This window comes from Triticum aestivum, chromosome 4A (genome assembly GCF_018294505.1).
Source record: "Triticum aestivum cultivar Chinese Spring chromosome 4A, IWGSC CS RefSeq v2.1, whole genome shotgun sequence".
NCBI classification, from domain to species: Eukaryota; Viridiplantae; Streptophyta; class Magnoliopsida; order Poales; family Poaceae; genus Triticum; species Triticum aestivum.
In genome coordinates this window covers 215169772-215313950 of record NC_057803.1, presented here as the reverse complement: position 1 = coordinate 215313950, position 144179 = coordinate 215169772, and positions in this window count along the sequence as shown.

Here is a 144179-nt window from a genome sequence, read left to right as displayed (position 1 = left end):
GAGACAAGCAATGGGAGATGATCAGCACCAGGAAGGATAGATCAATTGCAGCTTTCATCCAGGAACTACACCAACACATTCGACGCCAGGAGAATCATATTTGCGCGGACATGATAGATTTGAAGAAGGCGAAGACAAGGATCATCAAGCTGGAAGAAGAACTTAAGTCTACACGCGATGGATATGAGGAGGAAATTGCGACACTACTGGAGAAGAATGACGACCTCATTAAGAAGATCGGAATATTCATGGGAGACCCCACTCTAGTAAAATAAGATCAAGAACCCAAGGAGATTCGTCTGGAGGACTACACCATCATCGACGACACCGACTCCGACCCTAGTGATGATGACTTTGAGGACGAAGCTGGAGCAGATATCATGGAGTCTTCCATCGATCAAAATTTCTAGATGACCACCCAATGATTAGTAGTATTCCCCCATGTATTTAGTAGTAGTTGAGCACTTTTTCGATAGTTCTAGACCGCTTGTATGCCCTTGCTTGATTGATTGAGTGAATTGATTGTGTTTGTCTCATGTGCATATGGGTAGTGCCTTCTCATTAGACCTCATTCTATTCTAATCTCTTCCATCTAAACCCATCAGATGCCTTCGAGACGTGACCCCGGATTTGCCTTCCCACCGGAGCTCACTTAGTTGATCCAGCAACAGAACACCTTGATGCAGTTGCTAGTTCAGAACCAGGGCAACAACAACATCAACAACAACAACAACCCGCCGCTAGTGGACAACCTAGCCCGTTTTCTAAGGTTACAGCCGCCGGTGTTTTCCAGTAGCACTGAGCCTATAGTTGCTGATGATTGGCTATGCCATATTGGAAGGGAGTTGACCACCGCAGGTTGCACAGATGCTAAGAAGGTGCGCTTTGCCGCACATCAATTGGATGGACCAGCAGCCTCATGGTGGGAGAATTACACGGCCACTTTCCCCATAGCCAACGTCACTTGGGACCAGTTTCAGCATGCTTTTCGCACATCCCATGTCTCAACCGGAGCCATGAATCTGAAGAAGCGTGAGTTTTGCAACTTACGCCAGGGGAACCGTACTGTGGCTCAATACGTGGATGAGTTTAGCAAGCTATCTCGCTATGCCCCTGACGATGTGGCCACAGATGCCGCGAAGCAGGAGAAGTTTATGGAAGGGCTGAATGATGAGATGAGTATGCAGTTGATGGTAGCAACCTTCAACAACTACCAGGAGTTGGTAGATAAGGCTCTTATGATTGAAGGGAAGCAGCAGCAGATTGAGAGCCGTAAGAGGAAGTATGGACAAGGGAGGTATAGCTTAGGAGCTCAGCAGAAGCCTCACCTAACCCCGAACTCGGGAGGACTTGTTCATAACCATGGAGGTCATAACCACACCGGAGGAGGATCTCATAACCACAATGGTACTAAGAATGGGAATGGGAACGGAGCCAATAACAATCAGAACCGCCCCAATCCAGCCACACCCGCCAAAAGGGATCTAAGTCACGTTACTTGCTTCAAGTGCGGGAAGACTGGACACTATGCCACGGAGTGCCCTGAAGGAAAGAATGGAAATAGAAATGGGAGCGTTGGGAAGAAGCCCAATCCATTCAACAAAGGACAAGTGAACCACGTTAACGTGGAGGAGGTTGAAGAGCAGCCGGACGCGGTAATAGGTAAGTTTTTGGTTAAGTTATTTACCACTCTTGTTCTTTTTGATACTGGTGCATCACATTCATACATAACAAGGGGATTCGTGGATGAGTTTAAACTACCAACCCAAACCCTTAGGACCCCTCTCTTAGTGAGTTCACCCGGAGCAGAGTATATGGCTAGTCGATGGTGCGACCAGATACCCCTAACCATTGGCACCCATGTTTTTCCGCCCGACCTAATTATCTTGGAGTCACAAGGATTGGATGTGATATTAGGCATGGACTGGATGTCAAAGTATGGAGGAAGTATTGACTGTGCTAGTAAGTCGATTTATCTCACCACCCCGGAGGGAAAAAGGATTAAGTATGTATCTAGGCATGTGCCTAGGAGGAGCCAAGTGAATACCCTCACGGGAGTTGTTCAGGAGGAAGTGCCTGTAGTGAGGGATTACCCGGATGTTTTTCCAGAGGAATTACCAGGCATGCCACCGGATCGAGACATCGAGTTTTTGATAGAGCTATTGCCAGGGACAGGGCCAATATCCAAGAGACCCTATCGGATGCCCGCGAATGATCTGGAGGAAATTAAGAAACAGATCAAGGAGTTATTGGAGAAAGGATACATTCGAAGGAGTTCATCACCTTGGGGAGCCCCAGTGCTTTTGGTTGAGAAGAAGGATAAATCCCTAAGAATGGTTGTTGATTATCGGGCCTTGAATGAAGTGACGATCAAGAACAAGTACCCACTGCCGATGATCAATGATCTGTTTGACTAGCTGCAAGGAGCTAAGGTGTTTTCGAAGATCGATTTGCGATCGGGATACCATCAGTTGAAGATTCGAGAGAAAGATATACCAAACAAACATTCACCACGCGTTACGGATTATATGAGTATACGGTCATGTCATTTGGACTGACCAACGCCCCTGCCTATTTCATGAGCATGATGAACAAGGTGTTCATGGAATATTTGGACAAGTTTGTTGTGGTGTTTATTGATGATATTATGGTATAGTCGAAGAATCAAGAGGAGCACAAGGAGCATTTGCGTTTAGTTCTCGAGAAACTCAGGGAACACCAGTTTTATGCCAAGTTCAGCAAATGCGAGTTTTGGTTGGAGGAAGTCGGATTCCTTGGACATGTTATATTAGGAGAAGGTATAGCAGTAGACCCCGGCAAGGTTCAGTCAGTCACTGAATGGTTAGCACCCACTTCAGTTAGCGAAGTCCGCAGTTTTCTTGGACTCGCAGGATACAATCAGAGATTCATTGAGAATTTTTCCAAGATTGCGAAGCCAATGATGGAGTTATTGAAGAAGGATACCGAGTTTAAATGGACGGAAGATTGCGAGGCAAGTTTCCAGGAGTTGAAGAAACGTTTGATAACAGCCCCAGTGCTGACGCTGCCAGATATACATAAGGATTTCCAAGTGTATTGTGACACCTCTCGCTTGGGACTTGGATGTATGCTTATGCAGGACGGAAGAGTTGGTTCGTATGCCTCGCGATAACTAAAACTTCACGAGTTGAATTATGCCACGCATGATTTGGAGTTAGCAGCCGTAGTGCATGCATTGAAGACTTGGAGACATTACCTTATTGGAAACCATTGTGATGTGTACACAGATCATAAGAGTTTGAAGTACATCTTCACACAAAAGGAACTAAACCTTAGGCAGAGGAGATGGTTGGAGCTTATAAAGGATTATGACATGAAGCTGCACTATCATCCAGGAAAGGCCAATGTCGTAGAAGATGCTTTGAGCCGGAAGAGTTATGCTAATGTCCTTGAAGGTAAGGGATTGCCGAAGGAGTTAGCAGAGGATATCATTGAACTTTGATTGGAGATTGTTCCAAGAGGTTTTGTTGCAACAATGGAGGTTCAGTCCACATTGTTGGGCAAGATTCGAGAAGCTCAGAAGGACGACAAAGAGATTGTCGAGATAAAGGAGAAAATGAGCAAAGGAAAGGCTAAAGGTTTTCGTGAACATGAGCACAACACCTTATGGTTTGAGGACCGAGTTTATGTGCCCAATGACACAGAGATCGGGAAGTTAATACTACAGGAGGCCCATGACTCACCATACTCGATACACCCCAGAAACACCAAGATGTATCTGGATTTGAAGGAATGTTTCTGGTCGACAGGGATGAAGAAGGATATTGCCAAGTACGTAGCCGTATGTGATGTATGTCAGAGAGTGAAGGCAGAGCATCAAAAGCCGGCAGGATTGTTACAGCCTATGCCGATACTCGAATGGAAGTGGGATAAACTTGGCATGGACTTTATCACCGGATTGCCTAGGACCAAATCAGGATATGATTCCATATGGGTAGTAGTTGATCGCTTGACCAAAGTGGCTCACTTTATCCCAATGAAAACCACTTATACAAGTGCAAAGTTGGCCAAGATATATATGTCCAGGATCGTACGTCTGCATGGAGTTCCGAGGACCATCGTATCAGATAGAGGAACACAGTTTACTTCAAGGTTTTGGCATCAGTTACACCAGACTTTGGGAACGATATTGGAGTTTAGTACAGCATTTCACCCGCAGACGGATGGACAGACCGAGAGAGTCAATCAGATACTAGAGGACATGTTGAGAGCCTGTGCGCTAGATTATGGATCTAGTTGGGATGACAATTTGCCTTACGCAAAGTTCTCATACAACAATAGCTACCAAGCCAGTTTGAAGATGGCACCGTTCAAAGCCCTGTATGGACGAAGGTGCAGAACGCCGTTGATGTGGGATGAAGTAGGAGACCTACAGTTGTTTGGACCAGACTTGATCAAGGAGTCTGAAGAGAAAGTTAAGCTGATTCGTGATAGATTGAAGATTGCTCAGTCCAGGCAGAAGAGTTATGCAGACTCAAAACGCAAGGAGGTAACCTATGAAATTGGAGATAGAGCATATCTGCGAGTATCGCCTTTGCGAGGAGTGAAACATTTTGGAGTTAAAGGAAAGTTAGCCCCGAGATTTGTAGGACCGTATCGTGTTTTGGAATGGATGGGAGAAGTTTCCTACAAGTTGGAGTTACCTGAGGGACTGTCAGGAGTTCATGACGTGTTCCATGTTTCGCAGAAGAAGTGTCATGCTGAGATGGCCGATATACCGTTAAGAGATACAGTACCCTTGGAGGTGATTAAGTTGGACAGTGATTTGACTTATGAGGAAAAGCCAGTTAAGATTCTTGAGTTTGCCAGCCGAGTCACCCGCAACAAGGTTATCATGTTTTACAAAGTTCAGTGGAGTCACCATACCGAGGTTGAAGCCACCTGGGAACGAGAGGATGATCTATGCAAAGACCACCCACACCTATTTTCTAGCCAACCCGAATCTCGAGGTCGTGATTCATCTTAAGGGGGGGGGTAGGTTTGTAACATCCCAAATTTTCAATTTGGAATGTTATACATAGATCATTCATGCATATCATATTTAATTGCATTTTCGTTCCGCAATCCTCGAAATCCTAAGCAACTCAAGGACCCTCGGACAGAGTTGGGGATTTCCCGGTTTTCATATTTGGTTTTTATCAAATAATGAAACAAGGATTTTTGATTTTGATTATTTTTCTCTCTGAAAAATATTTCATAATAAAATATATGAGAGGAGATAATATGACTTCTCCAAAATAACTGAAATATTGGAGGAAAAATATTAAAATCATTTATTAGATTTTATTTGCATTAGAAAAATTACACGTTTTCAAAATTGCATTTTACGGCCAAGAAAATGTTCATCTTGTTCTAAATATTCTATTTAGACGGCGAAAAATTGTTTTGGCATTTTTAGATTTTATTTTATTTTCTAGGATTTATTTTCTGTTCGGCAGAATTATTTTTTTTTAAAAAACTTTCAAGCGCCGACTGGGCCGAAACCCAGCCGGGCCGACCCAACCGCCCCGCGCCGCCGCCTTCCCTCGCGCGCGCGCCGCCGCCGACTCGGACGAGGAGTCCGGCCGGGACTCCTCCTCGCCGTCGCCTTGGCCCCTCCTCCAAGTCGCCGACCCCCCCTTATATACTCCCGCCCTGAGCCATCACCACCACCAACCGCCGCCACCAACCCCGCCGCCCCGCAGCCCCGAGCCGAGCCACACCGCCGCCCCGCTAGCCGTGCCGCCGCTCCCGCGCCACGCCGTCGCTGCTGCACCGCCGCCGCTGCCGCCCCTCGCCGCGCCACCCCGCCCAGCCGCCCCACTAGCCTGATGCACCACGGCCCGAGCCCTGCCTCGTCAAAGTGGTACCGCGCCGATCCGTCGCCGCCGGTTTTTTTAAAATCGTCCAGTTTTTTTAGAACCCTAGTTCGTTTTTAGATCGGTTTGCCGATTTTTCCCGATTCTTCTATTTAGCGGATGTTCATCCTTACATTTGTTTTAACGAATGGTTTTCACCCATTAGTTACAGCTAATGAAAGCTCGTTCGTTAGTCTGTTCGTCAGGTTTCTTTTTATCGGATTTTTCCGCGATTATTCTTGATCGCGATTTCTGATCCGATTTTCATTTCGTTTTATCTTTTCGCTCGTTAGTCAGAATCAGGCGATTCAAACACCTAGATCTTCATCTCGAGACCCTCTTTCTTCTTAACCAACTTGAGCAAGATTTTGGTACTGTAAAATTTGACCTTAGTTCAGATTAGAAAACGGATCTTGTTTCTTTCGCCGTTTGAGTTTCGTTGCTCCATTTGGTTTGATTCTTTTTGCAAACCGGAGTTCTTAAGTTGAACTTTTCGGTTAGATCTTCTTATTTGAGTTTTAACCGTGCTTCTTCGATTGTTGATTATGTATGCTATTGTTTGTTTGCGATAGAATTCTCGGAGTGCGAAGCATGTTATTTGGAGTCTCTAGGTTACGCGGATCATCAGCAAGGCAAGTAACACTTTGATCATATCCCTTTATCACCCAGTTTTTATGCATTAGTTCCAATCCTCAAATATTGCATGATTAGGATGTCATTAACTTGTGGATTGGGAAGTAGTTGATGAGGTAGAACCTATTGCCCTGTTACATTCAAACCCTGGGAGTTACTTCTACGTGTTGCTTATATTGCTATGCTATGCTCGTAGACGTGGTTTGGGTGAGTGAAATCCATGACAGATGTGAGATTGTTAATTAATGGTTTAACTTAAGGTGGCAACTTAAATACACATCTGGGTGGATTGAGGCACCTGAAGTACCTAGTGTTGCCTGTATTTTTGGAAAGCCCGGAGTACCCGTCTGATCTTCCTATGGACCGCCACCCAGGCTCAAAGGGAACTAAGATTATTCATGCTAGAAACTTTCGTGTTCAGCGACAAGCTATTATGGGCTCTAGCATAGTTGAGTAAGTTACTTGAAGCTCTTGAAGAGGTAAATCAGCAGGTAGTGGGTTTGTAGGTTTGGTATGGTCTACCCGGAGTAGAGAGTTAATGTTTCTGAAAGACTGTGTGTCGGTCATCCGTTTCTCAAACACCATATAGTGCAAGAAATCCAACAGAGGCGATCGAGTCTTGTGGGTAAAAGTGCGCAAACCTCTGCAGAGTGTATAAACTAATCATGGTTAGCCGTGTCCCCGGTTATGGACAATCTTGAGTATCTAGTACTTGGAGTATCTTAAGTATCTCATCACTCTTAATTAATATTGTTGGGTTGTTAATCACTTTAATTGGGATTGAGTTGGAGGAACCTTCTCAATGATGTTTCAACTACCACGATAGTAAATTTGAAATCTATTCCTTTGTTGTAGGGAATAATTGGCTTTTCGCAAAACTGTAACCATAGAGCTTTCCATCAGCCAAATATGCATGTAGTGATAGCATTATTCTGTTCTTGCTCTACTGTGTTACTTTGCCAACATATTCCATGTCCTGACCCGTTTTCGGGCTGCAACATATTATGTTGCAGACTTTTCAGACGAGGAGTAAGGTTTGTTAGGTCATTTTCATGTAGCTTAGCTATGCCGTTGGAGTTGATGGACTCACTTTATCTTCCAAGCCTTCCGCTGTTATCGTATTAGATGGCCTTAAGCCATATTTATCGTAATAAGTTCTCTTTTGAGACATCCGATGTAATAAGTGTGTGATTGCTACTCTGTTATAAATCCTTCGAGTACTGTGTGTGTCGGTATTACCGATCCAGGGATGACACTGAAGCACAGAGACTTGATAGTTTGAGGTCGGGTCGCTACAGTAGTAGATTGAAATAATAGATCGCAAATAAAAAAAAGTGCAGCAAAGTATTTTTGTATTTTTGGTTTAATAGAGCTGAATAAAAATGCAAAGGAAAATTAGATCGCAAGTAAATATATGAGAAAAAAGACCCGGGGGTCATAGGTTTCACTAGTGGCTTCTCTCGAGAAAGATTGCAAACGGTGTGTAAACAAATTACTATTGGGTAATTGATAGAACCTCAAATAATTATGACGATATCCAGGCCATGATCATTACATAGGCATCACATCCAAGATTAGTAGACCGAGTCCTGCCCGCATCTACTACTATTACTCCACACACCGACCGCTATCCAGCATGCATCTAGTGTATTAAGTTCATGGAAAAAATAGAGTGATGCAATAAGAATGATGACATGATGTAGACAAGATCTATCTATGTAGAGATAGAACCCATCATTTTATCCTTAGTAGCAATGATACATACGTGTCGGTTCCCTTTCTGTCACTGGGATCAAGCACCGTAAGATCGAACCCACTACTGGGCACCTCTTCCCATTGCAAGATAAATAGATCAAGTTGGCCAAACAAAACCAAAATATCGGAGAAGAAATACGAGGCTATAAGAGATCAAGCATATAAGAGATCAAAGATACTCAAATAGCTTTCATGGATATAAAAAGATATGACTCATCATAAACTCAAAGCTCATCAGATCCCAACAAACACACCGCAAAAAGAGTTACATCATATGGATCTCCAAGAGACCATTGTATTGAGAATCAAGAGAGAGAGATGAAGCCATCTTGCTACTAACTACAAACCCGAAGGTCTACAAAGAACTACTCACGCATCATTGGAGAGGCACCAATGGAGCTGGTGAACCCCATCCGAGATGGTGTCTAGATTGGATCTGGTGGTTCTGGACACTGCAGTGGCTGGATGAATATTTCGTCAATGCTTCTAGGGTTATGGTATTTTTGGGGTATTTATAGAGCAAAGAGGCGGTCTGGGGGCACCAGGGCGCGCCTGGGCCTCCTCTCGCGTCCTAGTGGGTTGTCCCCTCCTCGGGACTCCCCCCAGGTACAACCAGGGCCTAACATGTTCCTTCTGGTCCATAAAAATGTCCGTAAAGTTTCGTGGCATTTGGACTTCGTCTGATATTGATTTTCTGTGATGTAAAAAATGCGGGAAAAACAGGAACTGGCACTTGGCACTATGTCAATAGGTTAGTACCAAAAAATAGTATAAAATGACTATAAAATGATTATAAAACATCCAAGATTGATAATATAATAGCATGGAACAATCAAAAATTATAGATATGTTGGAGATGTATCTGCATCCCCAAGCTTAACTCCTACTCGTCCTCGAGTAGGTAAGTGATAAAAACCAAAATTTTGATGTGGAGTGTTGTTTAACATGTCATATCATATTCTTTTCTTTATAGCATGGACATTTGGACTTTTTATGTGATTCAAAGTAATAGTCTAGTTTTGACATAATAATTTAGATACTCAAGCATATCAACAAGCAACCATGTCTTCCAAAATATCAATGCTAAAATAATTTATCCCTAGCCCATCATGCTCAAACATTGATCCATTCATGAAACACACTCGAATACTATCTACACCCAATACTTAAGTACGATCATATTGCCTCCTAGTTGGCGCTTTTTATAAGAGAAGATGAAGACTCAAATTCAAAATAAAAATTGCATAAAGTAAAAGAAAGGCCCTTCGCAGAGGGAAGTAGGGATTTGTAGAGGTGCCAGATCTCAAAGCGAAAAACTTAGAGATAAAAACATTTTGGGAGGTGTATCCATCCCACCAACGAAAATGACTTAGAGTTCCCAATACTTTCCATGCAAATATATATCATAGGCAGTTCCCAAACAGAAAATAAAGTTTATTCCTTTTCCACCATAACTTTCACTTTCCATGGCTAACCGTATCCATGGGTGCCCTCCATACCAACACTTTCCAAGGAATTTATTATTTGAGAACATAAAATAAATTCATTTTTTTGCATTTCGGGACTGGGCATCCCCAATACCTTTGCCTTACTCTCGTGCAATGACAAGTGAATAAACACTCATCTTGAGAATAACACATCTAGCATGGAAAATATTAGCCACCCCTCACCGCTCCGCGAGCGAAAAAAACACACAAAGAGAAGTTTATTTTGAAAATTAGAGATGGCACAAGCAAATTTTCTTAGAACAACAAAATAATACCGCATATAGGTAGATATAGTGGACTCATGTGGCAAAACTAGGTTAAAGGATTTTGGATGCACAAGTAGCGATCATATTAGTGCAAAATGAAGGCTAGCAAAAGATTAGGAAGCGACCAACTAAGAAATAGGTAATATCATAAGCAAGCATTAAGCATAATTAACACCGAATAATGCACCATAAGTAGGATATAATTTTCATTGCATGATTATTGACTTTCATACTTCAATAGGGAATCACAAACCTTAACACCAATATTCTTACTAAAGCACAATTACTCATCAACATAACTCACATATCACATCATCATATCTCAAAACTATTACTAAGAATCAAGTTTATTTTATCCAATGATCTTCATGACATTTTTTCTTTATCCTTCTTGGATATCTATCACTTTGGGACTAATTTTCATGTGTTGCTTTTAATAAGCTCAAACAAATATAAGTGAAGATCATGAGTATAACAAATTTTCTTTCAAAATAATTTAAGTGAAGCAAGAGATAATTTCTTCAAAATTTTACTAACTCTCAAATAAATATAAGTGAAGCACGAGAGCATTTCTTCAAAAATACTAAGCACACCATGCTCAAAAAGATATAAGTGAAGCACTAGAGCCAGTCCTAGCTCATAAAAGATTTAAGTGAAGCATAGAGAGCAATTCTAACAAGTCATGAAATAATTTGGGCTCTCTCAAATAGGTGTGTCCAGCAAGGATTGATGACTTAAAACACAAAATAAAACAAGAAAAGACTCATATCATACAAGACGCTATAAGCAAAACACATATCATGTGACGAATAAAAATATAGTTTCAAGTAAAATACCGATGATCATTGGAAGAAAGCGGGGATGCCACTCGGGGGCATCCCCAAGCTTAGTTGGTTGCTCATTTTTGGATAATAGCTTGTGTCGGGGCATCCGCAAGCTTAGGCTCTTCCATCCTTCCTTCATCCATCGTAAGATAACCCAAAACTTGATAACTTGAATTACACAAAACTCAACAAAACCTTCGTGAGATCCGTTAGTATAAGAATAATAAATCACTACAATAAGTACTGTATCAAACCAATTCATATTTTGTTTTTGTATTATATCTACTGTATTCCAACTTTTCTATGGCAAAAACTCATCAAAGAAAACCATAGAGCCATCAAAATAACCACACAACACAAAGAAAACAGAGTCAAAACAGAACAGTCTGTAGTCAGCTGACTATTTCAAATATTTCTATAACTCCAAAAATTCTGAAAAATTAGGAAGACCTGAAAAATTTGTATATTGATCTTCTTCATTTGGAATGGTTATTTTATCGCTCTCTGGTAAAAAAATGAAAATTAATTTCGTGAGCGTAAAATTTTCTGTTTTTCAGCAAGATCAAACAACTATCACCCAAGAAGATCCTAAAGGCTTTACTTGGCACATACACTAATTAAAACATAAAAAAACACAATCATAACAGTAGCATAATTGTGCTAACACACAAAAACAGGAAGCAAAAAGCAAAAATAATATTTATTCATTGGGTTGCCTCCCAACAAGCGCTATAGTTTTACGCCCTTAGCTAGGCATAAAGTAAGGATCTAAGTTTTGTCATCCTTGTTCCTTGGAGGGAAAAGGGAAAATTTTCTATCAATGACATTTAATTTTCTATCTTGTGAAGCACATGGCCATTGATAGCGGAAGAAAGATTAATCATGTTGCGAAAATTCATATCTAAACTAGCCTTCATCTCTTTAATTATTTCATTTTGATAAAAGCACATAAGAGTAGTTGATTCAATATTTTCTCCTTTAGGGTGCCCAAATATGGCTTTCATCTTTTCATAAGTATCAATGACATCCCCTTCACGAAAATTGTTTTCAAATATAGAATCTAAAACTTGCTTGTAGGAAGAAGGTAAACCATCATAAAAACTTTTCAAGTATATCTCTATCTGATATTGAGGCACATAACTAGCTCAAATTCTCAACAACCTATTCCAAACATCTTTCAAAGATTCATCAAGTAAATAACGAAAAAATCCGGGATCATCTTCATCACAATGGTTAACATTTTCCTTAACAACCCTGGTAGATCCTTCCATAGCAACATTGTTTATGAGCTTAAAGAGGACAAAGGGGCTATCCAAAGCATTAAGACTAGGGAGAGAACCCTTAGCTCTTTTGAGATCGCACATGGCGAGAAAACAACAATTGAAAAAAGAGGGGCGAATAAAACGACAAATTTTTTAAAAGTAGGGGAGAGGAAAACGAGAGGGAAATGGCAAATAATGTAAATTGCAAGGAGATGAGATTTCGAATTAGGAACCTGGTATATGTTGAAGATCCTCCCTGGCAATGGCGCCAGAAATTCCTTTTGATTGCTCCCTGACTATAGCACCAGAAAACTCTTGTCTGCTAGGACTACGTTGGTATTTACCCAAAGAGGAAGGGATGATGTAGCACAGCGAAGGTAGGAATTTCCCTCAATGATGAAACCAAGGTTATCGAACGAGTAGGACAACCAAGCAACACAACGTAAACAACACCTGCACACAAGTAACAACACCTGCACACAAATAACAACACCTTGCAACCCGACGTGTTAAAGGGGTTGTCAATCCCTTTCGGGTAACGATGCCAGAAATTTGTAGTACATTGAAATAATAGATCGCAAATAAAATAAAGTGCAGCAAAGTATTTTCGTATTTTTGGTTTAATAGATCTTGTAAGGCATCTAGTGCCCCTTAGTGATTTTGGTGTATTGAAGACTTATAGGTTAAGGGACTAATGCGTGTGTGAGTGTACATAGGTCTATAAGTCTATGAGGAGCTTGATATTTACAGGAAAAGTCGACCCCTAAAAATGAATATCTTCGACTGAAGATTTTGGTATTCCTGAAGACTTTCATGAAGACTTTGAAAGTGAAGAAATTGGTGTGTCCGTGAAGACTTGATATTCATGCGAGAAATATGAAGCTTGAAGACTTTCGTGTTCATAGTTTTGTTTTTCTCTTTCTTGAGTCATAGGAAACACCGTACTGTTAAAGGGGTCGAGGAAATACTAAGGAAAAATTTCCATGTGATTCTCAACTCAAATCCTACACCTACCAATCCCTTCAAGTGAAGCCATTGGAAATCTCATATAGTTTAGTCAATTTCTTCAGTGACAGAAATGCAGTTCTTCTGGTCTCTCAGGAATTTGTCCCGACTGAGGAGTTAGGAATTCGCCAGTGCGGATTGCCTACACAGTGAGGAACATGATAGCCCTGAGGATTTTGCTACTCAAAATTCCGACCGTTGCTGTGCTATGCGCCAGCTGTCCCAAAATATCTATCCACCTAACGGTCATATCATTGAAGGGCATTTATGTCTTATCATGTAGGGCTACTCCCTAGGCTATAAATAGCCGCCCCCTACAACCACTAGCTGGTTGGCTGCTCCGAGAGAAACTGACACTTGTCATTTGAGAGAAACCCATCCTCTGAGGACTTTGAGCGAAAATCATCAAGTGAGGAAAAACCCAAAACCCAAACACCTACAAACCCCAAGTGATTGAGAATCACTGAAGAGATTGATCCTGAGTGGATCCGACGCTTGTTAACTTTGAAGACTGTGCTTCTTCCAAACGGTTAGGCGTCATGGTCTAGAGCATCCAAGAGGAATTGTGGATCACCGAGTGACCAAGTTTGTGAAGGTTTGGAAGTCGCTTGAAGACTTACCACGAGTGATTGGACGAGGTCTGTGTGACCTTAGTTCAAGGAGAATACGGTGAGGACTGGTTGTCTTGGACTAAGTGTCCTTGACTGGGTGTCCGGGACTGTGTGTCCTCGAGTTTAAATACTCAGCCGCTCCAACCAGACGTACAACTGAGACAGCAGTTGGAACTGGTCTACCGAATCATTGTCTTCACCGAGCTTACTGGTTCTATTTCCTCAACTCTTTCATTTCCTCATAACTGTGATGTATGTTTGTTCATATCTGTGTTTGAAGACTTTGACTGAAGACTTTCTCAATTTCCTCAGTTCAATTTCTTCAGTCTGTTTATCTTCATCCTAAGTTATCCTATGATTACGCTTCCTGTACTCTGTGCCTATCTTCATTTCATCATGATGACTATGCTTGTATCCTGTTGTGTTTACTTTTGAGTACTTATTCCGCTGCTAGTAGTTCTTCGCTAAGGAATTTCCTCACCAGCAAATTCCTCAGTGAAGAATTTCATAAAAATCGCCTATTCACCCCCCTCTAGTCGATATAACGCACTTTCAATTGGTATCAGAGCAAGGTACTCCCTTGTTCTGTGTGATTTTGGTTTAACCGCCTGGAGTTTTAGTTATGTCGACCGCAGGTATGATCAAGGTCTCTGCTGGGTGTCCTACCTTCGATGGGACGGACTACCCCTACTGGAAGAATAAGATGTGAATGCATCTTGAAGCAATTGATAACGATCTCTGGTATGTTGTGGAAAATGGTGTTCCCTCAGTCACACTTCTCTGAATGCTGCCGATGTGAAGAGATTCAAGCAACTCGACTCTCAAGCGAAGAATATCATATGTGGCCATCTAAGCAAAGAACAGTATGGCAAAGTGAGTGCTTTGGAAACAGCGAAGCTTATCTGGGACAGGTTGTCCAAAGTGAATGGAGTCTCAACTCAGCGTGACTCTCGAGTTGATGTTCTTCGCAATCTCTTCAACCGCTTCAAAAGACTCGACAATGAAAATGTTCAACAAACCTTTGATCGCCTCACTGACATCTCAAATGAGCTTCAAGCACTTGGTGCCACTGACAACACTGACCATGAGGTGGTGAACAAATTGTTGAGATCGCTTGATTCCTCATTTGACACTCTGGCATTGATGATACAAGAACGTGCTGATTACAAGTCACTTGATCCCGCTGATATTCTTGAGAGACTAAATACTCATGAGTTCCAACTTGCTGAAAAGAGAGATCTCTATGGTTCAAGCTATGGCAGAACACGTGCACTGAAGGCCAAGGCAGTATCTGAGTCCGAAGATGAAGACTCTGGTAGGAGCCTTGGTGTCGGTGTCAAAACTGGCGGATCTTGGGTAGGGGGTCCCGAACTGTGCGTCAAGGCCGGATGGTAACAGGAGACAAGGGACACGATGTTTTTACCCAGGTTCGGGCCCTCTCGATGGAGGTAATACCCTACTCCTGCTTGATTAATATTGATGATATGGGTAGTACAAGAGTAGATCTACCACGAGATCAAGGAGGCTAAACCCTAGAAGCCAGCCTATGGTATGATTGTTCTATATGGAGTTGATTGCCTACGGACTACAACCCTCCAGTTTATATAGACACCGGACAGGGTTAGGGTTACATAGAGTCGGTTACAATGGTAGGAGATCTTGAATATCCGCATCGCCAAGCTTGCCTTCCACGCCAAGGAAAGTCCCATCCGGACACGGGACGAAATCTTCAATCTTGTATCTTCATAGTCCAGGAGTCCAGCTGAAGGTATAGTCCGGCTACCCAAACACCCCCTAATCCAGGACTCCCTCAGTAGCCCCTGAACCAGGCTTCAATGACAATGAGTCCGGCGCGCAAATTGTCTTCGGCATTGCAAGGCGGGTTCCTCCTCCAAGTCCTTCATAGAAGATTGTAAACACCAAGAGTAGTGTCCGGCTCTGCAAAATAAGCTTCCACATATTTCCATAGAGAGAATAATATTAACACAAATCAAATCTGCTGACGTATTCCGCAGCGCGTCAACACACTACAGCCAAGTCCTTCACTCAAATCGTTTTCACTTTTCCACCTCAGCGTGTTTTGCGAGGCGGTTTCCTTGGCACGTCTTGTCAAAGCAGAGATCGTGTACCCCCCTTTTACGGGATTCTCATCAATACGGACGTGGGTAACCCAACCGCGCCACTTATCACGGTGCTTGGGAGGCAAGCGAGTTTTACTAGGCAGGTGGGGACGCACAACCGCATCCGCCCATATAAGGGGACAAGGATCCACCTCTTTACCTACGCCTTCTTCCTCCCTTGCCTATCCATCTCCTGCGCACCCGAGCTCCAGCGCCCAAGCCCGCACTTCCCACCTCAACCTTCTCCAGCAATGTCCGAAGCGGGAGGCAAGTGGATGGTCTCCTCCGTCACGGAGGGCAAAGTCAAGAAGCTAAGGAAGGCCGGATACCTGTCCAAGGACATCACGCACCAGCTTCCCGAAGAGGGGCAGCTTCTCCCCACCCCAAGGCCCCATGAGAGGTTAGTATTTCTCCCCCACTTCCTCCACGGACTGGGTTTTCAACTCCACCCATTTGTCCGGGGGCTCATGTTCTACTACGGCCTGGATTTCCATGATCTGGCTCCGAACTTCATCCTCAACATCTCGGCGTTTATCATCGTGTGCGAGGCTTTTCTCTGCGTCCGCCCCCATTTCGGTCTCTGGCTCAAGACCTTCAACGTCAAGCCCAAGGTGGTGCGCGGCAGCCAGGCAGAGTGCAGAGGCGCCATGGCGGGCAAGATGGCCAACGTCTTATGATTCGAGGGCTCTTTCGTGGAGACCCTAAAGGGATGGCAATCCGGGTGGTTTTATATCACCGAGCCGCGCGATCCGGAATGGACCGCAACCCCCGAGTTCCGATCCGGACCCCCCACGCGGCTTATGTCCTGGAAAGAGACGGGCCTGTCGTGGGGTGACGAAAAGGAGGTGACCGGATTGCAAACATGCATCCAGTCCCTGGTGAACAAGCCAGTCCGGCTTGTTAATATAATCCAGGTTATGCTCGTCCGCCGGATCCTCCCGTGCCAACAACGGGATTTTAATCTGTGGGAGTTCGACCCGGCGCAACATCAAACCCTCAGCAGGCTCTTCGACACGACGTACGAAGACGCCTGGAAGATGCTATTCAAGGGCGCCGAGGCTCCCGCATCCGCTTTCAGGACCGCGGATACAGCTCGTAGCGTCACGCTTACGAGGTAAGCCATCTACACGTTTTACAGAATGTTAAGATTTTTTCATAGCTTGACTCTATGCGGGATCTAAACTCCCTTACCTTTGACAGGCTTGGCGGGCGATATCCGTACCGATTAACTGTCCGGCTCCGCTGCCCAAAGACCCAGCCCCAGCTCTACTAGTGAAGCTGCTGGTTCTGGCGCCTTATGTGGTGCCAGAGAAGAAGGCCAAGAAGAAGAGGACCACAGGGACTCGAAACAGTGCCCGCAACGTGGTGGTGTCGGACTCGTCATTTGACGAGTCCGAGACACCCTCCTCCTGCGAAAATGAGGAGGAGGAAGAAGAAAACTCCCCCCCCCCAGCGGAGGGAGGAGAGAAGAGGAAGGCCGCCCCAACGGGGGAGGCCGAGGGGTCTAGGAAAAGGAAGACCCCTCCGCCGGACTATGCCCCCAACGCCGAAGAGGGCAAAGAGGAGTGGCCAAACAGGGCCAAGCGTCCGGCGAAATCATAAGTTCAGATATCAGAGTAACTCATGATGTTCCTTTGTTGCACAACTTTCCCTAATGTCGAATGTAATTATGCAGTCCGCCCCGGGCCAAATTCGACGAATCGTCGGGCGGCTCCCTGGACTCATCGGGCGTGAACTCAGTTCTGCCCGCTGTCTCCCCCCGCACTGCGGACGACGCCGAAGTGGCGTTGCGACAAGCTCCGGGGCAGGAGGAGGTGGTACCGAAGGAGCCGCAAGGCAACCTCCCGGACTCCAGGAGTGAAGGGGATAAGGCTCCCCAGGGCTCTAAGTCCGGCTTTGTGCCAGACACCGCGCCGGAATCAGTTCCGGACTGCGGTAGGCGACCTCCTTCCAAGAGGAGCAAGACTTCTGATCCGGCGGCCTCCGTCCAACCGGAGGTGCCAGACAATATGCTGGAGGTGCTTGACGACGCCTCCATCGACGAGGGGCACCATACTATTATGAGTATGGTGATCCCGAAGGTTCAGTCCGCCAAGAGCGGACTGACTGAAGCTTGCGCTAGCCTTCTAACAGGCTTCGAGGTAAGTAAAAATATGTAAAAAATATTACCACATAGACAGTAGCCCCTGATGCTCTGTTTGGCGTTCGGAAAGAAAAGCCGAATAGAGGATCTATTAAATTTCGCAGGAGTCTAAAAAAAGAGTCAATATGCATATGCAGGCTTTGCTGCTATCCACCGCCGCACTGACTGCGGAGGTGGGTGTCCTGAAGCAGGACCTCGAGCGGACCGAGCAAGAGCTCGGCCTTGCCAAGCGGCGGCTCGAGGAGGAAGAAGGTAAGAAATACCTTACAGAAAAAGTGCCTATAAAAAGGCTTGATTGCAAAAAGAGTAACAGGATTGTACTGCTTATTGTAGGGGCCACGACTAAGGTGGCGACCCTTAAGTAGGAGCTGTCTGAGGCCGAAAAGAAAACGGCCGCGGAGCGCACCGAGCGAGACAGACTTGGGGCTCAGGTCGGCGAGGTGCAGCATGAGCTTCAGGCTCTCATGAAAAAACATGAGAGTTTGGAGCTGGAGTCGAAGGTGCAAGCATCCGAGCTTGCAACGGCCCTAGAGGCTGCCAAGTCTGCCAAGGCCGAAGCCCAAAAGGCCCTCCAAGAGTTGGAGGAGATGAGGAAGATAGCAGCGGGTAAGGCATTCTTTATGCAAAGCAGAAATATAAAAGTGAACTACCTGTTACTTACCCGAATCCGGAGCTCTCCAGGGGCATTCACAGATATTCCCCACAGCGTATCCGATGCGCCGCATTCTACCGAGCTGAAGAGGGTAGCTCGACGGAGAAGGTGTTCTGGTCTCAGTATTCTGAGGCCGGACACCCTGTGCCCTTGAGCGACCAGCTGAAACAGCTGGTCGAGCTCCACAAGGCGGCCGAGCAGGCCATGAAGGGCTTCATAGTTTGGCTCTGGCCCGGAGAGGCCCTGCCTGGGAGCTATTTTGGGCTGGTGCGGCGGCTGGTGGAGGCCTGTCCGAGGCTCGAGGTCATCAAGCGCTCCGTCTGCATCGAAGGTGCCCGTCGGGCCCTTGCCCGTGCAAAGGTGCACTAGGGTAAGCTAGACGGTGAGAAGCTTGTGAAGGACGGGCCACCGCCGGGGAAGGAGCATCGCAAGCCCGAAAACTACTACAAGGATGTTCTTGCAGGTGCCCGCCTTGTGGCGGATGAATGTACCAAGGATGTGATATTTGAATGAACTCGCTCATGTTTATCCTGTGCGCTGAAAACTTGTTCATATGCGCTAAGCAATGCTTATTGAATTTAAATTATTACTTTCTGTGCGGCCGATTATCAAAAATTGAGAGATGGCCAGTCGTCGGCTTCTGCCCCCATGCCACTAGTGCTGGGGTGTTCGGGATAAACCTGAGCGCTCTTTTTCCCATAGTTGGGTCCTTCGAGGGAGGCGCTCAGCACAACGAACCAGGCAATCGGACTATAATGCTTGAACACTCTCACTTAGCCATAGAACTCTATAATTTTAAATTTCGGCGAAGCCCCTAGTTCGAAAGACCGAGTTCGGGGCGCTATCCACGCCTTGGCCGGACAAAGCCAGCTCCTCGCTCGAAGCGGCATAAGCCTTTAAGGACTTGAAAAACCTCTCGAACGGCGACCGGTCTCTCGCCACATCATGACAGTCAGTTTTAGCTTTCTCCACTGAGGTGCTTAACCCAGCTGAACCGGGGCACAATCGCAGTGGTTCTCCTAGTGCTACCTTAGCCGATAAAGCGGAACGTAAGGCACCAAAACATAGGAGCCGGGCAAACCCAACTATTGACCCAAATCATGATTCGGAGCCGATGCATATAGTGCTATAAGTTCGGGGTGCCGCACTTGTGAAAGTGTACGGACTTCTCACACCATTATGAGGGGTACTGAAGCCCCTGGCGTGTTTGCCGTACCATGGTGTACGGGTGCAATCATGTCATTTAATGAACATAAATGTGAAAAGAAGATAATGCACAAAATAGACAAGAAGCTAAGCATTGTTTATAGAGAGGCTGTTTATCAAAGCCGAACGATACAGATAGTGCGGTAAGCAAAAGATATTGGACTATTCAGTATGCCCTGCCCAGGGGCAGGTCGCGGAATTGTATTTAAAACAGGTATACCGCTTGTAACAGAGACCATCTGGGAGTTCCATAATGCGGCATGGCTTGTCTGCCTCCCTGGGTCTTGCATCGTTTGTGCGGCAGTCGAATTGCCGAACAGGTCGTCCGAAGTATGGAGTCCTGAAAGTAAGAAAAAATTAAAAAAAATAATCCGGCAGCCCCTAGTACGTTTTAAGCCGTATTTTGGGCGTGCCGTTATTGTGCCCCTTCCCCTGTGCCCATGGTATTTCAAGGGCATAGTTATGTACGCGAGGTACTGGTTTCACTATGTCGCGGAAGCTGGGGTTGGGGCCGCATTGCTACGCTTGCTCAGAGTGTGCCAGGCGGTCCTGCTGTGGGTTACTCCGGGCGCGCTTGGCAGTGTCTGGCTTTTTAATGGCTGGACTGGAGAATTGCCTGAGAAGGCTACTTTGTACCTCCGCTGTGAGAGCCGCCGTATGCTCCTCCGTACGGAGGGAGCGTTCGGTGTTTCCGTTGACCGTAATTACTCCTTGAGGGCCTGGCATCTTGAGCTTGAGATATGCGTAGTGCGGCACCGCATTGAACTTTGCGAATGCGGTTCGTCCGAGCAGGGCGTGATAGACACTGCGAAACGGGACTATATCGAAGATTAACTCTTCGCTTCGGAAATTGTCCGGGGATCCGAAGACCACGTCAAGTGTTACTGAGCCTGTACAGTTGGCTTCTACACCTGGTATAATGCCTTTAAAGGTCGTTCTTGTGGGCTTAATCCTTGAGGGATCTATGCCCATTTTCCGCACTGTATCCTGATAAAGCAGATTCAGGCTACTGCCGCCGTCCATGAGGACTCTTGTGAGATGAAATCCGTCGATGATTGGGTCGAGAACCAATGCGGCGAAGCCGCCATGACGGATGCTAGTGGGATGGTCCCTTCGATGAAAAGTGATCGGGCAGGAGGACCATGGGTTGAACTTTGGGGCGACTGGCTCCATCGCGTATACGTCCCGTACATCATAGGGCGAATGTGGGTTGCGTATATCATGTTCACCGTCCGCACTTGTGGGGGAAAGCCCTTCTGTCCATTGTTGTTCGGCGGCTTGGGCTCCTCGTCGTCGCTGTGCAGCCCCTTGTCTCTGTTTTCGGCCCTTAACTTGCCTGCCTGCTTGAACACCCAACAATCCCTGTTAGTGTGATTGGCTGGCCTTTCGGGGGTGCCATGTATCTGGCACAAGTGATCGAGTATTCGGTCCAAACTGGACGGGCCCTGAGTATTCTTTTTGAATGGCTTTTTCCGCTGACCGGATTTATAGCCTTTGAATCCGGCATTGACTGCCGTGTCTTCATTGCTATCGCTGCTAACGCGGCGTTTTTGCTTATTCCGACGTCTCCTGCCACTTTTGTCCTTGGTATCCGAATTACCAGGGTTCTTTGATAAGTTGTTACTGCGAGCTAGCCAGCTGTTTCTCCCGCGCAAAAGCGGGTCATGAGTGTCGTGAGGGCTACCATGGATTTTGGCTTTTCCTGTCCCAGGTGCCGGGCAAGCCACTCGTCGCGGATGTTATGCTTGAAGGCTGCTAGGGCCTCTGCGTCTGGACAGTCGACTATCTGGTTTTTCTTTGTTAAGAACCATGTCCAGAATTGTCTGGCCGATTCCTTTGGCTGCTGAATTATGTGGCTTAAGTCGTCGGCATCCGGTGGTCGCATGTAAGTGCCCTGGAAGTTGTCGAGGAATGCGGCTTCCAGGTCCTCCCAAGAACCGATTGAGTCTGCTGGCAAGCTGTTAAGCCAATGCCGGGCCGGTCCTTTAAGTTTGAGCGGGAGGTATTTGATGGCGTGTAGATCATCGCCGCGTGCCATGTGGATGTGAAGGAGATAATCCTCGATCCATACCGCCGGATCTGTTGTGCCATCGTATGATTCGATGTTTACGGGTTTGAAACCCTCTGGGATTTTATGATCCATTACTTCATTCGTGAAGCATAGCGGGTGTGCGGCGCCTTTGTACTGGGCTATATCACGACGCAGCTCGGAAGAGCTATGTCTGTTGTGTTCGGCCCGGCCAAATTTGTTGTATCCGGAGTGAAGATCATTGTCACATGCCGTAGGGCGCCTGCGTGATCCGTAGATCGATCTTGTTTGTCTTGCCTTATCCTCCAGTATGTCTCGCAGGTCGGGCGCATTTTCCCGTGCCTTAGTTGAGCGGCGTCGGGGCATGGCTTGGGTGGAGGGCCGAGAGGCCTCTCTGTCGCGGCCGTGAGGTGGCCGGTCTGCCATGTCATGCGCTGGTGATGTAGGTGCTTCCTCCTCTGATCGGGGTAGCGGCCTGCGCTTCGGGTAACTCTTGGAGGGGCCTTCGAGTTCATACTCTTCGGCCGCAAGGACTTCAGTCCATCTGTCAGCTAGCAAATTTTGGGCAGCTCTAAGCTATTCCTACTTTTTCTTGAGGCTGCTTGTTGTGGCTAAAAGCCTGCGTTTAAAACGCTCTTGTTCGGTGGGGTCTGATGGTATGACGAATTCGTCGTCATCGAGGCTTGCCTCATCTTCAGAGGGAGCCGTATAGTTATCATCCTCGACCTCTCGGTCTGCCACTCTCTCATGAGGGCTGGCTTCTCCATCTTCCTGTGCCGAATCTTGCTGAGGTGGGTGTTCTTCGGCGCTATCCGGGGTAGTATTATCTCCCGTGCCGGAATCATCGTTTTTGCTTTGGCGGGATTTAGAGCGGCGCCACTGACGCCGGCGCTTTGGCTGTTTCATGGGGGCGTCATCCCCCACTGTTCCATCGCCATCTCCATCTTTTGGAGTATCCACCATATATATGTCATATGACAAGGTGGCCTTCCAGCGCCCTACAGGTGCTGGTTCCTGTTCATCTCCTACATCATCGTCCATGCCGTCGATGTCTTCGGAGCTGAAGTCAAGCATGTCGGTTAGATCGTCGACAGTGGCTACAAAGTGGGTGGTGGGTGGGCTTTGAATTTCCTTATCGTCCATATCCCACCCTCGCTGACCGTAGTCCGGCCAGGGCTCTCCTGATAAAGAGAGAGACTTAAGAGAATTCAGGATGTCGCCAAAGGGCGAATGCTGAAAGATGTTTGCGGCGGTGAACTCCATTATCGGCGCCCAATCGGATTCGATTGGCAGGGGCGCGGGGGGATCGGAGTCCGGGGAGGAGTCCAGATCCTCGGAGTCACGGGCCATGCAGAGTGCGGGGCTAGCGTTCGGCTCGATCGCTTTCGGGATCGCAACCCCTGAGGTGACGTCCAACTGCTCATCCTCGATTGGTGCAATAGGCTCCAAGTTAGGGGTCGAAACCGATGCGTGTGCGGCCTCCAGGGTACTATCCGGGGGCAGAGCTAGATCATGCCCCTCGAGATAGTGCGGCACGCTTGGCCGTGGCTCGAACCCGTCTAAGATCAAGTCTCCGCGGATGTCAGCCGTGTAGTTTAAGCTTCCAAACCTAACTTGATGGCCAGGGGCGTAGCTTTCGATCTGCTCCAGGTGGCCGAGCGAATTGGCCCGCAGAGCGAAGCCGCCGAAGATGAAGATCTGTCCGGGGAGAAAAGTCTCACCAGGGACGGCATCGTTGTTGATGATCAAAGGAGCCATCGAGCCTAAAGGCGGCGACACAGAGGAACTCTCAATGAAAGCACCAATGTCGGTGTCAAAACCGGCGGATCTCGGGTAGGGGGTCCCGAACTGTGCGTCAAGGCCGGATGGTAACAGGAGACAAGGGACACGATGTTTTTACCCAAGTTCGGGCCCTCTCGATGGAGGTAATACCCTACTCCTGCTTGATTAATATTGATGATATGGGTAGTACAAGAGTAGATCTACCACGAGATCAAGGAGGCTAAACCCTAGAAGCTAGCCTATGGTATGATTGTTCTATATGGAGTTGATTGCCTACGGACTACAACCCTCCGGTTTATATAGACACCGGACAGGGTTAGGGTTACATAGAGTCGGTTACAATGGTAGGAGATCTTGAATATCCGCATCGCCAAGCTTGCCTTCCACGCCAAGGAAAGTCCCATCCGGACACGGGACGAGTCTTAAATCTTGTATCTTCATAGTCCAGGAGTCCGGCTGAAGGTATAGTCCGGCTACCCGAACACCCCCTAATCCAGGACTCCCTCACTTGGTGATCCTGAAGAACCGAGCCATGATCTGGCTCTGCTCGTGAAGAAGTTCCAGAAATTCTCAAGACGTGGTCACCTTGGAAGATCCTCAAGGAGCAATGATTCCTCATCCAGTGACTACAAGAAGAGGCTCTATCACAAGTGCAAGAAACCTGGACATTTCATTCAAGATTGTCCTTAGTGGGAAAAGGAATCAAAGAAGAAGAAATACAAGGATTACAGTTCTGATGATGCAAAGAAAAAGAAGAAATCCACAAAATCCTCATCATCAAAATCCTTAAAGCCTTCATATCACAAGAAGAGCAGGTCCAAGAAGGCCAGGGCATTCATTGGCAAGGAAATGGACTCTGAGGCTGAATCTGAAGAAAATGAGGAAGAGGAGTCATCTGAGGAGTTTGAATCCGGAGTGGCGAGCCTAGCTCTTGCTACTGCATTCGTCAGCAAGTCTATCTTCAACACTAAAGAAAATGACCTCACCAACAAGGCTGATGAAGGCGATGATGACTACGCTCCCACCTATTGCTTCATGGCAAAGGGTGCCAAGGTACTCAAATATACCTCCTCTGAATCAAGTGAGAATGAATCTGATGAAAACCGTAAGCCCAACTATTCTAAACTTGCTAAGATTGCTATGAAACAACAAAGGGCTTTAGAAAAGGTTCAAACCATGCTAAATAAAAGTGATGATATGTTGGGTGAAGAAATGGATCGCACTGAAACTTTGACTGCAAATCTTCAGAGACTTCAGTCCAAGCTTGACAAACTTCAAAGTCATCATAACACTCTCTTATCGGATCATGAGAAGCTTTCTTATGAATTTCTTCAAAGAAAGCAAGACCTTGAGAAGCTAAGAGTGAGTTATGAAGATCTTCAGAAGGAGCACGATTCATTACTTGCTGAACAAATCTGCGCATCTTAGGAAGAATTTGTTCCTCCATGCTTGAAGTGCATTGAACGTGAATCTGCTAATTATTCACCTGAATGTTCAAATGCTGCTAATGTTTCAAATTCTTCACATGCCTCTGCTATCACTAATTCCTCATCTGAGGACATTGCTAGTATCACTGACAATGAGGGCTGAAGGAATTGTACACAACAGGCATGTACAAAAGCCTCAAAGGGCATCAGGCTCTTTGTGATGTGCTTAAAAAGCAGATCCTCAACAGGAACCCTATGAAAGAGGGTATCGCCTTTGGGAGGAAACTCAATGCTGATGGTACATATTGGAAGCCTGAGCAGTACCCCAAAACTACATGGGTTGCTGCAAAGGGACCTCCAGTTGATCCATCTAACTTATCTGGATTTGCATGCGAATCTCCTCATTCTGATGATGAGTCAATTGACTCCAACTATAAGCTATTCAAAAATCAGAATGGTGAAGTATTTGCTAGATATGTTGGCACTAACTGCAGGAACGGCTCCCCTATGCAGAAAATCTGGGTTCCCAAAAGATGTCTTGATAATCTTCAGGTGAATGTCATCATGACGCCACCTGTGAAGAATAGGAAACCCAGATCAAATTCTTCATATGGACCAAATTCCTCATATGGAGCAGAGTCCTCATATGAACATCATCGTGCTAACCCATCTGTTTCGCAGGGAAGATCTAAGGATTATGGATATGTCCATTATTCTTCAAATCATTATGTCCATAAGTCCTCGAAGAATTTCTCTACATACTCTTATGCTTACTCTAACCCCTCTTATGTGAGACGAAATGGACTGGCTTCCATGCCATCCTTTTCGTATGGAGCTCGCAGAATGATGAACTCTTTGCCACCCCTTCAGATGTGGGTGGTGAAGAAAAAGAACTAATCTCTTCTGCAGAGCCAGGTCTCCAGACGCACGTAATCGTCTGAAGAATTTGCTGGAGACCTGAGCATGCCTGATAGGACGCAAGCTAATCATGAAGAAATGAACTTTCATTTCTCACGTCCTCATATTGCTTTATCAGTTCTCTTGCTTGATGAAATTGATCTGATGAATTGATGTCATATTCTTCACTGATGAAGTATATGAGTTTGTAAGCTGCACTAATTCATCTGCAGGATGATCAACCCAAAGCCACTGAGTGGGTCCTCGATAGTGGATGTACAAACCACATGACTAGTGACAAGAATCTATTGATGGATTCTCCATTATCTCCGTTGCATCTGAAGCATACCATCTTTGCTAACAAAGGCAAAAGTCAGGTATTGGGTCTAGGTAAGGTTGCGATTACAAAGGTTCAACACATGGACAAAGTCATGCTTGTTGAGTCCTTAGGATACAACCTTATGTCTGTCTCAATGCTTTGTGATCTTGATATGGTTGTTGTCTTTGGCAAGTACCGTTGTGTTGTGGTTATGGAAGCTGACAATTCCAAAGTCTTCGAAGGCTTTAGGAGAGGAGACCTGTATATTGTTGATTTCTCTACAGGACCACAACCAGCCATGTGCTTACTTGCAAAAGCTTCAGAAGGCTGGCTCTGGCATCGACGACTTGGTCATGCAGGCATGAGGAATTTGCACACGCTTGCGAAGAAGAAGCATGTCATTGGCATCGAGAATGTCAAATTCCTCAAGGATCACCTATGCGGAGCCTGTGAAGCTGGGAAGATGACCAAGGCCAAGCATCCAGCGAAGACTATCATGACCACCACTCGCCCATTTGAATTGCTTCACATGATTCTCTTTGGTCCTAATCATTATTCTGCTATCTCAAATGAAGCATCTCAATATGGCTTTGTTATTGTTGATGATTATTCTCTTTACACATGGGTACACCTTGTTACTTACAAACATGAAGTGCAGGAAGTCTTCAAACGATTTTCCTCAAGGGCTTCAACCAACTTTGGTGTGAAGATCAAGCACATCAGAAGTGACAATGGCACTGAGTTCAAGAATTCGGGTCTCGATGACTATCTTGATGAACTTGGTATCACTCATGAGTTATCTGCTCCTTACACTCCTCAGCAGAACGGCGTCGTGGAGCGCAAGAACAGGACTCTTGCTGAGATGGCTCGCACTATGCTTGATGAATACAAAATGCCTCGTCGTTTCTGGACTGAGGCAATTGATACTGTGTGCCACATCATCAATAGAGTATATCTTCACAAATTCTTCAAAAAGACTGCCTATGAACTCCTCACTGATAAGAAACCCAATGTAAGTTATTTCAAAGTTTTCGGTGCTAAATGTTGGATTAGAGATCTTCATCAGAACTCAAAATTTGCACCGAAAGCACATGAAGGTTTTATGCTTGGTTATGGAAAGGACTCGCACACCTATAGAGTCTTCAACAACGTTCTTCACAAAGTTGTTGAAACTATAGATGTGCGGTTCAATGAAACTAATGGCTCGCAAAGAGAGCACCTACCTACTGTGATAGATGAACCAGCACCTGAGGAAACTATCAAGTTCAAGGCTACTAAGGATGTCATTCCTACTGAAGAATCTGCTGAAGAATTCATTCCAGAACATGAAGAACGTCGAGCTAATGCACCTGAAGAAAATGCTGAAGAAAACGGTGCTGAAGAAAACACTGATCAAACTCTTCAACGACAACCAGCTCATCCTCGCATTGCAAAAGAAGTGCAAGTTGAATAGATCATCAATGACATCAAAGCACCAGGTCCTCTCACATGCTCAAAAGCTTCACATTTGTCTAACTTTTGTGGGCAGTATGCTTTTGTCTCTATTACAGAGCCCACTAAGGTAGATGAAGCATTTCTGGAGCCTGAGTGGATTCAGGCCATGCAAGAAGAATTACATCAGTTCGAGCTTAACAATGTCTGGGAACTGGTCAAACGTCCAGATCCTCGCAAGCACAATATCATCGGCACAAAGTGGATCTACCGCAACAAGCAAGATGAAATGGCCTTGTGGTGAGGAATAAGGCACGGCTTGTAGCTCAAGGCTACACACAGGTTGAAGGAATTGATTTCGATGAAACTTTTGCACCTGTTGCTAGACTTGAGGCTATTCGCATATTACTTGCTTATGCTAACCATCATGATATCACTCTATATCAAATGGATGTGAAAAGTGCATTCCTCAATGGTAAGCTTGAGGAAGAAGTGTATGTTGCTCAACCCCCAGGTTTTGAAGATCCAAAGAATCCTGACAAAGTCTTCAGACTCAACAAGGCCCTCTATGGCCTCAAGCAGGCCCCACGGGCTTGGTATGATACTTTGAAGGAACTCTTCATGAAGAAAGGCTTCAAACCCGGTTCACTCGACCCTACTCTTTTCACTAAATCTTATGATGGTGAATTGTTTGTGTGCCAAGTATATGTTGATGATATTATCTTTGGCTGTACTGACCAACGTTATAGTGATGAATTTGCCTATATGATGAGTGAAGAATATCAAATGTCTAGGATGGGAGAGTTGAAATTCTTCTTAGGTCTTCAAATTCGTCAACAACACAATGGCATATTCATATCTCAGGAGAAATACCTCAAGGATGTACTGAGGAAATTCGGCATGCAAGATTGCAAAGGCGTCAAAATTCCTATGCCCACAAATGGCCATCTGTGCACTGATGAAAATGGTATTGACTTCGATCATAAGGTATACCGCTCCATGATAGGTTCCTTATTATACTTATGTGCATCTAGGCCAGATATAATGCTTAGTGTTTGCATGTGTGCCCGATTTCAAGCTGCACCGAAGGAATCACACCATAAGGCTGTGAAGCATATTCTTCGATATCTAGCTCACACACCAACACTTGGATTATGGTACCCCAAGGGCTCGGCTTTTGATCTTGTTGGATATTCTGACTCTGACTATGCTGGTGATCGTGTGGATCGCAAGTCAACATCTGGTACATGTCATTTCCTCGGACGATCTTTGGTCTGTTGGTCCTCGAAGAAACAGAACTGCGTATCACTATCTACTGCTGAAGCTGAGTACATTGCCGCTGGTTCTTGCTGTGCCCAATTGCTATGGATGAAGCAAACTCTCAAGGACTACGGCGTCAACATGAAGAATGTACCTCTCTTCTGTGACAATGAGAGTGCCATCAAGATTGCTCACAACCCAGTTCAGCACTCGAAGACAAAGCACATTCAGATTCGTCATCATTTTCTTCGTGATCATGTGTTGAAGGGCGACATTTCTATTGAGCATGTGAAGACTGAAGAACAGCTAGCCGATATCTTCACAAAGCCCTTGGATGAGAAGAGATTTAGCAAGTTGCGGTGTGAGCTAAATATCTTAGAGTCTTCGAATGTTCTTTGAAAAGGACACTCATCCTAACACTTATGCAAAATTGATGACTTAGATGTGCAACACATGAAGAAACGTTTTTCTTCAATCAATGAAGGATAACACTCTTAGTGTGAAGAAATTAACGAAGAATTTGATTCTCAGAACCCTACGATAATTGTACGCGGTGTCTGAAATCATCATTCTTATACGGTGGGTCACGCCACCACCAAAAGTTGAAATTCCTCAAATTATTCATATTCTTCAACTTTGCATAGTCTTCACTGGTTCCGTCGTTTTTCTTCATTGGCTATATATATATATATATATGTGTGTGTGTGTGTGTGTGTATGTGTTTATGTCCTCTACATCATTCACTTATTGCTATTTCTTCAAGTTGGTTTTCTGCTAAGTGAATGTGATTGGACCCTTCCCCTCTATGCTATACTCAACCCAATCTGTTCACAAATTCTTCATGTGCGTTCTATTTGAAACTCGTTCAAAATCTTCACTGTGTCCTTGTCAGCTGAAGAAATTGCGAACGGAACTTTAAAACCTATCTTATCGAAATTTTCGGTTTTGCCGCTCATATCGTTCCGCATCCCTCGATACACTTGTCCACTCACCCACGATCTAACACGATCTCCACCTCTCACTAAGTGGGTGACACATGTCATGCGAATGAGAAGGGTCAAGGGCACGTTCGTCCAATTTCTTCGGGCGAGCAGTTTTTCACTGTGGCTATAAATACCCCTCCTTCCCTTCCTCACTTCTTTACTCCGCTCGACCTCTCTCTCCAGCTCGAACTTCTCAAACCCTAGCACCGCCGCTACTTCATCGCCGCCGATGATGAAGAGCTTCACTGCCTCGACCTCGTCGCCGACGTACTCGCGCCGACCGCGGACATCTTCACTCCGTCGCCACCGTAGTCGTCTTCCTCCGCCAAGTTAGGGCGTGGATGATCTGCACAGACGAACTTCACATCTCCTCACTCCAGTTCATCGTGTTCTTCATCTAGGGTAAATAAAAGTTACTTTTACTTCCCTCGTTGATTCAAATGATTATCTACAAAATCTTCAAAAGTGTTTTTCTTCATATCTTCACACACTGAACACCTCACAAGTCATCTGTTCTTGATTTGTTTCTCTAAGCATCATTTTTCTTCAAGATTCCTCAATTGTGTGGATCATCGATCTATACAACTCTGGAACCTAAGACAAAGAACGCTTAGTGAAAATCTTCAAGACTCATCTGGTCAAATTCCTCAAACCTGTTCATTTTGAAAAACCTTCTGAGAACACATATGACCTCTCCAAATTCCTCGCAACTATACTTTGTTCACAGGTACACATGTCAGCTGCTGAATCACTAGGTTCTCATCAACTTAACTCATTTGCAGCGTTCCTCGAAGAAAAGTTGCATACCTCTTCAGAGAATTCGATTGTTCAAATTCCTCATCTGAAGAAAATGGCTGATGGTAAAAGGCCACAGAAGGGAGGAAAGAGGCCTAAGGTAAATACAGCGTTTGAGATCCCTGATGACATATATGCTGGGTACTGCACACCTACTGAGGAAACCAAGAATGAGCGCAAAGTGTGCATTCAGAAGATAGAGAGGAGATGGGCAAGAGAATGGAGGGAGTACAGATATGTCACTCCTAAGTATATGAAGAAATTCGCACTCAATCCTCCATGACCAAGAGCTCCATTGGCACCTGGCCAAATTGCTGATCCCACCAGCCTCAAGCGCGGTGAGGACTATCCTGATGAATGGGCCAAGCGCCATGGCAAGTTGGCTAAGCAAGCCAAAGAAGCAGTGAGGAAATTTAATGAAGACTCTGCTGCTGCTTCTGCTGAGGCCTTTGCTGTCAAGCCAAAGAAGGCTATGTCAAAGAAGCCTGCGCGCAAGCCAAGTGCTTCACCAACAATGCCCTCAAGGCCAAGTTCCTCGGCAATGCCCTCACGGCCAGAATCATCAAAGCCCTCATGGCCAATTCCTCATGCTGCTCCTATTCCTCCAAAGTCCTCAGCTCCTCCGCCAAAGCCTTCAGCTGTTTCGACCAAATCCTCAGCACCTGTGCATCTCGCTTCTTGCCAAAGGACTGTCGGCATCTCCATTGCCTTAGGTGTCTCAGCTAGTTCCTCAGCTGCACCAAGTTCCTCAGCTGGCCCCTCACTGCTCAAGACAAAGGCCACTGCTGGACGAGGTCCACGCCCAAGTCCTCAAAAGAAGCAAGTCGCTTTCCAAGTGCCGTCTGATGAAGACGAAGCTGATGATGATGAACTTGCAGAAATCATCAGAGACAGGCAAGTCAGGGCCGCTAGAGCCAAAGGATCAGAGGTGCCACTGCTTTTGGATCCCAAGCTGATCCTCGACTACATTGATGATTGGCACAAGGACCCTAACACTCCCTTGCCTGACTTCAAGCTGACTCCTGGCCAAAGTCACATGCTGACCCACTTCATTCAGGAAGAAAAGTGGAAATTTGAGAAGGCCAGGCAGATCAAGAAAGCGTAGTACAAGAAAGAGCGCTATCTGAAGAAAAATGTTGTCTCTATGACAACTGAAGAACTTGTCACTACTCAGACTGAGATTAAGAAACTCAGTGATGACTTTGAAGCATATCGCACTGATTGGCTTGGAGCCAAGGTTCATTTTGTGAAACTTGTGGATAACTTCACTTCCAATGTTGCAGGCCCAACGCAACAGGAAATTCCTCAGGCTGAAGCATCTGCTCAGCCTACTGAAGAAAATGCCAGCACCGCTGATGACAATCAGGCTGCTAAAGATAATGTGAGTTCCAGGGCTGATGACTGCATTCCAGTCGCTGAAGAAATTGCCAGGGCACCCACTAGTGGTGTGCCTGAAGAAATTGAAGAACTCCGGGCAACTGCATCAGTTGTCCCTAAAGAAAATCAACCAGATTCCTCAGCTGCTCCTGCACCAACTTCAACTCCAACCCTTCCATCTGCATCAGATGTGAAGAAGACCAAGGCTGCAGAGCGTGCTGCAGTGAAGAAAAGGAAAGCATCAGTTGCTTCAGATTCTTCAGCTCCGAAGAAAATGAAGCCTATGACAAGTTCATTTGCACATCCGATTGATGCTGTTCCCATCTCAACCAGGCCATCAAAGGACCTTGTTCCTTTTGATGAAGAATATGTGATCCCCAGTGGATCTCATGAAGAAACTCATTCTGCTGCTTCGTCTGAACCATTGGATGAAGAAATTGAAGTGGATGCGATCCCTTCAACACCTATCATCTCCTCGCCTATGCCTCAGTTCACAGCTGAAGAGGCTGGCATTGAAGAAATGGAAGATGAAGATGTGGACATTGGCTGCTCCACACCCGTAGTCAGTGATGAATTCTGGGAAAGTCAGCATCCAAACTCTCCAATGTTCACCCTCTACAGCAAACTCCTCAGTCCCCCACACAAACTGTTCACATGGGCTCTGAAGAAACTCATCCCACTGCATCTGTCCATGAGGAAATTCCAGCCACTAGCGCTGATGAAACTGCTGCTGCTGAACAACCAACTACGCAGACTGCCACTGAGGAGGAACCAGAAATTCCTCAGCCTGAAGAACCTGCGATTGAGATTCCTGAAGTCGTGATGCAACTCATTGACACTCCTCTGCCGAAGCCAAAGGACCCATTCTCACGCAAGTAAAAGTTCAAGGCTGATGATTTCTTCGGCGAGCACGTATTCTTCGAAGATTACAACCCATATGACTCTGCTCGCATTAGGAAGAGGCGTTTCTGGACTGCTAGTCAAGCCAATTTCTATTCCTCAGTGTTGTTCAACAAGGAGAAGATTTTCTACCATGAGCATATTCCTCACGTGGATATGGAATCTCTGCCGTGCTTCGCACCAGTCCTCAGTGTTCTTCACGATGCTGGGCTGCTCAAGTTTTGCTCTGACATCTGCGATTGGAATGAAGAACTGATTCTTCAATTCTATACAACGCTGCACATCACCGGAGATACTTAAGATGTGAATTCATGGGTGCTGGACTGGATGTCTGAAAACACTCACTACACTGCACCAGCCTCTGAATTGCTTCGTGCTCTACCACTCAGTCCTCCCCTTGAAGAAGCTCACTGCATCTACAGTGAACCTGAGCTCACACATCATTACATGCAGGTACTGATGAAACCTTTGAAGCCAGGTCAAGCACCAAGAACCAAATTCCTCGTGAAGGAATTGCTGTACGTGCCCAGAACTGTCTATCGTATTCTTATGAGGACAATCAGTCCTCTCAAAGGCCACGACTCATCTGATGAGGAAATTGTTGGCATCATGAAGAATATGCTATTCAACATCGTTCATGGCATTCCTGTCAATTATCACGATTTCTTCATGAGGACTATGGCGAATGTTGCTCTGTCTCTGTTTGAGCTGAAGCCTTGTGCACCTTGGATCATGAGATTCCTCAGGACAAGGTCTTCACTCAACTACAAAGCTGATTTCCAGAATCATCTTAGTTACTTGCCCCCAATTGAAGTCCTCAAGCAGACATATTCCTCAGTTGATGGAAAGGGCAAGGCACCGGCTGTAATTGATGAAGGCATTCGTCCATTGGATGGTCAGTTTCGCAAAGCTGCATCTTATTCCACCAATGATGACTCTGCCACACATGACTCTGCCAATGCACCCAAGTCCACTCCTCAAGCCACTGCTCTGCGCGTGATGACTGACCGTGAACTTCTGCTTAGTCTTCACCAGAAGGTGGATCGAAATCACAAATGGGTTAAGCGTCAGTTTGGTTCACTTCTTCACAACATGACTGCCACACGCAATGCAGTGAAGAAAAACCACTACTACCTCCATCAAGTCTTCGGTCGCACCTGGGCCATCCTGTCACATCTGTATGGTGAAGAAGATCTGAAGAACATGGGTCTTAATAAATATTTTGACTATTCTGCACCTCCACCGAAGAAATTCAAGAAGGTCAAGGTTCCTTCTCTGGTGGCTAGCTCATATTTTTCATCGCACAACACTGATGAACATGAAGATTTGGATGACACTGCGGCAGGCCCAACATCAACAAACGACCCCAACAACGCTGGCGCTCCTTCATCAACATGATTATCTTCAGGGGCATTAGTCCTCATTTTCGATCCTTTTGGCCATTCGATGACAAAGGGGGAGAAATATGAGTTAGTCTTCAAGCGGGTCTACTATATGGGCGTTTTTTGCTAAGTTACAACTCTCGTTCTTCTGAAACTTTATTGGATCGAGTTGTAATCTTAAACCCGATGGTGCTCTGATACTTTTGATGCACTGTGCTCTGATACTCTTGATGCACTATTCTGCATGCTTATTCCTCGTTAATATTATTGCACACATGCTGAATTTCATCAGGCACCATATTTCATCATGCATTTCAAATTCTTCATATTATATGTTAAATGCGTGTATGAATTACAAGATATAGGGGGAGATCTCCATGATTCAACTCTTTAAGTGTGCATTGCTTCAAAAACAAATTCCTCACTATGCACATCTTCAGGGGGAGTTCTTCTATATCTTGCAATCAAATTCCTCAATATCAGTATTTACACTTCATATGTTTATCCCCGTTGAAAACTTAACCTATATTGTCATCAATCACCAAAAAGGGGGAGATTGTAAGTGCATCTAGTTCCCCTTAGTGATTTTGGTGTATTGAAGACTTATACGTTAAGGGACTAACGTGTGTGTGAGTGTACACAGGTCTATAAGTCTATGAGGAGTTTGATATTTACAGGAAAAGTCGACCCCTAAAAATGAATATCTTCGACTGAAGATTTTGGTATTTCTGAAGACTTTCATGAAGACTTTGAAAGTGAAGAAATTGGTGTGTCCGTCAAGACTTGATATTCAAGTGAGAAATATGAAGCTTGAAGACTTTCGTGTTCATAGTTTTGTTTTTCTCTTTCTTGAGTCATAGGAAACATGGTACTATTAAAGGGGGTCAAGGAAATACTAAGGAAAAATTTCCATGTGATGCTCAACTCAAATCCTACACCTACCAATCCCTTCGAGTGAAGCCATTGGAAATCTCATACAGTTCAGTCAATTTCTTCAGTGACAGAGATGAAGTTCTTCTGGTCTCTGAGGAATTTGTCCTGACTGAGGAGTTAGGAATTCGCTAGTGCGGATTGCCTACACAGTGAGGAACATGATAGCCCTGAGGATTTTTCTACTCAAAATTCTGACCGTTGTTGTGCTATGCGCCAGCTGTCCCAAAATATCTATCCACCTAACGGTCATATCATTGAAGGGCATTTATGTCTTATCATGTCGGGCTGCTCCCTAGGATATAAATAGCCACCCCCCTACAACCACTAGCTGGTTGGCTGCTCCGAGAGAAACTGACACTTGTCATTTGAGAGCAACCCATCCTCCGAGGACTTTGAACGAAAATCATCAAGTGAGGAAAAACCAAAAACCCAAAACCCAAACACCTACAAACCCCAAGTGATTAAGCATCACTGAAGAGATTGATCCTGAGTGGATCCGACGCTTGTTACCTTTGAAGACTATGCTTCTTCCAGACGGTTAGGCGTCATGGTCTAGAGCATCCAAGATGAATTGTGGATCGCCGAGTGACCAAGTTTGTGAAGGTTTGGAAGTCGCCTGAAGACTTACCACGAGTGATTGGACGAGGTCTGTGTGACCTTAGTTCAAGGAGAATACAGTGAGGACTGGGTGTCTTGGACTAAGTGTCCTTGACTAGGTGTCCGGGACTGTGTGTCCTCGAGTTTAAATACTCAGCCGCTCCAACCAGACGTACAACTGAGACAACAGTTGAAACTGGTCTACCAAATCATTGTCTTCACTGAGCTTACTGGTTCTATTTCCTCAACTCTTTCATTTCCTCATAACTGTGATGTATGTTTGTTCATATCTATGTTTGAAGACTTTGACTGAAGACTTTCTCAATTTCCTCAGTTCAATTTCTTTAGTCTGTTTGTCTTCATCCTGAGTTATCCTGTGATTACGCTTCATGTACTCTGTGCCTATCTTCATTTCATTATGATGACTATGCTTGTATCCTGTTGTGTTTACTTTTGAGTACTTATTCCGCTGCTAGTAGTTCTTCGCTAAGGAATTTCCTCACCAGCAAATTCCTCAGTGAAGAATTTCATAAAAATCGCCTATTCACCCCCCCCTCTAGTCCATATAACGCACTTTCAGATCTGAATAAAAATGCAAAGGAAAAGTAGATTGCAAGCAAATTTACGAGAAAGAAGACCTGGGGGCTGTAGGTTTCACTAGTGGCTTCTCTCGAGAAAGATAGCAAACAGTGAGTAAACAAATTACCGTTGGGCAATTGGTAGAACCTCAAATAATTATGATGATATCCAGTCAATGATCATTACATAGGCATCACGCCCAAGATTAGTAGACCGACTCCTGCCTGCATCTACTACTATTACTCCACACATCGACCGCTATCTAGCTTGCATATAGTGTATTAAGTTCATGGAAAAATGGAGTAATGCAATAAGAACGATGACATGATGTAGACAAGATCTATCTATGTAGAGATAGACACCATCGTTTTATCCTTAGTAGCAACAATACATACGTGTCGGTTCCCTTTCTGTCACTGGGATCAAGCACCGCAAGATCAAATCCACTGCCGGGCGCCTCTTCCCATTGCAAGATAAATAGATCAAGTTGGCCAAACAAAACCCAAATATCGGAGAAGAAATATGAGGCTATAAGAGATCGAAGAAACTCAAATAACTTTCATGGATATAAAAATATATGACTAATCATAAACTCAAAGTTCATCAGATCCCAACAAACACACCGCAAAAAGAGTTACATCATATGGATCTCCAAGATACCATTGTATTGAGAATCAACATAGAGAGATAGATGAAGCCATCTAGCTACTAACTACGGACCTGCAGGTCTACAAAGAACTACTCACGCATCATCGGAGAGGCACCAATGGAGGTGGTGAACCCCATCCGAGATGGTGTCTAGATTGGATCTGGTGGTTCTATACTCTGCGGCGGCTGGATGAATATTTCATCGATGCTTCTAGGGTTCTGGTATTTTTGGGGTATTTATAGGGTAAAGAAGCGGTTCGGGGGCACCCGAGGCGGGCACAACCCACCAATGCGCGCCTAGGCCTCCTGGTGTGCCCTGGTGGGTTGTCCTCCTCGGGACTCCCCCAGGTGCAACCAGCGCCCCACATGTTCCTTCTGGTCCATAAAAATCTCTGTAAAGTTTCGTGGCATTTGGACTCCGTCTGATATTGATTTTCTGCGATGTAAAAAACATGGAAAAACAGGAACTGGCACTTAGCACTATGTCAATAGGTTAGTAGCAAAAAATGATATAAGATGACTATAAAATGACTATAAAATGACTATAAAACATCCAAGATTGATAATATAACATCATGGAACAATAAAAAATTATAGATACGTTGGAGACGTACCATTTACCCACCATATTATTTGCCTTCAAGAGAGAAGCCTCTAGTGAAACCTATGACCCCCGGGTCTATTTTCCATTATAGCAGTTTCCGATCTACTATTTTGCAATCTTTTATTTTTAGATCTATAAACCAAAAAACCCAAAAATATTTTATATTTTGTTTAGTTTTATCTATCTCTATCAGATCTCACCTTTGTAAGTGACCGTGAAGGGATTGACAACCCCTTTATCGCGTTGGGTGCAAGTGTTTGATTGTTTGTGTAGGTGCATCTATTGGGGACTTGCGCGTTTCTCCTACTGGATTGATACCTTAGTTCTTAACTTAGGGAAATACTTATCCCTACTGTGCTGCATCACCCTTTCCTCTTTAAGGGAAAAACCAACGCAAGCTCAAGAAGTAGCATTATGCATCACTTAATATTACATGCTACTTTATCGTCCTGTTCACCGATTAGACTCTGAGTCTGCTCCAAACCGATGCTCAAGCTTGAGTTTTTAAATGGTTGTGGGGTACATATTGGGGCCGCAATCAATAGTATATGTCTACCATCTGGTTAATCTCTGGTGTCTACTATGAGTTTCATGTTTAGTGGGAAACAAACAGTAAAGAAGCCATTATCTGTATTTTTAACTGAAGCCATTATCTTCCTGCTATCATTCGTTTTGGGTCTATCCACAGGTTGCTACCATCACTCTGGATTTCTGCATGCACTCCTTACATAATATCACTATGTTTTATTCATACGCATGTCAGTTATTGTACACAATGGAACTGAACATGTAGAGAAAAAGAGATGAGCCTTGCGTGGCAATAAAATTTCTTGCATACGTCGCTCCATGGTTAGCGCAAAGGCAGCCCCCCTCCACCCATTTCATATTGTAATCAAGAGGAAGATAACTGTTCTGAGGGGGATTCAGAAGGAGCAGACCACTCCTATTTACCACTTAAGGTCTTCGCTCTAACTTGGCATGCTGATGTTGGTCATATCATGCATATGGTGCCTTGCATTGCTTACTTTATGCACCAAATATGTCATCTGCTTAGTTTAAACATGCTTTGTATGAATGCCATCTGTTTAGTTTCTATATCGTATATGCGAATTATGCAATGCCATCTTGTTTAGCCAGGCATCATATATGTGAACTTTGCAATGCCATCCTTCTTAGCCAGTCATCTTATAGGTGAATTATATCACGCCATCCTTTTTTCATTACGTATTACATTTGTCAACAATGTTAATACATTCAACTATTCTTTCTGTGCATCAGCCATTTGACACGGTGATGGAAAAATCTGGAGTGAAAACAGGTCTTCCGAGCAGACAATGCTATCTGACGAAGCCCATATATCGCTGGTTACGGATAGCTCCTCAGAGGAGGGTTCAGAGACAAATGACCAGTCTTATTTCCCCACTGAGGTTGTAACATCCCAATTTTCAATTTGGATGTTAAACATTAGGTCATCATATGCATCCATGATTTCTTTGCATTTTAATTTGATTTATTTGGAAATTTTGATCCAAGAGACCTTAACCAACTGAAGGATCATTTGAGGGAGTTGCAGGTTTTCATAAAATTCCATTTTTGAATTTTCAAAATTTGGTAATTTGGGGTGAGGGTGATTTTATTTGAAGTTATTTTTCCAATTATTTCAAAATAAATAAAATAATGAGAGAAGATAATATGACTTCTTCCAAACAGCAAGGAAATAATGGAAATTTAATTTTGAATAAAAATATATTTTATTTGAATATTATTTGAGATTTATTCGGTTAAATTAGGGAAAAATTGTATCTTTAAAAATTGTATTTTCTCCAGAAAAATGTTCATGTTGTCCTAAATATTAGGAGAGGAAAGTGAAAATTATTTTTGGAATTTTAGGATTATTATTTATTTTATTTTGGATTTTTCTCTGCGGCGAAATTATGTTAAAAAAAATATATATTCCTGGGCCGAAGGACTAGCCGGCCCAGCGCCACGCGTCGCCCGCGACCGACTCCGACAGGAGTTTGGCCGCCGCCCGCCGCGGAGTCTGGCTCGGACTCCACCTTGCCGCCGCCTTTGTCCCTCCTCCAAGCCGCCCTCCCCGGCCCCTTTATAAGTCGGCCGACCCTCCCCCCCTCTCCCCTCAAGCCGCCGCGTCGCCCCAAGCCGCCGCGCCGCCTCCCACCTTCCTTGCGTCGTCCCCGCCTCGCCGTCGCCCCGCTCCACCGCTGATGCTATGTCGCCACAGCTCGCCGGAGTGGCCTCCGCCGCCGATTCATTTTCCCCAAACCGGTATAAACCGCTAAATCCGCCCCTTTTTTTTCGCTTTTTCGTTTTAGATCGGTTTATTATTTAGGTCAAGTTATTTAGTGAGCGTTCACTCGTTTGGTTCCGTTAACGAATGAATTCGTTCATTAGTCTCTGTTAGGGACGTTCGTCCGATAGATTTTTCTTTTTAGGTTAATTTTTTCGGCTAGGGACCTATCCGTAATTATTTTCATCATAGATTAGTCCCTGATCTTTAAACCTTAACTACTTTTTGCTCGTTTATCCAAATCCAGTGAAACCAACGCCAAAATCTTCGTCTTGTTCCCCTCTGTCCATATAAATAACTTGAACATGATTTTGAAAATTTAAAATTTGGTTTCAGGAAGATTTGAATTTGAACTTATTTTGATCGTAGTTTGAGTTTGGTAACTCCGATTCGATTGATACCTTTTGCAAATCAAAGCTCTTCACTTGAAATATCTGTTTAGACATTTTTCTGATTTTAGCTTTGCATCTTATGCTTGAGTGCTTATGTATGCTATTGTTTGTTCATGATAGAATTTCCGGAGTGCGAAGCTTACTACTACGAATCTCTAGGGTTTTCCGATTGTCAGCAAGGCAAGTAACACTTTGATCATATCCCTTTATTACCCAGTTTTTATGCATTAGATTCAACCTCAAACATTGCCTGAGTAGGTTTTGACAACATGTGGGTATTGGGAAGTTGTTGATGAGGTAGGAACCTATTGTCTTATATCGAACCCCGGGTATTATACGTGATGCTTATACTACATTGCTATGCTCGTAGACGTGGATTGGTATGTGAGATTCATGAAAGATGTGAGAGCTAATATTTAACTAAGGGAAACTTAAGGTGGCTACTTTAATACACATCTAGGTGGATTGGTTGCGGGCACCTGGAGCAATCCAGTATTGTCCTAAGGATATCCCGGAGTACCCGTGTGATCATCCTATGGAATGCCACCCAGTCTCAAAGGGATCATAAGATTATTCATGCTGGGAACTTCCATGTGCAGCCACAAACCATTCTGTGCTCTAACATAGTTGAGTAAGTTGTGTGACCTCGTTCAGTGGTAGGCTAGCAGATGTATGGGAAAGTAGGTGGTACTGTCTACCCAGAGTAAAGAGTTAATGCTTCAGAAAGACTATGTCTCGATCATCTGATCAGGGATGTGGTCGAGTCTTGTGGGGAAAAGTGCACAAACCTTTGCAGACTATACAAACTAATCATGGTTAGCTGTGTCCCTGGTTATGGACATCTTGAGTATCTGGTATTTGAATTATTGATTAATCTCATCACTTTACTTAATGAATTTGCTGGGTTATTAATTACTATTTTGGGATTGAGTTGGAGGAACCTTCTCAATTATGACAAAAACTTTGTAGTTAAATAAAATATGTTCCTTTGTTGTAGGGAAAAATTAGCTTTATCCAAATGATAACCGTAGAACCTCCACCGGCCAAATATGCATGTAGTGATAGCTGTTATTTGTTCATTGCTCTATAGTGTTATCTTGCCAGCATATTCCATGTGCTGACCTACACGGCTGCAACGTATCATGTTGGAGAATTTTTAGACGAAGAGTAAGATGCGATAGGTCGTTGTCATGCACTCATTTTTGTGGTGGAGTTGGATGGACTCATTTATCTTTGAAGCTTCCGTAGTTATCTTATTAGATGGCCTTCAGCTATATTATTGTAATAAGTACTCTTTATGAGACACTCGATGTAATAAGTGTGTGATTGAACTTTGTTATAAATCCTCGTGTACTTTATGTGTCAGCAATACCGATCCAGGGACGACACTTAAGCATAGAGACTACGGTCCATTGGTATCTGGTCGTTGCAAGATGGTATCAGAGCACACGCTGACTGTAGGATGCGACTACTAGCAAAAGCCACATGATACTCTTCTCTACTCATTTCTAACTCTTGTCCAGCTCTATTCTATAGATGGCGGACCCAAGGAACTAGTTCACTCAACCGAATGACGACACACCTTTCGGACGACACTTGAAGGAAGTCACTAGGTACCTGAACATCGGCATACCAAGCTTCGCCGGAACCTTCACCACCACTTTACCAGAAGAGGAGCACTGGACGATTCAAGTTTGTGTCCCAGGGAGGATGTTTGCCCAAGTTACCCAGCCCATCGAGTTTTCCTTCGATGCACCAACCTGGAGTTTAGGAAAGAGCATGGCCGCCCACATCGCCATTGGACGCATAGGAGAGGTGTATAACAAGGATCTTAAGGAAAACACCTGCCAGATATGTGGACTCCGAGATGAGCAATGGGAGATGATTCACACCAGGAAGGATAAATCCATTGCAGCCTACATACATGAGTTGAACCAGCACATTCGATGCTATGAGAACCAGATGTGCGCCAACATGATAGGCACGAAGAAGGTGATGAGCCGGAATATGGAGCTAGAGGAAGAACGTAAAGCTACACGTGATAGATATGAAGAAGAAATTGTTGTACTACTAGAGAAGAATGAAGACCTGAAGAAGGAGCTAGGAATATTCATGGGGGATCCCGAACCTGGAGTGGATATTCGTTCAGAAGATTACATCATACTAGACGACACAGACTCCGACCCCGATAGCGCTGATGATTATGATGACGAAGCTGGAACAGATATTATGGAGTCTTCCACCAATCAAAATTTCTAGTCGACCACCATATTACCATTAGAACACCCTCCATGTATATAGTAGTAGTCTGCGAGATTTTTAACGGTAGCTTAGATCGATTGTATGAACCTTGTTTGAATTGAGTGGTGTGAAATGAATGTGTTTGTCTCATGTGCATATGGGTAGTGAAATCTCTCTTTAGACCTTATTCTATTCTGTTCTCAGCCCTCTAAACCTATTAGATGCCTCTGAGATGTGACCCCGCATTCTCCATTCCACCGGAGCTCACTTAGTTGATCCAATAGCAGAATGCCTTGATGTAGTTGCTAGTCCAGAACCAAGGCAACAACAACAACCCACCGCCACCACCCCTAGTGGACAACTTAGCCTGTTTTCTATGGTTGAATCCGCCGGTGTTCTCTAGTAGCACCAAGCCGATTGTTGCTGATGACTGGCCCCACATGATTGTAAGGGAGCTGACCACCGTAGGTTGCATAGATGTTGAGAAGGTGCGCTTTGCCGCACATCAACTAGATGGACCCGCAGCCTCATGGTGGGAGAACTACATAGTCACTTTTCCCATGGCCAATCTCACTTGGGATCAGTTTCAGCAAGCATTTCGCACTACACATGTCTCAGCTGGAGCCATGAGTATGAAGAAGCATGAGCTCCGGGAATTGTACCGTGGCGCAGTACGTGGAAGAGTTCAACAAGTTAGCACGCTACGCCCCAGATGATGTGGCCACAGATGCCGTGAAGCAGGAGAAGTTTCTTGAGGGGCTGAATGATGAGCTGAGTATGCAGTTGATGGTGGCAACATTCACTAACTATCAGGAGCTGGTAGACAGGGCTCTAATGATTGAAGGCAAGCAGCAGCAGATAGAGAATCACGAACGGAAGTATGGACAAGGGAAGTACAACTCTGTGGCTCAACAGAAGCCTCGTTTTACCCCGTACTTGGGAGGACACATCCATCATAACCATGGGGGCCATTCTCACAATGGAGGAAGTTCACACAACCATAGTGGCCCTAAGAATGGTTATGGGAATGGAGGAAACACCAGTCAGAACCGTTCCAACCCCACTACACCCGCCTAGAAGGATCTATGTCACGTTACTTTTTTCAAGTGCGCGAAGACTGGACACTACGCCACCGAGTGTCCTGAAGAAAAGAATGGAAATGGCAATGGAAGCTCAGGGAAGAAGCCAAATCCCTTCACCAGAGGTCAGGTGAACCACATCAACGTGGAGGAAGTTGAAGAGCAGCCTGACGCAGTGATTGGTAAGTTTTTGATTAAGTCATGTACCGCCCTTATTCTTTTTGACATTGGTGCATCACAGTCATACATATCAAGGGGATTTGTGGACAAGTTTAAATTGCCAACCTTAGCCCTTAGGTCACCCATGTTAGAAAGATCACTAGGAGCGGAGTATATGGCCAGCCGATGGTGTGATCGGTTGCCATTAACCATTGGTAAGCATGGTTTCCCCTCAGACCTTATTATTTTGGAGTCACAAGGATTGGATATAATACTAGGCATGGATTGGCTCTCGAAGTATGGAGGAAACATCGATTGTGCTAGTAAGTCAATTCTTCTCACCACCCCAAAGGGAAAAGGATCAAGTATGTGTCTACGCATGCGGCAAGGAGGACTCTAGTAAATTCACTCTCGGAAGTTGTTCAAGAGGAAGTGCCGGTTGTAAAGGATTATCCAGATGTATTCCCGGAGGAATTACTAGGCATGCCACCAGACAGAGACATAGAGTTTTGATCGAGCTGTTACCAAGCATCAGACCAATATCTAAGAAAGACCGTATCGGATGCCCGCAAATGATCTGGAGGATATTAAGAAGCAGATTAAGGAGTTATTGGAGAAAGGTTATATTCGACCAAGTTCATCACCGTAGGGAGCCCCAGTGCTCTTAGTTGAGAAGAAGGATGGATCTTTGAGAATTATTGTTGATTATCATGCACTGAATGAGGTGATGATCAAGAAAAAATATCTTCTACCGATGATCAATGATTTGTTTGACTAGCTGCAAGGAGATAAAGTATTCTCCAAGATCGATCTTCGATCAGGATATCACCAGCTGAAGATCCGAGAACATGATATACCTAAGACAGCTTTTACCACAAGGTACGGGCTATATGAGTACACGGTCATGTCTTTTGGTTTGACTAACACCCTGCCTACTTTATGAGTATGATGAATAAGGTGTTCATGGAGTCCTTGGATAAGTTTGTCGTGGTGTTCATTGATGACATATTGGTGTACTCGAAGAATGAAGAAGAACACAAAGAACATTTGCGCTTAGTTCTCGAGAAGCTCATGGAACATCCATTATATGCCAAGTTCAGCAAATGTGAGTTTTGGTTGAAGGAAGTCGGATTTCTCGGACATGTTATATCAGGAGAAGGTATAGCAGTAGACCCTATGAAAGTTCAATCTGTCACTGAATGGTTGGCACCCACCTTAGTTGGAGAGATACGCATTTTTCTTGGACTCGCAGGATACTATCGGAGATTCATTGAGAATTTCTCCAAGATTGCGAAGCCCATGATGGAGTTATTGAAGAAGGACACCAAGTTCAAATGGACCGAAGAATGTGAGGACATTTTTCACGAGTTGAAGAAATGTTTAGTTACAGCCCCAGTGCTAATTCTTCCAGATATACGCAAGGAATTCCAAGTATATTATGATGCTTCTCGCCAGGGACTTGGAGGCGTACTTATGCAACATGGAAGAGTTATTTCATATGCCTCACATCAGCTTCGACCTCATGAGTTGAATTATGCCATGCATGATTTGACGTTAGCAGCCGTAGTACATGCGCTCAAGACCTGGAGACATTTTCTTATTGGCAACCATTCTGATGTATACACGGATCATAAGAGCTTGAAGTACATCTTCACACAGAAGGAGTTAAACCGCAGGCAGAGGAGATGGTTGGAGCTCATAAAGGATTATTATATGAAGCTGCATTATCATCCAGGAAAGGCCAATGTTGTAGCAGCCGTGTTGAGCCGCAAGAGTTATGCTAACACCCTCCTAACCGGAGGATTTCCTCAGGAGTTAGCCGAAGATTTTAGGGAACTTCAAATGGAGATAGTTCCAAGAGGTTTTGTTGCATCATTGGAGGTTCAGTCCACATTGTTGGGAAGGATTCGAGAAGCTCAGAAGACTGATAAGGAGATTGCGGAGATAAAGGAAAAGATGAGTAAAGGAAAAGCCAAAGGTTTTTGTGAGGATGAGCACGAAACTCTATGGTTTGAGGATCGTGTTTATGTGCCCAATGACCCAGAGATCAAGAAGTTAATACTTCAGGAAGCTCATGACTTGCCATACTCGATTCACCCAGGAAACACCAAGATGTATTTGGATTTGAAGGAACGTTTCTAGTGGACAGGTATGAAGAAGGATATTACCGAGTATGTAGCCGTATGTGATGTATGTTAGAGAGTTAAGGCAGAACACCAGAAGGCAACATGATTACTTTAGCCTTTGTCGATACCTGAATGGAAGTGGGATAAGCTTGGCATGGATTTCTTCACCGGATTACCCAGTACACGTTCAGGATATGACTCCATCTGGGTAGTAGTAGATCACTTGACCAAAGTGGCTCAATTTATCCCCATGAAAACCACATACATGAGCGTAAATTTGGCCAAGATATATATGACCAGGATCGTATGTCTGCATGGAGTTCCGAGGACCATCATATCAGATAGAGGAACATAGCTTACCTCGAAGTTTTGGAATCAATTACACCAGACTTTGGGTACTAAGCCAGAGTTTAGTACAACCTTTCATCCACAGACAGATGGACAGACCGAGAGAGTCGACCAGATTCTAGAAGACATGTTGAGAGCTTGTGCGCTAGATTATGGATCTAGTTGGGATGATAATTTGCCTTACGCAGAGTTCTCCTACAACAACAACTACCAGGCTAGTTTGAAGATGGCCCCTTTCGAAGCTTTTTATGGAAGGAGGTGCAGGACACTGTTGATGTGGGATGAAGTTGGAGACCGACAATTGTTCGTGCCAGATATAATCAAAAAGTCTGAAGAGAAGGTCAAGTTGATCCGTGATACACTCAAGGTAGCTCAGTCCAGACAGAAGAGTTATGTAGATACTAAACGCAAGGAGGTAGCCTATGAAGTCGAAGACAAAGCATATCTTTGTGTGTCACCACTTCAAGGAGTTAAACGACTTGGTGTCAAAGGAAAGTTAGCCCCACGATTTGTAGGACCATACCGAGTTTTGGAACGTATGGGAGAAGTTGCCTACAAATTGGAGTTACTCGAAGGTTTGTGAGGAGTTTATGATGTATTTCACGTTTCCCAGTTGAAGAAATGCCATGCAGAGATGGCTGATATTCCTCTGAGAGATACAGTACCCCTGGAAGCAATTCAGTTGGAGAGTGACCTAACCTACGAGGAGAAACCCATCAAGATTTTCGAGTTTGCCAGCCGAGTTACACGCAGCAAGGTCATCAAGTTTTGCAAAGTTCAGTGGAGACACCATACCGAGGTAGAAGCCACCTGGGAGCGAGAAGAAGACCTACGGAAAGACCACCCACACCTATTTGCTAGCCAACCCGAATCTCGAGGGCGAGATTCATCTTAAGGGGGTAGGTTTCTAACATCCCAATTTTCAATTTGGATGTTAAACATTAGGTTATCATACCCATCCATGATTTCTTTGCATTTTAATTCGATTTATTTGGACATTTTGATCCAAGAGACCTTAAACAACACGAGGATCATTTAAGAGAGTTGGAGGTTTTCATAAAATTCCATTTTTGAATTTTCAAAATTTGGTAATTTGGGTTAGGGTGATTTTATTTGAAGTTACTTTTCCAATAATTTCAAAATAAATAAAATAACGAGAGAAGATAATATGACTTCTTCAAAACAGCAAGGAAATAATGGAAATTTAATTTTGAATAAAAATATATTTTATTTGAATTTTATTCGAGATTTATTCGGTTAAATTAGGGAAAATTTGTATTTTTGCCCAGAAAAATGTTCACGTTGTCCTAAATATTAGGATTGGACCGTGAAAATTATTTTAGGATTTTTAGGATTTTTTTTTGAATTTTCTCTGCGACAAAATTATTGAAAAAATATTTCTCCAAGCCGCCGCACTGGGCCGAACTGGGCCGAAGGCCCAGCTAGGCCATCGCCTCGCCTCGCCCGCGACCGACTCCGGTAGGAGTTCGGCCGCCGCCCGCCGTGGAGTCCGGCTCGGACTCCACCTCGCCGCCGCCTTTGCCCCTCCTCCAAACCGCCCTCCCCGGCCCCTTTATAAGTCGGCCGAGCCCCCCTCTCTCCAATCAAGCTGCCCCGCCGCCAAAAGCGCTGCCGTTGCCGCAAGCCGCCGCACAGCGGCGCCGCCTCCCGCCTTCCTCGTGTCGCCGCCGCCCCGCTCCACCACCGCTGCCGCGTCGCCATGCCTCGCCGGAGTTGCCGCCGTCACCGGTTCTTTTTCCCTGAACCGGTATAAACCGCTAAACACGCCCTGGTTTTTTTGTTTTTCGTTTTAAATCGGTTTATTAGTTAGGTCAAGTTATTTAGTGAGCGTTCGCTCGTTTGGTCTTGTTAACGAATGAATTCGTTCGTTAGTCTCTGTTAGCGGACGTTCGTCCGATAGATTTTTATTTTTAGTTTAATTTTTTCGGCCAGGGACCTATCCATAATTATTTTCATCGCAGATTAGTCCCTGATCTTTAAACCCTCACTACTTTTTGCTCGTTTATCCAAATCCAGTGAAACCAACGCCAAAATTTTCGTCTTGTTCCCCTCTATCCAGATAAACAACTTGAAAATTATTTTGAAAATTTAAAATTTGGTTTCAAGCAGATTTGAATTGGACTTCTTTTGATCGTAGTTTGAGTTTCATGACTCCGATTCGATTGATTCTTTTTGCAAATCGAAGCTCTTCACTTGTACTTTCTGTTTAGATATTTTCTTTTGATTTTACCTTTGAATCTTATGCTTGAGTGCTTATGTATGCTATTGTTTGTTCACGATAGAGTTTCCGGAGTGCGAAGCTTGCTACTACGAATCTCTAGGGTTTTCCGCTCATCAGCAAGGCAAGTAACACTTTGATCATATCCCTTTATTACCTAGTTTTTATGGATTAGATTCAACCCTCAAACATTGGATGAGTAGGTTTTGATAACATGTGGGTATTGGGAAGTAGTTGATGAGGTAGGAACCTGCTGTCTTATATCAAACCCCGGGTATTATACGTGATGCCTATACTACTTTGTTATGCTCGTAGACGTGGATTGGTATGTGAGATTCATGAAAGATGTGAGAGCTAATATTTAACTAAGGGAAACTTAAGGTGGCTACTTTAATACACATCTGGAGCAATCCAGTGTTGTCCTAATGATATCCCGGAGTACCCGTGTGATCATCCTATGGAATGCCACCCAGGCTCAAAGGGATCATAAGATTATTCATGCTGGAAACTTCCATGTGCAACCACAAGCCATTATGGGCTCTAGCACAGTTGAGTAAGTTGTGTGATGTCTTTTAGTGGTAGGCTAGCAGATGTAGGGGAAAGTAGGTGGTACTGTCTACCAAGAGTAAAGAGTTAATGCTTCAGAAAGACTATGTCTCGATCATCCGATCGGGGATGTGGTCGAGTATTGTGGGGAAAAGTGTGCAAACTTCTGCAGAGTGTATAAACTAATCATGGTTAGCCGTGTCCCCGGTTATGGACATATTGAGTATCTGGTATTTGAATTATTGATTGATCTCATCACTTTACTTAATGAATTTGTTGGGTTATTAATTACTATTTCAGGATTGAGTTGGAGGAACCTTCTCAATTATGACATAAAATTTGTAGTTAAATAAAATATATTCCTTTGTTGTAGGGAAAATTAGCTTTATGCAAATGATAACCGTAGAGCCTCCACCATCCAAATATGCATGTAGTGATAGCTGTTATTTGTTCATTGCTCTATAGTGTCGTCTTGCCAGCATATTCCATGTGCTGACCTACATAGCTGCAACATATCATGTTGCAGAATTTTTAGACAAAGAGTTAGGTGCGATCGGTCATTGTCATGCACTCCGTTTTGCCATGGAGTTGGATGGACTCATTTATCTACGAAGCTTCCACAATTGTCTTGTTTAGATGGCCTTCAGCCATATTATTGTAATAACTACTCTTTATGAGACACTCAATTTAATAAGTGTGTGATTTAACTCTGTTATAAATCCTCGAGTATTGTGTGTGTCAGCAATACCGATCCCGGGATGACACTTAAGCACAGAGACTACGGTCCATTGGGATTGGGTCGCTACAGAGGTGTACCCTCTAACTTGGCAGGGTTATGTTGCTCATATCATGCGTATGGTGTCTTGTATTCCTATGTCATTTGCTTAGTTTAGACATGCTTTGTGTGAATGTCACTTGTTCAGTGTCTAATTACCATATATGTGAATTATGCAATGCCATCTTGTTGCAAGACATTATATATGTAAATTATGCAATGCTATCTTGTTGCAAGGCATTATATATGAATTATGCAATGCATGCTATTTATCATCATATCTGTGAATTATATCATGCTATCCATTTTTGTATTACGTACTCCATTTGTCGACAACGTTTGTATATTCAACTACTCTTCCTGTGCATCAGCCATTTGAATCGGTGATGGAAGTATCTGGAGTGAGAACAAGGTCTTCAGAGCAGACAATGCTACCTGCTGAAGCAGACATCTTGCTGGTTACAGATTACTCCTCGGAGGAGGAATCAGAGACAGATGACCAATCCTATTTTCCCCCTGAGGTCTATGCTCAAACTTGGCAGGGTTATATTACTCATCATGCATATGTTGTCTTGCATTTCTTAGTTTTTACAACATATATGCGATTGCCATCTGCTTACTTGCTTAGTATATAAATCATATATTTGAATTATATCATGACATCATGTTTACATAGACAGCATCTATCTGAATTATGGCATGCTAACCCATTTAATAAAGACATCATATATTTATATCATCTCGTCCTGTTTAGTGTTTAGAGTCATCATATTTTGAATTATGTCATTCTATCCATGAATTATATCATGTTATCATGTTTCCATAGGCGGCATGTATGTGAATTATGGCATGCCAACCTATTTAATAAACACATTATATAGTTATATCATGTCATTATGTTTACATAGTCATTGTATTTTGAATTATGTCTTTCAATCATGTTCAGTTAGCCATCATATATGTGAAATTGTGTCATGATATCTTGTTTAGTTAGCCATCATATATGTGAAATTGTGTCATGCTATCATGTTTGGTTAGGTAACATAAATGTGAATTATTTCATGCCCTCTTTTATTCCCCACTATCCATCGCACCTGTCTATCATACAATGTCTATACATTCAATTACTTTTCTTGTTTATCAGCCATTGGAATTGGAGGGGGTGATGGCAGTATCTAAGGGAGTAACAACACGGTCTTCAGAAAAGATAGCGCTATCAGTCGATGCAGATAGAACCACGGTGGTACTTGCCCAAGAACCAACCCCACCACACATAACCCAGACTCTCGCAGATTGTACCCCTACCCAGTTGGACAAAGAACCAGCTACACCCCTTCTAACCGCAACCCTTGTAGATAGTAACCTAGTTCCAGTTGACACAACACTGTCTCGACCACAGAACACCCAAACACGAGCAGTTAGTAAGGCAACTGCAGTGCCCAAAGCACGAGGACCACCACTCCGAACCCCATCTCAACTCTTAAAGCAGCAGAAGAATTGTTCTCAGGTAAGGTTCTGTAGCTTTCGTTCATACTCCTTTGCTCTTGCATCACTGTATTTACTCATACCAACTATTTTCAAATTTGAAGGATGGAATTGAAACTCCAATGGCGCAACAAGTGTGTTTTAAACCTGTTTTCTTTAACTGGTTTGCTGTTGTAACTTGCTCTATGTTGATTTCAGTTTCAATTGAATAAACAGTTATGTTCTCTTGTCATGCACATTACAAGTGTTGTTATTGTTGTGTAGTTTCCCACACTTATATTCTGTATATGCTACTTTCTCTTAAATATATATTATTTGAACTGTGTCTCTATCTTGATTTGGCAACAAAAACTAGAATGATATAGACCAGACAGTGACCATGGTACATTGATATATGTTTGTTTCATGTTGTTATCCTATCCACTTTACTACTGAACTAATTTACCAAAATGAGTTTCATATACAAGATGGTAAACCTGTGATGTGTCTGCTTGTTTCTCTTTTATAGAATGCAGAAAAAAATATTGGAGAAGAGTACCCCGTTATGCAATGGTAAAGGAAGCAATGCAGATAAGGTTCAAGATAATGAGACATCCATGTTGGTCTCCAAGAAAGCTGATAAAAACTATCTTGACGACAGCGAGATAACCCCAAAGTCTTGTCTTGATGTAGTGTTCGAGTTACTTGCCACTACTGCTGGCACAAGCTCTTCGAACTCGCTACCTGAATCAGTTCGTCTTCTTGAGTCTCAACTTCAAGTTGAAAGAGATTGATCAGATGTGCTGCGACACGAAGCTGAAGGACTGAGGAAGTCCCTTCATAATTCAGATGCATACTTTCTGGTGCAACAACAAGCACTAATGGATTTAAGCGTCAAACAATAAAAAGTTAATAAGCTTGGTAAGCATCTTGCCAGCATCCTGGGTACACATGATATTGTTTCTTGAGCTCTTCTAATGTGGTTTCAGTTCTGGACTTGTTTTGCTACAGCGTTTATTTGCACTGGTTGCCAACTTTGACAACTAGTGTATGTAATATGCTACTTTGTTCCCCATATTTACACTGGTGGTGAACTTTGATGCCCAGTGGATGTAATATGTGTAATAGCCATGATAGCCTAGCTTAAGTTGCTTGCTTATTTATTTCGTTGTTGTCTTGTTTATTTGTTTGCTTGTAGTCACTGCAGTTCTTTTTCTGCGGTTTGCTAGTGGCCACAATAACCTATTTTTGAAAACTAGGCTACAATAACCATGGGCTACATATCTACTGTAGTGACCCTGGGCCTCCTACGGGCCATAGAACAATGGGCCTTCTACGGGCCGCACGATCAATTTGCCAAACATGTGAAGTAAATATGTCGTAGAGGCAATAATAAAATTATTATTTTATATTTCCTTATTCATGATAAAGGTTTATTATTCAAGCTAGAATTGTATTGATCGGAAACCTTGGTACATGTGTGAATACATAAACAAACACCGTGTCCCTAGTGAGCCTCTACTAGACTAGCTCATTGATCAAGATGGTTAAGGTTTCCTAACCATGGACATGAGTTGTCATTTGATAACGAGATCACATCATTAGGAGAATGATGTCATGGACACACTACAAAAAAAATACACTTCCGTGATGATACGCGTTTGTCATAGTAGGTCACGTTTTCTTTCATGCATGTACGTCCATGCCGATTTTATGACAGAATCAAGATAGTCATATATGTGCTGTCATAGAAGTGTTCCATGACATTACCAAAATTATCATCACGGAAGTGTCCACTTCCATGACGACAAATCACGCGTCATGGAAGTGCTTTCGTCAAGGGTGACCAACACGTGGCATCCACCATAATGGGTAACCGTTAAGCTATCGGGTGAAGGTTTGGATGCAGTAACCCGTTAACAGCCCCGACCAATGGGGATTTTCCACGTGTAAAATTCTCATTCGCCAGATAATACATGTGTCAGCTAATCGTTGGGACAGATGACATTCCTACAATGGACGGAAGATACCTATGATATGTCTACACGTGGAACAGCCCAATAGTGGCACATTTTAGGTAAAGAGGTCGGCCCAGCTAAAGGCCCGCCATGTTTTTTAGACACTCATGGGCTAGCCCGTTGATAGCCTGCCATGTTTTGGGTCAAATGAGGCCATACCAGATCAGGCCCGTTCACAGTCTGCCATGTTCTAGGCCAAATTACGGGCCATATCAGATCAAGCCCATTTCCAGGCCACTGTTCTTTTGGGTCCATTCTAAGATATGTTTGTATTTTAGCCTATTAAATGCCCATTTACCAGTTCGGCCCGATAATAGTTTTGGCCTGTTAGCGGCCCGTGGTGCATCTGGGACGTTGTCGGCACAGATTAACTTTAGGCCATTTAACGACCCATGTAGAAACTGGGCCATTTCTTGTCCGAAGTAACTTTAGACCTCTTAACGGTCCATAGTCTTCGTGGATAAATTTCAGCCCAACTGGCCTACCGGTTTGTTAATGGCCCGTGTAACAGTTGGGCCTAATTACAGCCCGCGTTGAATCCGGCCTGCTTACAGCCCATTTGATAATGGACCGTGACACTTTTGGGCCTATAGCCCGCGTGGATACCGGCCCGCTTAAAGCCCATAATTTTATTGGGCCAAACAGGCCCGAGATATATTTTGGCTTGTTAATTGCTTGTCCTATTTGGGCCAAACATGGGACTTAAGCAGTTTCTGCCTGTATTGGCCCATGAATTTTTTGGCTCAACGCTAGCCCAATCTAAGTTTTAGCGTGTTAAAAGCCCATGGTATTCTCTGGCCCAGTTGGCCAGAACTTTACTCGACCTGTTAAAGGCGGAAAAATACTATAGGTTTAGACCTGCTAACACTACTCCAGGATGCTGCTAACGCGACACTACGATCAGAGACCCTTTCACGAAACTATGTGCAATGCATCAATCACAAACGGGGATGTAAAAACCATCAAAAAAGGTGCAAAACATTTGCAATGGAGGATGCATCTAACACGATTTAGATTTTAGTTGCGTGTGCGATCCAGGGCATACGATTCAGTCCAATGAACTGTTTGCGATGAGGCGAACAAAAGAAACAGGCAACCTAATGAAGGCATGTGCGATATAGAGCATATGGTTCACTCGGATGAACTTTTTGTGATTAGGCAACACAAAAGAAACGGGCAGCCAGATGAAGGTGTGTGCGATATACAGCATATAGTTCACTCGGATGAACTGTTTTTGATTAGGCAACACAAAAGAAACGGTCAGCCAGATCAAGGTGTTTGTGATTGAGGGCATATGCTTCAGAAGGATTAACTGTTTGCAATTAGGCAACAGAACAGAAACGGGTGAGCCAGATCAAAGTGTTTGCGGTTGATGGCATACACTTCACATGGATGAACTGTTTGTGATTAGCCACAACAAACGGAAACCGTTAGATAGATCAACGTGTGTGCGCTAGATGGGCACACCCATTCTAATTAAAAGAAGTGTGCACGATGGTAATAGCAAGCGTGCACGGTTGTTGGAACAAGACGTGTGCTGACATTGCCTATTGCGGTGCACCCTATGGTGCAAATGCCACGTACGCGGCCGAGAAGGCGTACGTGCCCACGTTACGCCTTCCGGGAATAGTGTCGCACTTATAACCGTCAGTAAAGTTTGAGCATGTGTCCTGTCACAATTTTTTTAGAAGAATAGGGAGGCCGTGTCCCATCACATTCCAAATTGTAAACCTGTTCACACCGATCAAAACCTAAACGGTTTCCCACTTAGGAGCGTATTACTATGCGGTTATAAATACTACTACTCAAAGATGACTGCACATTCCTCCTCAACTCCTCATCCACAAAAAGTCAAAAACAAACAAGTCATTCATCATCGTTCCCTTGCATCCGCCATGGCCAGCGTGAGTTCTGGGTCGAGAGATTGCCACCAAGGAGAGGCGAGCCTGGAAGCGGGAGCACGAGAGATGTCCCTCCTCGCCGCGAAAGCAGCCAACTTGTCCCGCCACACGACTGTAGCAGCAGAGAGGTCCCACCATGCCGCCGAAGCAGACGGAGGACCCGCCGAGCCATTGATGCAACAGACTGGTCCGGCCGTGCCGCAGAAGCAGAAGAGATGTCCCTCCACGCCGCGAATGCAGCAGAGATGTCCTCCCGCGCCGCGGAGGCCTGGGACAATGCCTTGCGGGCAGGCGAGGACTCTTACATGGATCAGATCTCCAGGTGGGAGAGGTTGCAGGATGACCTGAAAGCCTCGTTTGAACAGTCTACCGACGTCATCCGACAACTAAATAAGAGAAATGCGAAGGTTCGGGCCGAGCGCGACCTGTTGAGGGCAAAGATCGTCGGAAGTGCGGAGCAGCAGGAGCAGACCACTGCCTTGTTGAAGAGGACCGAACTCTTCGTCGAGAAACTTATGGACGAGAATGCCATGCTGCGCATCGAGCACAGAAGGATGGTGGAGGAATCCGTGGATGCTCTCAAGCAGCATCTTGAGGACAAGAAAGAGCTCATCGCCGCTCTCCGCAGAGACTAGTTCCCGTGTCCTGCAGCAACGCATCAAGATAGTAGAGATCAGCTGTAACGCCCTCGATGCGGCTATATCTCCCACGTGTCGCAGCACGACTTAGAGGCATAACCGCATTGAAAGCAATGTCGCAAGTGAGGTAATCTTCACACAACCCATGTAATACATAAGGGAAAGAGATACATAGTTGGCTTACAATCGCCACTTCACACAAATACATGAATAAAGCATTACATCAACCAAATACATACAAGGTCTGACTACGGAACCAAAATAAAAGAAGACTACCCCAAATGCTACACAAATCCCCGATCGACCCCAACTGGGCTCCACTACTGACAACTAGAACGAAACAACACAAAGGACAAGATCTTCATCGAACTCCTCCTTGAGCTTGGTTGCGTCACCTGCTCAGTAACATCGGCACCTGCAAGCTGGTTTTGGAAGTATCTGTGAGCCAGGGGACTCAGCAATCTCACACCCTCGCGATCAAGACTATTTAAGCTTATGGGTAAGGTAAAAGGTATGAGGTGGAGCTGCAGCAAGCGACTAGCATGTTTGGTGGCTAACATACGCAAAAGAGAGCGAGAAGAGAAGGCAAAGCACGGTCGAACAACTATGATCAAGAAGTGATCCTAGAACAACCTACGTCAAGCATAACTCCAACACCGTGTTCACTTCCCAGACTCCACCGGAAAGAGACCATCACGGTTACACACGTGGTTGATGTATTTTAAATAACTTCAGGTTTTCTACAACCAGACATTAACAAATTCTCTGCCCATAACCGTGGGCACGGCTTTCGAAAGTTCAAATCCCTGCAGGGGTGTCCCAACTTAGCCCATCACAAGCTCTCACGGTCAACGAAGGATAAACCTTCTCCCGAGACATTCCGATCAGACTCGGCATCCCGGTTCTACAAGACAACTTCGACAAGGTAAAACAAATCCAGCAACACCGCCCAAATGTGCCGACAAATCCCGATAGGAGCTGCACATATCTCATTCTCAGGGCACAGTCAGTTGAGACATCCTACGAGTAAAACCAAACCTCAAGTTGCCCCGAGGTGGCCCCGCAGTCTACTTGGTCGGACCAACACTCAGAGGAGCACTGGCCTAGGGGGGTTAAAACAATGATGACCCTCGAGAGAGCGACTCCCAAGGGAAAAGTAGGTGGTGGTGAGGCAAAAGGTAAAACCAAGGTTGGGCATTGCTGGAGGAGTTTTACTCAAGGCGAACTATCAAGGGGTTCCCATAATAGCCCAACCGCGTAAGGAACGCAAAATCCGGGAACATAACACCGATATGACGGAAACTAGGGCGGCAAGAGTGGAACAAAACACCAGCCATAAGGCCGAGCCTTCCACCCTTTACCAAGTATATAGATGCATTAATTAAACAAGATATATTGTGATATCCCAACAAGCAAACATGTTCCAACAAGGAACAACACCTCCATGTTCCAACAAGGAACAAACTACAAATCTTCACCTGCAACTAACAACGCTATAAGAGGGGCTGAGCAAAGCGGTAACATAGTCAATAAACGGTTTGCTAGGACAAGGTGGGTTAGAGGCTTGGTTCAACAATATGGGAGGCACGATAAAGCAAGTGGTAGGTATCGCAGCATAGGCATAGCAAAAGAGCGAGCATCTAGCAAGCAAAGATAGAAGTGATTTCGAGGGTATGATCATCTTGCCTGAAATCCCGCAAGGAAGAAGAACGAGTCCATGAAGAAGACAAACGGACGTAGTCGAACGAATCCTCACAACACGACGTTACCGGAAACAACCCGAAGAAGCAACACCGGAAAGAAGCAAACAACATAGTAAACAACCACCACATAATCAAGGCATGATGCACAATCAAGTATGATGCATGTCCGGTTTAAATATGCATGGCATGGCAAAGTGCACAAACAATCCTACAAATTAAGTGGAGCTCAATATGCAACTCCGTTGCATATTGACGAAACACCACATTCAAGTTATTTAGTTCGATCTCGTTTATGTACCCAACAATATTAAATGTTGTTAAAACATGTCAAGAGGTGAAGCATGAAAACTACCTATCTAGTCAAGGTTAAATGAGGCCGGAAACAACGAACAACAAATTCTGGTAAATCCCCATATGCATATTTTAGATTTGGTGTTGTTCTTCCCTAAACCATATTTTGTAGTTGTTAAACATGCAAAGCAATGTCACCATGTTGAACTAGGCAAAATTCTACCCCATTTACATATAAAGATTAATTAAAACCAAGCAACGGTTAAATAGTTATGAATTAAAACATTTTAACATGGCATAGGAGCAAAATAATGCAAACATCATTTTAAACATTTTAACATGGCAAGAAATTGGCATATTATTAATCTACACATAATTTTAAGCAAGTTTCATATATAAATTATTTTAATTCGATGCACGGTTTGAAAGTTATTATATGCATGAACTGCAGGGGGTTTTCTGCAAATCTATAAAACCTGGGATAAATAGCAGAATCTTAGAACTGGGAAAAAAACACCAATGGGCTGCATCTGTCTGGCCCAACAGGAGCAGGGGCACTGGAGCCTCCCATTGGGCCAACAGGCCGGCTGAGTGTGGCGGCTGCACTGGGCCTTGGCACAGGAAATGGTCCAGGCGCGGACCTGGGCATCGCTCGGCCGTCTCCCTCGAACAGGACGAAGCAGAGGACTTGGTCAACGGGCATGACAACACGCGGACTGCGCGCGCGGTACGCCGGGATGACGGCAGCGGGCGCCGGACTTGACGCGAGGGATCCGGTGAGGAGGCGTCGGAGATGGCCGGATCGGGCCAGTTCGTGACGGGGAGGCAAAGAGGCAGGGCCTGCTTGTGGCTGCGTCAACGCCAGCACTCGGGCGAGTCCAGCAGACAACAGAGCAAGCGGGCGATGGCAGGATGCGACGGCTGCTCAATCCGGCGAGGACGACATGCCGGTGCGGTGGCACGGGACTTGGGTGCGCCGGCGGCGGGATCCAGGCGACGGAACAAAGGGGCGCGGGCGAGGCTCTCATCGAGGTCTCCTAGGAAGCAGAGCAGCGGGGGGACGTAGAGGAGCAGTAGAGGGGCTCAGGGGCGTCGCGATGCGAAGCGGTGATTTGGCTGGCGACGGGGTGGCTCGAAGCGGCTGACGATGGGGATGGCGGCAGGAGAGGTTCAGGGCAGCAGCCATGGTTCCTTGCGAGGAACGACGAGACAAGGGAGAAACGGTCAGGGAGGAGCAGCGTGAGGAGGAAAGGAAGGAGAAGGCGGAGAGGGACGGCAGCCTGCTGGCCCTGGTCGCCGGCAGCGGAGCTGACGAGGCAGCGGCGCGAAGTAGTAGAAGAGGTGGGGCATAGAGGGCTGGCCTGGAGGTCGAGGTCGGGCACTGCCAGTGCTCGGGATGAGCAGGGATCGCGGGAGGCAGGGGAGCAATCGCCCTCCTACGGTGGATCGATGGAGGGAGTGGGTTGCTCGAAGAATTTGGACCGGATGGATGGGGATTCGAGAAGGCGGGTGAGTGGATCGGGAGGGATCCCGAGGAAGAAGAGGGGTGGTTGACTGGCGGCGGCGGGGATTGGGCAGGGGTGGGTCCCTAGAAATTAGGTTTTGGTCTGATTTGGAAAGAGGTGGTCTATTTATAGGGACAAAAGGAGTAGGTTTGGACCCTTCGATCGGAATTGGACGGTCGAGAAAAAAAATAGGCTTGGAAGTCCAATTAACAAAACGAAGATGGTTTGTAGATGTTAGGGGATGATCCGGACCCATCGGTGAAGACTGTCCGGGTCGGGTTCGGGACAATTTTCGGACGCGTGCGAGGGGAGGTCCGCGGGCTGACGAGAGGGGTTAGGTTGGGCCTGGCGGTAGGTAGTGGACTGTGCAGAAGGGCTCAAGCTGAGAGAAGAGAAGAGAGAGAGAGGCCCGGCGACTGTTTCCGGGGACCGAAAACGTCCGACGTTAGACCGACTATAATGTCGCTATAGTTATCCGTTGGGCTATCGAACGAACTCCGAATGCGATGAAACTTGACATGCGGTCTATCTACACTATAATAAGGCCACACGCCAACTTTCATCCCAGTCCGAGAACATTTTCTGGCCACTTATAAAATATTATTTCGGACATGCCGCGGGCGCGTGCAAGTGTGGTTGGGCTCAGAACGGACAACGGACGGAACTGGGGAAACCCGGACGGATGCAAGTTTTGAAAACATGATGATGCAATGCACATGATGACATGACAAGATGCAAGACGCAAGCGAATGACATGGAAACAACAACAAATAACTGGACGACACCCAGCGCAATGGTCTCGGGGCGTCACAACACTCCACCACTACGAGAGGATCTCGTCCCGAGATCTACAATGGCACCGGAGAGAAAAACGGAAGAGAAAGAGAAGAGGTAAAACTAAGTTGCTTCTTTGACAAACGAGTGAAACCAAAGAACCTTGCGAGGTTGAACAAATTCAAGAAAAAGTACAACGAAGGTGAACAAAGTCGAAAACACTCCGTTGGAAAAGAGGGACAAAGAACATTGCGATAAACCTTGAGGTTGAAGGGCAAGATATATATTGAAACCACTCCGGTTAAGTCAAGATAGAGAAGGATTAAGAATGATATAATTTGGACAGCACTCCGACTGAAAATGGAAGGAATTAACAAGAACTTGACAAGATGAGAGGATACTTGATGAAATCAATAACACACTACCTCTGGAATTATTGAAAGAATGGCACAAAGGGTAAGAACGTTTTCAGACGGCACTCCGGTTGAGAAGGGAGTCCAAAACTTGACAGAATGGGAAGAACTTGAAAAGAGGGCATGGCACTCCGGTTAAATGGGATAAGCAAGGAAAGAACATGTTCTTCACAATCCGAGACAATGAGTGAAGAGAGCAACATCACAAAGCTTCCGGAACAAAAGAATAGAATACAGATAATTTAAATAAAAGAATGGAGAAGAAAATGGCAACTTCTGTCACAAAAGAGTTTGAGAAGGCATTCTGAGGAGAAGGGTCGAACGGAGTTGTTGGAACACCAACAACAAAAAGAATAAGCTTGATATGGTCTTAAGGAATACATCTCAAAATTATGAGGTGACAACCTGCCACTCACGGGAAAAAGAATTGGATAGATAAGAACAAATAGACGAGAAGCTATCTCACCGGGAGGATAAATGAAGAACTTGGATCATTTATAAGCACCGTAAATAGCAACAATCCTTAGGGAAAGCTTTAGGTGAAATATAACCCAAGATAGTTCCAATGAAGAGGTTGATGGATTTAAAATACCCCATTCTTAACAACCTGTGAATCATGAAGCATGAACTCAACTTATCAAGAATGACATAATACCATCTCAAGAAGATAAGAGAGAACAAATGCACTCCAGATTGCAAGAAGAAGAAATCTTGAGCTTCTTAGAAGAAAATCTCGATGAAAAACTTGGAGAAGGAATTAAATCCTTGATGAACCATCATGTAGAGCCTCCATGAAGAACTCTGGTAACAACAGGATGATCGAACAAAAGGGAGAGAAAAGAAAAGAAAAGAAAGTTGAAAACACAAGGTGAAACCTTGTAATGATTTAGATGGATCTCCGTGATGATATAATTGCGAGAGGTAGGAACTCCGGGAAAATAGAAGATGAAACAATTGAGATCAAGAATTTGATGAACCTCTGGAATAAGGAATTAATCACTTGGATGGAACAAGAATAAGAATTACGTTATGCGTATCCTTCACCAATTTGAATTGATGACAAACAATGGATTTGACATATTACTTGTTCTCATAGAAAGGATTAAGATAGATATAGCGTAAACTTGAGAAGGTCTTCCACGAACCACTGGTAGGATGAAACAACGAAAGAATGGATATGATAAACGAATGACGAGAAGTCTTGAACGAACCACCGTAAGAATTGGCAACGAATAACTAGATGTTATAGCATGGAAGAAAAATCCTGAATAGCCACTGTAAGAATTGGAAATGACCGAAGGGAAGATAAAGAAACACCGAGAAGAATTAAGCAAATGAATCAAGATGCTTGAGAGAATTTAGATACATGAGAACAAAGAGATCACGAGCTGATAAGAGAATACTTGAATGATGCACCGATAAGATTTGGAGAACCACAGCTGAAAGCTGAGAATGAATAAATCTTAGATCATGGGCTCCGGATGATGAAACTGAGAAGACTCTTGAATTTGCTCCGGATAGGTGAAAAGAATTCCCACAATCAAAAATAATAATAAGAGGATGGCAACAAGCTAGAATCACGAATCTTGAAGAGAATGTAGCCGTATTGAGAGAAAAATCTTCTTCTGTCTTCAAACTTTTGAATTATGACGAGAAATACCACCATGCATTGTTGAGATCCTCCGGAATAAAGAAGAATAGAAAAGTTGAACCAACAATGAAAAGAATTTGAAAGATCTTGGAGAAAAACATAAGATTGGTGACAATCATTCTTACGTCAAACTTCGAAAATAAAATTTGAGGATAGCTCCGGGAAAATAAGAAGAGTCAGGTAAGATCCTGGAAAAAGTCCTGTGGGTTAGGGCCCACTCAAAAGAAAACACCGTAGAACGATTACTTGAAAAGGAGATTGCACCGGTTGAATTAAATGGCTTGAATGAGATAACATCCTCAAAAGAGCTTGAACGAATGTAGAGTGGAAACACGAATCTTCGAGATATCTCCAGCACTCCGGAACAATTAAATAGCGAGAAGTGAATTATTATGAGGTGCACCGGCATAAGAAAAGCATTGGAACGAGGAAAAGATATGATTAATAAAGCTTGACTTGAAACCACCGAAGATGAAAAGAATGAAGAATGACGAACTTGAAGCTCCATTAGAATCTTCATGAGAATCGCTGGATAAGAACATTGACGGAAAAGAATGGAGAGACTTCACATGAATAAAAGGATACTTGATTAAGAAATCCGAGTCCTTGAGGAAAAAGGGTGGGTGGGCGGGAAAAAACAAAGGCAACTCGGAGACGGATGAAACAAACATCGTTGATAAGAACTAATACTTGATCTTGCGAATGTTGAAGTGATCGGATCCACTTGAAGAGAAACACGCCAGTGAAAAAGGATTGACATGACAATCTGGATTATCAAGAAGGATTAGTATTCACAACGGAGTATGGGAACACCATTTGGGAAGGTATGGAATCAACATTTGCCTTCGAAGCAACTCGAATACCACAACTCAAAACAAAACAAAGGATTGGCTTGCAGAATAAGCCAGAACAAACATATGATTGAGATTTCGTCCGAAGTTTTCGTGGTGGGGCCTACACAGGCTCGATCGTACAACACCATCATGTACAAGGCAGTGCACATGACATACGAAGCGTCCCCGAGTCGGCATAGCCAAGGACTCTTTAAGACACAACAAGACCACTGTAAAACCAACCGTGAATAGGCGGACCACTAGACGTCGAACCCCAATTTCATATCATACATCTGTCGGAAAGATATCCTAAGAGCTACTTGAATTCCCACTTATAAACTCCTGAAATTTTCCGGTTATGCAATCAGGTGTTGGGGATACAGGGGAAGCATAATATCTCACGCAAACTAGCAAATCCTACATCCAGCTGTATCCATCCTTCAACACATAACCAAGAAACCTTTGGAAATCGTCTACCTCAACCTTCGAAAAGCATCCGTTTTACAAGTTATGGCAATACTCCCGAACTCCCGCCCCAGTACTGGGTGGCATCGAGGTTATCTCACCAACAACTGCATAAAAGAGATTTTCGATGTCGGCGAAACTAAACTCAGGTATACCAGAACTGCAACGATAAAATTGTGACGACAACACCTCGGAGCTCAACTCCCCGGGACACTGCCACAACCCCTAAATGTCAGGAGGCACCAAGAACAATGTTCTCGTCATAAAACCATCAGAACGATTCCAAGATACCTGCGTGATCCTAAATTTTTTTAAGTGAAATTTGAGAAGAGAAGAGTCAAAACTCTACGTTAGGATGCCTTACCAGAGCGATGAAGGGACTGGGGAGTAAAAAGAATTCCTAAACTCTCCGATATATAATTCCTAATGACTCAAAACATTTTTTTCTAGACTCAACAACGGCTGCTAATTCGATCAAGCAGTGGGGGCTCCTAAGGTCGGGGAAGGCTCTGATTACCAACTTGTAACACCCTCGATGCGGCTATATCTCCCACGTGTCGACGCACGACTTAGAGGCATAACCGCATTGAAAGCAATGTCGCAAGTGAGGTAATCTTCACACAACCCATGTAATACATAAGGGAAAGAGATACATAGTTGGCTTACAATCGCCACTTCACACAAATACATGAATAAAGCATTACATCAACCAAATACATACAAGGTCCGACTACGGAACCAAAATAAAAGAAGACCACCCCAAATGCTACACAGATCCCCGATCGACCCCAACTGGGCTCCACTACTGATCAACTAGAACGAAACACCACAAAGGACAAGATCTTCATCGAACTCCTCCTTGAGCTTGGTTGCGTCACCTGCTTGATAACATCGGCACCTACAAGCTGGTTTTGGAAGTATCTGTGAGTCACGGGGACTCAGCAATCTCACACCCTCGCGATCAAGACTATTTAAGCTTATGGGTAAGGTAAAAGGTATGAGGTGGAGCTGCAGAAAGCGACTAGCATGTTTGGTGGCTAACATACGCAAAAGAGAGCGAGAAGAGAAGGCAAAGCATGGTCGAACAACTATGATCAAGAAGTGATCCTAGAACAACCTACGTCAACCATAACTCCAACACCGTGTTCACTTCCCGGACTCCGTCGGAAAGAGACCATCACGGTTACACACACGGTTGATGTATTTTAAATAAGATCAACTTCAGCTTTTCTACAACCGGACATTAACAAATTCCCATCTGCCCATAACCGCGGACACGGCTTTCGAAAGTTCAAATCCCTGCAGGGGTGTCCCAACGTAGCCCATCACAAGATCTCACGGTCAACGAAGGATAAACCTTCTCCCGAGACATTCCGATCAGACTCGGCATCCCAGTTCTACAACACAACTCAAGGTAAAACAAATCCAGCAACACCGCCGAATGTGCCGACAAATCCCGATAGGAGCTGCACATATCTCGTTCTCAGGGCACACTCAGATGAGACATCCTACGAGTAAAACCAAACCTTAAGTTGCCCCGAGGTGGCCCCGCAGTCTACTCGGTCGGACCAACACTCAAAGGAGGACTGGCCCAGGGGGGTTGAAATAATGATGGCCCTCGAGAGAGCGACTCCCAAGGGAAAAGTAGGTGGTGGTGAGGCAAAAGGTAAAACCAAGGTTGGGCATTGCCGGAGGAGTTTTACTCAAGGCAAAGTGCCAAGGGGTTCCCATAATAGCCCAACCGCATAAGGAACGCAAAATCCGGGAACATAACACCGATATGACGGAAACTAGGGCGGCAAGAGTGGAACAAAACACCAGGCATAAGGCCGAGCCTTCCACCCTTTACCAATTATATAGATGCATTAATTAAATAAGATATATTGTGATATCCCAACAAGTAAACATGTTCCAACAACGAACAACAACTCCATGTTCCAACAAGGAACAAACTTCAAGTCTTCACCTGCAACTAACAATGCTATAAGAGGGGCTGAGCAAAGCGGTAACATAGCCAATCAACGGTTTGCTAGGACAAGGTGGGTTAGAGGCTTGGTTCAACAATATGGGAGGCACGATAAAGCAAGTGGTAGGTATCACAGCATAGGCATAGCAAAAGAGCGAGCATCTAGCAAGCAAAGATAGAAGTGATTTCGAGGGTATGATCATCTTTCCTGAAATCCCACAAGGAAGAAGAACGAGTCCATGAAGAAGACAAACGGACGTAGTCGAACGAATCCTCACAACACGACGTTACCGGAAACAACCCGAAGAAGCAACACCGGAAAGAAGCAAACAACATAGTAAACAACCACCACATAATCAAGGCATGATGCACAATCAAGTATGATGCATGTCCGGTTTAAATATGCATGGCATGGCAAAGTGCACAAACAATCCTACAAATTAAGTGGAGCTCAATATGCAACTCCGTTGCATATTGACGAAACACCACATTCAAGTTATTTAGTTCGATCTCGTTTATGTACCCAACAATATTAAATGTTGTTAAAACATGTCAAGAGGTGAAGCATGAAAAATACCTACCTAGTCAAGGTTAAATGAGGCCGGAAACAATGAACAACAAATTCCGGTAAATCCCCATATGCATATTTTAGATTTGGTGCTGTTCTGCCCTAAACCATATTTTGTAGTTGTTAAACATGCAAAGCAATGTCACCATGTTGAACTAGGCAAAATTCTACCCCATTTACATATAAAGATTAATTAAAACCGAGCTACGGTTAAATAGTTATGAATTAAAACATTTTAACATGGCATAGGAGCAAAATAGTGCAACCATCATTTTAAACATTTTAACATGGCAAGAAATTGGCATATTATTAATCTACACATAATTTTAAGCAAGTTTCATTTATAAATTATTTTAATCTGATGCACAGTTTGAAAGTTATTATATGCATGAACAGCAGGGGGTTTTCTGCAAATCTATAAAACATGGGATAAATAGCAGAATATTAGAACTGGGAAAAAACACCAATGGGCCGCATCTGTCTGGCCCAACAGGAGCAGGGGCACTGGAGCCTCCCATTGGGCCAACAGGCCGGCTGAGGGTGGCGGCTGCACTGGGCCTTGGCACAGGAAATGGTCCAGGCACGGACCTGGGCATCGCTCGACCGTCTCCCTCGAGCAGGACGAAGCAGAGGACTTGGTCAACGGACATGACAACACGCGGACTGCGCGTGCGGTACGCCGAGATGACGGCAGCGGGCGCCGGACTTGACGCGAGGGATCCGGCGAGGAGGAGTCGGAGATGGCCGGATCGAGCCAGTTCGTGACGGGGAGGCGAAGAGGCAGGGCCGGCTCGTGGCTGCGTCAACGCCAGCACTCAGGCGAGTCCAGCAGACAGCAGAGCGAGCGGGCGATGGCAGGATGCGGCGGCTGCTCAATCCGGCGAGGACGACATGCCGGTGTGGTGGCACGGGACTTGGGTGCGCTGGCGGCGGGATCCAGGCGACGGAACAGAGGGGCGCGGGCGAGGCTCTCGTCGAGGTCTCCTAGGAAGCAGAGCAGCGGCGGGACGTAGAGGAGCAGCAGAGGGGCTCAGGGGCGTCGCGACGTGAAGCGGTGACTTGGCTGGCGATGGGGTGGCTCGAAGCGGCTGACGACGGGGATGGCGGCAGGAGAGGTTCGGGGCAGCAGCCATGGTTCCCTGTGAGGAACGACGAGATGAGGGAGAAACAGTCAAGGAGGAGCAGTGTGAGGAGGGAAGGAAGGAGAAGGCGGAGATGGACGGCAGCCTGCTGGTCCAGGTCGCCGGCAGCGGAGCTGACGAGGCAGCAACACGAAGTAGTAGAAGAGGCGGGGCGCAGAGGGCTGGCCTGGAGGTCGAGGTCGGGCACGGCCAGTGCTCGGGATGAGCAGGGATCGCGGGAGGCAGGGGAGCAATCGCCCTCCTACGGTGGATCGATGGAGGGAGTGGGTTGCTCGAAGAATTTGGACCGGATGGATGGGGATTCGAGAAGGCGGGTGAGTGGATCGGGAGGGATCCCGAGGAAGAAGAGGGGTGGTTGACTAGCGGCGGCGGGGATTGGGCAGGGGTGGATCCCTAGAAATTAGGTTTTGGTGTGATTTGGAAAGAGGTGGTCTATTTATAGGGACAAAAGGAGTAGGTTTGGACCCTTCGATCGGAATTGGACGGTCGAGAAAAAAATAGGTTTGGAAGTCCAATTAACAAAACGAAGATGGTATATAGATGTTAGGGGATGATCTGGACCCATCGGTGAAGACTGTTCGGGTCAGGTTCGGGACAATTTTCGGACGCATGCGAGGGGAGGTCCACGGGCTGATGAGAGGGGTTAGGTTGGGCCTGGCGATAGGTAGTGGACTGTGCAGAAGGGCTCGAGCTTAGAGAAGAGAAGAGAGAGAGGCCCGGCGACTGTTTCCGGAGATCGAAAACGTCCGACGTTAGACCGACTATAATGTCGCTATAGTTATCCGTTGGGCTATCAAACGAACTCCGAATGCGATGAAACTTGACAGGCGGTCTATCTACACTATAATAAGGGCACACGCCAACTTTCCATCCCATTCCGAGAACATTTTCCGGCCACTTATAAAATATTGTTTCGGACATGCCGCGGGCGCGTGCAAGTGTGGTTGGGCTCAGAACGGACAACGGACGGAACTGGGGAAACCCGGACGGATGCAAGTTTTGAAAACATGATGATGCAATGCACATGATGACATGACAAGATGCAACACGCAAGCGAATGACATGGTAACAACAGCGAATAACTGGACGACACCTGGCGCAACGGTCTCGGGGCGTCACATCAGCGAGCCAGATCCTTGTCTTCCTTCTTCTTTTGCCCTTATGTATTTCGGGCGTTGCCGCATGTGGCTTTTTTAATTATGTTTCTGAATATGTAAGACAATTATTATCCACAGTCATCGTCGTTATATTCATCATGCTTGCTATAAGTTGTAGTCAATGCTATATAGGTTCGTCGGATCTTACATCAAGATCCGTGCAAAACTTTCTTTTTAGATTTTCATTTTTCTCTCTTAAATCTCAGTCCAGTGAGAGATATAGCCACGCCATAGAACAGGTGCTTGGGCACCATTAATGGAGACGTTGGGAGGGAGGTGCATGGCGGGTAGCGGTCAAAGGGCTCTCCTCCCAATGAGAACGCGTAGGGGTCTGATCGCACGCCTCCCGTACTCAAATAGCTACCCCGCACGGCACCTCCTGGCCAATAAAAAAAGGGGACGCGTGGCCGCACGTAATTGGTAAGTCGAACGCCCACGGTTTCAATAATACTTGTGATTGCGATTTGTAACGTGACAACACTTGTTCCAAAATGACTTTGTTGGTTGTTAATGTGTGGGCCTTCGCAAATCAGACAGAAAAATTACCACAACATGTTGGTGCCATGTCATGAGACCATGCCAAGTTTCATGATTTTCAGGCATGTTTTGGAATTACAGGAATTACAAAACCTAGTTTCTCAATATTTTCGGCCAAGCCATGACGCCTAGATGTTTCAATTTCACTCCCATCTCTTGCATGGGACCTAGAAATTCACCCTAGGACACACATGTGATTTTCAAACAACTTCGGTGCACTGGAGCATGTGCTTGTAGTTCAATTTTGAATTATGCACATTAAATGCCCAGAAACTCAATTAATGTATAAAAATGCCAAACGAACCCGGAATAATTCCAAAATTTAGCATGGTACTTCTATTTGGTCTAATCTGGGTGTGTAAAAAAATTAAGGCGGGAGAAGGCAGTGTACGTATGTCGTTTGGCACACGGAGGTGACACGTTCCCTCTCGGAACCACGAGCCTTCTTGAGAGAAGCTCCAGTTTGTAAGAAGCTCACACCAAAGCTTGTCCCAATTCGGACAAAAAAATTAACGCAACATGTTGGTGCCATGTCATGACACCATGCCAAGTTTCATGATTTTCAGGCGTGTTTTGGAATTACAGGAATTAAAAAACCAAGTTTCTCAATCTTTCCGACCTAGCCACGACACCTAGATGTTTGAATTTCACTCCCATCCCTTGCATGGGACTTAGAAATTCACCCAAGGACACACATGTGATTTTTCAAACAACTTTGGTGCACTTGAGCATGTGCTTGTAGTTCAAATTTGAATTAGCGACATTAAATGCTCGGAAACTCAATTAATGTATAAAAAGGGAGAAACGGGCCCGGAATAGTTCTAAAATTTAGCACGGTACTTCTATTTGGTCTAATCTGGCTGTGTAAAAAAAATTAAGACCGGAGAAGGCACTGTGCATATGTCGTTTCGCATACGGAGGTGACACATTCCCTCTCGGAACCACGAGCCTTCTTGAGGGAAGTTCCGGTTTGCAAGAAGCTTACACCAAAGCTTGTCCCAATTCAGCCAAAAAATTACCGCTGCATGATCGTGCCATGTCATGACACCATGCCAAGTTTCATGATTTTCAGGCGTGTTTTGGAATTACAGGCATTAAAAAACCAAGTTTCGCAATCTTTTTGGCCAAGCCACGACACTCAGATGTTTGAATTTCACTCCAATCTCTTGCATGGGACCTAGAAATTCACCCAACAACACACATGTAATATTTCAAACAACTTCGGTGCACTGGAGCATCTGCTTGTAGTTAAAATTTGAATTATGCACATTGAATGCCCAGAAACTCAATTAATGTATAAAAAAGGTGAAACGAGCCTGGAATAATTCCAAAATTTAGCACGGTACTTCTATTTGGTCTAATCTGGCTGTGTAAAACAATTAAGGTGGGAGAAGGCAGTGTACGTATGTCGTTTCGCACATGGAGGTGACACGTTCCCTCTCTGAACCACGAGCCTTCTTGAGGGAAGCTCCGGTTTGCAAGAAGCTTACACCAAAGCTAGTCCCAATTTGGCGAAAAAATTACCGCAGCATGTTGGTGCCATGTCATGAGACCATGCCAAGTTTCATGATTTTCAGGCATGTTTTGGAATTACAGGAATTAAAAAACCAAGTTTCTCAATCTTTCTGACCGAGCCACGACGCCAAGATGTTTGAATTTCACTCCCATCTCTTGCATGGGACCAGAAATTCATCCAAGGACACACATGTGATTTTTCAAAAAACTTTGGTGCACTAGAGCCTGTGCTTGTAGTTCAAATTTGAATTATGCACATTAAATGCCCAAGAACTCAATTAATGTATAAAAAAGGCCAAGCGAACCCGGAATAATTCCAAATTTTAGCCCGGCACTTCTATTTGGTCTAATCTGGCTGTGTAAAAAAATTAAGGCGGGAGAAGGCAGTGTACGCATGTCGTTTCGCACACGGAGGTGACACGTTCCCTCTCAGAACCACGAGCCTTCTTGAGGGAAGCTCCGGTTTGCAAGAAGCCTACACCAAAGCTTGTCCCAATTCGGCCAAAAAAATTACCGCTGCATGTTGGTGCCATGTCATTAGACCATGCCAAGTTTCATGATTTCCAGCCGTGTTTTGGAATTACAGGAATTAAAAAACCAAGTTTCTCAATCTTTCCGGCCAAGCCATGACGCCTAGATGTTTGAATTTCACTCCCATCTCTTACATGGCACCTAGAAATTCACCCAAGGACACACATGTGATTTTTCAAACAACTTTGGTGCACTGGAGCACGTGCTTGTAGTTCAAATTTGAATTATGCACATTAAATGCCCAAAAACTCAATTAATGTATAAAAAGGCCAAACGAACACGGAATAATTCCAAAATGTAGCACGATACTTCTATTTGGTCTAATCTGCCTGTGTAAAACCATTAAGCCGGGAGAAGGTTGTGTACGTATGTCGTTTCGCACATGGAGGTGACACGTTCCCTCTCGGAACCAGGAGCCTTCTTGAGAGAAGCTCCGGTTTGCAAGAAGCTAACACCAAAGCTTGTCCCAATTAGGCCAAAAAACTTACTGCAGCATGTTGGTGCCATGTCATGACACCATCCCAAGTTTCATGATTTTCAGCCATGTTTTGGATTTACAGAAATTAAAAAACCAAGTTTCTCAATCATTTTGGCCGAGCCACGACACCTAGATGTTTGAATTTTATTCCAATTTCTTGCATGGGACCTATAAATTCCCCCAAAGACACACATGTGATTTTTCAGCAAACTTTGGTGCATTGGAGCATGTGCTTGTAGTTAAAATTTGAATTGTGCACATTAAATGCCCAGAAACTCATAAAAATGACAAACGAAACCGGAATAATTCCAAATTTAAACACGACACTCATGTACTAGTTGCATGTTCACTGTACGTAAATGTTCTAGCAATTCAAACTCCATCCTTTCCCTTTGTAATACCATTTTTTTCTTTCAAAACATAATGAAAAAAATCAGGTATACTACAAAGAGTTTACTAGAAAGAATTGTGTGGGATGCGATATAAAATATCTTGGTGCACCGTCTTGTCTGGCTTATACAAGAAGCTTCGTCATCTACAGTCCACCGCCCCTGGTTGAACCACACTTGTGCGCCAGTTTCTCACGGCACCGAGCAAAATATTTTTGCCATCGTGGAAATATTTATCTCGCCGCCCCCTCCCTCCTACCAAGAGCCACATTTCCACTGTTCCTCCTTGCTTTACAAGTTCAAACCTTCATTGCTCCTTACTGGCAGCTCAACCTCCTCACCGGCGACCTTTCTTCTTGCAGCGCCGCCTCCTCGCCGGCTATCCTTCTTCTTGCAGCATCGCCTCCTCGCCGGTGACCCTTCTTCTTGCAGCGCCGCTTCCTCGCCGGCGACCCTTCTTCTTGCCGCGCGGCCTCCTCGCCGCCGACCCTTCTTCCTGCTGCACGGCCTCGTTGATATGATCAAGTAATCGACATCCCACCCACACCATCCTCCTCCTTTCCCGTCCCACATGCCCCGACTGATGGAGCGACACCTTCCACCGAAATCACTGCCCCCTCCTCCAATTAAGTGCCACCCACAGCCATTTTACACGCAGTATAATGTGGAGCTGAGTAGCATGCGGCCGCACGTGCGAACAAGGTCGCTATGGCAGACATGCGTGTCAACCGCCAGATCTTGGACGAGCACCTTGTCTTCGAGGCCACCGTCGACATTGCCGCGTGGTTGTCTACCTTAAAATACAGTTCGTGATGTTTTCTCGAGGCCACCGCCAGTGCCTTCTAGTGATTTGTCCTCTGTAATGTTAATATGCAATCTGATGTCCAGTTAATACTTTGGTCCTCTGAAATGTAATGTCAGTTAACACTTTGGTCCAACAATTGCTACATTTCGTAGTACCGTTCTCAAGCATTCTTTGTTTTGTTAACTGCCTAATCTTCTAGTACATGTTTCTATTATGCAATGTCAAGCTTAGTTAACTATTTTGGTTCATTTGGTCTGCTTCCATTTAACTGTTTGGTTCAGTTCTACAATTTGATTGTCATTTGTTGTGGGTACAATTTTGTATTGTTATGCATGTGACTCCAATCGAATTTGGTTGTACTCAATACATATTCTACTGATAGTATGGCAACTCTCAGTTAACTTGATCAAGATCTTCCTTATGTGTTGTCAGGACCCTGATTCCAAGTCACATCGAACTTGCCGGTAACACCTCATATCACATTGCGGCCTCACGCACGGTATCCCATGGGTGTCGCCTTACCATGGCCCGGGACCGTTTGCGCCTTTTGGCACACGTATATGATAGTGTCGCTAGCATCCATATGATAGAGAACCCGGGCAGACATGGCTAGTCGTGAACCCAAAGCGGCAGAGACCTATGTAGACAGGCATACATGAATCACATCGAGCATGTCGGTCATCAGCGAGTGAATCCGGGCTGTAGCACTGGGCTAATAGGACTCTGGGGAACCCGAGCTGTAGCAGGCTAGGCAGGACTCCCGATGTCACCATGAGACATTTCCCCAAAGGGATAGACATAGGAACGAAGTGAAACACATGCCGGCCAATCAAGTGTCCTGAACAGTAGTGCTGGGCTAGCAGGACTCCTGTTAACCGGGCTGTAGCGGACTACTATCGCTCAGGAAGCACTAGACTACATTTCCCCATATGAGAGGCTGCCAAGGATAAACAACTAGATTGTCGGATCCCGCTCATACCGAGCATTTCAATCATACACACAATATGCCCGATATGAGTGCATACAACATGGCATCACAACAAAACTCTACAACTCAAGTACTTTATTGAAAGGCTCCAGAGAGCCATACATAACATGTTCATACAGGTAGGGGTCACATGACCCGATGCTCAAGTCATACAAGCATACAAGCACAAGCGGAAGTAAATAGTCTGAGTATAGACACTAGAAAGCAAGAAGGCTTCTGAAGCCTGTCTATCTACATAGGGCCCTCCATGGCCAGGATCACCACCTGGGTGGCTAGTCACTCATCGACATCAAGGTCTACGTAGAACCCATCGGAGGGGGCGGTGTTGTCGTCTGAAAATAGTAATTAAGCAAACATGAGTACAAAGGTACTCAGCAAGTCTTACAACAGAACCTACTATACATGCTCATTCTCAAGAAGGTGGTGGAGTTATTGCAGCAAGCCAGCTTTGACTCTTGGCTAAGCTATCCTATGGGACTCCATTAGTAAAAATAGTTTTTGCACACGAGTCCACTACTCACCAACACAATACTCCACCGGGGATCCTCCCTCGTCATCCTACGAGAGGGCCATCCTCGGTACTCACACTTATCTTGAGTCTTTTAGTAGTATCCATTAACTTGTCTATGAACTATATAGGCAACCAAGTAGTCCTTTACCGCGGACGCGGCTATTCAAATAGTTTTATACATTGCAGGGGTGTACTTCGTCACACATGTTTACACCACTTAGCGTCTGCACACGACATGTGCTCGGCAGACTTCAAGCGAAAACCGACATGGGTGTAGACCACGACTTGACTAACCTCACAAGTCTCTAGTCCAGGTTTATCGCCTATTCAGGTTCCATCCGCAAGGAAATCCGGCCGGGGTGTCCTCAACAGCCCCAAACGATGTGTACAGGGTCCTCAACGGCATACCCGGCCACAGTGTATCTACCGCATCATAGCCCACCCCTAGGGTCAGCACTACGCACGTCCGCCAACACATAACCTACAAACACCAAAAACTAGTTGCAACTCCTGGACAGAGGGCGAGAGGGGTCAGTAAGTCGAGTGGGGTCATATTTCAGGGCCCAATGTGTGGTAGTAGCTGAATCTTAAATCACGCATACAGATCTCAGTTCTTATGGACAGCCTCAATGAAACAACCCACCATGTACTCCTACATTGCCTCTCATCGATACCTTTACCAAAACATGTTCAACACATCCCTCACATTACCGACATAATCATTTCACTCTAGCCCATCACCCAGATGAACCAGACCTGACACAACTCTAAGCATAGCAGGCATAGCAAGGTAGGAATCACATACATGGCTCAATCAACTCCTACACATGCTAGTGGGTTTTACCTAGTTACTGTGGCAATGACAGGTCATGCAGAGGATAAGGGTTCAACTACCGTAGCACACAACAGTTTGAATCGCATTGTCTTAATGTAGTAAACAAGAGCAGAAGCGAGAACATGGGTTTGTATCGGAATGATCAATGCGTTGCTTGCCTGTTGTAGTGGTAGTAGGGTACTGCCCTTCAGACGGATACTCGGGGTTATCCTCGGAGGCAGAACCTACCATGAAAGACACACCGAACATAATCAACACATGAAAATATGCAACAATATGATGCATGCTATGACATGGCAAAATGAATGTGTCTTGGCATAATGCAAGCTAAAACAGAAAGGAATGAACCCATTTGAATCAAAGATTCAAATGATAGTTCATTTATCTTAGCCTTATTAGTGCATTATCTTATTTTGCTTAAACAGAAAGGTTATCTTGTTTTGTCATGCATGAAACCATTACAGATGGATAGATTGAATTTTTTTGATCATTTTTCATATATAAATCTTTGCATTTGGAGTTATGGTTGATTTTCTATGATTTTTAGAAGTTTTGGCTATTTTCTGGAATTTCCTATTAAAGAATAAATCCAGTAATTGAATTAATGCGTCAGCATGACATAGGTGTGACGTCAGCAGGTCAACTGGGTCGGCCAGGTCAAACCTGACTGGTGGGCCCTGTTTGTCAGTGACTCAGCTAATTAACAGAATTAAATTAACACTAATTAACTGTCAGTGGGGCATGGGCCCACATGTCAGTGACTAAACGAATTAAAATTAGTTAAAACTAATCCTAAACTAATTAGCATGCCGGCCCCACCTATCATAGATTCAAGGGGGGTCAACCTGGGCCCACACGAGGGTCAAACAGGGTCAACTCGCCGGCGTCTAGCCGCCGGCGAGGCCAGACGCGGTGGAGCAGCGCGGGATTTGCACTCCAGCGACCAAAAGGACGGCGGAGACTATCTACGTGATGCAGGGAGGAAGCCGCATCGAGTGGTGGCAGTGGGTGGAGCTGGGGTGGCCGGAAATGTCGCCAGCGATGAGTTTGGCGGCGGCCGGAGCTCGGGTAAGGTTGAACTAGTCGCTAGGGGGCACGGGGAGGCGCGTGGTTTGGTGCGTTGAGCTCCTGGAGGTGCGGTAGGTCTAGTGGACAGGGTGGCGCGGCCATTGGGTGGCCGGAGCCTCGTCGGCGACGAGCTCCGCGGCGGTGCATGCGGGTGAGCTACGTGCGGTCGCTATGGGGCTCGAGAGAGAGAACGGAGAGGGTGGGGAGGTGGCTGAGCTCACGGGGGTTTCGTCGAGGCAGTCGGCAAGGTCGGGGATGAGCTGATGCGGCGGGGACAAGAAAGGGGCTCTCCGGAGGCCGGAGTTGAGGACGAGCTCGGTGCAGTGTCTCCGGGGCGAGCGAGCGCTCGGGGCTCGGCCTACTCGATGTAGTCGACGACGGCGGAGCTTCCTGGCACGATGAGGCAACGAATGGACGGCGGTGGCTGCGGTGGAGTTTGTCGGCGGCGACGGCTGTGCTCGGCAGGGAGATGGGAAGAGAGCCAGAGAGGGGGAGAGGCCACGAGGAGAGTGGGAAGAAAGAGAGGGAGACGTGGGGGTCGGCATGGCACTCGTAGATGCCTCCAGGGCGTCGGCGGAAGCAGGAGGTGGCCGGCGTGTGGCCGCGGGCACCGGCCACGCGCTCCTCGTCCTCCTGGCGAGAGGAGGAGGACGACTGGCAAGAGCCAGTGGACTGGGCCGAGCCGGGTGGGCTGGTGGGCTGCGCCAGGTAAGTCCCTGTTCTTTCTCTCCTTTTCTGTTTTTTTATTTATTCTATTATTTCTGTAACTTCAGGGCTTTATTAAAAATGTCAGGGCATTACCATAAATCATAAAATTAATCATGGCCACTGCTTAGAATATATCCAACAACAAACATTTTAGTTTATGATTATTTGAGCATTTAAAATATTTTATAGCATTTAAATGCCCAAATGCAAATACTATAATGATTAATCCAATGACCTTAGATGTCCTAGAAAAATGTGCACCATTTTTGCCAGGGGTTTTAACCCAAAACAAAAAGGGTGGGCTTTTTAGAAGGGCATTTCAGGTTCATTGAAAAAGTTTTTAGTAAACCCTAGTTGTTCCAGGGGGTGCTGGGGGTTCTGTCATCCCCATTTCAAATTTAGGAGGAATTTAAACATGATGCACACTCTAATGCTTGAACTAGCTAGGGTGTGACATGTGTGTTGCAGGGAAACAATGGGAGACACTGTGGTTTACCATCGAGGTTTGTTCAAGCAGGGTCCTTTGGCTAATAGCACATTATTGTGCAGTTGCAGGAATCATTCTAATATTTAGGTTTCCTACAATTTGGTCTTGCACATGTAGGTCCTGCTGTCAGAGGCTTAGACCCACTTTTCGACCCATTTTGCATATGGGGAAATGAGATGTCCATGAATATCAGTCAAGTCAAGAAACTCAAAAATATTGTTAGGATGAATAAACTTGCGACGAATAACAGCAAGATCTTTGTTTGCACAATGAAGAATACATCAGTCAACTATAGGATGGTACCAACACTTTTACCTTGTTTTTACCCCTTGTGCCATTTCAAAATTTACAACAGCGATTTATGCATAGCTTTGTTTTCAGTACTTTTCAAAGCAGTTCACCGATGATTACCTCTCAAACCACTCGCATGGTCAAGAGGCGAGGAAGGTATTCATTCAACACCGATGGTACAATATTGAATTCTTGCTGAAGAGGACAAAGGTTGGGCGGGCAATTATCCATAGCCACTGGCCTAAAGTTGCAAGGACATTCAACATCGCTGAAGGGTCAATATTTGCCTTCCGCTTCTGCAGTTTCCCAGATGAGATTCATCTGTCTATTTACCGTGTATGATGCTACTTTCCAAAGGTTTTTGATGCTGCATGTGAAACTTGGTGTTGTTGTGTAATGGTGTAAATGAGTGCCGAAGCTATCTGATGTAAGTCGATTATGAAATCCTGGTTGCTTTTATACGGATATGAAATATATGACGTGTTTCATAAGAAATATCAGTTTGATTAGTACATGGATTATCAATAATAGGCTAATTACCCTACTTATTGGGGTTTTCTATTTCAAATGGTTACTCAGACAGCACCATGGGAGATGAACTCGAACAACCCGCACGGTTTCTAGAAAGTAGGTGTGTTCGATCAAGTAACAATCACGCACGGGTTCCGGCACCGAACTGTTTGTGTTAGGCCACCTTGCACAAACGTTTCCACACAAAGAACTGTGTGGGATGTACATACCTATGGAAATGATTTTCTGGGATTCACCGTGTGGGATGTACATACCTATGGAAATGATTTCTGGGATTCACCGTGTGGGATGTACATACCTATGGAAATGATTTCTGGGATTCACCTTGTGGGATGTACTTACCTATGGAAATGATTTCTGGGATTCACCGTGTGGGATGTACATACCTATGGAAATGATTTTTAGGATTCACCGTGTGGGATGTACATACCTACGAAAATGATTGGGTTTCCATGCCTCGCCTGATCGCACACGGCCCCAGCCTGGGTCCCACGAGGGCCTATCCCCGATGATTTCTGGGTCGTGTGGGAAGGACCCCCCTATCGCCCGCACTCACTTGGCGATGGTTCCAAATGCCGTCGTGGAAAGGGGATTTAAACCGTTTGTTTAGGACCGATGCGTACCAGTGTAATGGCCCAAAATGATTATAGGCCCACGTTTTGGCCCATAAGAGTAACGGGCCAGCCTGAAGACCGACAACACTAAGGTCCACTGAACCTTCCGGCCTAAATTACAGCATACCGACCAAAGAATAAACCTAGACTATACAATAAAGAAATTACGACATATTACATCCACTGGGAATCAAAGTTCGCTACCGGTGATAATAAAGCGCAACATGACCGTGGATTACATACACTGGGCATCAAAGGTCACCACCAGTGCATATAAATGCGCTGAAAAAAGAATATACAAAACTGAGAGAACTTCAAAAGGCACTAGGCATGGCCAGGACGGGCCCCTCAAGCAGCCGAACAAGCTGATGAGACCTTAGTTGTGTCAACGATAGATGCTCCATTCCTAGATGTATAGCACCATAGTGCACAAGGCAGTCCTCTAACATCTTCATTGCATCTTTGACTTCAAGTCAAAGCTGAGCTGAAGCAAGCCTTTCCGCTTTGAGTTGAGACTGGAGAAGTCGAACTGATTGAGGCAGCGACTGCACAGAGGTTGTCTCATAGCTGCTAGTGAGTAGCTTCAACTCACTGTCTTCATCAAGACATGACCTTTGGGTCATCACGCTCTCCTCAAGATGGTTTGGCTCACTATCTTCCCTAAAGTTCCGCCTGGCATAAGAGATACGACTCTGAAAGAGAAACAAGGAGACATGTAACAGGTTTCACAATTATATAAGCAAATAAATGGATCTATTCTGCATAAGGTACATGTTTTTACAACTACAATTTAAAACTGGTAGTTGTTGCAAACATCCAATCAGATGTAAACAGCAAAGTAAACAGCAGTGGAGGAAATGATGCCTATCCAAATCTATACTAGAACAAAGTTTGAAGGCTTGAGAAGGATGAACTTACATTACATGTTAACACGGGCTAGACAAAGCCCTTCTCCATGTTGATGGAAGGATAATTCAATAAATTCCCAAAGAAACTTCTTTATAAGCGTTGCCATTATTCTATTTTTGCAAATAGTAAATATAGATCAAATAATACTGGAAGAAACAAAGGATAATGAAGCTCGGGTGCAGACTGATGATACATAATCAAATAGCAATTAATTAAGTACAGCGTTCACTGGTACGCGTCGGTGCTATACAAACGGTTTTTAACCCCTTTCCGCGATGGCATTTGGAACAGTCGCCTAGTGAGTGACGGCGATAGGGGGTCCTTCCCACACGACCCAGAAACCGTCGGGGATAGGGACCCCATAGTACTCCTACTCGTTTGTGCTTGCAGTCAGTATTCTATAACCCAACCAAAAAAACTATCCAACCCAAGAGGTGCTAATTGGAGCTAGTTGCATCTATAACCCACCCAAAAAACTATCCAACCCAATAGGTGATAATTTGAGCTAGTTGTATCTATAACCCACCCAAAAAAACAATCCAACCCAAGAGGTGCTAATTGGAGCTAGTTCTCCTGGTGCATTTATTGTCAATCTAACCCTACCATCCAATCAACTCTTTGGATGGAGTTAGTTCAGGGTTAGTCATGAGCTAGAAACTAACTCTAACCTCTAGCTAAGTTGAGTATCCAAACAGGGTTGTGTTGTTGTTGTTGTTGCTGATGCTGCTCTTCTACGTATATCTAGACATCATCAGAACATTAATATAACACTCTTCCTTGTTGCTATGTATCCTAGGATTGCATATTTAGACATTAAGTACAGTGCATGTTGCTATGTAGCCTCAGATATATTATATATGGCCCTAGTTAACCTAACGATAAATGGGTTGCAGATATATTCAGTTAAAAGTCTGATTCACCGATTAGTCCCTTATCAACCCCCGGCCTATATGGTACCAGCTACCGATATCCTGAACAATGAGCATATATAAGCCATGGGATGAAACTAACCTCGATGGAAAACAACAGTAGTTCCCAAAATTGTCCTGTGTAGGTACATCGAGAAGCATGTTAAGCACAATAGGCTAAACGTCAACCAAAATTATCCATGGCAGACAAAATAATCTCCAAAAGATAGCTTCAGTGTGCAGGTTTAAGCACGCTAGTAAAGCAAAACAAGTGGAAAGGTGTGTTAACTACAACAGGCCTAACATTTAACAACAAGCAAACATAGTCATTCAAACTGGTATTGTGCCGATCTAAGTACACTGATTATTGTTAAAAAATGGAAAGGCGTGTTAACTACAAGATGCAACAACCAAATGTAGTCATTCATAGTGGTATTGTTGAAACTGGTACTGATGAAATTGAACTGCATAGTTCATACTTGCACATATAGAACACCACGTTGTGAATAACTGGAATAAATAAGGCATACTATGAACAACCAAAGATAGCATTTGAAATTGGACATATGCTAACTACAAACCACCGAAGAATCAAAAAACTTTAAAAGAGGCATATGCTAGCTACAACAGGCTTAACAACAAGCAAATATATGCATTCCTATCGGTATGTCTAAAACTGGATTGATGAAATGTATTGCACAGTAAATAATTGCACATATAGAGCATCAAATTGTGAACAACTGAAATAAACAAGGCATACTGCAAACAACCAGATATAGCAATTAAAACTGGACATATGCTCACTACACTACAAAAGGGACTCGATAAAACAAATCATGGGTTTCCACCTATGAAGAGGCACGACAAAGCAAATCATGGGTTTCCTCACTTGTCATAGATGGGCTCGTTCCCGTGGGAAGAGCACGGACCCTGGATGCGCTCCATGTTGTCGCAGATGGGCTCCTTCCCCTTGGAAGAGCACGACTGTAGGGTGCCCTCCCTGATGTCGCAGATGGGCGCTTTCCCATTGGAAGAGCAGATGGGCTCTTTCCCCTTGGAAGAGCCGGAGAGGGTGCCCTCCTCATGGTCGCTGTCGATGAGGTCTGACTTGGAAGCTGTGGATCCCAAGCCAGCGTCGTAGAACGTGTCCTTCAGAAATGATAAAAGGGGCTCGATGGCGATGTAGGATGGCAAATTGTTGACAGCGAGCCAGAGGAGATCAGCGGCGGGTCCATGGATGAGATTGACGGCTGTTGAACCCGAGGGGTTGGGGGTAGGCCGCTTAACCTGTGACATAGCCCGCCTCAGGTTGTTGCTGTGGATGACCTCAATGTCGTAGCCGGCAGCCGAGACATGCCCGCATACTCTAGCCCACTGCTTGCGTGCCTGCCGCCAGTAATGGTCGTCGGCTTCCTCGGCAACATCGGGCAACGAGACCGCAATATACCTCTTTTGGGCCAGTCACTCCTCGAGTTCCACGGGAAGAATAGTCGGGCTTAGTCTACGACGCTCTGGAGTGGGGGATGGGGATGGGGATCTATGGGAAATGGGGCATTTGGCAGGCGTCATCTAAGAACTCAAGGCGTCCTGGGTATGGAGATCGCTAGGTAAGCTGCAGGGGCAAACCGACAGATGCTGACAATGGAGGCTTTGCGGCAGCGGCAACGACGGGGACCTTTCTAGGGTTTCGAGCGAGGGAGGGGGGGTGTGTGTGTGCACGCCCAGGAGGTTTTGGTGTGTGTGTGTGTGGAGGGGCGCAGGGGGTGTTTGAGGAAATGACGCGGGTACTGAAAATTTTACTATGCGGGAGTTAAACACGAGAGTGAAATGCCGGGGCTATTGAAAATTTTGATGATGGTGCATCGCACACGGTCAGGAGATAACAACCATGTGTTATGAAACAGAAAAACCCTCGAGGGGGCAGATATTTTCGAGGGATGCAAGCAGGATTGGGGAATAAGAAACATCACACAAGGATGAAACACAATAACCGTCTGTTATCAAACAGAAAAAAGCTACAGGCGGGTAGATATTTTTGAGAGGGGAAGCCTTGTGGAGCCCAATGCACACAATTAGTTTAAGTGAACCATGTCTATTGCGTCATCCGACTTGTCTAATGTTCATAAATTTGGTGAAAAATGATGCAAGAGAGGGTCAGAACACGAATACACTTGCATGTGGACCAAATTTATGTATGAAAAGGGTGGTTTGATTTTCAAATACCAAATGCAACTTCGATGTGGCACCTATCACGCAAAGCGCATGGTATTTCATGCCCCAACCCCCTCGTGTCAGCACAAAGGGAATCCTAAGCTATGAATGCATGCCCCCTCCCCCAACTGAGGTTCACCTAGCAAAGTGCGAAGTAGCTAGCAACCCCCCCTCCCTCGTGTCAGCATGAAGGGAATCCTAAGCTATGAATGCATGCCCCCCAACCGAGGTTCACCTAGCAAAGTGCAAAGTAGCTAGCAGCCCCCCCCCCCCGCTCCCTCGTGTTGGCACGAAGGGAATCCTAAGCTATGAATGCATGCCCCCCAACCGAGGTTCACCTAGCAAAGTGTGAAGTAGCTAGCAGCCCCCCTCGTGTTGGCACGGAGGGAATCCTAAGCTATGAATGCATGCCCCCTCCCCAACCGAGGTTCACCTAGGCAAAGTGCAAAGTAGCTAGCAGCCCCTCCCCCCTCGTGTTGCCACGAAGGGAATCCTAAGTTATGAATGCATGCCCCCCCAACTAAGGTTCACCTAGCAAAGTGCAAAGTACGTAGCAGCCCCCCTACACACTTTCAGTTGCCCGCCCCCCCCAAAAAATGCACTAACTTTGATGTGCCACATGCCTCAAAAACCGTAAACCATGCACCCTCACAGAGCGAGGTTCATGAAGCGTACTACATATGATGGTCCCCTTCCCCCCTCTTCACCGCCTACTGTATGATCCTGCCGTAATATGTACAATCCAAAAGAATCCTCATCGATGGTGAAATTAATTAACCTCTCCCGATGTAGGTCAAAGTGATGCATGCATGCATCGATGATGGCCTAATGGGCCCACAGATGGAAGCGTCACACGTGAGTGTCCTATCTAGGATAACCACCCCATGCATGCATGTGGCCCAAAGAGGTGTTGTGTGATGTTTGAATAGCCAATTTCACAATTTTGATGTGGCACATGCCTTAGAAATCGAAAAGTCCCGACACTGAGTGAGGTGTACTTGTTCACGGACGCGTATGTATAGTATATATGCTCGTCCCGTCCCACCTCTTCGACGCGTAATATATACCACCATAACACAAACAAAAAAGATTCTACCTTGCTGGTGAAATTAACCTCACTGCCGGTTGTTCGTCAAAGTGATGGACGACGACCTCGCGGGCCCACAGAAAGCGTCACACGCAAGTATCAAGTGTCGTGTAGGATAACCATCGACTGCATGTGGCCAAAACATGTATGTATGAAAGGGTTGTGTAATATTTTAAAGAAGGAATTCACGACTCTGATGTGGCACCGGTCTTCCTAACAAAATGGCCAACCCACACGGTGGCTCACCACTCGTAGTGTACTGTGAGCCACCCGCCACCCTCAGATGCACACACCCACACACACATCGCGAATCCACCGCAACTACGATGCATGTTAAATTAATTATCCCGCGGTGAACATATGTTACCAAAGGAGGGACGTTTTAATTTCGAAAAAATCACAGATATCATTAAGATGTTTTAGTACATTAATTGATTGATCTACATGCACACGTGACAGTGTACCTAAATGGATTGCAAAAAACATGTGTCTCACTGGGTGCATGTTTACTCCCCGTGTAACAAATTTCAAGCATTGAGAATCTTGATTTTTAAATTATAGTACATCCAAAACTTATTTGTAGTTCATGAAACTTATTGTGATGTCATATCGACACCAATACGAAGTGGCATTGTACTTTTTTTGTCAAATTTGAGACCAATTTTTGATGTAATCTTTATCTAATTACAAACGGGAGATTATTAATAATTGGGAACCAATATCCCAAATGGATTATTTATTCGAACCGTGAGCGTTAGACCAACGATGGATACGTGCCATGCTTCGGTTAAGAAATAGAGCGGCAGCATTAATCATCCAAATAGAAAAACAATATACGTGCCACCGCGTGACCCGTGTGCCGTGCGAGCAGGCGTGAGTTCACGGGATGCATGTGAGAAGTCTGCCGCGCAGGCAGACCGGGAGGCGTGCGTGCAGGTGTGTGAATTGACAGAGGCGTGCTCGCTACGCATTGTCATCGGGAGGCGTGCGAGTAACTGTGTGAAAGCATGCCAACAGTCCGGTGTGCAGGCTCACCAGGAGGCGGGCCATCAGTTTGACCGCCGCCCTCCTCTCTCCCACTACTCCATATTAATGGTGCGCCCGAGCAGCGCACCACCCATCCTTGCCGCACACACACAATCCTCTCTCTCCACTTGCATCCTTGATGCCTCTCAGTCCTCAAAGTCGTTAGTGTATGAGGATGCCGCCGAAGCTCCCCATCAGAGGGAGTGGCGACACCGAGGCTGCTAAAGCACCAGAGCACATCGTGGAAATGGAGACAGAGGTTTCCATCACCGCCGGCGAGTTATCGCTGCACCCTGACGTCGTCGACGGCGTCAAGCTTCCACAGCCGAAGGCGGAGTTCCACACCGACTCTGGTGACGACCCCGGCGACAACTCCGACGACCACTCCGGCGATGACTCCGATGACGACGGACAGTTGGTTAGTCATCTATACCCATTTATGTGTCAAATAGATCATAGGGTTTCTCTGGTTACTCCTGCCACCCCCTTTTTGGAATAGAAATCCTATGGTTATGTTCTCCCAATCCATGAAATCTGAGTAAGTTTCGTTAGATCCGTGTAGTGTATTGATTGTTTGAATGGTATAGGTGATAAGTGATTAGTTGTTTCATCTATGCAAATGGTTTCTGCTAGTAATCCGACTAGGGTTAGTGTTCGTGCTAATAATTCCAAGCCAGGACTTGACAATTGATTTTGAATGACCTACAGATGTTTGTGCCATTATTTTCTTCAAGATTTGTCTGTACATAGACGACTGTGCTTAAAAATCAAACCATAATCTCTGGATATGTATAAATAAATAGCCATAAATTCCTAATCCTACTTCACGGCATGTAATCATTGATTTGATGCCAAATTTGTTTTAATATTTGTATAGGTGATGTCTGACAATGTGGACAGCAAGGATGAATATGGCTAGAGGAGGTACAAGAGGCAAATCCTGAGGGAGCTTTATGCAGGAATGCATAACAGGCATATTCGGACCTGGAACGGCGGATATCGATGCCCATTTTGCAACCACAAGATTCATGACGCGTATCTAAGCGTTTTGGCGCATGCAAGAGTATGGGCCGTTGGCTCCTTAAAGCAGAAGTATTCTTGCAGGGTGGCGCACGGTGCATACGCCGAGTACCTGGAGAAGCTTCAGGATCATGCCAACATGTGAGATGAGATGTGGGATCGAACTATGTATGCTTGACAATGCTTAATGACGGTTGAACTATATATGTACTTATGGTTGAACTATGCTTGTGTACGTGTACGCTTATTATCTATGTCCGAGTATGTTTAATCCATGTTTACTTATGTCTAATCGTGGGATATGGATGCAATCAGTTCGGTTAATGGAATCTACCTCCGTCTTGGTTTATTGGTCCCCTTTATAATTTGTGTTAAATGTTTACCAAAGATTTAACTGACAAAATGTTAGTGCAGGTCAGCAAAAATTATATCATTGGATGGGTCTTTGAGCATAGTGTTCAATGATATAATTTTTGGTGACATGCGTAAACATTTCTTAGTTAAATATTTGGTCAAAATTTGGTAAAAATTACAAAGGGGACCAATAAACCAGGACAGGGGTGGTACGTCAATCACACACGATTCCTAAAATTGGAACCGTGTGCAATGACTTTCATTTTGCCTGTTGCATCAATCATACACGGTTGACTCTAGCAAACCGTCGCCTCCAATATTCTTTGTGGGACAAAACCCTCACCACCCAATTCAAAAAAGAAAAAAGAAAACCATCACCATCCCCATGTCGCAAAAACTCTCACCCCGCCCGCCAGCCCCTCCGGTCCCCATTCACACCTGCACAAGCTCCTTCGTGTCTATGCATGGCACCACCTATCGCGACGGTAAACACTTAGCTCAACGCCTGCCGCCGCCAGGTTGCCGGCAAAGCCCACCGCATTTCGCCAATTCCACTTGCCGCCGCCTATCGCCATCGACTTTCTCGATGCTTCTCGCGGTCGACCCAACTCCGCTCGGTTGGGGAATCTGCCGTACTGAGGGTTCTTTCTCATGGACAACAAGGTAACTAATTTAATGAGATATTATCTCATCTCTTATCCCAGTTCATCTACATCCTTTAATCACCCGGCCGAAATCGCCGTGAATTCATTTTTATTCGAGCTGATTTGAGGGTTTTCTTCCATTCATAGAGTGTACAATGTGCGGACACATCAGGACCTTGTGGACTCCGCCAGACATTCCATCTCACCCTACCAGATGACTTGAGGATGCGGGCGGTATGTTCAATCTCACCCTAAATCGGCTGGCATGGCCTACTTTCCCGAACATATTCTAAATATTAGTATATTTGGATAAAAGGTGCCACATGCACCATATACGCCAAAGGGGATTTTTTCCCCTCTTCTTTCTATATTAGGAAAATTAATGATGTATTGTTCTTTCATTACTCTCATATTTGCATGACATCATGTTTACCCTATCTGTTTAATTATAATTTTTTGTCCTTCAATTTTGACTGCTGTATAGTTCTTTCAATTTGGGCCCATATTTGCATGTTACCATATTTTCTTTAACAATCCTACCATTTTTTGCAGCGCGTCCCTTACTATGCAACAGAATCTGTAGTGCACAATGTTTCCCTTCACATAAATCAAGACTGCAGGGATGGCATACTGCACACAAACCATGGATTTACAAATCGTTGCTACTGTAAGACTTGATGAACGTGGTGACTCCTATTTTCGCACTGGATTTTGGAAAGAAATTTCTAAGTTTTATGAACTAAAAGCTGGCACTATAATTGCACTGCACATAAAATGGCCTGGTCATGAGATATATGGTAACTTCCCCGATGATATCATCCGCCTAGACTTTGTTCGAAGTAAGGTTTCTTTTCAACTATCTGCATGTTGACTTACCCGGCAATATCAAATGAACTGTGTAGTATTTAAGCAACCAACTGTTATTCCCTTTTCTTACTATATGCCTACCTAATAACTTCTAGTTACCAATACACTTTTCTATTGCCCTGTTTTAACTAAATATTCCCTATACTCCCATTTCTATCCGAAAGCGCCACTGACAAGGAGACTCCGGAGGTGGAGAACGGGGCTGCCAACAAGCGGAGGCGGGGCAAGCTAGAACGACAAGCGACTTCAGCACGCCTAGACTTCATCAGCAGCCTCCCCGATGATATGTTGACAGTCGTCATCTCCCTCCTCCCAATCAAACATGGGGCGCGGACAACCATCATTTCCCAGCGATGGTGCCCCCTATGGAACTCCAGCCCTCTCGACCTCATCAACACCCATGAGCTCTGCCATGGCTATCGCAAAAGCTTGGATGCGTTCTCCAAGATATTCAGCAGTCACCTTGGCCCAACCAGAGCCCTTAGAATGGGCAAGTTCCGTTGCAATGGCAAGGACCAAGCCAAGCTGGACGACTGCTTACGATCCCCTGCCCTAGATCAGCTCGGGGAGCTCACTTGTGATGATGGGCATATGTGGTTGCTGCCAATGTCCACACTCCACCTCGCACCCATGATGCGTGTCGCCAAGTTCAGGAACTATCATCGCCCCTTCATGACCCGCCCGCCCTTATTCTACCACGACTGAAGCACCTCGATCTCGTCATCGTCTGCCTCTCAAATGGTAAAATGGAGCGCCTGCTCCATGGCTGTACTGCACTCAAGAACCTTCGTCTTCTGACGATCAATAGGTTGAGTACCTTCCACATTAACCTCCATGACTCTTCGGACTATTTATGTGTGTTGCTGGTGCGGCAGGAAGACATCACAAGATGTGTACCACGGTATGGTCATTGAGGACACACCTTCACTTGAGAGATTACTTGTAGTTTATCAAGAAGGTCCAACAAGAATCAATGTCATTACTGCGCCGAAATTGACAGTGGAGGGCTACTCGTCTGACAAATACTCCGAACATGTTATTGGATCCACACCCGTTCAGGTACAACGACCGCCTTCTACCTATCCTTCTACAAATTAACATTATTTGTATTTCTGAAGATGTTTATTTGTCTGTCATTCAGAAAATGATTCCGACAAGCTTGACCCTGAAACTGCGCACAGTGAAGGTCTCGGCAGTAGAATCTATCGGCCTCAACCTGGAGCAAGTTGTCAATTTCCTGAGATGCTTTCCGTGCCTGGAGAAGCTATGTATCGAGGCGATGTTCCTTTCATGTTAAATGTTAACCATAAGGGAGTTCAATTTGTGACACCTTTTTCCAAGTTTACAATGACAATGTACTATGATTTCTGAAGGATTCTTTTGGAGGATTTTAGTACATACATGTCACCCCCCATATTGGTTGCTTGATCCATATGGTTACAATCAATAAGCATTTCTCTTTTGGATTCATCTGTACTAGTTTTCTTAGGGAACTTTTCATCCACTCCAACCTCTTTTGAAGAAGGCTACATTTTTCTAGAATGTAATCAAATGCCCATGTTAATCATGTCAGATCGAAGATGGCATGTTAGTGCATTTTACAAATCCTGCAAACCAAATAGGCCTATAGTAATGTGCAAAACTGCATGTAGGTACTAACACGTTTTCTTCTTTTGCAGATAAGATTAGGCCTAGTGGTGGATAATGTGATACAATATAATAATCAAGTCGAATGCCTAGATCTGCATCTCTCAGAAATTACTTTGAACTCCTACCGAGGGACCTTACCGAAGATTATATTCGCCAGGTTCTTTGTTCTCAGAGCAAGGGTGTTGAAGGAAATGAGGTTTGCCCTACATTTATTTCGCAAAAATGAATGGTTTGTTGATCAACGCCGGCGCCTACAGCGGAATGTAATAGGCTCCAAAAATGCTGAATTTCATTTTGGAACTTCAGATGATAGAGTAATCGGAAGTCATTGTGTCAACCCCATGCATGACTTCTCAGTTGTTGACACCTTTGCAAAAATTGTGATGTTTTGGAACCAGACTTAGAAGTGGTAATATTAGTTTGAACCTATCCGATATCCATGTTCAGCGGATCAGCCCGAGCATTTGCAGCTGATGAACTAAATTCCATTTCTAATATCAGTTTGAACCTTGTAATCTTCGAATTTCAGCCATATAACTCTAGAATTTGAACCTTCTAATATTTCGAGCTTTTGTGGTACAATCGTTGAAATGGCATCGTATGAAACTCGTATATTGGTAGCACTATTTTGACCTTAATATGCAATGGTCTTAGATTTTATTAACCATTCTTGAATCTGTTTACCTTGTCGATCTCACAGCACACGATCTGTATAGCTAACTCGACTGTGATCTTCGACATTATTGCACATAGTTGGTTTCTTCCATCGTGTGCCCTGTAGAGCGCAGAATTAATTATAGCACTCGAGTGTCCATCATCACCCTTCTGTGTAACTTTGACCTCATCACCCACGGGTAAACTTATGATCGAAGTCATTCCAAACACTTCGTTTTTACAAAGCTTTTTGCCAATAAACGCCCACGATTTCTCCCACTTCTAGCCGATGCATGGCCAAACTAGCCGGGCGGGACGCTTGCACGGTAAACTACATGGTAGCATGGGAATAGGCTCGCCGACGATACATTTGGCGCCACTTCGAGACCACGCGTGAGGTGCAGTGTTGTCAACCGTGCACTAGAATCCACTGCCGTGACAAGATGTGACGATTACAGGTCGGCTGGCCCCATATATTACAGCGGCCATTTAACCCTTCTGTCTCTTCAACCTCTCGATCGCGCCCCACCATTTCAAGAAGCACACCCACCATGAGAAATTCTTAGTGGGTATCATGCGCGGCTCCAATGGCGCTCCGAGCGGCTGCCGATGATGAGAAGCAGTTCACCATGCGTGTCTCTCAGTGGTGTACACCAATGACCCGGTCTGGGTGGATCACTCCATCCACATCATGGAGTTGTTGCTTGCCAGGAGAAGTACAAGGTGGTCGGGTTCGACCTCGAGTACACTCGAGCTCGTGCTGGGTCTCGTCCCAAGGTCGTCGTAGCCCAGATGTCCGTGCGCCGCTTGTTCGGGAACATAGCATGCAATTTCAAAAAAATTCCTACGATCACGCAAGATCTATCTAGAAGATTCATAGCAACGAGACGGGAAGAGTGTGTCTATGTACCCTCGTAGACCGAAAGCGGAAGCATTAGGTTAACATGGTTGATGTAGTCGAATGTCTTCATGATCCAATCGATCCAAGTACCAAATGTACGGCACCTCCGTGTTCAGCACACATTCAGCACGATGACGTTCCTCGAGCACTTGATCCGGTAGAGGGTCGTGGGAGAGTTTCGTCAGCAGGACGACATGGTGATGGTGTTGATGATGTGATGCGCGCAGGGCTTCGCCTAAGCACTACGACAATATGACCGAGGTGGTAAAATGTGGAGGGGCACCGCACACGGCTGAGGAACAATTGATGTGCCTTTGGGGTGCCCTCCGCCCCCGTATATAAAGGAGGAGAGGGAGGAGGTCGGTGGCCATGAGGGGGCGCGCCAAGGGGGAGTCCAACTAGGATTCCCAATCCTAGTTGGACTCCCTTTCCTATTCCAAGAGGGGGAAAGAGGGAAGGAGAGGGGGAGAGAGAGGAATTAGGGGGACGCGTCCGCCTAGTCCAATTCGGACTCCCTTGGGGGGGCCACCCTGCGAGATGCCCTCTCCTACTCCCTTATGGCCCATTAAGGCACATAACTTCCCCGAGGGGTTTCGGTAACCCCTCGATTTCCCGATAAATATCTGAAATGTCCGGAAACCTTTCCGGTGTCCGAATACCTTCATCTAATATATTAATATTAACTTCTCGACCATTTCGAGACTCCTCGTCATGTCCGTGATCTCATCCGGGACTCCGAACAAACTTCGGTCACAAAAACACATAACTCATAATACAAATCGACATCGAACTTTAATCGTGCGGACCCTACGGGTTCGAGAACTATGTAGACATGACAGAGACACATCTCCGGTCAATAACCAATAGCGGAACCTGGATCCTCCTATTGGCTCCTACATATTCTACGAAGATCTTTATCAGTCAAACCGAATAACAACATACGTCATTCCCTTTGTCATCGGTACGTTACTTGCCCGAGATCCGATCGTCGGTATCATCATACCTAGTTCAATCTCGTTACCGGCAAGTCTCTTTACTCGCTCCGTAATGCATCATCCTACAAATAACTCATTAGTCACATTTCTTGCAAGGCTTATAGTGATGTGCATTATCAAGAGGGCCCAGAGATACCTCTCCGATACATAGAGTGACAAATCCTAATCTCGATCTATGCCAACTCAACAAACACCTTCGGAGACACCTGTAGAGAATCTTTGTAATCACCCAGTTACGTTGTGACGTTTGATAGCACACAAGGTGTTCCTCCGGTATTCAGGAGTTGCATAATCTCATAGTCAGAGGAATATGTATAAGTCATGAAGAAAGCAATAGCAATAAAACTAAGCGATCATTATGCTAAGCTAACAGATGGGTCTTGTCCACCACATCATTCTGTAATGATGTGATCCCGTTCATCAAATGACAACACATGTCTATGGTCAGCAAACCTAACCATCTTTGATTAATGACCTAGTGAAGTAGAGGCATACTAGGGACATTCTGTTTGTCTATGTATTCACACATGTACTAAGGAAATATAAATAACAACTTTATTATTGCCTCTAGGGCATATTTCTTTCAGTCTCCCACTTGCACTAGAGTCAATAATCGAGATTACATAGTAATGATTCTAACACCCATGGAGTCTTGGTGCTGATCATGTTTTGCTCGTGAGACAGGCTTAGTCAATGGGTCTGCAACATTCAGATCCGTATGTATCTTGCAAATCTCTATGTCTCCCTCCTTGACTTGATCGCGGATGGAATTGAAGCATCTCTTGATGCGCTTGGTTCTCTTGTGAAATCTTGATTCCTTCGCCAAGGCAATTGCTCCAGTATTGCCACAAAAGATTTTCATTGGAGCCAATGCACTAGGTATTACACCTAGATCAGATATGAACCCCTTCATCTAGACTCGTTCATTTGCTGCTTTCGAAGTAGCTATGTACTCTGCTTCACACGTAGATCCTGCCACGATGCTCTGCTTGGAACTGCACAAACTAACAGCTCCACCATTGAATATAAATATGTATCCAATTTGTGACTTAGAGTCATCTGGATCAGTGTCAAAGCTTGCATCGACATAACCATTAACGACAAGCCCTTTCTCACCTCCATAAACGAGAAATATTTCCTTAGTCCTTTTCTAGTATTTCAGGATGTTCCTGACCGCTGCCCAGTGATCCACTCCTAGATTACTTTCGTACCTCCCTACTAAACTTATAGCAGGGCACACATCAGGTCTGGTACACAACATTGCATACATGATGGAACCTATGGCTGAGGCATAGGGAATGACTTTCATTTTCCCTCTATCTTCTGCAGTGGTCGGGCATTGAGTCTGACTCAACTTCACACCTTGTAACACAGGCAAGAACCCTTTCTTTGACTGATCCACTTTGAACTTCTTCAAAACTTTATCAAGGTATGTTCTTTATGAAAGTCCAATTAAGCCTCTTGATCTATCTCTATAGATCTTGATGCCCAATATGTAAGCAGCTTCACCGAGGTCTTTCATTGAAAAATTCTTATTCAAGTAACTTTTTATGATATCTAGAAATTATGTATTATTTCCAATCAATAATATGTCATCCACATATAATATTAGAAACGCTACAGAGCTCCCACTCACTTTCTTGTAAATACAGGCTTCTCCAAAAGTCTGTATAAAACCATATGCTTTGATCACACTATCAAAGCGTATATTCCAACTCCGAGAGGATTGCACTAGTCCATAAATGGATCACTTGAGGTTGCACACTTTGTTAGTACCTTTAGGATCGACAAAACCTTCTGGTTGCATCATATACAACTCTTCTTTAAGATATCCATTAAGGAATTCAGTTTTGACATCAATTTGCCAGATTTCATAATATAACAGGCGTCAATTGCTAACATGATTCGAACAGACTTAAGCATCGCTACAGGTGAGAAGGTCTCATCATAGTCAACTCCTTGAACTTGTCGAAAACCTTTTGCGACAAGTCGAGCTATGTAGACAGTAACATTACCGTCAGCATCAGTCTTCTTCTTGCAGATCCATTTATTCTCTATGGCTTGACAATCATCGGGCAAGTCAACCAAAGTCCACACTTTGTTCTCATACATGGATTCCATCTCAGATTTCATGGCTTCAAGCCATTTTGCGGAATCTGGGCTCATCATGACTTCCTCATAGTTTGTAGGTTCGTCATGGTCAAGTAACATGACCTCCAGAACAGGATTACCATACCACTCTGGTGCGGATCGTACTCTGGTAGACCTACGAGGTTCGGTAGTAACTTGATCTGAAGTTTCATGATCATCATCATTAGCTTCCTCACAAATTGGTGTAGGAATCACTGGAATTGATTTCTGTGATGAACTACTTTCCAATTCAGGAGAAGGTACAATTACCTCATCAAGCTCTACTTTCCTCCCACTCACTTCTTTCAAGAGAAACTCCTCTAGAAAGGATCAATTCTTAGCAACGAATATCTTGCCTTCGGATCTATGATAGAAGGTGTACCCAACAGTCTCCTTTGGGTATCCAATGAAGACACATTTCTCCGATTAGGGTTTGAGCTTATCAGGTTGAAGCTTTTTCACATAAGCATCGCAGCCCCAAAATTTAAGAAACGACAGCTTAGGTTTCTTGCCAAACCACGGTTCATATGGTGTCGTCTCAACGGATTTAGATGGTGCCCTATTTAACGTGAATGCAGCCGTCTCTAAAGCATAACCCAAAAAAGATAGTGGTAAATCAGTAAGAGACATCATAGATCACATCATATCTAATAAAGTACAGTTACGATGTTCAGACACACCATTACGATGTGGTGTTCCAAGTGGCGTGAGTTGTGAAACTATTCCACATTGTTTCAAATGAAGACCAAATTCATAACTCAAATATTCACCTCCATGATCAGATCATAGAAACTTTATTTTCTTGTTACGATGATTTTCCACTTCACTCTAAAATTCTTTGAACTTTTCAAATATTTCAAACTTATGTTTCATTAAGTAGATATACTAATATCTGCTCAAATCATATGTGAAGGTTAGAAAATAACGATACCCGCCGCGAGCCTCATCACTCATCGGACCGCATACATCAGTATGTATAATTTCCAATAAGTCAGTTGCTCGCTCTATTGTTCCGAAGAACGGAGTTTTAGTCATCTTGCCCATGAGGCATGGTTCGCAAGCATCAAGTGATTCATAATCAAGTGATTCCAAAATCCCATCAGCATGGAGTTTCTTCATGCGGTTTACACCAATATGACCTAAAGGCAATGCCACAAATAAGTTGCCCTATCATTATTAACTTTGCATCTTTTGGCTTCAATATTATGAATATGTGTATCACTACAATCGAGATTCAAAAAAAATAGACCACTCATCAAGGATGCATGACCATAAAAGATATTACTCATATAAATAGAACAACCATTATTCTCTGATTTAAATGAATAACCGTCTCGCATCAAACAAGATCCAGATATAATGTTCATGCTTAACGCTGGCACCAAATAACAATTATTTAGGTCTAAAACTAATCTCGGCGGTAGATGTAGTGGTAGCGTGCCGACGGTGATCACATCGACTTTGGAACCATTTCCCACGCGCATCGTCACCACATCCTTAGCCAATCTTCGTTTAATCCGTAGCCCCTGTTTTGAGTTGCAAATATGAGCAACATAACCAGTATCAAATACCCAGGCGCTACTCCGAGCATTAGTAAGGTACACATCAATAACATGTATATCAAATATACCTATCACTTTGCCATCCTTCTTATCTGCCAACTACTTGGGGCAGTTCCGCTTCCAGTGACCAGTCCCTTTGCAGTAGAAGCACTCAATTTCAGGCTTAGGGATAGACTAGAGTTTCTTCCCTTGAGCAGCAACTAGCTTGCTATTCTTCTTGAAGTTCCCCTTCTTCCCTTTGCCCATTTTCTTGAAACTAGTGGTCTTGTTAACCATCAACACTTGATGCTCCTTCTTGATTTCTACCTCCGCAGCCTTTAGCATCGCGAAGAGCTCGGAAATTGTCTTTTCCATCCCTTGCATATTATAGTTCATCATGAAGCCTTTATAGCTTGGTGGCAGTGATTGAAGAACTCTGTCAATGACACTATCATCGGGAAGATTAATTCCTAGCTGAGTCAAGTGGTTATGGCACCCAGACATTCTAAGTATGTGTTCACCGACAGAACTATTCTCCTCCATTTTGCAGCTATAGAACTTTTTGGAGACTTCATATCTCTCAACTTGGGCATTTGCTTGAAATATTAACTTCAACTCCTGGAACATATCATATGCTCCAATACGTTCAAAACATCTCCGAATTCCCAATTCTAAGCCGTAAAGCATGGCACACTAAACTATTGACTAGTCATCAGCTTTGCTTTGCCAGACGTTCATAACATCTGGAGTTGCTCCTGCAGCGGGTCTTGCACCTAGCGGTGCTTCCAGGACGTAATTCTTCTGTGCAGCAATGAGGATAATCCTCAAGTTACGGACCCAGTCCGTGTAGTTGCTACCATCATCTTACAACTTAACTTTCTCTAGGAACGCATTAAAATTCAATGGAACGGTAGCACGGGCCATTGATCTACAACAACATAGATATGCAAAAACTATCAGGATCTAAGTTCGTGATAAATTAAAGTTTAGTTAATCATATTACTTAAGAACTCCCACTTAGATAGACATCCCTCTAGTCATCTAAATGATCACGTGATCCATATCAACTAAACCATGTCTGATCATCACGTGAGATGGAATAGTTATCAATGGTGAACATCACTATGTTGATCATATCTACTATATGATTCACGTTCGACCTTTCAGTCTCAGTGTTCCGAGGCCATATCTGCATATGCTTGGCTCGTCAAGTTTAACCCGAGTATTCTGCACACATGCAAAACTGGCTTGTACCTGCTGTATGTGAACGTAGAGCTTATCACACCTGATTATCACGTGGTGTCTTGACACGACGAACTGTAGCAACGGTGCATACTCAGGGAGAACACTTGTACCTTGAAATTTAGTCAGGGGTCATCTTATAATGCTACCGCCGTACTAACCAAAATAAGATGCATAAAATATAAAAATCACATGCAATCAAAATATGTGACATTATATGGCCATCGTCATCTTGTGCCATTGATCTCCATCTCCAATGCACCGTCATGATCTCCATCATCACCGGCTTGACACCTTGATCTCCATCGTAGCATCGTTGTAGTCTTGCCAACTATTGCTTCTATGACTATCGGTACCGCTTAGTGATAAAGTAAAGCAATTACATGGCGATTGCATTTCTTACAATAAAGCGACAACTATAAGGCTCCTGCCAGATACCGATAACTTCTACAAAACATGATCATATCATACAACAATTTATATCTCATCACGTCTTGACCATATCACACCACAACATGCCCTCCAAAAACAAGTTAGACGTCCTCTACTTTGTTGTTGAAAGTTTTACGTGGCCGCTATGGGCTTCTAGAAAGAACCGTTCTTACCTACGCATCAAAAACCACAACGATTTTTCGTCAAGTGTGCTGTTTTAACCTTCAACAAGGACCGGCCGTAGTCAAACTCGATTCAACTAAAGTTGGAGAGACAGACACCCGCCAGCCACCTATGTGCGAAGCACGTCGGTAGAACCAGTCTCATGAACACGGTCATGTAATGTTGGTCCGGGCTGCTTCATCCAAAAATACTGCCGAATCAAAGTAAGACATTGGTGGTAAGAAGTATGACTATTATCGCCCACAACTCTTTGTGTTCTACTCGTGCATATCATCTATGCATAGACCTAGCTCGAATGCCACTGTTGGGGAACGTAGCATGCAATTTCAAAAAAAAATCCTACGATCACACAAGATCTATCTAGGAGATGCTGCGAGCGGCTGCCGACGACGAGCAGCAGTTCACCATGTGTGCCTCTCGGTGGTGTACACCAACGACCCGGTCTGGGTGGAGCACTCCATCCATATCATGGAGTTGTTGCTTGCCAGGAGAAGTACAAGGTGGTCGGGTTCGACCTCTAGTACACCCGCGCTCGTGTCGGGTCACGTCCCAAGGTCACTGTCACCCAGATGTGCGTGCGCCACCTGTTGGGGAACGTAGCATGCAATTTCGAAAAATTCCTACGATCATGCAAGATCTATCTAGGAGATGCATAGCAACAAGATGGGAAGAGTGTGTCTACGTACCCTCGTAGACCGAAAGCGGAAGCATTAGGTTAACGCGGTTAATGTAGTCAAACGTCTTCACGGTCAAACCAATCCAAGTACCGAACATACGGCACCTCCGTGTCCAGCACACATTCAACACGATGACGTCCCTCGAGCTCTTGATCCAGTAGAGGGTCGAGGGAGAGTTTCGTCAGCACGATGGCGTGGTGACGGTGTTGACGATGTGATCCGCGCAGGGCTTCGCCTAAGCACTACGACAATATGACCGAGGTGGTAAACTGTGGAGGGGGGCACCGCACACGGCTAAGGAACAATTGATGTGCCTTTGGGGTGCCCCCCGTCCCCGTATATAAAGGAGGAGAGGGAGGAGGCCGGTGGCCATGAGGGGGCGTGCCAAGGGTGAGTCCAACTACGATTCCCAATCCTAGTTGGACTCCCTTTCCTATTCCAAGAGGGGGAAATAGAGAAGGAGAGGGAGAGACAGGAAAGAGGGGGTCGCGCCCCCTCCCCCTAGTCCAGTTTGGACTCCCTTGGGGGGGGGCTCCACCATGCAGGCTGCCCTCTCCTACTCCCTTATGGCCCATTAAGGCCCATAACTTCCCTGGGGGATTGCAGTAACCCTCGATTTCCTGATAAATATTTGAAATGTCCAAAAACCTTTTCAGTGTTCAAATACCTTCATCCAATATATTAATCTGTACTTCTCGACCATTTCAAGACTCCTCGTCATCTCCGTGATCTCATCCGGGACACCGAACAAACTTCGGTCACAAAAACACAAAACTCATAATACAAATCATCATCGAACGTTAAGCATGCGGAGCCTACGGGTTTGAGAACTATGTAGACATGACCGAGACACATCTCCGATCAATAACCAATAGCCAAACTTGGATGCTCATATTGGCTCCTACATATTCTACGAAGATCTTTATCGGTCAAACCGCATAACAACATACGTCATTCCCTTTGTCATCGGTATGTTACTTTCCCGAGATTCGATTGTCGGTATCATCATACCTAGTTCAATCTCGTTACCGGCAAGTCTCTGTACTTGTTCTGTAATGCATCATCCCGCAAATAAATAATTAATCACATTGCTTGCAAGGCTTATAGTGATGTGCTTTACCGAGAGGGCCCAGAGATACCTCTCCAATACATGGAGTGACAAATCCTAATCTCGATCTATGCCAACTCAACAAATACCTTCAGAGACACCTGTAGAGCATCTTTGCAATCACCCAATTACGTTGTGATGTTTCATAGCACACAAGGTGTTCCTCCGGTATTCAGGAGTTGCATAATCTCATAGTCAGAGGAATTTGTATAAGTCATGAAGAAAGCAATAGCAATAAAACTGAACGATCATTATGCTAAGCTAACGGATGGGTCTTGTCCATCACATCATTCTCTAATTATGTGATCACGTTCACCAAATGACAACACATGTCTATGGTCAGGAAACTTAACCATCTTTGATTAACGAGCTAGTCAAGTAGAGGCATACTAGGGACATTCTGATTTTCTATGTATTCACACATGTACTAAGTTTCCTGTTAATACAATTCTAGCATGAATAATAAACATTTATCATGATATAAGGAAATATAAATAACAACTTTATTATTGAGTCTAGGGCATATTTCCTTCACCACCACATCCTCGTCTACCACTACTGCCTAGCCACAAGGCCTTGGGAGCGTTTTGCTAGGCTTGTCAACAGCCCCCACTACATGTTCGCTATGGTGGACATCACCAATGATGTAAAGGCGCTTGAGAATTCAGGCATCGCCTGCCAGAATCTTGTCGACATCCAGGGCCAATACAAGATCTGGGGCAGCAAGGAGCATGAAAAGGACTCACTGGTTCACCTCGCCCAGGCCATCATCCACCCCTACTACAAAGACATGAAGGATTCGTGCAACAAGGAAAGTGTGTCTGGCACTTGGCCTGCATGGAGAAACTCGACAAAGATCACGTCGTGTATGCAACCAAGGAGCCGTACACGAGATACGACATGTACAGGCAGATCGTTGACATAAGGAAGTGCCCCCTTCGCCAAAATGGCCAGGGATCCAGCCGGAAGCAGTGCAATGGCAAGCGTCGTCGCAACAATAAGTAGATGATTAGATCCGCATTTCTCCTACTTTAGTATGCATGTAATTGCTTACTTTGGTGTGTGGAAATGTTATGTGTGTAGTCACTTGTGTAATTGTCTGCTTAATTTGGATATACAATGCTATTTTTTTCAAGTATATATGTTGATGCTCTGTAGACAGAGTGTAGATGTGGTGCGGACAAAGAAAATCACATCGCACATGAACTAAACAATGGAACCCGTCGATGATGTTTCCATCAGTCACTCACAATTGTATACCTATGATCGTTTGCTCACAACACACACAGCTTGTTAGCAGTAATCGTCTGTGTTGTTATCGGTCTTCGCACACGTTTCCGATTACAGACTTGTTTGTCGCGTATCACACATCTTGTAAAGTTGAACCATTTCTGTTCTCTTGTCTCAACGCAAACAGTTCATCCAAGTGAACCGCATGCCGTATATCGCACACACCTTGATCGGGCTGACTGTTTCTTTTGTGTTTCCTAATCACAAACAATTCATCCGAGTGAACCATGTATTTTATATCGCACATGCCTTCATATGGCTGCCTGTTTGTTTTGTTCCTCCTCATCGTAAACAGTTAGTTGAACTGAACCGTATGCCCTGCATCGCACATGCAACTAAAATCTAAACCTTGTTTAATGCATCCTCCATCGCAAATGTTTTGCACCTTTTTTACAGTTATTTTACACCACCGTTTGTGATTATTGCATCACACACAGTTTCTTCAAAGGGTCTCTGATCGTAGTGTCGCGTTAGCAGCATCTTGCAGTAGTGGTTACAAGGCAAAAGGTACTGACAAGAGGAATGCAGACATCAACATGTGTAGTGGCATTGTGTCGGGACCTCGATTCCAAGTCACATCGATCTAGCCGGTAACACCTCATATCACTTTGCAGCCTCACGCATGGTATTCCCATGGGTGTCGCCTTACTCTGGCCCAGGACCGTTTGCGCCTTTTGGCTCACGTATATGATTGTGTCGCTAGCATCCATATGACAGAGAACCTGGGCCGACATGGCTAGTCGTGAACCCAAAGCGGCACTAACCTATGGGGACATGCATACATGATTCACATCGAGCATGTCGGTCAGCAGCGTGTGAATCCGGGCTGTAGCACTGGGCTAACAGGACTCCGGATGTCACCGCGTGACATTTCCCCGAAGGGACAGACACAGGAATGAAGTGAAACACATGCCGGCTAGTCAAGTGTCCTGAGCAGTAGTGCTGGGCTAGCAGGACTCTGGTGAACCGGGCTGTAGCGGACTACTATGGCCCAAGGAAGCACTAGACTACATTTCCCCATAAGAGAGGCTGCCAAGGATAAACAACTAGATTGTCAGATCCCACACATAGCAATACACGTCACACGTACGCATAACATGCAAGTATGTGCTGTACAACATGGCATCACAACATAACACAACTCATATAGATAAAGGCCCAAAAGAGCCACATAGCATTAAATACAAACATGGGTCACTTGACCCATCATTCAGAGCATACAAGCAACGGAAGCATTACATGTCTGAGTATAGACAACTACAAAAGAAAAAGGTTAAGAAGCCTGATTATCTACAAGTCTCTCCCAAGGGTACAAGATCGTAGCTGAGGTAACGAGCTACTTGTCAAAGTCCAAGCGGTACTACTAGTGAGACAGATGTCTCACCTGCAAAACATAAATAAAGCAAACGTGAGTACAAAGGTACTCAGCAAGACTTACATCAGATCCTATCATACATGCATTAGTATCAAGAAGGCAATGTGGGGTTTAGTTGCAGCAAGCTAGCTTTGACTCAGTGGCTATCCTGTTCTATGACAACGAGAGACTTCTTTGAGGTGAGGCAGTGCACACGAGTCCACTAAACACCACATCAATACACTACTATGGATTCATCCTCGTCTCTCTATGAGAAGGCCATCCATAGCACTCACACTTGTCTTGAGCATTTTAGGGTATCCACTTTAAGTTGTCTATGTACCACGTAAGCATCCAAGAAGTCCATAACCGAGGACATGACTATTCGAATAGATCACGATAACCCTGTAGGGGTGTACTTCTTCACACACGCTCTCACCACTTATCACCATATACATGTCATGTATCTTGGCAACCTTCAAGCGGAAGCCTGGCGAGGGTGTCGGCCACGACCTGACTAACCACACAAGACTCTAGTCCAGGTTTATCGCGTATTCGGGTTCCATCCGCAAGGAGATCCGGCCGGGGTTTCGCTCACGGCCCCAAACGATGTGTACAGGTTTCCCGAGCCCACCATCTAGGTGCCACTCAGTACACCGGGCCACGGTGCCTAGTCTGTCCCAAGTCCACCCTGCCGGGTACCACTCGGTAGAAAAATAGCACTACCTACAAACACCAGAAACTATTTGCAACTCCTGGACAGAGATCAAGTTGGTTAATAAGTCGAGAGGGGCACTTAAGCATTCCAATGTGTGGTAGTAGCTAGTCATTGGACGACATACACGTAACTCAGTGCTTAAGGACGGTTCTAGTGAGACAATCCACCATGTACTCCTACATGGCCTCTCACCGCTACCTTTACCAAATCGTATTCACACACTTAACTCTCAGCATCAGAACATAGCATTGCACTCCAATTCATTCCCAATGAATCAGACCTGACATACTCTAAGCAATAGCAGGCAAAGCATGGTAGGAACACAACATGGCTCAATCAACTCCTACACATGCTAGTGAGTTTTAACTATTTACTGTGGCAATGACAGGTCAAGCAGAGGAATGGGTTCAACTACCGCAGCATAAAGTAGCAGTTGAATTGTTGTTGTCCTAATGCAATAATTGAGAGCAAGAGCGAGAGAGTAGGATTGTATCGGAATGAACAAGGGGTTTTGCTTGCCTAGTAGATCAACAGAGGGGCACTGCAGGACCTATCGAGAAGGAACGATGTCGAAAATCAAACACAAGCATATGCAACATTATGATGCATGAACATGGCATGAGTATGTGATGTTGTTTGCCATAAGTGTGTTTTCATATATACAACATGTATAGGTTGGTTTGTCATGCATGAAAATGGTACAGATGGATAGATTGAAATTTTCTGATAATTTTTCATATATAAATTATTTCAATCTGAGCTACGGTTGAATTTCTATGAATTTTTGAACTTTATAACATTTTCTGGATTTTCCTGATTTATTTTAAATCCAGAAAATGATATATTGCGTCAGCACAACGTCATGCTTACGTCAGCAGGTCAAAGGCGCTGACCAAGTCAAACCTGATGTGTCGGGTCCACAGGTCAGTGTCTGTGGCTAATCCTAAATTAAATTAAACCTAAACTGGTTTAGTTAATGGGGTTGGGCCCACACGTCAGTGACCCAATTACTTAATCAGGGTTTAATTAGTTGTTAAACTAATCCTAACTAAAAATTAGCAGGGCGGGGCCCCACATGTCAATGACCCAAACGGGTTAAAACTAGTCAACTGGGGAGGTCAAACACGGTCAACCCACCGGCGTTTAGCCGCCGGCGAGGCAGGACGCGACGGAGGCCTCGGATTTGGTCCTCCGATGACCATTTGGGCGGTGGAGGCCACAAGCGAGGAGCCAGAGCTCGTCCACGTCTTCTGGGGCAAGTGGGAGAGGCAGGGACGGCCTGAGCTCGCCGGAATCGAGCTCGAGGTGGTGGCCGGAGCACGGCTTCGAGTGGGAATGGCCTACGGGGCACGACAGGGGCTGCGGAAGGCGTCTACGGCCTCCTGGCGTTGCGCTGAGCATGGCTATGTGCTCGGGTGCAGCTCTATGTGACGGTGGCCACGGCGGCGACATGGCTGTGCGGCGGCGAGCTTCGGTCACGGCGGCGCTAGCGCTAGAGGACGCGAGGGACGACGAGGCAAGGGGGAAACGGGTCAACGGCTCACCGCGGAGCTGCATGTAACGCCGTCGATGCGGCTTTATCTCCCATGTGTCGAAGCACGACTTAGAGGCATAACTGCATTGAAAGCAATGTCGCAAGTGAGGTAATCTTCACACAACCCATGTAATACATAAGGGAAAGAGATACATAGTTGGCTTACAATCGCCACTTCACACAATTACATGAGTAAAGCATTACATCAACCAGATACAATCAGGGTCCGACTACGGAACCAAAATAAAAGAAGAACCCCAAATGCAACAAGGTCCCCAATCGACCCCAACTGGGCTCCACTACTGATCAACTAGAACGAAACAACACAAAGGACAAGATCTTCATCGAGCTCCTCCTGAGCTTGGTTACGTCATCTGCACGGTAACGTTGGCACCTGGAAGCTGGTTTTGGAAGTATCTGTGAGCCACGGGGACTCAGCAATCTCGTACGCTCGCGATCAAGACTATTTAAGCTTATGGGTAAGGTAAAGGTATGAGGTGGAGCTGCAGCAAGCGACTAGCATATATGGTGGCTAACATACGCAAATGAGAGCGAGAAGAGAAGGCAAAGCACGATCGATAAAAATATGATCAAGAAGTGATCCTAAAACAACCTACGTCAAGCATAACTCCAACACCGTGTTCACTTCCCGGACTCCGCCGGAAAGAGATCATCACGGTTACACACGCGGTTGATGTATTTTAATTAAGGTCAACTTCAGGTTTTCTACAACCGAACGTTAACAAATTCCCATCTGCCAATAACCGTGGGCACGGCTTTCAAAAGTTCAAATCCCTGCAGGGGTGTCCCAACTTAGCCTATCACAAGCTCTCACAGTCAACGAAGGATATTCCTTCTAGCGGGAAGACCCGATCAGACTCGGAATCCCGGTCACAAGACATCCTCGACAATGGTAAAACAAGTCCAGCAAGACCACCCGCTGTGCCGACAAATCCCGATAGGAGCTGCACATATCTCGTTCTCAGGGCACACCGGATAATCTAAGTGTACGGGAGCCAACGTAACCCAAGTTGCCAAGGGACGGCCCCGCACGGTGCTCTGGGTTGGACCAACACTCAGAGGAGCACTGGCCCGGGGGTTTAAATAAAGATGACCCTTGAGTCTGCAGAACCCAAGGGAAAGAAAAGGCTAGGTGGCGAATGGTAAAACCAATGTTGGGCCTTGCTAGAGGAGTTTTATTCAAGGCGAACTGTCAAGGGATTCCGAATATAACCCAACCGCATAAGGAACGCAAAATCCGGGAACATAACACCGATATGACGGGAACTAGGGCGGCAAGAGTGGAACAAAACACCAGGCATAAGGCCGAACCTTCCACCCTTTACCAAGTATATAGATGCATTAATTAAATAAGATATATTGTGATATCCCAACAAGTAAACATGTTCCAACAAGGAACAACATCTCCATGTTACAACAAGGAACAAGCTTCAATCTTCACCTGCAACTAACAACGCTATAAGAGGGGCTGAGCAAAGTGGTAACATAGCCAAACAACGGTTTGCTAGGACAAGGTGGGTTAGAGGCTTGGTTCAACAATATGGGAGGCATGACAAGCAAGTGCTAGGTATCGCAGCATAGGCATAGCAAAAGAGCGAGCATCTAGCAAGCAAAGATAGAAGTGATTTCGAGGGTATGATCATCTTGCCTGAAATCCCGCAAGGAAGAAGAAGGAGTCCATGAAGAAGACAAACGGATGTAGACAAACGGGTCCTCACAAACGCGACGTTACCGGAACTAACACAACATAGTAAACAACCAACACATGAACATGGTATGAATATGCGGGATGCGATATGCGATGCATATGCATGATTTGACAAGGAAAGATTGAAACTGGCCTCAACATGGAAATCCAAGAGTGCCACTAGAAAGAGGAGATGATTTTGGTTGAAATTGATATAAAGATCGCTGGAATCGGATGCACGGTTTAGAAATGGCAAGCAAAACAAATATGGCACCGGTCTGCGATAAACTGCAAGTAGCCATCTAAATGCAACAAGTTAAATAAGCTACAACACTCAAACATGGCAACAAAATACATGGCAGGGATCCACTCATAATTCTTGACAAAATATGAACACTGAGCTATGGCCAATTCATCCATTAACAGGTTCAAACAAGCATGGCAAAAGTGCAATTGATAAACATGTTTCAGACTTAGTGAAATTAACACTTGTCTGGAATTTCAGATCAGGTAGCACACTTTGGAGCATGAAAAATATATGATACAGGAGCTTAACATGGCAAAGCAAGACATGGCATGGAGATACTCAAAGAGCTTAACAAAAGTCTCTTAGTGACCTTGAGCCAAAAGATATCAGAAAATACAATTGCAAGCATGTGAACATGGCAAAAACATAATCAGATGACAGACTTAGTGAAAAACTGGAGCAAGCAAATCTGTTGACGAGTAGGCATGTTTACGAGTTCGATGCACTCACTACAGAGCAAGGCATGACAAACTAAGCATACACCATCAAGAATACACATTATACAAGCTAGACATGGCAAGAACAACAACATATCATGCACGGATCAACTACAACATCCTCGGCAAAATCGCTAACAAGTAGACAATCTGCCCAGATTCACGAAATAGCAAAAGTAGAGCTCGATTTACTCAATCTAGGTTGCTCCATAATTGCAAACAAAGACATGGATGGATAGAGAACCACAAGATTAACAAATCATCCTTACTGATCATCCTCAAAAGAGGCATGGATCACTAGGAAACAACCTGAACATATGGCATATTGATAAAAACAGATCAAGGACTTAGTGGAATTGCTAAGTCCCTGAAATCAGCATTAACGAATGCACTACTTTACAAGCTTGTGCTAGTCACCACACATATCACAAAAATACATGGATAGCACCTCTGGAAAGATGGCATGGCATATAACAAAACACATGTAGAGCTCAGGAGCATATCATGCACACATTAATCATGGCAAAAATGACAAATAGCTATTTGGTGCAGCAGATCTGACAATTAACTCAAATAGCACTCTTCCAACAGCATTTCTGGCATCAAGATGAGCTCAAATGAAAATGATGCAATGATATGAAATGGTGTACTCTCTGAGACGAACATTTTGATATGCTATACGCGCAAATCGGAGTTACGGGTGATGAGTTGTGGCATGATGAACATGGGCATTTGAATCAGGAAATCTCGGGGACTTAGTGAAATTTATACCTCCATGAAAAGTCAACGCGGGACGGAGAGAAGCGGGACGGCACGGATCCGGATCGGGGCGACGCGTTTGGATCGGGGGAGTGGTGGATCTGGTCCCGATCCACGGGACCTCGCCGGAGACAACGGAGATGGCCGGACTCAGAGGAAAACCTCGCCAGAGACGCGGTGGAGGATTACGCGGAGCTCGTCGGAGTTGCACCGGGGGCGATCCCGGCGACCCAAGGTGGCGGCGGCGACTTGGATCTGGGCGGCGGAGCAGCTCGCAGCGGCGGCAGGCGAAAGGCGGCGGAGCGGAGCCGGCGCGGTGGCGGTTGGATGCGGCGGTGCTGGGCGGAGGAGGCGAATGCCTCGGGCGGCGGCGGTGCACCGGGCCGAGGGGGGGGCAGATCTGGGCCTCCCGGGTCCGTGCGGGAGAGGCGGCGGGGCAGGCCAGGTGGCGGCGCGCGGTAGGCTGGCGGCAGCGGCAGGGTGACATGGCGCGATGAGATTCGTCGGAGCGAGGTGGCGGCGGCTGCTGGACATTGTCCGGCACGGTGGGAGATTTGTCCGGGCACGAGGAGGACGAAGCTAGGGTCTGATCTGCGCGAGAATTTCGGAGGGAGACACATATTTATAGGTAGAGGGAGCTAGGAGAGTCCAAATGAGGTGCGGTTTTCGGCCACGTGATCGTGATCGAACGCTCTAGATGATAGAGAGGGTTTAGGTGGGTTTTGGGCCAAATTGGAAGGGTGTTGGGCTGCAACACACACGAGGCCTTTTTGGTCCCTCTGTTAACCGTTGGCGTATCAAACGAAGTCCAAATGGCACGAAACTTGACAGGCGGTCTACCGGTAGTAAACCAAGGCCGCATGAAAAGTCTCGGTCCAATCCGAAAACGTTTAGCACCCGCACACGGAAAGAGGTAGAAAGGGACACCGGATGACATAGGAGCGCCGGATTGCAAAACGGGCAACGGGGAAAATGCTCGGATGCATGAGATGAACATGTATGCAAATGAAATGCGCATGATGACATGATATGAAATGCATGACACTCAAGCAATGACAACACAACAACAGCGAATAATTGTAGGACACCTGGCACATCGGTCTCGGGGCGTTACAACACTCCACCACTACGAGAGGATCTCGTCCCGAGATCTAGAATGGCACCGGAGGAGCAACGGAAGAGAAAAGAGGAGAGGTAAAACTAAGTTGCTTCATTAACAAACGAGTGAAACCACAAACCTTGAAAGGTTGAACAAATGAAAGAAAGAAAGCAACAGAGATGAACAAAGTTGAAAGCACTCCGTAAAGAAAGAGGAATAAGAAAGAACCGATTCGGGTAGCATTTCGGTTGAAAGGAGATGAATGACTTGAAAAATGAAAGAGCTTGAGCAAAAGTGACACTACACTCCGGTTAAGTGGATAGGCATGAAAAGAATAAGGTCCTGACAAAAATAAGAAGAAAGGTTGAAAAGAGCAACATCACAATGCCTCCGGAATGAAAGAATAGTAGTTGGATCGTCGGAACATAAGAACGGAGAAGAAAACAACATCTTCTACCTCCGATGAGCTTGAAAAGCATTTTAAGGAGAAGGTTCGCACGGAGTTGTTGGAAAAGCCAACAACGAAAAGAATAAGCTTGATATGGTCTTATGGAATACATCTCAAATTATGAGGTGACAACCTGCCACTCACGGAAAAAGAAATGGATTGATAAGAACAAGGATATGAGAAGCTTATTTCACCGAGAGGATAATGAAGAACTTGGGTCAATTATAAGCACCATAATTAGCAACAATCCTTAGGGAAAGTTTTAGGTGAAATATAACCCAAGATAACTCCAATGAAGAGATTGATGGATTTTAAATAAATCATTCTTAACAACATGTGAATCATGAGACATGAACTCAAATTATCAAGAATGACATAACACCACCTCAAATGATACGGTAGAAGGAATTGCACTCCTGATAGCAAGATGAAGAAAGCTTGAACTCCTCTGAAAAGAATCTCGATGAACACTTCGAGAAGGAATTAAACCCTTGATGAACCAACATGTAGAGCATCCATGATGAACTTTGGTAATAAAGGAATGATCGAACGAAAGGAAAAATACGTTGAAAACACAAGGTGAATCCTTGTAATGATTAGATGGATCTCTGTGATAATTAGAGCTTGGAACTCCGGCAAAAAGAGAAGATGATATAGTTGAAATCAGGAATTTGATGAGCCTCTGGAATAGAGAATTAATCATTTGGATGGAAAAAGAATAAGAATTATGTTATGCGTATCCTTCAACAATTGAATTGCTGACAAGCAACAGATTTGACATACTACTTATCCTCGTAGAAAGATTAAGATAGATATAGCGCAAGCTTGAGAAAGTCTTCAATGATCCACCGGTAGAATTTGAAAAGCACGAATGCATAGATATGATACACGAAGGAAGAAAAACTCTTGAACGAACCACCGTAAGAATTGAAAATGAACGAATAAAAGATGAAGAAACACCGGGAAGGACTAGTAAATAAATGAAGATGCTTGAAAGAATTTAGATATATGATAACGAAGAGATGACAAGCTGATTAGAGAACACTTGAACGAAGCACCGGTAAGATTTGGAGAATGATAGCTGAAAGCTGAGAATGAATAAATCTTAGATGATGGGCTCCGGATGAACAAGCTAAAAAGACTTTTGAATTGCTCCGGATGGATAAAAAGAATTCTCACAATCAAACAATTATGAGAGGATGGCCTCAAATTAGATCCACGAATCCCTGAGAGAACGGATAAGATATGGAGGTAAAATTCTTCTTCGGTCTTCAAAACCTGAGAATGACGACGAGAAACACCAACAAGAATTATTGAGACACTCCGGAATGAAGAATAGAAAAGTTGAGCCAATGATGAAAAGAAATTGAGAGCTCTTGGAGAAAGGCATTTGACTGATGACAATTCATTCTTACGTCAAACTTCGAAAAGAAATTTGAGGATAGCTCCGGGAAAATAAGAAGGGTCAGGTGAGATCCTGGGGAAAGACCTGTGGCTTAGGGCCCACTCAAAAGAAACACCGTAGAAATGGTTACTCGAAAGAGAGATTGCACCCGTTGAATTAAAAGACTTGAATGAGAGAACGTCCTCGAAGATATTGAACAACTGCAGAGTGGAAACACGAATCTTCCAGATATCTTGAGCACTCCGGAACAATTGAGTAGTGAGAAGTGGATGATTAAGAGGTGCACCAACAAGAGAAAGTATTGAAACGAGGAAAAGGTATGATCAACAAAACTTGACTTGAAACCACTGGAGAAGAAAAGGAATGAGGAATGGCGAACTTGAATCTCCGTTAGAATCTTCATGAGAATCACTGGATATGAACATTGAAAGGAAAGAAAGAAGAGACCTCACATCAATAAAATGATACTTGATTGAGATATATGAGTCCTCGAAGCAAAGAAAGGGAGGGAGGGCGGGAAAAACAAAGGCAAGTTGGGACGGATACAGCAAACACCGCTGAGAAGAACTGATACTTGATCTTGCTGATGTTGAAATGTTCGGATCCACTTGAAGAGAAACACGCCGGTTAAAAAGGATTGACAAGACAATCTCGATGATCAAGAATGATTAGTATTCACATAGGAATATGAGAACACCATTTGGGGAAGGTATGGAATCAACATTTTACTTCGAAGCAACTCGAATACCACAACTCAAAACAAGACAAAGGATTGGCTTGCAGAATAAGCCGGAACAAACATATGATAGAGATTTCGTCCGAAGTTTTTGTGGTGGGGCCTACACGGGCTCGATCGTACAGCACCATCATGTACAAGGCAGTGCACATGACATACAAAGCGTCCCGGAGTCGGCATAGCCAAGGACTCTTTAAGACACAACGAGAACACTGTAAAACCAACCGTCGATAGGCGGACCACTAGACGTCGAACCCCAATTTCATATCATACATCCATCAGAAAGATATCCTACGAACTACTTGAATTCCCACCTATAAACTCCTGACATTTTCCGGTTATGCAATCAGGTGTTGGGTATACAGGGGAAGCATAATATCTCACCCAAAACTAACAAATCCTACATCCAGCTGTATCCATCCTTCAACACATAACCAAGAAACCTTCGGAAATCGTCTACCTCAACCTTTGAAAAGCATCCATTATACAAGTTATGGCAATACTCCCAAACTCCTGCCCCAGTACTGGGTGGTGTCGAGGTTATCTCACCAACAACTGCATAAAAGAGATTTTCAAAGTCGGTGAAAACTAATCTCAGGTATTCCAGAACTGCAACGATAAAATTGTGACGACAACACCTCGGAGCTCAACTCCCCGGGACACTGCCACAACCCCTAAATGACAGGAGGCACCAAGAACAATGTTCTCGTCACAAAACCATCGGAACGATTCCAAGATACCCGTGTGATCCTAAAAAAATTAGTGAAATTTCAAGAGAGGAAAGACAAAACATCTACGTTAGGAGGCCTCACTAAAGCGACGAAGGGACTGAGGAGTAAAAAGAATCCTACTCTCCGTTATATAATCCTAAGACTCAAAACATTTTGTTCTAGACTCAACAACATCAGCGGTTCAATCAAGCAGGGGGCTCCTAAGTCGTGGATGGCTCTGATTACCAACTTGTAACGCCCACGATGCGGCTATAGCTCCCATGTGTCGAGGCACGACTTAGAGGCATAATCACATGGTGGTTTTGTCGCAAGAAGGTTCATCTTCACAACATCCCATGTAATGAACAAGAAAGGGATAAATAGAGTTGGATTACACTCGCCACGTCACACAATACGTAAATAATTCATACATCATCCAAAATACACTCATAGACCGACTACGGTCAAAATCGAATAAAAGTAAGATAAACCCCAAATGCTAGATCCCCGATCGTCCCAACTGGGCTCCACTACTGATCATCAGGAAACGAAACATAGTAACGACCAAGTTCCTTGTCGAACTCCCACTTGAGTTTGGTAGAATCACCTGCACCGGTATCATCGGCACCTGCAACTGTTTTGGAAGTATCCGTGAGTCACGAGGACTCAGCAATATCACACCCGCGAGATCAATACTATTTAAGCTTATGGGTAGGATAAGGTAATGAGGTGGAGCTGCAGCAAGCGCTAAGAAAATATGGTGGCTAACATATGCAAATAAGAGTATGATGAGAAGCTACGCAACAGTCATGAAGCTAGAAGTGATCAAGAAGTGATCCTGAAACTACTTATGTTCAAACATAACCCAAAACCGTGTTCACTTACCAGACTCTGATGAAAAGGGACCATCACGGCTACACACGCGGTTGATTCATTTTATTTAAGTCAAGTGTCAAGTTCTCTACAACCGGATATTAACAAATTCCCATATGCCACATAACCGCGGGCACGGCTCTTGAAAGTTTATAACCTGCAGGGGTGTCCCAACTTAGCCCATCACAAGCTCTCGCGATCAACGAAGGATATTCCTTCTCCCAGGAAGACCCGATCAGTCTCGGAATCCCGGTTACAAGACATTTCGATAATGGTAAAACAAGACCAGCAAGACCGGCCGATGTGCCAACAAATCCCGATAGGAGTCGCACGTATCTTGTTCTCAGAGCACACCGGATGGGACAAGCTACGAGTAAAACCAGCCCTCAAGTTTCCCCGAGGTGGCCCTGCAGGCTGCCCGTTTCGGACCAACACTCAAAGAAGCAGTCACCCGGGGGGTTAAAATAAAGATGACCCTCAGGTCTGCAGAACCCAAGGAAAGTTATAGGTTGTTAGGAAAATGTAAAACCAAAGTTGTCACACCCACAATGCGGCTATATCTCGCACATGTCGGGTCACGACTTAGAGGCATAGCCGCATGGTAGGCATGTCGCAAGAGGGGTAATATTTACACATCCCATGTACTGAATAAGAAAGGGATAAAGAGTTGGCTTACAATCGCCACTTCACTCAAATACAAGTTAAACATACATCATCCAGAATACAATCAAGGCCTGACTACGGAACCAAAATAAAAGAAGACAACCCCAATTGCTAGATGCCCGATCATCCCAACTGGGCTCCACTACTGATCAAAAGGAAACGGAACAAAACAACGATCAAGATCTTTATCGAGCTCCCACTTGAGCTCGGTTGCATCATCTGCACTGGTATCATCGGCACCTACAACTGTTTGGAAGAATCTATGAGTCACGAGGACTCAACAATCTCACACCCGCGAGATCAAGACTATTTAAGCTTATGGGTAGGAAAGAGTAGTGAGGAGGAGCTGCAGCAAGCACTAGCATATATGGTGGCTAACTTACGCAAAAGAGAGCGAGAATAGAAGCAACGCATGGTCGTGAAGCTAGAAATGATCAAGAAGTGATCCTGAAACTACTTACGCACAAACATAACTCCAAAACCTTGTTCACTTTCCGGACTCTGCCGGAAAGAGACCATCATGGCTACACACGCGGTTGATGCATTTAATTAAGTCAAGTGTCAAGTTCTCTACAACCGGATATTGACAAATTCCCATCTGCCCATAACCGCGGGCACGGCTTTCGAAAGTTCAAAACCCTGCAGGGGTGTCCCAACTTAGCCCATCACAAGCTCTCACGGTCAACGAAGGATATTCCTTCTCCCGAGAAGACCCGATCGGTCTCGGAAGCCCGATTACAAGACATTTCAACAATGGTAAAACAAGACCAGCAAGACCGCCCGATGCGCAGACATCCTGATAGGAGCTGCACATATCTCGTTCTCAGGGCAACAACGAATGAACACTACGTACAGCTAAAAGGAACCCTCAAGTTTCCCCGAGGTGGCGCCGCAAGTGGCTCTGGTTCAGACCAACACTTAGAGAAGCACTGGCCCGGGGGGGGGGGGTTAAAATAAAGATGACCCTTGAGTCTGCAGAACCCAAGGGAAGGTGATAGGTTGTTAGGAAGATGTAAAACCAAGGTTGGGCCTTGCTGAAGGAGTTTTATTCAAAGCGAACTGTCAAGGGGTTCCCATAACACCCAACCGCGTAAGGGACGCAAAATCAAGGAACATAACACCGGTATGACGGAAACTAGGGCGGCAAGAGTGGAACAAAACACCAGGCATAAGGCCGAGCCTTCCACCCTTTACCAAGTATGTAGATGCATTAAATAATTAAATAAGAGATATTGTGATATCCCAACATATCCATGTGCCAACATGGAACAAGCTTCATCTTCACCTTCAACTAACAACGCTATAAGAGAAGCTGAGCAAAGCAGTAACATAGCCAAACAACGGTTTGCTAGGAAAGGTGGGTTAGAGGCTTGACATGGCAATATGGGAGGCATGATATAGCAAGTGGTAGGTAGCGCGACATAGCGATAGAGCGAACAACTAGCAAGCAAAGATAGAAGTGATTTCGAGGGTATGGTCATCTTGCCTGAGATCCCGCAAGGAAGAAGAACGAGTCCATGAAGAAGACAAACGGATGAAGTCGAACGAATCCTCACAAACGCGACATTATTGGAACTAACCCGAAGAAGCAACACCGGAAAGAAGCAAATAACATAGTAGACAACCATCACATAAACATGGCATGATGCACAACCAAGTATGATGCATGTCCGGTTTAAATGAGGCATGGCATGGCAAAATGCACAAACAATCCTACAAATTAAGTGGAGCTCAATATGCAACTCCGTTGCATATTGACGGAACACCACATTCAAGTTATTTAGTTCGATATCGTTTATGTACCCAACAATATTCTATGTTGATTAACATGGCAACAGGTGAATCATATGAAAACTACCTATCTAGGCAAGTTGAAATGAGGCCGGAACAACAAGCAACAAGTCCAGAAAAATCCTCATGTGTATATTTTAGATTTGGTACTGTTCTGCCCTAAGCCATATTTTAGAGTTGTTAAACATGCAAAGTAAGGTCACCATGATAATCTATGCATTTTTATACCCCATTTACATATAAAGTTTGTTAAGATTGGAGCTACGGTTATTTAGTTATGAAAGAAATCATTTTAGCATGGCAATATGGGAAAATTTAAGAAAACAGTAGTTTAAACATTTTAAACATAGATGAAAGTGGCATATTATGAAACTACACAAAATTCTAAGCAACTTCCATATACAGAGTTTTTACATGTTATGCTTAGTTTGTGAGTTATTATATGCATGAAACATGAGGGTTTTTCTGCAAAACTGCTCTCTCTGGAATAAAAGATAAATTTGCAGACAGGAAAAAAACATGCACTGGGCTGGATCTAGGATGAACTAGGCTGCACAGGAGCATGCAGAAGAGAGAATATCTCGCCCAGGCCGATGGATAGCATGAGGACGCTCACCCTGGGCCTAACGGGCCTGCTCAAGACGGGCAGGGGTCGGGGCCGATTGGGACGGATTGGGCCAAACCGGTTCGTGCGAGCCAGCAGGACCAAGCGGGTTCGGCTGGCCCGGCCGGTTGACGGTGTTCAGGGCAGAGGAGGCCTGGTCAACGAAGCGACCTGCAGTGACTGCAGCTCCCGCTGTTGGGGAACGTAGTAATTTCAAAAAAAAAATCCTACGCACACGCAAGATCATGGTGATGCGTAGCAACGAGAGGGGAGAGTGTCGTCCACGTACCCTCGTAGACCGTTAAGTGGAAGCGTTATGACAACATGGTTGATGTAGTCGTACGTCTTCACGATCGACCATTCTCAGCACCGAACGTACAGCACCTCCGCGTTCAGCACACATTCAGCTCGGTGGCGTCCCGCGAACTCACGATCCAGTAGAGCTCGGGGAAGAGTTTCGTCAGCACGACGGCGTGGTGATGATGTTGATGAAGCTACTGCAGCAGGGCTTCGCCTAAACACCGCTATAGTATGACCGAGGTGGCTTATGGTGGAGGGGGGCACCGCACACGGCTGGAGAGGTCTCAATGATCAACTTGTGTGTCTAGAGGTGCCCCCTGCCCCCGTATATAAAGGAGCAAGGGGGGAGAGGCGGCCGGCCAGGAGGAGTCGCGCCAGGAGGAATCCTACACCCACCAGGAGTAGGACTCCCTCCTTTCCTAGTTTGAATAGGAGAAGGGGGAAGGAGGAGGGAGAGAGGAAGGAAAGGGGGGCGCCGCCCCCCCTTGTCCAATTCGGACTAGAGGGAGAGGGGGGGCGCGGCCTGCCCTGGCAGCCCCTACTCTCTTCCTCTAAGGCCCAACATGGCCCATTAAACCCCCAGGGGCGGTTCCGGTAACCCCTGGTACTCCGATAAAATCCCGATTTCACCCGGAACACTTCCGATATCCAAATATAGGCATCCAATATATTAATCTTTATGTCTCGACCATTTCGAGACTCCTCGTCATGTACGTGATCACATCCAGGACTCTGAACTACCTTCAGTACATCAAAACATATAAACTCATAAAATCCATCGTCACAGAACTTTAACCGTGCGGACCCTACGGGTTCGAGGACTATGTAGACATGACCGAGACACGTCTCTGGTCAATAACCAATAGCGGAACCTGGATGCTCATATTGGTTCCTACATATTCTACAAAGATCTTTATCGGTCAAACCGCACAACACTATACGTTGTTCTCTTTGTCATCGGTATGTTACTTGACCGAGATTCGATCGTCAGTATCCAATACCTAGTTCCATCTCGTTACCGGTAAGTCTCTTTACTTGTTCCGTAATACATCATCCCGTAACTAACTCATTAGTTATCATGCTTGCAAGGCTTATAGTGATGTGTATTAGCGAGAGGGCCCAGAGATACCTCTCCGACAATCGGAGTGACAAATGCTAATCTTGATCTATGCCAACTCAACAAGTACCATCAGAAACACCTGTAGAGCACCTTTATGATCGCCCAGTTACGTTGTGACGTTTGGTAGCACACAAAGTGTTCCTCCGGTATTCGGGAGTTGCATAATCTCATAGTCATAAGAACATATATAAGTCATGAAGAAAGCAATAGCAGTAAAAAACGATCAAGTGCTAAGCTAACAAAATGGGTCAAGTCAATGACATCATTCTCCTAATTATGTGATCCCATTGATCAAATAACAACTCATGTCTATGGTTAGGAAACTTAACCATCTTTGATCAATGAGCTAGTCAAGTAGAGGCATACTAGTGACACTATGTTTGTCTATGTATTCACACATGTATTATGTTTTCGGTTAATACAATTCTAGCATCAATAATAATCATTTATCATGAAATAAGGAAATAAATAATAACTTTATTATTGCCTCTAGGGCATATTTCCTTCAGTCTCCCACTTGCACTAGAGTCAATAATCTAGATTACACAGTAATGATTTTAACACCCATGGAGCCTTGGTGCTGATCATGTTTTGCTCGTGGAAGAGGCTTAGTCAACGGGTCTGCAACATTCAGATCCGTATGTATCTTGCAAATCTCTATGTCTCCCACCTAGACTTGATCCCGGATGGAGTTGAAGCGTCTCTTGATGTGCTTGGTTCTCTTATGAAATCTGGATTCCTTTGCCAAGGCAATTGCACTAGTATTGTCACAAAAGATTTTCATTGGACCCGATGCACTAGGTATGACAACTAGATCGGATATGAACTCCTTCATCCAGACTCCTTCATTCGCTGCTTCCGAAGCAGCAATGTACTCCATTTCACATGTAGATCCCGCCACGACGCTCTGTTTAGAACTGCTCCAACTGACAGCTCCACCATTTAATATAAACACGTATCTGGTTTGCGATTTAGAATTGTCCGGATCAGTATCAAAGCTTGCATCAACGTAACCATTTACGATGAGCTCTTTGTCACCTCCATAAATGAGAAACATATCCTTGGTCCTTTTCAGGTACTTCAGGATGTTCTTGACCGCTGTCCAGTGATCCACTCCTGGATTACTTTGGTACCTCACTACTAAGCTAATAGCAAGGCACACATCAGGTCTGGTACACAACATTGCATACATGATAGAGCCTATGGCTGAAGCATAGGGAACACTTTTCATCTTCTCTCTGTTTTCTACAGTGGTCGGACATTGAGTCTTACTCAACTTCACACCTTGTAACACAGGCAAGAACCTTTCTTAGCTTGATCCATTTTGAACTTTTTCAAAACTTTATCAAGGTATGTGCTTTGTGAAAGTCCAATTAAGCGTCTTGATCTATCTCTATAGATCTTGATGCCTAATATATAAGCAGCTTCACCGAGGTCTTTCATTGAAAAACTCTTATTCAAGTATCCTTTTATCCTATCCAGAAATTCAATATCATTTCCAATCAGCAATATTTCATCCACATATAATATTAGAAATGCTACAGAGCTCCCACTCACTTTCTTTTAAATACAGGCTTCTCCAAAAGTCTGTATAAAACCATATGCTTTGATCACTGAGGGAGTCCTGGATTAGGGGGTCTCCGGACAGCCGGACTATATCCTTTGGCCGAACTGTTGGACTATGAAGATAGAAGATTGAAGACTTCGTCTCGTGTCCGGATGGGACTTTCCTTGGCGTGGAAGGCAAGCTTGGCAATACGGATATGTAGATCTCCTCCCTTGTAACCGACTCTGTGTAACTCTAGCCCCCTCCGGTGTCTATATAAACTGGAGGGTTTAGTTAGTAGGACAACATACAATCATACCATAGGCTAGATTCTAGGGTTTAGCCTCTACGATCTCGTGGTAGATCAACTCTTGTAATACTCATATCATCAATATCAATCAAGCAGGACGTAGGGTATTACCTCCATCAAGAGGGCCCGAACCTGGGTAAGCATCATGTCCCCTGCCTCCTGTTACCATCCACCTTAGACGCACAGTTCGAGACCCCCTACCCGAGATCTGCCAGTTTTGACACTGACATTGGTGCTTTCATTGAGAGTTTCACTGTGCCATCACCATAAGGCTCGATGGCCCCTTCGATCATCGGTAACGATGCGGTCCAGGGCGATGTTTTCCTCCCCGGACAGATCTTTGTATTCGGCGGCTTCGCACTGCGGGCCAACTCGCTTGGCCATCTGGAGCAGATCGAGAGCTACGCCCCTGGCCATCAGGTCAGGTTCGGAAACCTAAATTACACTGCCGACCGCGGAGACTTGATCTTCAACGGATTCGAGCCCATGTCAGGTGCACCGCATGATGACGACGAGCATGATTTAACTCTGCCATCAGATAGTGTTCGGGAGATCACACCTAAAACTACTCTGGCCTTCAATCTGGAACAAATTGCGCCATCCGAGGATGGAGGGATAGACCCCGCCACGGAGGCCGCACTCTCAGTGGCAATGGAGCCGGATACTGACTTCACCCCTTACGAGAGCCATGTTGCCGAACCACTGGATTCGTCTCCGGCCACGGACTCCGAGCCGCCTGCGTCCGTGCGTATCGAATCTGATTGGACACCGATCATGGAGTTCACCTTTGCGGATATCTTTCAGCACTCGCCTTTCGGCGATTTGCTAAATTCATTAAGGTCTCTCTCCTTGTCAGGAGAACCTTGGCCAAACTATGTCCGGCTAGAATGGGATGCGGACGACGAAGAAATTCGCTGCCCACCCACCACCCACTTAGTAGCCACTGTCGACGATTTAACCGACATGCCCGACTTCGACTTTGAAGACATCGACGGTATGGACGATGATGCAGGAGATGAACAGGAACCACCGCCCACAGGGCGCTGGACCGCCACCTCATCATATGATATATCCATGGTGGACACCCCCAAAGAAGGCAATGGCGACGAGACAGCGGAGGATGACCCCTCCAAGAAGCAACCCAAGCGCCGACGTCAGCAGCGCCGCTCTAAGTCCCGCCACAGCAAAAGTAGTGATACCGGCACAAGAGACAATAACACTCCGGATAGTGCTGAAGACAACAACAATCCCCTCCAGCACGATGTAGAGCGGGAGGTTGAACAAGCTAGCCCTCCAGAGCAGGCAGCAGATGAAAAATCGGAGGAGGACAATTACATGCCTCTCTCCGAAGACGAGGTGAGCCTCGGCGATGAAGAATTTATCGTGCTTGAGGCTCCCGACGAGCAGGAGCGCTTCAAGCGCTGGCTTATGGCCACAGTGAATAGCCTGAAGAAAAAGCAACAAAGCTTCAAGCTGATCAAGACTTGCTAGCAGACAGATGGACCGAAGTCCTTGCGGCCGAGGAATACGAACTCGAGCGCCCCTCCAAGAGTTACCCAAAGCGCATGTTGCTACCTCACCTCAAGGAGGAAGCATTGAAACCTCCATCACTAGTGTACGATGCGATTGACCGGCCACCGTGTGGCCGAGCCAGAGAGGCGTTTCAGCCTGAAGTTCAGCCTGCACCCCGCCGCTACTCAATCAAAAATACAAGGCCCGGGGCAACACACGGGACCTGTGAGACGTATTGGAAAACAAGGCAAAACATACAAGATCGATCTACGGACCACGGGGGCACGCACCAATACGCGATGATGATCGTCACGTAGGATACACTACAAGCAAATCCGGCCGAGCCGGACACGGCAGACAAGACTCATATGAACCGCGCCGCGATATAGCCCGACATAGAGGCGCCGCACACCCCTTATGCTTCACTGATGAAGTAATGGATCACGAATTCCCAGAAGGGTTTAAACCCGTAAACATTGAATCATACGATGGTACTACAGACCCCGCGGTATGGATAGAAGACTTCTTCCTCCACATTCCTATGTCCCGCGAGGATGACCTACATGCCATCAAGTATCTCCCGCTCAAACTCAAAGGGCTGGCTCGGCATTGGCTCAATAGCTTGACGGAAAACTCCATAGGAAGTTGGGAGAACCTGGCAGAGGCATTCCTGGACAATTTCCAGGGCACTTATGTGCGATCGTCGGACGCTGACGATTTAAGTCATATAACTCAGCCAGGGGAATCGGCCAAGAAATTCTGGACCCGGTTCCTAACCAAGAAGAACCAAATTGTCGACTATCCGAATGTAGAGGCCTTAGCAGCATTTAAGCATAATATCCGTGATGAATGGCTCACTCGGCACCTCGGCCAAGAGAAGCGAAAATCCATGGCAGCCCTCACGACACTTATGACCCGCTTTTGTGCGGGCGAAGATAGCTGGTTGGCTCGTAGTACCAATACAGCAAGCAAACCTGGCATATCACAAGCCAGGGATAGCAACGGCAAACCACGACGCAACAAACACAAGCACCGCAAATATGATGAAAATGTCAAAAATACGGCAGTTAATGCCGAGTTCAGGGGCTCAAAGTCCAGTCAGCGGAAAGGGCCGCCCAAAAATACAAATCCGGGTCCATCCAGTCTGGACTGCATAGTCGCTCGCCAATGCCAAATTAATGGCACCCCAGAAATGCCAGCCACCCATACCAACAGAGAATGCTGGGTCTTCAAACAAGCCGGCAAGGTAGGCGCCAAAAACGAAGAGGGGTCTCAAAGCGACGATAGCGACGAAGATCCCAGATCGCTGAACACAGGAGGGCAAAAGAATTTTCCCCCGATATTCAATCGGTGAATGCGGTAAATACCACCCAAATTTCCCACTTGGACCAGATATGCACCCTTAGGGAAGGTGGCTCAACGGAACTCACCGTCCCACAATATAAGCTAGTCCCGGTCACCTTCAACCGCACGGATCGTCCGGTTAACGCCAATCGGGGCAATCCAGCCGCACTAATCCTCGACCCAATAGTAGAAGGGTTCCACCTCACTCGAGTCCTTATGGACGGAGCTAGCAGTTTAAATCTGGTTTACCAGGACACAATGCGCAAGATGGGCATCGATCATTCAGTGATCAAGCCCACTAAAGCCACTTTTAGAGGCATCATACCAGGTATGGAGGTTAGGTGTACAGGCTCCATTGCCCTCGAGGCAATCTTCGGATCACCAGAAAATTACCGTATCAAAGAGTTAATCTTCGAAATCGCCCCTTTCCGCAGTGACTATCAAGCACTCCTCGGGTGAACCGCGTTCGCTCGATTCAACGCGGTGCCCCATTATGCCTATCATAAGCTCAAAATGCCTGGTCCACGCAGCGTCATCACGGTTCATGGCAAGGCCAAACCTTCCTTCGGCACCAACAAATACATCACTGCCTTAGCAGCAGGAACAACGAGCAGCACCTTGCAGCCAAACCTCGAGTCGACGCCCAGGCTCCCGGACACCATCAAGGGGCTCCGAACTACTTCGCGTAAGGATACCCTGGCTCATCCAGAGCTCAACTAAACACTCTGGCGAAGGCCATGACAGGCCGAACTCAGCGGTTCAACCACCCTCCGGCATGCAAACATTTCTTATATTTCCTTCGTAGGTTCACCTTTGCACCGACCAGGACGGACTCCACAGAGGCAGCTCGAACGCGTCAGGGGATCCTTAGACATTCCCCGCAGCGAACGTCCGGCTACAATACGGATCCGCACTCAACCTCTTCCCCCTGGTCACAGCAGGTTCTGCTATCACAACTCCTTTTTTTTATCACATTACCTATACCCATATGCATAGACGTATTATTAAAATACAACATGTGGGTTTATATGACGTTTACCTGCTGATTATTTCTTATCGAAATCATTTCGTCAAACGGCATCCGTACACAGTGATATGCCTTAAATATGCCAGGGGCTTCGTTTTCCCCATAACATGGCAATAAAAGTCCAAACACCTTCATGGAAGTTTGGCACCCCAAACTTATAGCATTATATGCATAAGCTCCGAATCAAGTCTTGGGTCAATAGTTGGGTTTGCCTGGCTCCCATGTTTTGGTACCTTACGTTCCGCTATATCAGCTAAGGTAGCACTGGGAGAACTACTGCAATTGTGTCCTGGTTCTTCTGGATGAGCACCTCAGTAGAGAAAGCCAAAAACTGACTGTCATGATACGACGAGAGCTGGTCAGCTGTTCGAGCGGTCACAAAATCTTTAAGGATTTCTCCCGCATAATGCCATAACCAATGCAGCGTGCGATGGATTGGCTTTTTCTCCGACCAGGCGCTTATAGAGCCCCTAGTACGGTCTTCCGAACACAAGGGGATGCACCGACCATACTAAAGCTCCTATGGCTAAGTGGAAGTGATAAAGCTCTAGAGTCCAATTGCCTGGTTCATTGTGCTGAGCACCTCCTTCGGAGGACCCATAACTGGGATAAAGAGTGCTCAGGTTTATCCCGAACACCCCCGTACTTCTTATGTGGGGGCAGAAGCCGACGACTGGCCAACTCTCAGTCTTAACATAAAAACGGCCGCACAGGAGGGTAAACTTTTATATAACAGGCGACATATAAACGACCTTGTTCAAACATTACAAAGGACAACATGATCGACATTTCATGGAAATATAATGCCCTCGGTGAATAGCTTCGCTGCAAGGTAGGATCCTTTCAGGACACTCTTAAAATATAATTCGGGCTTGTAGTGCTCCTTCCCCTCTGGCGGTCCCTCGGTCACTAGCTTTTCGGCATCCATCTTCTCCCAGTGCACCTTCGCAAGGGCAAAGGCCATTCGTGCTCCTTCTATACAGACCAACTGCTTGATGACGTCAAGTCGAGGGCAAGCGCTTACAAGCCGCCTCACGAGCCCGAAGTAGCTGCTTGGAATCGGCTCGGCAGGCCATAGCCGGATAACCATATCTTTCATGGCTAGTTCCGCCGCCTTATGCAGTTCAATCAGCTTTCAGTTGATCGGCAAAAGGCATCGGATAATTCGGTGCCAAATACTACAACCAAAAAAGCTTATCGGCGGTGTTCCTTCCTTCGGCTCGGTAGAATTGAGCGGCATCGGATATGCTGTGAGGTAGCTCGACAAATACACCTGAGAAGTCCGGATTCACAATCAGAAACATAGTTTCCCTCCAAATACTTGCTTTACATGGGAAAATCCTTACCCGTTGCGATCTTCCTCGCCTCCTTGATCCCCTGCAGGGCGCTTTGGGTTTCCCCCCGGGCGTCGCTCGTGCTTGACGCGCCTTGGTGAGTTCGGACTCTTTCTCCGTGAAACTCTGCTCCAAGGTCTCGCATTTACTTACGGCCTCTTGCAGCTCCTGCTCAGCTTTAATAACTCTGGCCTCGTGTTTCTCACGAAGAATCCACTTCATGGCCGCCTTTTCCTCAGCCTCGGCAAAGGCCCTTTTGAGGGCCTCAACTTAGGTTATAACCCCTAGCACAAATTATGCGGCTTATTTCATACTAAACATTTATTTCAAAATAAATGCGCCCAATGCTTGTGCATACCTTGTTTATCCCTCAACTGCATTTTCAATTGGCCAGTTTTTTCTATGGCCCGCTCCAGACTTTGATTCAGTCCAGAGATCTCCGCAGTATGAGAGGCAGCAGCCGCTACAGGTATCTGCATGCAAAAGAAGAGAAATCTATATCATTCAATGAGTCTTCCTGTGATCATCAATGTGATCCCCTGTCCGGTTCTTTCTTTCACCAAACAGTGTATCAGGGGCTACTATCTATACTATGACACTCTTCGAAAACTTATAAAACATACCTCAAAGCCTCTTATAAGGCTGATACAGGCTTCATTCAGTCCACTCTCAGTTGACTGAATCTTCTCAATCACCGCACCCATCAGGGCACGATGTTCGTCAACGATGCAGGCGTCTCGTAACGCCACCAACAAAGCACCCCACACCTCTGGATGGACAGAGGTCGCCGGCGGAACAAGCATGCCCCCTCCAGCCGAGGGAGGCTGCCTTCTTGATTCTTGAGCCATATAGGCCCCTGGAATCGCATCCGATGGTGAGCCGAACTTAGGATCGCCCCCGCCGTCAAACCCCATGGGAATCTTTTCCCCCACGTGTCCGGCCCCTGCGGTTTGAACTCCAGGCGCCACCTTCACGGTTTCTTCCTTTCCTCCTTGGCCGGGGTCCTTCTAGGACGAAGCCTCGGTGTTATGCACCTGGTTGGAGGAAGGGGCCTTTGGGGTGTCCCGCTCTCCATAGAATTTGAGCTCAGCAGGTCCTTTGATGAGGATTGTTTGGTGCGGGACCTCACCGGACTACCAAAAATATGGCTTAAGGTTAAAATACTAAGCCAAGATGAGTCCGGACGCTTAAACGTACTCAGATTTTATATACTTACGAGTTCACCTAGGGCTGGGCCCTGGGATCCCATGTCGGGCCGCTGTCGGCGGCGCCAGTGGACTCCTCTGGAAGAGAAGCCCTTCCCCTTTTGGGTAGTTTGGCCTCCAAGGGTGCGGAGGCCGTCCTCTTCCTCCTTCCCCCCGCAGGGGATTCATCTTCCTCCTCCTTTTTATCCTCTTCGGAGGTGGAACGGGCATCAGAGCCTTCGGGTATTGTGTCCGAAGTGCCGCGATGACGAAGGCCGCCCCGGGTCTTTTTGGCCTCCTTTTTGGCCGTCTTCTTCGGCACCTTGTAGGGTGCCGGGACTAGCATATGTCAGAAATGGGATGGCCGGGTCTTCAGGCAACGGGGCGGGACAATGGATCCGCTCCACCTTCTTCGTTTAGCTCTGGGGGAGTTGAATAAACATGCGTTAAGCGCTTCCTTTGGGTCATGTGGATAGAAAAGTTTGATAAACTCACCGAACTTGCAGGGCGGGACAGTTGGTACCCGCGGTCTTCGGCGGAGTCCGGCCATGATTTGCTAGACTTGAAAAGCACCTTCCAAATGTCCTCATGCGAGGAGCCGAAGAACCTTCGGCAAGTTTGGTGCCTGGCCGGATCGAAATCCCATAGATTGCAAGTCCGGTGTTGACAAGGCAGTATCCGGCGGACTAACATCACCTGGACTATGTTGACAAGTTCAATGTTCTTATCTCCCATATCTTTAATGCACGTCTGGAGAATCGATAGTTCGTCGGACGAGGACCAGTCCAGGCCATTCTTGACCCAGGATGTAAGCCGCAGAGGGGCATCGGATCGAAACTCGGGAGAGGCGGCCCATTCTTTGCCGCACGGCTCAGTGATGTAAAACCACAGTTGTTGCCACTCCTTGACAGAATCATTAAAGGTTCCTGTTGGCCATACGATGTTGGGCATCTTGCTCACCATAGCGCCCCCGCACTCGGCGTGCTCGCCGCCCACCACCTTGGGATTCACATTAAAAACCTTCAACCATAAAACGAAGTGCGGCGAAATACGGAGAAAAGCCTCGCACACGACAATGAATGTCGATATGTTGAGGAAGGAATTAGGGGACAGATCGTGAAGATCGATCCCATAATAATACATGATGCCATGGACGAACAGGTGGAGGGGAAACCCTAGCCCGCGGCAAAGAGAGGGAGGAATACAACCCTCTCGTGGGGTTCCGAAGTAGGGATGATATGTCCCGCCATCGGGAGACGGTGGCTGATTTTCTTGACCAGATACCCAGCCTCCCAAAGCTTTTTGATATCCTTCTCTTGGACGGTAGAGGCCATCCATATGCCTCCTGGTCCGGATCCGGACATCTTTGGAAGACCTTTTTTGGGTAGAGAAGATGAACGCTTGGGCGCTGGAGCCTAAGTAGAAAGTAATGAATCGGGAAGAGGGCGTGGGTGAAAAGAGTGAATCCTAATCCCTTTATAAGGGCGGAAGAGGCGATGCGCCTCCCCACTCACCTGGTAAAACCTCTTATTCCCCAAGCACCGTAATTGATGGCGCGGTTGGGTTACCCGCATCCGTATTGATGAGAATCCTGTGATAAGGGGACATGATCTCTGCTTCGACAAGACGTGCCAAGGAAACCACCTTGATGTGTGCAGTAGCTGGTTGAGAAAAACAGTTCGAATAATGACCGGGCCGTGGCGTGATGTCATGCTATCAAACGTGTCAGCAGATTAGATTTGTGGAAATATTATTCTCTCTACGGTGGTATGTGGAACTTGTTTTGCAGAGCCGGACACTATCCTTGGGTTCAAAATCTTCTATGGGGTATTCGGAGGAGGAACCCGCCTTGCAATGCCGAAGACAAAACTGCGCGTCGGACTCATCGTCATTGAAGCCTGGTTCAAGGGCTACTGAGGGAGTCCTGGATTAGGGGGTCTCCGTACAGGCGGACTATTGGACTATGAAGATACAAGATTGAAGACTTCATCCCGTGTCCGGATGGGACTTTCCTTGGCGTGGAAGGCAAGCTTGGCAATATGGATATGTAGATCTCCTCCCTTGTAACCGACTATGTGTAACCCTAGCCCCCTCCGGTGTCTATATAAACCGGAGGGTTTAGTCCGTAGGACAACATACAATCATACCATAGGCTAGCTTCTAGGGTTTAGCCTCTACGATCTCGTGGTAGATTAACTCTTGTAATACTCATATCATCAATATCAATCAAGTAGGATGTAGGGTATTACCTCCATCAAGAGGGCCTGAACCTAGGTAAGCATCATGTCCCCTGCCTCCTGTTACCATCCACCTTAGACACACACTTCAGGACCCCCTACCCGAGATTCGCCGGTTTTGACACCGACAATCACACTATCAAAACGTTTATTCCAACTCCAAGAGGCTTGCACCAGTCCATAAATGGATCGCTGGAGCTTGCACACTTTGTTAGCTCCCTTTGGATCAATAAAACCTTTAGGTTGCATCATATACAACTCTTCTTCCAAAAATCCATTCAGGAATGCAGTCTTTACATCCATTTGCCAAATTTCATAATCATAAAACGCGGCAATTGCTAACATGATTCGGACGGACTTAAGCATCGCTACGGGTGAGAAGGTCTCATCGTAGTCAACTCCTTAAACTTGTCGAAAACCTTTTGCAACAAGTCGAGCTTTGTAGACAGTAACATTAGCATCAGCGTCTGTCTTCTTCTTGAAGATCCATTTATTCTCGATGGCTTGCCGATCATCAGGAAAGTCAACCAAAGTCCACACTTTGTTCTCATACATGGATCCCATCTCAGATTTCATGGCTTCAAGCCATTTTGCGGAATCTGGGCTCATCATCGCTTCCTCATAGTTAGTAGGTTTGTCATGGTCAAGTAACATGACCTCCAGAACTGGATTACCATACCACTCTAGTGCGGATCTTGCTCTAGTTGACCTACGAGGTTCGGTAGCAACTTGATCTGAAGTTACATGATCATCATCATTAGCTTCCTCACTAATTGGTGTAGGAGTCACAGAAACAGATTTCTGTGATGAACTACTTTCCAATAAGGGAGCAGGTATAGTTACCTCATCAAGTTCTACTTTCCTCCCACTCACTACTTTCAAGAGAAACTCCTTTTCTACAAAGGATCCATTCTTAGCAACGAATATCTTGCCTTCGGATCTGTGATAGAAGGTGTACCCAATAGTTTCCTTTGGGTATCCTATGAAGACACATTTCTCTGATTTGGGTTCGAGCTTATCCGGTTGAAGCTTTTTCACATAAGCATCACAGTCCCAAACTTTAAGAAACGACAACTTTGGTTTCTTGCCAAACCATAGTTCGTAAGGCGTCGTCTCAACGGATTTTGATGGTGACCTATTTAATGTGAATGAAGTCGTCTCTAAAGCATAACCCCAAAACGATAGAGGTAAATCAGTAAGATATATCATAGATTGCACCATATCTAGTAAAGTACGATTACGACGTTGGGACACACCATTACGTTGTGGTGTTCCGGGTGGTGTGAGTTGCGAAACTATTCCGCATTGTTTCAAATGTAGACCAAACTTGTAACTCAAATATTCTCCTCCACGATCAGATCACAAAAACTTTATTTTCTTGTTACGATGATTTTCCACTTCACTCTGAAATTCTTTGAACTTTTGAAATGTTTCAGACTTATGTTTCATTAAGTAGATATACCCATATCTGCTCAAATCATCTGTGAAGATGAGAAAATAATGAGCCGCGAGCCTCAATATTCATCGGACCACATACATCAGTATGTATGATTTCCAACAAATCTGTTGCTCGCTCCATAGTTCCGGAGAACATCATTTTAGTCATCTTGCCCATAAGGCATGGTTCGCAAGTACCAAGTGATTCATAATCAAGTGATTCCAAAAGTCCATCAGTATGGAGTTTCTTCATGCGTTTTATACCAATATGACCCAAATGGCAGTGCCACAAATAAGTTGCACTATCATTATCAACTCTGCATCTTTTGGTTTCAACATTATGAATATGTGTATCACTACTATCGAGATTCAACAAGAATAGACCACTCTTTAAGGGTGCATGACCATAAAAGATATTAATCATATAAATAGAACAACCATTATTCTCTGATTTAAATGAATAACCATCTCGCATCAAACAAGATCCAGATATAATGTTCATGCTTAACGCTGGCACCAATTAACAATTATTTAGGTCTAAGACTAATCCCGAAGGTAGATGTAGAGGTAGCGTGCCGATGGTGATCACATCGACTTTGGAACCATTTCCTACGCGCATCGTCTCCTCGTCCTTAGCCATTCTTTGCTTAATCCATAGTCCCTGTTTCGAGTTGTAAATATTAGCAACAGAACCAGTATGAAATACCCAGGTGCTACTGCGAGCTCTGGTGAGGTACACATCAATAACATGTATATCACATATACCTTTGCTTGCCATCCTTCTTATCCGCCAAATACTTGGGGCAGTTCCGCTTCCAGTGACCAGTCTGTTTGCAGTAGAAGCACTCAGTCTCAGGCTTAGGTCCAGACTTGGGTTTCTTCTCCTGAAAAGCAACTTGTTTGCCATTCTTCTTGAAGTTCCCCTTTTTCTTCCCTTTGCCCTTTTTCTTGAAACTGGTGGTCTTATTGACCATCAACACTTGATGCTCCTTTTTATTTCTACCTCCACAGCCTTTAGCATCGCGAACAGCTCGGGAATAGTATTATTCATACCTTGCATATTATAGTTCATCACGAAGCTTTTGTAGCTTGGTGGCAGTGATTGAAGAACTCTGTCAATGACACTATCAACAGGAAGATTAACTCCCAGTTGAGTCAAGTGATTATGATACCCAGACATTTTGAGTATGTGCTCACTGACAGAACTATTCTCCTCCATCTTGCAGCTATAGAACTTATTGGAGACTTCATATCTCTCAATCCTGGCATTTGCTTGAAATATTAACTTCAACTCCTGGAACATCTCATATGCTCCATGACGTTCAAAACGTCGTTGAAGTCCAGGTTCTAAGCCATAAAGCATGGCACACTGAACTATCGAGTAGTCATCAGCTTTACTCTGCCAAATGTTCTTAAAGTTGTCAACAGCATCTGCGGCAGGCCTGGCACCCAACTGTGCTTCCAGGACGTAATTCTTCTATCCAGCAATGAGGATAATCCTCAAGTTACGGACCCAGTCCATGTAATTGCTACCATCATCTTTCAACTTAGCTTTCTCAAGGAACGCATTAAAATTCAATGGAACAATAGCACGGACCATCTATCTACAACAACATAGATAAGCAAAATACTATCAGGTACTAAGTTCATGATAAATTTAAGTTCAAATAATCATATTACTTAAGAACTCCCACTTAGATAGACATCCCTCTTATCATCTAAGTGATCACGTGATCCATATCAACTAAACCATGACCGATCATCACATGAAATGCAGTAGTTTTCAATGGTGAACATCACTATGTTGATCATATCTACTATACGATTCACGCTCGACCTTTCGGTCTTAGTGTTCCGAGGCCATATCAGCATATGCCAGGCTCGTCAAGTTTAACCCGAGTATGCTGCGTGTGCAAAACTGGCTTGTACCCGTTGTAGAGCTTATCACACCCGATCATCACGTGGTGTCTCGGCATGACGAACTTTGGCAATGGTGCATACTCAGGGAGAACACCTTTATCTTGAAATTTAGTGAGAGATCATCTTATAATGGTACCGTCAAACAAAGCCGAATAAGATGCATAAAGGATAAACATCACATGCAATCATTATACGTGATATGATATGGCCATCATCATCTTGTGCTTGTGATCTCCATCTCCGAAGCACCGTCATGATCACCATCGTCACCGGTGCGACACCTTGATCTCCATCGTAGCATCGTTGTCGTCTCGCCAACTATTGCTTGTACGACTATCGCTACCGCTTAGTGATAAAGTAAAGCAATTACAGGGCGATTGCATTGCATACAATAAAGCGACAACCATATGGCTCCTGCCAGTTGATGATAACTCCATTACAAAACATGATCATCTCATACAAAAATATAGCTTCATGTCTTGACCATATCACATCACAACATGCCCTGAAGAAACAAGTTAGACGTCCTCTACTTTGTTGTTGCAAGTTTTACGTGGCTGCTACGAGCTAAGCAAGAACTGTTCTTACCTATGCATCAAAACCACAACGATACTTCGTCAAGTTGGTGCTGTTTTAACCTTCTCAAGTACCGGGCGTAGCCACACTCGGTTCAACTAAAGTTGGAGAAACTGACACCCGCCAGCCACCTGTGTGCAAAGCACGTCGGTAGAACCAGTCTCGCGTAAGCATACGCGTAATGTCTGTCCGGGCCGCTTTATCCAACAATACCGCTGAACCAAAGTATGACATGCTGGTAAGCAGTATGCCTTGTATCGCCCACAACTCACTTGTGTTGTACTCATGCATATAGCATCAACGCATAAAACCTGGCTCGGATTCCACTGTTGGGGAACGTAGTAATTTCAAAAAAATTCCTACACACATGCAAGATCATGGTGATGCATAGCAATGAGAGGGGAGAGTGTCGTCCACGTACCCTCGTATACCGTTAAGCGGAAGCGTTATGACAACGCGGTTGGTGTACTCATACGTCTTCATGATCGACCGATCCTCATCACCGAATGTACGACACCTCCATGTTCAGCACACATTCAGCTCGGTGACGTCCCGTGAACTCACGATCCAGTAGAGCTCAGGGAAGAGTTTCGTCAGCACGACGGCGTGGTGACGATGTTGATGAAGCTACCGCAGCAGGGATTCACCTAAACACCGCTACAGTATGACCGAGGTGGATTATGGTGGAGGGGGGCACCGCACACGGCTGGAGAGATCTCAATGATCAACTTGTGTGTCTAGAGGTGCCCCTGCCCCCGTATATAATGGAGCAAGGAGGGAGAGGTGGCCGGCCAGGAGGAGGCGCGCCAGGAGGAGTCCTACTCCCATCGGGAGTAGGACTCCCTCCTTTCCTAGTTGGAATAGGAGATGGGGGAAGGAGGAGGGAGAGAGGAAGGAAAGGGGGCTGTCGGTGTCAAAACCAGCAGATCTCGGGTAGGGGGTCCCGAACTGTGCGTCTAGGCCGGATGGTAACAGGAGGCAAGGGACACGAAGTTTTACCCAGGTTCAGGCCCTCTCGATGGAGGTAAAACCCTACGTCCTGCTTGATGAATATTGATGATATGGGTAGTACAAGAGTAGATCTACCACGAGATCGAGGAGGCTAAATCCTAGAAGCTAGCCTATGGTATGATTGTTGATGTGTATGTTGTCCTACGGACTAAAACCCTCCGGTTTATATAGACAGCGGGTAGGCTTAGGGTTACATAGAGTCGGTTACAATGGTAGGAGATCTGCATATCTGTATCGCCAAGCTTGCCTTCCATGCCAAGGAAAGTCCCTCCCGGACACGGGACGAAGTCTTCAATCTTGTATCTTCATAGTCCAGGAGTCCGGCTGAAGGTATAGTCCGGCCATCCGAACACCCCCTAATCCAGGACTCCCTCAGTAGCCCCTGAACCAGGCTTCAATGACGACGAGTCCGGCGCGTATATTGTCTTCGGCATTGCAAGGCGGGTTCCTCCTCCAAGTACTTCATAGAAGATTTTGAACACAAAGATAGTGTCCGGCTCTGAAAAATAAGTTTCCACATATTGCCATAGAGAGAATAATATTTACACAAATCTAATCTGCTGACGTATTTCGTAGTGTGTCACACCACGGCCAAGCCTTTATTCGAGTCGTTTCATTATCCCACCTCAGCGCGTCATGCGAGGCGGTTTCCTTGGCACGTCTTGTGAAAGCAGAGATCGTGTCCCCTTATCCCGGAATTCTCATCAATACGGTGTGGGTAACCCAACCGCGCCATCGATTATGGCGCTTGGAGATAAGCGAGTTTTACCAGGCTGGTGGGGACATGTAGTTGCGTCCACCCATATAAGGGGATAAAGATCCACCTTTTCACCTACGCCTTCTTCCTTCTTCACCTATCCATTCTTGCACACTCGAGCTCCAGCGCCCAAGTCCACACTCCCCACCTCAACCTTCTCCAGTCATGTCCGGAGCGGGAGGCAAGTGGATGGTCTCCTCCGTTACGGAGGGACACATCAAAAGACTAAGGAAGGCCGGATACTTGTCCAACGACATTGCCCACCGGCTTCCCCAAGAGGGGCAGCTCATCCCTACCCCTAGGCCCCATGAGTGGGTGGTGTTCCTCCCCCATTTCCTCTGCGGACTGGGTTTCCCTCTCCATCCATTTGTCCGGGGGATCATGTTCTACTATGGCCTGGATTTCCACGATCTGGCCCCGAATTTTGTCCTCAACATCTCGGTGTTTATCGTCATGTGCGAGGCTTTCCTCCGCATCCGCTCCCATTTCGGCCTATGGCTCAAGACTTTCAACGTGAAGCCGAAGGTGGTGCGCAGCAACCAGGCGGAGTGCGGAGGCTCCATGGTGGGCAAGATGGCCAACGTCCTATGGCTCGAGGGCTCCTTTGTGGAGACCCTGAAGGGGTGGCAATCGGGGTGGTTTTACATCACCGAGCCGCGCGACCCTAAGTGGGTCGCAGCCCCCGAGTTCCGGTCCGGACCCCCAACGCGGCTCACGTCCTGGAAAGAGACGGGCCTGTCGTGGGGCAGCCAAAAGGAGGTGACCGGACTGCAAACATGCATCCAATCCCTGGCGAACAAGCAGCTCAGGCTCGTCAACATAGTCCAGGTTATGCTCATACGCCTGAGCCTCCCGTGTCAACAACGGGCCTTCCATCTATGGGAGTTCAATCCGGCGCAGCACCGAACTCTGAGCAGGCTCTTCGACACGACATATGAAGATGCCTGGAAGGTGCTTTTCAAGGGCGCCGAGGCTCCCGCATCCGCCACCGAGGATCGCGGATTCAGCACGCAGCGTCACGCTAGCGCGGTAAGTTTTTTGTACCTTTTACAGGGCACTAGTTTTTCATAGTTTTAATTTTGTGTGGGATTTAAGCTCCCTTACCTTTGACAGGATTGGCAGGCGAAGTCCGGACAGATCAACTGTCCGGCTCCTTTGCCCGAAGGCCTTGCAGATGCTCGCTTGGCGAGGCTGCTGGTTCCGGCACCCTATGTGGTGCCGGAGAAGAAGGTCAAGAAGAAGGCCACGGGGACTCGAAAGAGTGCCCGGCGCCCAGAGGTGTCGGATTCATCATCCGACGAATCCAAGACGCACTCCTCCCACGAAGACGAGGAGGAGGAAGAAGAGTCCTCTCCCCCTCCAGCAGAGGAAGGGAAGAAAAGGAAGGCCGCCCCAACGGGGGAGGTCGAAGGGTCCAAGAAGGGGAGAACCCTTCCTCCGGATTGCTCCATCAACGCCGATGACGACGAAGAGGAGTGGCCGCCCAGGGCCAAGCCCCTGGTGAAATCGTAAGTATTCGGATACCAGAGTAATTCATAGTATTCGTTTATTGCACAGCTTCCCCTTGCGTCGAATATGTTTATGCAACCCACCCAAATACCGGCTCGACGCGTCGTCGAGCGGCTCACTGGACTCGTTGGATGTGAACTCGCTTCCGGCGGCTTCCTCCCCCCGCCCTACGGACGACACTGAAGTGTTGTCCCAACAGGTTCCAAGCCGGGAGGAGGTGGTCCTGGAGGTGCCGCAAGGTGACCTCCCGGACTCCAGGAGTAAAGGGGATGAAACCCCCCGGGGCTCCAAGTCTGGCTCTAGGCCGGACACCGCTCCGGAACCTTTAGAGGTTCCAGAGTCTGGCGGGGGACCTCCTTCCAAGAGGAGCAAGTCCGCCGTGCCGGTGGCCCCCGTCCAACCGGAGGCGCCGTACAATATGTTGGAGGCGCTCCAAGGCGCCTCCATCGACGAGGAGCACCGCGCTATTATGAGTGCGGTGGTCCAGAAGGTTCAGTCCGCCAAGAGTGGACTGACTGAAGCTTGTACTAGCCTTTTGACAGGCTTTGAGGTAAGTAAAGAATGTGTAAATAATAGTACCACATAGACAGTAGCCCCTGATGCTCTGTTTGGCATTCGGGAAGAAAAGCCGAATAGAGGATCAAATATAATTCGCAGGAGTCTAACAAAAATGAGTCAATATGCGTATGCAGGCTTCCCTGCTTGCGTCCGCCACACTGACTGCAGAAGTGGACATGCTAAAGCAGAACCTCGAGCGGCCCGAGCAAGAGCTCGAGCGTGCCAAGAAGCAGCTCGAGGATAATGAAGGTAAGAAATACCTTGTTAAAATATATATAAAAAGGTGCAATTGCAATGAATAACAGGATTATCGTGGCTATTATAGGGGCTACGTCTGAAGTGATGACCCTTAAGCAAGCGCTGGTCGAGGCCGAGAAGAGTGCGGCCTCGGAGCGCACCGAGCAGGAGAAATATGAGGCCGAGGTTGGCAAGGTGCGGCAAGAGCTCCAGGCTCTCATGGAAAAACATGAGAGTTTGGAGCTTGACTCGAAGACGCAAGCGTCCGAGCTCGCGGTGGCTGTTGAAAATGCCAAATCTGCCAAGGCCGAATCCCAGAAGGCCCTCCAGGAGTTGGATGAGGTGAAGAAGATAGCGGCGGGTAAGGCATTCTTTATGCAAAGCAAACACATAAACGTGAGTTATACTTACCCGAATCCGGAGTTCTCCAGGAGCGTTCGCAGATCTTCCCCGGAGTGTGTCCGATGCCATCGCATTCTATCAAGCCGAGGAGGGCAGCTCGATGGAGAAGGTGTTCTGGTCTCAGTACGCTGAGGCCGGACACCCCGTGCCCCTGAGCGACCAGCTGAAGCAACTGGTCGAGCTCCACAAGGCGGCCGAACAGGCCATGAAGGGCCTTATTGTTCGGCTGTGGCCTGGAGGGGCTCTGCCTGGGAGCTATTTCAGGCTGGTGCGGCGGCTGGTGGAGGCCTGTCCAAGGCTCGAAGTCATCAAGCGCTCCGTCTGCATTGAGGGTGCTCGTAGGGCCCTTGCCCGTGCTAAGGTGCACTGGGGCAAGCTGGATGCTGAGAAGCTTGTGAAGGACGGGCCACCACCGGGGAAAGAGCATCGCAAGCCCAAGAATTACTATAAGGATGTTCTGAAGGATGCCCGCCTTGTGGCGGATGAATGTTCTAGGGATGTAATTTTTGAGTGAAACTTGCTCGTTTTGTCCTGTGCGCTGAAAACTTGTTTATATGCGCTAAGCAATGCTGTTGGAATTTAAAATATTACCTTCTGTGCGGCTATTTATCAATTCTGAGAGATGGTGAGTCATCGGCTTCTGCCCCCGTGCCGCTAGTGCTGGGGTGTTCGGGGATAAACCTGAGCGCTCTTTTCCCCATGTTTGGGTCCTTCGAGGGAGGCGCTCATCCCAACGAACAAGGCAATCGGACTATAATGCGTGAAAACTCTCACTTAGCCATAGAATTCTATAATTTTAAATTTCGGCGAATCCCTGGTATTCGGAAGACCGAGTTCGGGGCGCTATCCACGCCTTGGCCGGACAGAGCCGGCTCCTCGCCCTAAGCGGCATAAGTCTTTAGGGACTCGAAAAACCTCTCGAATAGCGACCAGCTCTCGCTTCATCATGACAGTCAGTTTTAGCTTTCTCCACTGAGGTGCTCGACCCAGCTCCACCGGGGCACAATTGCAGTGGTTCTCCTAGTGCTACCTTAGCCGATATAGCGGAACGTAAGGCACCAAAACATAGGAGCCGGGCAAACCCAACTATTGACCCAAGACATGATTCGGAGCCGATGCATATAATACTATAAGTTCGGGGTGCCGCACTTGTTAAAGTGTTCGGACTTCTCACACAATATTGAGGAGTACTAAAGCCCCTGACGTATTTCGGCCGTACCAACATGTACGGGTGCAACATGTCGTTAAGGAACATATATAAAGAAAAAAAGGAAAGGCAAAAATAGACGAAAGCTATGCATTGTTTATTAAAAAGGGCTGCGATCAAAGCAGAAGGATACAAATAATGCGATAAGTGGAAGGTTGGACTAGTTAACATGTCCGTTCCAGGGGCAAGCTGCGGAATAGTATGCGGAACGGGTATACTGCTCGTGATAGAGACCACCTGGGAGTTCCGTAGTGCGGCGTGGCTTGTCTACTTCCCTGGTTCTTGCATCGCTTGTGCGGCAATTGAACTGCCGAACATGCCTTCCGAAGGATGAAGTCCTGAAAGTAAGAGAAAATTAAAAAATCGGCAGCCCCTGGTACGGTTTAAGCCGTGTTTTGGGCGTGCCGTGATGGTGCCCCTCCCCCTGTGCCCATGGTATCTCTAGAGCGTAGTTATGTACGCGAAGTACTGGCGTCGCCTTTTTGCGAGGGTTGGGGTTGGGGCCGCATTGCTATGCTTGCTCGGATCATGCCAGGCAGTCTTGTTGTAGGTTACTCCGGCCGTGCTTGATGGTGTCCGGTCGTTTAGTGGCCGGACTGGAGAACTGCCTGGAGAGGCTGCTTTGAACTTCCGCTGCAAGGGCCGCCGTGTTCTCCTCCATTCAGAGGGAGCGTTCGGTGTTTCCATTGACCGTAATTACTCCTCGAGGGCCTGGCATCTTGAGCTTAAGGTATGCGTAATGCGGTACCGCATTGAACTTAGTGAATGCGGTTCGCCCGAGCAGTGCGTGATAGCCACTGCGAAACGGGACTATGTCGAAGATTAACTCCTCGCTTCGGAAATTATCCGGAGATCCGAAGACCACTTCAAGTGTGACTGGGCCTGTACAGTTGGCCTCTACACCTGATATTACGCCTTTAAAGGTCGTTTTGGTGGGCTTAATCCTCGAGGGATCTATGCCCATTTTCCGCACTGTATCCTGGTAAAGCAGGTTCAGGCTGCTGCCGCCATCCATAAGGACTCTAGTGAGATGAAATCCGTCAATAATTGGGTCTAGAACCAATGCGGTGAATCCGCCATGATGGATGCTAGTGGGATGGTCCCTTCGATCAAAGGTGATCGGGCAGGAGGACCATGGGTTGAACTTTGGGGCGACTGGCTCTACCACGTATACGTCCCTTAACGCACGCTTCCGCTCCCTTTTGGGGACATGGGTTGCGTATATCATGTTCACCGTCCGCACTTGTGGGGGAAAACCCTTCTGTCCATTGTTGTTCGGCGGCCGGGGCTCCTTGTCGTCATTGCTATGCAGCCCCTTGTCTTCATTTTTGGCGTTTAACTTGTCTGCCTGCTTGAACACCCAACAATTCCTGTTGGTGTGATTGGCTGGCTTTTCGAGGGTGCCATGTATCTGGCACGAGCGGTCAAGTATTGGGCCCAAACTGGACGGACCCCTAGGATTCCTTTTGAATGGCTTTTTCTGCTGACCGGATTTAGAGCCTCTGAATCCGGCATTAACTGTCGTATCCTTAGCATTGTCGTCGTTAATGCGTCACTTCTGCTTGTTGCAACGCGACCTGCCACTACTGTCCCTAGTGTCCGAATTACCAGGGTTCTTGGTCATATTGTTGCTACGAGCAAGCCAGCTGTCTTCTCCCGCACAAAAGCGGGTCATGAGTGTCGTGAGTGCTGCCATAGATTTCGGCTTTTCCTGTCCAAGGTGTCGGGCCAGCCACTCGTCACGGATATTGTGTTTGAAGGCTGCTAGGGCCTCAACGTCTGGACAGTCGACTATTTGATTTTTCTTTGTTAGGAACCGTGTCCAGAATTGCCTGGCCGATTCCTCTGGCTGCTGAATTATGTGACTTAGGTCATCGGCGTCAGGGGGTCGCACGTAAGTGCCCTGGAAATTGTCGAGGAATGCGGCTTCCAGGTCCTCCCAACAACTAATTGATCCTATTGGCAAGCTGTTAAGCCAATGCCGAGCTGCTCCTTTAAGCTTGAGTGGGAGGTATTTGATGGCGTGGAAATCATCACCGCGGGCCATGTGGATATGAAGGAGATAATCCTCGATCCATACCGCAGGATCTATTGTGCCATCATATGATTCGATGTTTACGGGTTTGAAACCATCGGGGATTTGATGATCCATTATTTCGTCTGTAAAGCAGAGTGGGTGTGCGGCGCCTCTGTACTGGGCTATATCATGACATAGCTCCAATGAGCCTTGTCTACTGTGTTCGGCCCCGCCGAATTTGTGGCCGGCGTGACGGTTACCGTCTCGAGCCGTGGGGCGCCCACGCAATCCGTAGATCGATCTTGTTTGCCTTGCCTTGTCCTCCAACATGTCTCGTTAGTCCGCCGCATATTCCCGTGCCTTGGTACGCGGTGCGGCTTGAGTGGAGGGCCGAGAGGCCTCTCTGTCGCGACCACGAGGTGGCCGGTCGGCCGCATCAAGTGCTTCCTCCTTTAATCCGGGTAGCAACCTACGCTTTGGGTAGCTCTTGGAGGGGCGTTCGAGTTTATGCTCTTCGGTCGCAAGGACTTCACTCCATCTGTCAACTAGCAAATCTTGATCAGCTCTAAGCTGTTGCTGTTTTTTCTTGAGGCTTCTTGCCGTGGCCATAAGCCTGCGTTGAAAATGCTTTTGCTCGACGGGATCCTCTGGCACAACGAATTCGCCGTCGTCGAGGCTTGCCTTGTCTTCGGAGGGAGGCATATAATTATCGTCCTCGACCTCTCTGTCTGCCGTTCTCTCATGAGGGCTGGTTTCTCCATCCTCCTGTGCTAAATCTTTCTAGAGGGGGTTTTCTTCAGCGCTTTCCAGAGTATTATTATCTCCCGTGCTGGAATCACCTTGTTTGTTTTAGCGGGATTTTGAGCGGCGCCGCTGACGCCGGTGCTTGGGCTGTTTCTTGGAGGGGTCATCCTCCGTTGTTCCATCGCCATCTCCCTCTTTTGGGGTGTCCACCATGTATATGTCATATGACGAGGTGGCTTTCCAGGGCCTAGTAGGCGCTGGTTCTTCATCATCTCCTTCATCGGTGTCCATACCGTCGATATCTTCAGAGTCGAAGTCGAGCATGTCGGTTAAGTCGTCGACAGTGGCTACAAAGTGGGTGGTGGGTGGGCTTTGAATTTCTTCATCGTCCGTACCCCAACCTTGTTGACCGTAGTCCGGCCAGGGCTCTCCTGATAAAGAGAGAGAGACTTCAGTGACTTCAGGATATCACCGAAAGGCGAGTGCTGAAAGATATCCGCGGTAGTGAAGTCCATGATCGGCGCCCGATCAGATTCGGTCGGCCGGGGCGCGGAGGGTTCGGAGTCCAGAGAGGAGTCCAGCTCCTTGGAGTCACGAGTCTTGCAGAGTACGGGGCTGGTGCTTGGCTCAATCGCCGTTGGGGTCGCAGCCCCGGAGGTGGCGTCCACCCGCCCATCCTCGATCGGCGCAGTTGGCTCCGAATTAAGGGTCAGAGCCAATGCGGGTGCGGCCTCCAGGGCACTGTTCGGTGGCAGAGCTAGATCATGCTCGTCGTGACAGTGCGGCGCGCTCGGCAGTGGCTCGAATCCATCGAAGATCAAGTCCCCGCGGATGTCAGCCGTGTAGTTTAAACTTCCAAATCTGACCTGACGGCCAGGGGCGTAGCTTTCGATCTGCTCCAGACGGCCAAGCGAATTGGCCCGCAGTGCGAAGCCGCCGAAGACGAAGATCTGTCCGGGGAGGAAGGTCTCACCCTGGACTGCATCGCTATCGATGATCGTAGGAGCCATCGAGCCTGACGGCGACGGCACAGAGGAACTCTCAATGAAAGCACCAATGTCGGTGTCAAAACCGGCGGATCTCGGGTAGGGGGTCCCGAACTGTGCGTCTAGGCCGGATGGTAACAGGAGGCAAGGGACATGAAGTTTTACCCAGGTTCGGGCCCTCTCGATGGAGGTAAAACCCTACGTCCTGCTCGATTAATATTGATGATATGGGTAGTACAAGAGTAGATCTACCACAAGATCGAGGAGGCTAAACCCTAGAAGCTAGCCTATGGTATGATTATTGATGTGTATGTTGTCCTATGGACTAAAACCCTCCGGTTTATATAGACACCGGGTAGGGTTAGGGTTACATAGAGTCGGTTACAATGGTAGGAGATTTGCATATCCGTATCACCAAGCTTGCCTTCCACGCCAAGGAAAGTCCCTCCCGGACACAGGACGAAGTCTTCAATCTTGTATCTTCATAGTCCAGGAGTCCGACTGAAGGTTTAGTCCGGCCATCCGGACACCCCCTAATCCAGGACTCCCTCAGGGGCGCCACCCCCCTCCTTGTCCAATTCGGACTAGCGGGAGAGGGGGTGTGTGGCCTGACCTGTCAGCCCCTCCTCTCTTCCACTAAGGCCCATCATGGCCCATTAAACCACTGGGGGGTTCCGGTAACCCCCGGTACTCCGGTAAAATCCTGATTTCACCCTGAACACTTCCGAAATCCAAATATAGGCTTCCAATATATAAATATTTATGTCTCGACCATTTCGAGACTCCTCATCAAGTCCGTGATCACATCCGGGACTCCAAACTACCTTCGGTACATCAAAACATATAAACCCATAAAACCGATCGTCATAGAACTTTAAGCGTGCAGACCCTACGGGTTCGAGAACTATGTAGACATGACCAAGACACGTCTCCGGTCAATAACCAATAGCGGAACCTGGATGCTCATATTGGTTCCTACATATTCTACGAAGATATTTATAGGTCAAACCGTACAACACTATACGTTGTTCTCTTTGTCATCGGCATGTTACTTGACCAAGATTCAATCCTCGGTATCCAATACCTAGTTCAATCTCGTTACCAGTATGTCTCTTTACTCGTTCCATAATACATCATCCCATAACTAACTCATTAGTTATCATGCTTGCAAGGCTTATAGTGATGTGTATTACCGAGAGGGCCCAGAGATACCTCTCCGACAATCGGAGTGACAAATCCTAATCTTGATCTATGCCAACTCAACAAGTACCATCGGAAACACCTGTAGAGAACCTTTATGATCACCCAGTTACGTTGTGACGTTTGGTAGCACACAAAGTGTTCCTCCGGTATTCAGGAGTTGCATAATCTCATAGTCATAAGAACATATATAAGTCATGAAGAAAGCAATAGCAGTAAACAAACGGTCAAGTGCTAAGCTAACGGAATGGGTCAAGTCAATCACATCATTCTCCTAATGATGTGATCCCATTATAAATAACAACTCATGTCTATGGTTAGGAAACTTAACCATCTTTGATCAATGAGCTAGTCAAGCAGACGCATACTAGTGACACTATGTTTGTCTATGTATTCACACATGTATTATGTTTCCGGTTAATACAATTCTAGCATGAATAATAAACATTTATCATGAAATAAGGAAATAAATAATAACTTTATTATTGCCTCTATGGCATATTTCCTTGACCTGCTCGCTGCAGACAAGATGCAGCGCGGCGAGGGACTTGGTGGCTTGGCGAGGTAACGGCACCGAGAAGCAGGGAGCGGAGAAGATGGACGGATCCGAGGCTGAGGCAACAAGATCCGGCGACGCGGGTCTCAGGGAAGCAGGGGCGCCGGACTTGGCGCGATTCCGGCGAAGGAGAAGCAGAGGAGGGCTCCTGCGGGCGACGCGACAGTAGACAGGGGTGAAGGCCGCCGGGGCCTGGACGACGCAAGACTTGGTGGAGGGGAGCCGGTCTGACGAGGAGGCCGGGGACGGCTCATCCTTGTCCTCATGAAGCAGAATGATGGCAGCGGAAATGGGTTGGCGGTGAGGAACTCTTGGCGCGAATCCATGGCGGCTCTGGATGCCGGTGACGGGGCGCAGGGGTCCAGGAACCGTGAGGAGGCGAGGGGCGGCCATGGCGCTGGAGCTCCTGTTGAGGTATAGAGAGATGAAGGATTAGGGAGAGAGAGTTGCAGGGACGAGGGGACGGAAGGAGAGGGTGGCGAGGAGCTGGCCTGTTGCTTCCGGTAGAATTCTGGCGAGGTCACCGGCCGGTGGTGGCACGCGGGGTCAAGCGAGGCTCTCGGGCGGAGGCGGTTGGATGGATGGATCGATGGAATAAGTGGCTGGTTGGCTCGGCGCTGAAAACATGGAGAAAGAAGATTGCGGCGGCGGCGATGGGACAGACTGCCTAAAATCTAGGGTTAGACTGTTTATATAGGTAGGTTGGATAGGTTAGGGGCTACTCGGTCCCTCTAATCAGAATTGGACGGTCACGAATAAGTAGCTTAGAGAGCCCAAAAAATAAAATGAAGATGTTTTATAGATGTTTGGGGATGATCCGGATCCAACGGTGACGACTGTCCAGGTCGTGTTCGGGTAAGTTTCGGACACGCGCGAGGGGTCGATGCACTGTGCGACGAGGGGTAGGCTGGGCCTAGGCTGTGTAGGAGAGGTGTCAGGCTGAGAAGAGAGAGATGGAAATGCAGCCCGGCAAGGTTTTCGGAGATCGAAAACGTCCGACGTTTGACCGGCTATATTGCCGCTATAGTTTAACGGTTGGGATATCAAACGGACTCTGAATGCGATGAAACTTCGCAGGCAGCCTACCTACAACATAACAAGACCGCACACCAACTCTCAACCCATTCCCAAAACATTTTTCGGCCACTTATAAAATAATATTTTGGATGTGCCGCGGGCGCGTGCAAGTGTGTCTGGGCTCAGAACGGACAACAGAAAGAACTGGAGGAATCTGGATGAATGCAAGTTTTTAAAACAAGATGATGCAATGCACATGATGGCATGACACGATGCAACACGCAAGCGAATGACATCGCAATAATAGCGAATAACTGGAAGACACCTGGCGCAACAGTCTTGGGGCGTTATATGGGCCTTGCTGGAGGAGTTTTATTCAAGAC